A 124,413-nucleotide genomic window follows, 5' to 3' on the forward strand; every position below is an offset into this window, starting at 1 on the left:
GCAACGAATAAAAAGAAAAAACCCAAAGGGGTTTGTGGTTGTCGCCTGAGTCATTTCAGAAGCACAGAGAGCATCTGGAACATGCCCGTCTCGCCACAGAGCGAACCCAGGTGTCCTGGCTCCCAGCCCCCCTGCTCTAACCCCCAGATCCCACTCCCCTGCCTAGGGAGAACCCAGGAGTCCTGGTCCCCTGCCTCCCCTGCTCTATCCCCTAGACCCCACTCCCCACCCGGGGAGAGAACCCAGGATTCCTGGTTCCCAGCTCTAACCATTATCCCCATTCCCCCCCACCCCAAGCTAAGGATAGAACCCAGGACCCACCTCCCCCCATAACCCACCAGACTCTGCTCCCCTCCCAGCCCTGAAGAGGGATTTCCCCTCTGCTAGCTTCAGAGTCCCACCGCCTCCCTCGGCCCCTGCACGTTATCGACCACACAGACGTCTTCTCCTGGGAGCTGGATTCGCCCCCTCCAGGAGCTCTTCAACTTCGGAGCAGCCCCATCTCCCACTGAGCTCCGGGAGCCGCTTCTGGACCAGGTGCTCATTCGCCAATTAGCTGCCAACCACCTAGGTGGTTAATCACCTCCAGGTGAGTCCAGCTAGGTTCCCGCCGGTGCAGCATTGGTATGGACGCAGTGTCCTGGAGCACCTCCTGGTGGCCAGATCAAGGCTGGCAGCAGCCCCATAACTACTGGTGGTCCATGCAAGAGTTCCAGCCCAGTGCAGAAGGACGAACCCTCCTACCCGCCCTGGGCTCCGTCGACTTTTGCACTGCCTCAGGCGTCTCCTTGAGCCCAGCTGCCCAGTCCATGATCCTGGTCCCACTGTGGGTCTTCCCTGGAAGAGGAAACTCCTGGTTAGACACCTACCGCCTTGGTCTCCTCCTACTGCACCTTGAACTCCTCTGTAGCCATGGCCTGGCCTGGAAACACCACGCCACTCAACTCCCCGCAGCCCTCCTGCAGCTCTTTATAGAGCACACATGACCCGGCCCCAGACGGCGCTTATCCCTGAGCAGGCCTCCGGCCTTTAAACGGGGCAGGGCCATTACAGCCTCTTGGGGGAGCTGGTGGGGAAAAATGGTGGTGGGTGGAGAAAAATTAAAGATGAACATTGTTGTGTGCCGGGGAGGGGAGGGAAAATTGCCGGCAGTCAGGGGCTTGGGGGCCCGACGTCAGGACCAGAGATCAAAACGTGGGTCGCGTTGTGAGGCTGGAGCCAGGGTCGGACTCCAAGGCACAGTCAATCCCGGGAGTTCAGGAGCAGAGTCGGTCCCGGTAGTTCACAGAGGAGCCCCATTGTTGCCATGACATTAGTGGGATGCCCAGACCCTGCTGATAGCGCGGGAGGAGGAAGGAAACTGATCAGGGAGGGGAGTGTGGTCTAGTGGTAAAGCTGGGGTGGGGTGGGGGATGGGAGCCAGGATTCCTGGGTTCTCTCCCTGGCTCTGGGAGGGGAGTGGGGGCTGGTGGTTAGAGCAGGGGGGGCTGGGATCCTGGACTCCTGGGTTCTCTCCCTGGCTTTGGGAGGAGAGTGGGGTCCGGATTAACCCCTGGAGCTGAGCTCAGATTCGGGCCCTGGCCCCCTTGCAGGCTGGGGGGACTCCGGCTTTGCCGCCCTGGGTGCTGTTTGCTCCCCCGTTTGGCGCGGCTATGCCCACTCTGGCTACTTCCTGCCGGGCTCTGCGAACACCGGGTGATGCAGCTGCTGGCACGACGCCCACGCGGGTCCCGCCCTGCACGGCACAGCCACACCTGGGTCGGGGGGACAGGTGTCTCGGGGGGGGGGAGGTCTGGGTACAGCTGGATGGATAGAGGAGAGTGTGTGGAGATAGAGGGGGTGGGAGGATAGAGGGGAGTGGGGGGAAGGAGGGATGTGGGGGGGATGGGTGAGTGGCTAGTGGGGTGGGAAAAGGAGCGGTGGGGAGATGGGTGGGAGATAGAGGGGCGGAGGGATGGAGGGCTGTGGGGGGAAGGGGTGGGGAATAGAGGGGCAGGGGATAGAGGGGCAGAGGGATGGAGGGCTGTGGGGGGAAGGGGTGGGGGATGGGTGGGGGGATAGAGGGGCAGGGGATGGAGGGAGGTGGGGGGATAGAGGGGCAGAGGGATGTAGGGCTGTGGGGGGAAAGGGTGGGGGGGATAGAGGGGTGTGGGGGATGGGTGGGGGATAGAGGGGTGGGAGATAGAGGGGCAGGGGATGGAGGGCTGTGGGGGAAGGAGCGAGAAGGGGTGGGGGGAGGAGGGATGTGGGGAGGGGTGGGGGCTAGAGGGGCAGGGGATGGAGGGCTGTGGGGGAAGGAGCGGGAAGGGGTGGGGGGAGGAGGGATGTGGGGAGGGGTGGGGGCTAGAGGGGCAGGGGATGGAGGGCTGTGGGGGGAAGGAGCGGGAAGGGGTGGGGGGAGGAGGGATGTGGGGAGGGGTGGGGATAGAGGGGTGGGGGGAGGAGGGATGTGGGGAGGGTGAGAGATAGAGGGGCAGGGGATGGAGGGCTGTGGGGGGAAGGAGCGAGAAGGGGTGGGGGGAGGAGGGATGTGGGGAGGGGTGGGGGCTAGAGGGGCAGGGGATGGAGGGCTGTGGGGGGAAGGAGCGAGAAGGGGTGGGGGGAGGAGGGATGTGGGGAGGGGTGGGGATAGAGGGGTGGGGGGGTGGATTGTGGGGGAAGGAGCGGGAAGGGGTGGGGGATAGAGGGGTGGGGGGGATGTGGGGAGGGGGAGGAGATAGAGGGGCAGGGGATGGAGGGCTGTGGGGGGAAGGAGCGGAAGGGGTGGGGGGAGGAGGGATGTGGGGAGGGTGAGAGATAGAGGGGCAGGGGGAGGAGGGATGTGGGGAGGGGTGGGGATAGAGGGGTGGGGGGGGATGTGGGGAGGGGGAGGAGATAGAGGGGCAGGGGATGGAGGGCTGTGGGGGGAAGGAGCGGGAAGGGGTGGGGGATAGAGGGGTGGGGGGAGGGATGTGGGGAGGGGTGGGAGATAGAGGGGCAGGGGATGGAGGGCTGTGGGGGGAAGGAGCGAGAAGGGGTGGGGGGGAGGGATGTGGGGAGGGGTGGGAGATAGAGGGGCAGGGGATGGAGGGCTGTGGGGGAAGGAGCGGGAAGGGGTGGGGGGAGGAGGGATGTGGGGAGGGGTGGGGGCTAGAGGGGCAGGGGATGGAGGGCTGTGGGGGGAAGGAGCGGGAAGGGGTGGGGGAGGAGGGATGTGGGGAGGGGTGGGGGCTAGAGGGGCAGGGGATGGAGGGCTGTGGGGGGAAGGAGCGGGAAGGGGTGGGGGGAGGAGGGATGTGGGGAGGGGTGGGGGCTAGAGGGGCAGGGGATGGAGGGCTGTGGGGGGAAGGAGCGGGAAGGGGTGGGGGGAGGAGGGATGTGGGGAGGGGGTGGGGGCTAGAGGGGCAGGGATGGAGGGCTGTGGGGGGAAGGAGCGGGAAGGGGTGGGGGGAGGAGGGATGTGGGGAGGGGTGGGGGCTAGAGGGCAGGGGATGGAGGGCTGTGGGGGGAAGGAGCGGGAAGGGGTGGGGGATCGAGGGGCGGAGAAGGGAAGGGGGGAGATACGGACACAAGCAGGGGGGTGACTAGATCCCTTCTCTGTCCCGTCTAAGCCATTTGTAAAGCACAGAGCCGGCGGGGGGGGGGGGGTCCAGGTGCGCCCCTCCCTCCCTCTGGCTTCCTCTGTTATTTGTCCCCAGCGCCCCATAACCAGCGGGGCTTCTCCCCTGGGCCCCCCACACCTCCTAACCCGCCAGCGCCACCTTAACCGGGCTCCGGCGCCCTCCGATGCCACCTTAACCGGGCTCCGGCGCCGCTCCCCACCCAATGCTCCCCCCGGCTCCTCTTAAAGGGCCAGCCCCGCCCACCCCCCCGCGCCCCGCCCGGCCCCGCCCTGCCCTGTCGGCTGCCCGCGTTGACAGTCGCTTGACAGCCGGAGCCGACTGGGGGTTCTCCGGGGCCATGGACTCCTCTGGCGGCACCCCGGGGTGCATGGGGCAATGCACCAGCTTCCTCCGCTCCCACAAGGGCACCGTCCTGGCGCTGGAGATTGTGAGTTACCCGGGGGGGGGGGGCACGGCCCGGGGGGGGGGCGCGGAGCAGAGACGGGGGGTCCCGGGGCGCGCGGAGGAAGGAGGCGCCCATGGGTGTCAGCCACACGTGTCAGCTCTTACAGGCGCCCCGTAGAGGCAGGAACAGGGTCCGGACCCGGTCTGTCCACACGCACTCACCGGCCCCCACTCCCCGCCTGGCTCCCAGCCCCCCCTGCTCGCACTCACCGGCCCCCACTCCCCGCCTGGCTCCCAGCCCCCCCTGCTCGCACTCCCCGGCCCCCACTCCCCGCCTGGCTCCCAGCCCCCCCTGCCCGCACTCACCGGCCCCCACTCCCCGCCTGGCTCCCAGCCCCCCCTGCCCGCACTCACCGGCCCCCACTCCCCGCCTGGCTCCCAGCCCCCCCCTGCTCGCACTCACCGGCCCCCACTCCCCGCCTGGCTCCCAGCCCCCCCTGCTCGCACTCACCGGCCCCACTCCCCGCCCCGAGCCAGGAGAGAACCCAGGAGTCCGGGCTCCCAGCCCCCCCCCCCCCCCGCTCTAAACACCAGCCCCCACTCCCCTCCCAGAATCGGGGAGAGAACCCAGGAGTCCTGGCTCCCAGCCCCCCTGCTCTAACCACCAGCCCCCACTCCCCTCCCAGAGCTGGGGAGAGAACCCAGGAGTCCTGGCTCCCAGCCCCCCTGCTCTAACCACCAGCCCCCACTCCCCTCCCAGAGCTGGGGAGAGAACCCAGGAGTCCTGGCTCCCAGCCCCCCCGCTCTAACCACCAGCCCCCACTCCCCTCCCAGAGCTGGGGAGAGAACCCAGGAGTCCTGGCTCCCAGCCCCCCCCCCCAGCTCTACAACACCAGCCCCCACTCCCCTCCCAGAGCTGGGGAGAGAACCCAGCCCCCCCCCGCTCTAAACACCAGCCCCCACTCCCCGCCCCGAGCCAGGAGAGAACCCAGGAGTCCGGGCTCCCAGCCCCCCCCCCCCCGCTCTAAACACCAGCCCCCACTCCCCTCCCAGAATCGGGGAGAGAACCCAGGAGTCCTGGCTCCCAGCCCCCCTGCTCTAACCACCAGCCCCCACTCCCCTCCCAGAGCTGGGGAGAGAACCCAGGAGTCCTGGCTCCCAGCCCCCCTGCTCTAACCACCCAGCCCCCACTCCCCTCCCAGAGCTGGGGAGAGAACCCAGGAGTCCTGGCTCCCAGCCCCCCCGCTCTAACCACCAGCCCCCACTCCCCTCCCAGAGCTGGGGAGAGAACCCAGGAGTCCTGGCTCCCAGCCCCCCCCCCCAGCTCTAAACACCCAGCCCCCACTCCCCTCCCAGAGCTGGGGAGAGAACCCAGCCCCCCCCCGCTCTAAACACCAGCCCCCACTCCCCGCCCCGAGCCAGGAGAGAACCCAGGAGTCCTGGCTCCCAGTCCAGAGCGGCGTGTGATTTCTCGGGTGGGGAGGGCGGGTTACCACCCTGTTGGAGATGAATGAGCTGCAGCCCACGAAGGGTTAACACCTGCGGGCAGAGCTGGGCTGTGGCTCCCGCCAACTGAGTGGAGGGAACTGTGATTCAAACAGGGTTGACACCCAAAGGGAGGGGGGGCTGGGAGCCAGGACTCCTGGGTTCTCTCCCCGGCTCTGGGAGGGGAGTAGGGTCTAGTGGTTAGAGGGGGGGTGCGCTGGGTGCCAGGCCTCCTGCTGCCCATCCTAGTTCCTTCCCCTCCTCCGTTATTTCGACACTCCCAGAGGCTCCCTGCAGTCTGTGTCCTGTTCGGCCTCCGGGGCCATGTTCCTGGGTGTGGCTGTCCCGGACACGGCTGTGTGTGTTGGAGCTAGAGAGAGAACATCTGTATTTGTCTGTATGTGTGAGGGTTACTGCGTATGTCACCTGTGCAGGGTGTGCATGTGTATCTGTGCGACAGGGCGTGGACGCCATGTGGCTGGAAGGGCGCGGGGTGTGAGTGTGTATCTAGCCGTGTGTTGGTGTGTGCACATTATGGGTGGGGCCTATCTCAGGCGGCTGTGAGTGTGCGTGGGTGAGGTTTACAGCATGTGCCACCTGTATGTGTGTGTGTGTGTGTGTGTGTGTGTGTGTGTGTGTGTCTGGGTTACCATGTGTGCCGCCTGTGCAGGGTGTGTGTGGATCTGTGCGACAGGGTGTGGCTGCCATGTGCCTGGAAGGGCGGTGTGTCTGTGTGTGTGTGTGGGGGGGGTTACCGCATGTGCTGCCTGCGTGTGTGTCTGTGTGTGTAAGGGTTACCGCATGTGCCACCTGTGTGTGTGTGTGTGTGTGTGTATGTATGTATCTGTGCGCCAGGGCGTGGATGCCATGTGGCTGGAAGGGCGCGGTGTGTTTGTGTGTATCTAGCCGTGTGTTGGTGTGTGCAGATTAGGGGTGGGGCTGTGGGATGTGTGTGTGTTTGCATTGTGGAAGGGGAGGTGTGGGCAGTGCCCCATGTCTGCAGGGGGGGGGTGTTTTAGGGTCTCTGTGATCCTGGGCCTAGGACAGCTCCCTCTCCAGGCCCCAGGGGCTGGAGTCTATTTGCGGGGTGTGTGTGGGGGGAGACTATAATCCTGACTCCACCCCACCGTCTGCCCCTCAGATCTGGTTGTTCCCTGCCCCCCACCCCCTGCACCTCACCCAGAATCAATGATTAACCACCCTGCCGCCCTGCCCAGCTCTTGCAAAGGGAGAAATGAGCCAAAGAGAGAACCCAGGAGTCCTGGCTCCCAGCCTGCTCCCTCCCCCCCACGCTGCAATCCACTATACCCCACTCCCCTCCCAGAGCCGGGGAGAGAACCCAGGAGTCCTGGCTCCTAGCCCGCCCTGGTCTAATCCACCAGACCCCACTCCCCTCCCAGAGCCGGGGAGAGAACCCAGGAGTCCGGGCTCCCAGCCCTCCCTGCTCTAACCACTAGACCCCACTCCCCTCCCAGAGCCAGGGAGAGAACCCAGGCATCCTGGCTCCCAGCCCCCCTGCTCTAACCACTAGACCCCACTCCCCTCCCAGAGCCAGGGAGAGAACCCAGGAGTCCTGGCTGCCAGCCCCCCGTGCACTAATCACTAGGCCCCACTGTCCTGATTTTCCTTCTGAAAGGGGCAGGGCTCCTTTAAGGCTCAGGGGCATGTTCTCCCGGGGAGGAGAAAGGGCGTTTTTGGGGTGGGCGTGGGAGCAGCAGGTCCCGGCAGGACCGAGGTGCGGGTGGGTGGGGAACATACACCCAGTTCTGCGCCCTGTCCAGACCTGTCTGGTGCCTCGCTTTCCCCACCCCTCCGCTGCTAGGGCGGCTGCCACAGCGGGCTGGCCCGTTAAGTGCTCGTCGGGGGGACCCCATCCCTTTAGGACCCACCACCACCACGGCCCCTCCGCCTGTTGCAGGTTCCATCCCTGTAACATCCCACATCACCTCTGCCTGTTCAATGCACCGCCCTTGTAACAGTCCCCCCACTCTGCCTGTAGCAGGCACCACCCCGTAACAGCCCCCCGCTCCGCCTGTAGCGGGCACCGCCCCGTAAACAGCCCCCCGCTCCGCCTGTAGCGGGCACTGCCCCTTTAACAGTCCCCCCACTCTGCCTGTAGCAGGCACCACCCCGTAACAGCCCCCCAATCCGCCTGTAGCGGGCACTGCCCCTGTAACAACCCCCCACTCTGCCTGTTCAATGCACCGCCCCTGTAACAGCCCCCCCGCTCCGCCTGTAGCAGGCACTGCCCCGTAACAGCCCCCCACTCTGCCTGTAGCAGGCACCGCCCCTGTAACAGCCCCCCACTCTGCCTGTAGCAGGCACCGCCCCTGTAACAACCCCCCACTCTGCCTGTAGCAGGCACCGCCCCTGTAACAGCCCCCCTCTGCTCCGCCTGTAGGGGGCACCCCTTTCACAGCCCCCCCCACTCCACCTGTAGCAGGCACCGCCTCTTTAAGACCCCCCCCATGTGCCCCTGCCTGTGACAGACTCCACCCCCCCTCTGAATATTTGGCAGGGGGGGAGCTGGTTGAATTTAGTGGTTGTCATGGCGACCGGCCCCACCCCCCACCCTCCACACACTCGCCCCTTTGTGTGCCCAGCGTGGGCTGGTATTTTTAGCCTCCAGATGTGACTCGAGCTGGAACATTCCCCAGGCGCCCCGAATGCCCCGCCCAGCCCACGCGGGACCCAGGAGTCCGGGCTCCCACTCCCTCCCACCCCCCAACCACTAGGCCCACTCCCCTCCCAGAGCCAGGGAGAGAACCCAGGAGTCCTGGCTCCCAGCCCCCCTGCTCTAACCACTAGCCCCCACTCCCAGGAATGTACAGGAAAGCGGCGGGTGAGTCAGACCCTTGGCAGAGAAGCAGACGCCCGTCTTGCAGCTAATGGAATATTACAGCGTGACTCAGACTCTCCAACCACCCCCTTGCCCTTCCTGGGGGGCGCTGTGCTGCAGGGAGCCGGGGCGCTGGGCAGGGGGTGCTCTCCCCTGGCAGTCAGAGCCGGGCACTGGGGTGGGGGCTGGGCAGGGGGCGCTCTCCCCTGGCAGTCAGGGCCGGGCACTGGGGTGGGGGGCTGGGGGGCTGGGCAGGGGGCGCTCTCCCCTGGCAGTCAGGGCCGGGGCACTGGGGGGGGCTGGGCAGGGGGTGCTCTCCCCTGGCAGTCAGGGCTGGGCACTGGGGGGGGCTGGGCAGGGGGTGCTCTCCCCTGGCAGTCAGGGCCGGGCACTGGGGTGGGGGGCTGGGGGGCTGGGCAGGGGGCGCTCTCCCCTGGCAGTCAGGGCCGGGCACTGGGGGGGGCTGGGCAGGGGGCGCTCTCCCCTGGCAGTCAGGGCCGGGCACTGGGGGGGGCTGGGCAGGGGGCGCTCTCCCCTGGCAGGTCAGAGCCGGGCACTGGGGTGGGGGGCTGGGCAGGGGGCGCTCTCCCTGGCAGTCAGGGCCGGGCACTGGGGTGGGGGGCTGGGGGGCTGGGCAGGGGGCGCTCTCCCCTGGCAGTCAGGGCCGGGCACTGGGGGGGGCTGGGCAGGGGGTGCTCTCCCCTGGCAGTCAGGGCCGGGCACTGGGGGGGGCTGGGCAGGGGGCGCTCTCCCCTGGCAGTCAGGGCTGGGCACTGGGGGGGGCTGGGCAGGGGTGCTCTCCCCTGGCAGTCAGGGCCGGGCACTGGGGTGGGGGGCTGGGGGCTGGGCAGGGGGCGCTCTCCCCTGGCAGTCAGGGCCGGGCACTGGGGGGGGCTGGGCAGGGGGCGCTCTCCCCTGGCAGTCAGGGCCGGGCACTGGGGGGGGCTGGGCAGGGGGCGCTCTCCCCTGGCAGTCAGGGCTGGGCACTGGGGGGGCTGGGCAGGGGCGCTCTCCCCTGGCAGTCAGGGCTGGGCACTGGGGGGGGCTGGGCAGGGGGCGCTGGGCAGGGGGCGCTCTCCCCTGGTAGTCAGGGCTGGGCACTGGGCTGGAGGGCTGGGCAGGGGGCGCTCTCCCCTGGCAGTCAGGGCCGGGCACTGGGGGGGGCTGGGGGGCGCTGGGCAGGGGGCGCTCTCCCCTGGCAGTCAGGGCCGGGCACTGGGCTGGGGGGCTGGGCAGGGGGCGCTCTCCCCTGGCAGTCAGGGCCGGGCACTGGGGGGGGCTGGGCAGGGGGCGCTCTCCCCTGGCAGTCAGGGCCGGGCACTGGGGGGGCTGGGCAGGGGGCGCTCTCCCCTGGCAGTCAGGGCCGGGCACTGGGGGGGGCTGGGCAGGGGGCGCTCTCCCCTGGCAGTCAGGGCCGGGCACTGGGGGGGGCTGGGGGGCGCTGGGCAGGGGGCGCTCTCCCCTGGCAGTCAGGGCCGGGCACTGGGGGGGGGCTGGGCAGGGGGCGCTCCCCTGGCAGTCAGGGCTGGGCACTGGGGGGGGCTGGGCAGGGGGCGCTCTCCCCTGGCAGTCAGGGCCGGGCACTGGGGGGGGCTGGGCAGGGGGGCGCTCTCCCCTGGCAGTCAGGGCCGGGCACTGGGGGGCGCTGTACTTATTTAAACATCTAAACATGAGACTCACCTGCTCTGCTCCTTACGCGCTTTATCCCTTCCGCCTTATGTTCAGGATGGGAACCCCGGTGTCCGGGCCATATCCCAGTTTAGGGACACTCCCATTCTGTTTCCTTTCATCCCACTGCAGCAGCCACCGGAAACAAGATTTTCTTTCACTTCCTGTCCCAAAGGTGTACGTCTGGTCCCCAGCTGCCCTGCCCCAGAGGTGGCTGCATCTTAGCACTGGCTGAACAATTTTCCTAACTATTGTCCATTTCCACCCCACACAGGGCCTCTGTATTGTTATCCTGATCTGCTACGGTGCTTCTCGGACCCCTGGTTATACCGGTGTGGCCATCTTCGAGATGGTGTTTTCAATCGTCTTCTTCGTCATCTACACGCTAGGATTAAACAAGCAGTTGGCGTTTGTGCATTGGGGCTGGAGTGTAAGGAGTTTGATTCTATTCACACCATTGGGGGGGACCTATAACATACCACTGCCAGGTGTCTGGAATCTTCTGTACAATTCGCTGTTCTGAATAACCCTTAAAAAGGGGGGGGGAATCCCCTAACAAACTTGTTTTAAATTATTAACATGCAAGACAATAACAGCACAAAAACCTATGTTAAAATGCAAAGAAATTCCCATGCAAAAAACTCTGTTAAAACCCATGGAAATAGATGTGCAAAAAACGTTGTTAAAATGCACAGACATCGCTATGCAAAAGAACTTTGTGAATTAGCAAGAAAACAGTTAAAATGCAATCCAATTCTTAAAGGTTGATGTGTGACCACACAAAAATATTGCTGCACATACAAATGGTTGATTTAGAATAAATAAATGAAGAAATTGCCACAGGGGAAAAATATTAATCTAAACCCAAACATACCCAGAAATGCCAATGAAAAAAAAAAAAGGCCATTAAAGGGGTTAATATACTGAGAAAATTCCCCCACGAAACCCTGATTAACTTCTTAATATACAAGGATTTTCCATGGCAAATTTGTTAAAATGCAAAGAAATTCTGATTTAAAAAAGGAGCCAAGTTATTCATCTGCCAGGAAATTTCTGTGCAAACGAGTTAATTAATGTATCGTACGCATAGAAATTCCCATGGAAACAACTCCATCAAAATGCAAGGAAATTTCTATGCCAAAAAACTTCGTTAATGTCGGTCGAGTGCATCGTACCAAAGACAGGTCGGTGCATCTCTCTGCTTCTTACCTTCGTTTCTTTCTTCCTCAGGATTTCATCCGTGCTCTGATTGGTGCTCTGCTCTTCCTCATCACCTCCCTCATCGTCGTCATTGGCCACAGGGACGGCGCTGGCATCGCAGCTGGGGTAAAACAACTAGCTTCCCTGGCAGCCAGGACCGGATGCTGGAGGGCACCGTGAGGGCGGGGAGCGGGGCCGGGGGCTCGGCAGGGGGCGCTCTCCCCTGCAAGTCAGGGACGGGCGCTGGGAGGCACCGTGGGGGCGGGGAGCGGGGCCGGGGGCTCGGCAGGGGGCGCTCTCCCCTGCAAGTCAGGGACGGGCGCTGGGAGGCACCGTGGGGGCGGGGAGTGGGGCCGGGGGCTCGGCAGGGGGCGCTCTCCCCTGCAAGTCAGGGCTGGACACTGGGGGGCACCGTGGGGGCGGGGAGCGGGGCCGGGGGCTCGGCAGGGGGCGCTCTCCCCTGCAAGTCAGGGACGGGCGCTGGGAGGCACCGTGAGGGCGGGGAGCAGGGCCGGGGGCTCGGCAGGGGGCGCTCTCCCCTGCAAAGTCAGGGACGGGCGCTGGGAGGCACCGTGAGGGCGGGGAGCAGGGCCGGGGGCTCGGCAGGGGGCGCTCTCCCCTGCAAGTCAGGGACGGGCGCTGGGAGGCACCGTGAGGGCGGGGAGCGGGGCCGGGGGCTCGGCAGGGGGCGCTCTCCCCTGCAAGTCAGGGACGGGCGCTGGGAGGCACCGTGGGGGCGGGGAGCGGGGCCGGGGGCTCGGCAGGGGGCGCTCTCCCCTGCAAGTCAGGGACGGGCGCTGGGAGGCACCGTGGGGGCGGGGAGCGGGGCCGGGGGCTCGGCAGGGCGCGCTCTCCCCTGCAAGTCAGGACCGGATGCTGGAGGGCACCGTGGGGGCGGGGAGCGGGGCCGGGGGCTCGGCAGGGGGCGCTCTCCCCTGCAAGTCAGGGACGGGCGCTGGGAGGCACCGTGGGGGCGGGGAGCGGGGCCGGGGGCTCGGCAGGGGGCGCTCTCCCCTGCAAGTCAGGACCGGATGCTGGAGGGCACCGTGGGGGCGGGGAGCGGGGCCGGGGGCTCGGCAGGGGGCGCTCTCCCCTGCAAGTCAGGGACGGGCGCTGGGAGGCACCGTGGGGGCGGGGAGCGGGGCCGGGGGCTCGGCAGGGGGCGCTCTCCCCTGCAAGTCAGGGACGGGCGCTGGGAGGCACCGTGGGGGCGGGGAGCGGGGCCGGGGGCTCGGCAGGGGGCGCTCTCCCCTGCAAGTCAGGGACGGGCGCTGGGAGGCACCGTGGGGGCGGGGAGCGGGGCCGGGGGGCTCGGCAGGGGGCGCTCTCCCCTGCAAGTCAGGGCCGGACACTGGGGGGCGTCGTGGGCCTCAACGGGGGACACTGTCCAGCGGTCAATGCTGGCCGTGGCAATGGGGGCACTGTGCTGCATTCATTCCTTGCAATCAGCCGCCAGGCCTGACCCCAGAGGTGGCTGCATCATAATGTTGGGGTGGGGGAAGAAATGAGGCAAACTGCCCAAAATTGGGGAGGGGGATCTTCTGCTCCTCTTGATCCGGGGCCTTGAATCCCCACTGCGAATCCTCTGCTCGTTACCAGCAATCAACCGATACAGCAATTAACTCCCGCTTGGTCCCGTCCCCCGCAGGTCTTTGGGCTCCTGGCTGGCATCCTGTTTGCATATGATGCCTATATTACATTCCCCACCCTCCGGAAAACCCACACAGCTGCCCCCACTGGTAAGTGCCCCCACCCCCCTGGGGCTAGACAGAGGGGGCGACCCTGCCCCACCACGGGGCCAGGGGGGGTGGGCTAGATGGGAGAGGCGACCCTGCTCCACCATGGGGCCAGGGGGGGTGGGCTAGATGGGAGAGGGCGACCCTGCTCCACCACGGGGCCAGGGGAGGTAGACTAGATGGGAGAGGGCGACCCTGCCCCACCACGGGGCCAGGGGGGTGGGCTAGATGGGAGAGGGCGACCCTGCTCCACCACGGGGCCAGGGGGGTGGGCTAGATGGGAGAGGGCGACCCTGCTCCACCACGGGGCCAGGGGAGGTAGGCTAGATGGAGAGGGTGACCCTGCTCCACCACGGGGCCAGGGGAGGTAGGCTAGATGGGAGAGGGCGACCCTGCTCCACCACGGGGCCAGGGGGGTGGGCTAGACGGGAGGGGGCGACCCTGCCCCACCACGGGGCCGGGGGGGGGTGTGTTTAGACGGGAGGGGGAGACCCTGCCCCACCATGGGTCTGGTGGGGGGCGGGCTAGACGAGAGAAGATAGGGGGTGATCCCTGACTCTCTAACACCCCCTTGTGGTCTCTCTCTCTCTCTCCTTACAGAATCCCCGGAGGGTGTCTGAGGAGTCTCAGGACCCCGGCCCCCGCTTTGCTGCCTTCGCCCCCCCCCCCCACCTCGCTGGTTCTAAGGATTCTTGTACATACTGCTGGGGGGCGGCAAAGAAGAGATCCCCCCCCGCAACTAATCTCCCTCCAGCTCCCCATCCCCAGTTCCTGCCCTGACCTCAGGGCCCCACCCCTGTTTAGAAGCCTTGACAATGGGGATAGCATGGGGGGAGCCACCCGCCCACCCCAGCAATGCCACCCCCACCTTCCTAGGTTGGTTGGAGCGAGGATGAGGGCAGTGGGGTCTAGTGGTTAGAACAGGTGTGGGTGAGGGGGGGAGGGTTGGGAGCCAGGACTCCTGGGTTCTATCCCCAGCTCAGGGCGGGGAGCGGGGTCTAGTGGGCTCTGTCCCCTTATCAAGTGCCTTTACTCTTTCTGTGCCTCGGTTTCCCCTGGGCTAACAGGGTGTTACATTGCCAGCTGTTTAGGGCTGAATGACCCATGTGTTTACGTAGGGCCTACCAGAACTGGAGCCCATGGGATGTTTTCAAGGGAAATAAATTTTAATATAAGGGGGAGATTTTTTTTAAATGAACTAAACTTAATGCAAGGAAACCGGCCCCAGGGTGGGGGACTGGGTGGGGAATGGCACACGGGGGGATTGGTGTGGTGATGCTCAGGGCACTGACACCCCCCCCGCCAAACCCCTCATGTTCCCCCCACACACTCCCCGGTCCTGCATGTGGCTTGTGTTAATTTCTGCTTATTTTGGGGGGGAAAGGGTTAATAAAAATACTGATAAATGGTTTTGTTTGGTCCCAGTGATGTTGGGGGTGTGTGTTTCTGAACTGGGGGGGGGTCAGATGGCCCATCCACCCCAGATGAGAACTATGGACCCAGCGAGCCTGGATCTGCCCTCCCCAGGGTCTGTTAAAACACAATCTTCAAGTCAGCGGCACTGCGATGGGTCCCTGCATGGCCCCACAGTAGGCCGACATTTTTATGGCTGACTTAGAACAACACTTCCTCAGCTCTCGTCTCCTAGCGCCGCTCCTCTACTTGTGCTACATTGGGGACATCTTCATCATCTGGACCCACGGCAAGGAGGCCCTTGAAGAATTCCACCTGGATTTCAACAACTTCCACCCCACCAACAACCTCAGCGTGGACCTGTCCACACAAGAGATCCACTTCTTGCACACTACAGTGCAAATAAGCGAAGGTCACATCAACACCACTCTATACCGGAAACCTACTGACCGCTATACGTACCTACATGCCTCCAGCTTCCATCCAGGACACATCACACGATCCATTGTCTACAGCCAAGCCCAAAGATACAACCGAATTTGTTCCAATCCCTCAGACAGAGACAAACACCTACAGGATCTCTATCAAGGGTTCTTAAAACTACAATACCCACCTGGGGAAGTGAGAAAAGAGATTGACAGAGCCAGACGGGTACCCAGAAGTCACCTACTACAGGACAGGCCCAACAAGGACAATAACAGAACACCACTGGCCATCACGTACAGCCCCCAGCTAAAACCTCTCCAGCGCATCATCAACGATCTACAACCTATCCTGGAAAACGATCCCTCACTCTCACAGACCTTGGGAGACAGGCCAGTCCTCGCCTACAGACAGCCTCCCAACCTGAAGCAAATACTCACCAGCAACTACACATCACACCACAGAAACACCAACCCAGGAACCAAACCCCTACAACAAACCCCGTTGCCTTCTCTGTCCCCATATCTACTCTAGCGACACCGTCAGAGGACCCAACCACATCAGCCACACCATCAGGGACTCATTCACCTGCACATCTACCAATGTGATATATTCCATCATGTGCCAGCAATGCCCCTCTGCCATGTACATTGGCCAAACCGGACAGTCTCTACGTAAAAGAATAAATGGACACAGATCGGACATCAGGAATGGTAACATACAAAAGCCAGTAGAAGAACACTTCAATCTCCCTGGACATTCAATAACAGATTTAAAAGTAGCCATCCTGCAACAAAAAAACTTCAGAAACAGACTTCAAAGAGAAACTGAAGAACTAAAATTCATTTGCAAATGTAACACCATTAATTTGGGCTTGAATGGGGACTGGGAGTGGCTGGCTCATTACAGAAGCAACTTTCCCTCTCCTGGAATTGACACCTCCTCATCAATTGTTGGGAGTGGACCACATCCACCCTGATCGAATTGGCCCTGTCAACACTGGTTCTCCACTGGTGAGGTAACTCCCTTCTCTTCACGTGTCAGTATAATAACGCCTGCATCTGTAATTCTCACTTCTTGCATCTGAAGAAGTCGGGTTTTTTACCCACAAAAGCTTATGCCCAAATAAATCCGTTAGTCTTTAAGGTGCCACCCAGGGCCGGCTCCAGGCACCAGCTTGGCAAGCAGGTGCTTGGGGCGGCCGCTCCGGAGAGGGGCGGCACGTCCAGCTGTTCGGCAGCAATTCCGCGGACGGTCCCTCACTCCCGCTCGGAGCGAAGGACCTCCCACCGAAGTGCCGCTGCAGATCGCGATCGCGGCTTTTATTTTTTTTTTTTTGAGCTGCTTGGGGCAGCCAAAACCCTGGAGCCGGCCCTGGTGCCACCGGACTCCTTGTTGTTTTTGTGGATACAGACTAACACGGCTACCCCGATACTTCTTAAAACACAGGTCACATCCGGCCTTATAAATGATCATGTTACAATGACACTGACACTCTCTACTGCCAGGAAAAGGAATACCCCCCTCCATTGCTCACCCGGTGCTGAGATGCAGCCACCTCTGGGGAGGGGCACCTGGGGAACAGTGGCATATAACGCCACAAGGGACAGCTCAGACTCGGATCCAGGTTTTAAAGGACTCTTTTATTAAAAAGGTTGCTTTTTCTTCTTTAAATTAACCCTTTAATAGAAAAACAAATTGGAAGGTTAAATTCCAGACACAGCAGGGACCCCAATTCTGTACTGGGGCAGTACAGGGTGTACTCCCATACATAACTGTACCCCCATTCTCTGCAACCCCCCTCCCCCTTCCCCCCAGCGCAGCCCCAAAGAGGGTCTGGAGGGTGGGAACTGAACCCCCCAATTGTTCCACTATTAAACAATCAAAAAAAACCTGATCTAAATGGGGGAACACACCAAAAAAAAAAAAAAAAAAAAAAGCCAAAATCCTGCTGACCCCCTCCCAGGTCAAAGTTCAAAGGTCACAATAGACAAGTCACAGGTCAGTGATGATCCCCCATGTGAGAGGGATGAAAGGTCAAAGCACAAAAGTCAACAGGTCAAGGGCCCAAAGTCACAGTGCAAGGGTCCCATCCAAAAGGCAAAGGTCAGAGTGGGAAGGCATTTTCAGGGGTTAGAGGTCAAAGTTCCCAGCCAAAAGTCAAGGGGCACAGTGGAAAGGTCAAAGGCCACAAGGGAAAGCTCACCACCAGCAGGTCAAAGGTCGCCACCAAATCTAACCAGCCACAGTAGAAAGGTGCCAGAGTTCAAAGGTCACCGATGCAAAGATCCTGAGTAGGGTTCAAAGGTCACAATGGGCAGGTCAGTGTTCATAGGTCCCTGAGGAGAGGTCAAAAATCACAAGGGCGAGGTCCAACCATCCACAGCCCCGGGGCAAAGACAAGGGGCAAGGTCGCTGTTGAGAGGTCATTGCCCCAGGATCCTTGGCCAGAGGTTAAAGTTGAAAGGTCACAGCGCAAAGTCCCAGGTCGACAAGGTCAAAGGTCACAACGGAAAGGTCAAAGTCCAAAGGTCCCCAGTGAAACATGATGAGTTAAGGTCATAGTGGAAAGATCAACCGCCGAGCATTCACAGCAAAGGTCAGAGGTCACCACAGAGGCCAATGGCTAAGGATTCCAGACAAAAGGTCACAAAGGTCATAGATCTGGAAAGGTCACAGATCAAAGGTCAGAGATTCCAATGCAGAAGCCAATCGCTGAGAGTCCCAGGTGAAAGGTCAGGGGTGACACCAGAAAAGGTCGATGTTCAAAGGTCCTCCATGGAAGGTGACCACTAAAGGTCAGAACTCACAGCGGAGAGGTCAAAGTCTAAAGGTCACAAGCCACACTGGAGAGGTCAAAGCTCAAAAGGGTGACCAAAGGCTGCAAGCCGAGGTCAAAGGTTGCTGACGGGGGTCAGAGTTAAAAGGTCACGAGTGCAGGTCAGAGGCCGCCGTGGACAGGTCACACTGGAGAGGTCGTTGCCAGCAGGAGGGTCAAAGTTCAAAGGTCAACTCAGGCCACCACGCAGCTCCTGTCCCGAGCCCCCCGCAGCCCCTGGCGCCTTTTTCCCCCTCCCTGCCGGGGGGGTCCCGCCTCAGCGGCCGGAGGGGGGCTGGCCCCGCCCCGCAGGTGGGGAGGCAGGGGGATGGGCTCCCCGAGGAAGTAGCCTTCCTCCTCCGAGTCCGAGGAGGAAGAGGAGGAGGAGGAGTCGTGCCAGGGGCCGCCGCGGCCCCGGAGGTAGCGGCGCCGGTGGCTGGGGGGGAAGGCCCCCTCCGAGGCCGAATAGACCAAGCGCCGCCCCCCCCGGCCCTGCTCCTCCGGGGGGAGCCCCCCGCCAGGCTCCTCCTCCCCGCCAGGTGCAGGGCGTTGTCGGAGGAGGAGCAGGGCCGGGCGCGGGGCCGGCGCCGATGCAGTTGGGCGCTGCGGGACCCCCCCGGCTCGCCCGCCACCAGGGGCTCGCGGAAGCTCACTCGGGGGGCGGCACCCCGGGGGAAGCCTCCCTCCCCCGCTGCCGCCCCCCCGCCCTCCAGGGCGGGCCCCAGGCTAAGCCGGGGGGAGACCGAGAGCTTGGAGACGGAGCTGCTGGTCCAGTCGGCCCCCTTTGCCGGGGCCAGGCCTAGCTCGGGCATGGAGTGTCGGTGGGGGACGCCGCGGTGGAAATGGGACGTGGAACCTGGGGGGGAGAGAGACGGGGCGGGGGGTTAGAGACAGGAGCTGCCATGCCGCCCACCTCCCCCCCCACCGCTGGGATCCCCCCCCCATCTGTGCACCCCCCGCTGCCCCCCTCCGGGATTGCTCCCCAGTCTCACCTCCTTCCTCCTCCTCCGGGGGTCGTGGGCAGGTGGAGGTGCCCCGTGAGGTGCATCCGGCCGGCTCGCCCCCCTCCTCCGCCCCGGGGGTCCCGCTCCAGCTGCGCCGCCCGCCAGGGTCCGAGCCCCGGGCTGGGGCAGGGCGGCTGGCGAAGGAGATGGAGCGGGCGACAGGCGGGCGGCGGAGGGGGGCCCGGCGCCCGTCCTGGGGGCGGGGGCCGTGGAGGGCGGAGTCGCAGGAGTCCGAGGCGCTGGCCTCGTCCCCCCCCAGGCTGCAGCCGCGGGAGCAGAAGATCTGCCCCCCCTTGGGGAGGAAGGGTTTGCCCAGCAGTGGCAGCCGGCAGCGGGTGCAGCAGAAGCAGGTGTCGGTGGCGTGCCAGTGCTGGCCCTCGTAGGTCATCTGGCCCTGGTTGATGCCTGCGGGGGGCAGAGATGGGGGCACAATGTCACCCAGGACTCCAGGGTTCTATTCCAGCTCTGGGAGGGCGAGAGGGGGCTGGAACGGGGGGTGGGGCTGGGAGCCAGGACTCCTCGGTTCTATTCTGATGCCTGGGTGCTCCCTACAACCCCCCGCCCCCACTTTCCGGGCACCTGCTTTCCTGCTTCATGAGTCCCCGGACACCTGGGTCCCTCTGCTGCCTAGGTGCTCCCTCCTTTTCAATTGCCTGGAGCCGGGGACCCCCTGCTGCCCGGACGCCTGGGTCCTCCACTCTTTATTGTTCCCGGATACCAAGTCTCCCCACTCTCCACAGTCCCTGGATGCATGTCCCCCTGCTGGCCTAGACACTGGGGTGCCCTGCTCTCCAGGTCCCCAGACAGCAGGACCCCCTGCTACCCAGATGCCGGGATCCCCCCGCTCTTCGTGGTCCCCAGATGCCGAGTCCCTCTGCTGCCTAGACACCAGGTCCCCCCGCTCTCCACGGTTCCCGTACACCAGGTCCCCCCACAGCCCGGTGTAGCCCATGGGGTTACTTTCCTAGCTTCCTATATTATATAATCGGTTTGATCAATTATATGATTTTGGTGTTTCCATTTCAGCAGCCATTATCTCGTTCTACTCGGCTGTAACGCAAGGAACCTGCAGGCCTGTATCCTGTCTGATTAGCTAGAGTGAGTTAGCACACGTGTCTGTAATCTTTGGCCTAGATAGCTGCGGCCCACCGGTTACCCCTTGTGACTCTGAATGGGGAACCAAGTGTGTTTACCCAAACTCTGGGACGGACCGGTAACCGCAAGGGCATAGAAGTAACGGCTCAGGCCAAAGGAAACGCTTTCGAGAACGAGCTAATCGAGATGAATGCGCAGGACTATGTGAGAACGTGCCAGCCCATGGAGTAAGCGTCCCCTATCCAGCTCAGATTTGAGCATGGACGGCCGGGCACAGGTTCAAATATTCTGGATACTGCCAGGACGCCGTAAGGGAGCGAAGCGCCAGATGCTCTAGAGCGGACGACGTCTTTGGGGCGCTGTGATTCGGGAGCTTTGGTTACTCGCTCGTTTGGTTGAATGGACTGAACTCGCTTCACTAATTCTGTAGCCTGATTTTGGGACAGTATCTGCTGGTCAGATCACTGGCGAGCCTATGATAAATCAGGCCCCATATAATCAGGGGTTAACATCGGACGCCGGGGTCCGCCTGTTCTCCATGGTCCCCAGGTCCCCCCGCTGCCCGGACGCCGGGGTCCCCCGCTCTCCACAGTCTCCAGACCCCGGGTCCCCCCGCTGCCCGGACGCCGGGGTCCCCCCGCTCTCCACAGTCTCCAGACCCCGGGTCCCCCCGCTGCCCAGACGCTGGGGTCTCCCCGCTCTCCATGGCTCCCAGACACCAGCTCCCCCTGCTACCCGGACGCCGGCGTCTGCCTCTTCTCCACGGTCCCCGGACCCTGGGTCCCGCCACTTCCCGGATGCCAGGGTCCCCCCACTCTCCATGGCTCCCAGACACCAGCTCCCCCTGCTGCCTGGATGCCGGCCTGTTCTCCACGGTCCCCACATGCTGGGTCCCCCCACTGGCCGGATGCTGAGGTAACCCCGCTCTCCACGGTCCCCAGAACCCAGGTCCCCCCGCTGCCCGTACGCCGGGGTCCCCCCGCTCTCCACGGTCCCCAGACCCCGGGTCCCCCCGCTGCCCAGACGCCAGGGTCCCCCCCGCTCTCCACGGTCCCCAGACCCCGGGTCCCCCCGCTGCCCCGGACCCCGGGTCCCCCCCGCTCTCCACGGTCCCCAGACCCCGGGTCCCCCCGCTGCCCGGACGACGGGGTCCCCCCGCTCTCCAGACCCCGGGTCCCCCCACTCTCCACGTTCCCCAGACCCCGGGTCCCCTCACTGCCCAGACGCCAGGGTCTCCCCGCTCTCCACGGTCCCCAGACCCTGGGTCCCCCCGCTGCCCGGACGCCGGGGTCCCCCTACCGATGGGCTCCCCGCAGGCGTCACAGTACTCGGCGTAGAGGGCCTGGTAGCAGCGGCAGCAGTAGGGGCGGCTCTGACGCATGACGTAACGCTGCCCCGCCCAGCGCCTCCTCGCACTCGAAGCAGCAGAAATGGCGCATGTTGCCAGTGACGGCCCTCGGCCTCCGTGCACTCGTCGGCAAAGATGATCTGGAGGGAGATGGAGGCACGTCCCTCTGACCCCCTGTGGGGACCCCCTCAGATTCCCCCCCAGGCCACCCTCCCGGACCCCACAATCCCAACCACAGAGAACCCGTCTGGACCATCAGATCCCCCGCACCGACCCCCTGATTCCCCCACCACGCTCCTGCCCCCTCCAGAGCCCCACCGCCGGCCCCCCGCCCTCACCTCGTCACAGGCCTGGCAGCGGGGTTTGAGGTGCTCGGCGTGGTGCCGCCCGCAGTAGATCTTCCCCTCCTGGTAGAAGTAGATGAGATCCACCAGCAGCTCCTGGCAGGTCGTGCACTGGAAGCACTGGGGGTGCCAGCAGGCCCCGTGCCCCGCCCGGCTGGCAAACACCGCGATGTCCCCGCCACGGATCTGCTTCCCGCACTGCCCCGCAGAGAGAGAGAGAGAGACCGGTCACAGGGAGCCAGGCACCTGGCCTGTCCCCTCTGGGGGGGCGCCGGCTCCCACCAGCCCCAGGGCAGGGACTGGCTGGCTCAGGGGGGCAGGGAATGGGACAGGGGCCTGTCCCCTCTGGGGGGCGCCAGCTCCCACCAGCCCCAGGGCAGGGACTGGCTGGCTCAGGGGGCTGGGAATGGGGTCTGGGGCCTGTCCCCTCTGGGGGGCGCCGGCTCCCATCAGCCCCAGGGCAGGGACTGGCAGCTCAGGGGGGCAGGGAATGGGGCAGGGGACTATCCCCTCTGGGGGGCGCCGGCTCCATCGGCCCCAGGGCAGGGACTGGATGGCTCAGGGGGCTGGGAACGGGGTTTGGGGCCTGTCCCCTCTGGGGGGCACCGGGTCTCATCCGGCCCCAGGGCAGGGACTGGCTGGCTCAGGGGGGCGGGGAATGGGGCAGGGGCCTGTCCCCTCTAGGGGGCGCCGGCTCCCATCGGCCCCAGGGCAGGGACTGGCAGCTCAGGGGGCTGGGAACGGGGTCTGGGGCCTGTCCCCTCTGGGGGGGACCGGCTCCCACCCGGCCCCAGGGCAGGGACTGGCAGCTTGGGGGGGGGGAAATGGGGCAGGGGCCTGTCCCCTCTGGGGGGCGCCGGCTCCCATCTGCCCCAGGGCAGGGACTGGCTGGCTCAGGGGGGCAGGGAATGGGGCAGGGGCCTGTCCCCTCTGGGGGGCGCCGGCTCCCATCTGGCCCTGGGGCAGGGGGCTGGCTAGCGTGGGGGGGCAGGGAACAGGGTAGGAGACTGTCAGATGCTGCAATGCCCCCTCTGGCCTGTAGGTGTCACTGCTCAGCTACTCGCTGACTGGTGCCTCCAAGGGCAGGGGGAGGGGAGCCGAGCTCTGGGCGGGGCTTTGGGCGCAGGCCCCGCCCCTCCTCACCCGACAGATGAGACTGGGCAGCATGGCCGGGACTGAGTGATCAGCATGGGATCAGAGCTGCCGGGACGTTAGCCAGAGAGAGAACCCAGCCGTCCGGGCTCCCAGCCCCCCCCTGCTCTAACCACTAGCGCCCACTCCCCTCCCAGAGCCAGGGAGAGAACCCAGGCGTCCGGGCTCCCAGCCCCCCCCGGCTGCTCTAACCACTAGCCCCCACTCCCCTCCCAGAGCCAGAGAGAGAACCCAGGCGTCCGGGCTCCCAGCCCCCCCCGGCTGCTCTAACCACTAGCCCCCACTCCCCTCCCAGAGCCAGAGAGAGAACCCAGGAGTCCTGGCTCCCAGCCCCCCCTGCTCTAACCACTAGACCCCACTCCCCTCCCAGAACTCCCAATCAGCACCCACAACTCCCTGCCTGGCCGAGGGTGGCGTCCCGGCTCCCACAATGCTTTGCACAGCCCACGGGGGTGGGTTTTTGCTCACTGGGGTAGTGGAGTGGGAGGGGCGAGAGGGGGCACAGGCGGGGGGGCGTGCTGGGTACCTGCTCACAGATGGCACCAGTAATGGTGACCGGGAACAGCCGGACCGTCCCCCGCCCGAGATTCTCCCGCTTCCGCTGCTGGGAGAAAAGCTTCAGCTCCTTCTTCTCTTCCTCCTCCAGAGGGCTGCAGTACTGAGCCTGGGACACGGAGAGACCAACTGAGCCAGCTCCAAAATGCAGCCAGCTCGGGGGTGGGGCAGCCGGGGAACAGCCGCACATAACGGCGCATGGGGACGGCTCGGCCGGCGCTGAGATGCAGCCAGCTCTGGGGTGGGGCAGCTGGGGAACAGCCGCACATAACGCCGCATGGGGACGGCTCACCCGGCGCTGAGATGCAGCCAGCTCTGGGGTGGGGCAGCTGGGGAACAGCCGCAGAGACACCACAGACCAGTCTGGGGCAGGAAGAGAGACCAAGGGAGGCCGACTGGAATCCCTTGAACTGGGATTTGGCCCGGATGCCGGGGTTCGCTCCTGGTCTCTTGGGGGAAAATATGCCAGGGGAACTTTTAGATCAGGATCTCGTTTAGGGCCGCCTCCTACCGCACGGAGCCGGCCTGCCAGAGGAGGGTGCCCCCCCACCCAGCCCTCCAACCCGCTCCCTGCCCCCCAGAGCCTGGCCCCTCACCTCGCTGTCGTGGGGGGGCAGCTGGTGCAGGAGCTGGCGGATCCGGTACCGCTCTCCAGGACTGTTCACATAGGGCACCTTGTCCTCAGGGAGGCAGCTGAAAAACTGATACACCTGGCGTGGGGAGAAGGGCCGGGGGGGGGGGGGGGGCGTGAGAGGTGTCAGGCCCAGGGGGCGTGGCCTGGCCACCCCAAGGGGTGGAGTCACAGAGCAGGGTTGGGGCTGGGATGGCCACAGGGGGAGGAGCTGGAAGGGCGGCGCCGTGCCTTCGATTCCCCCCCCCCCCCGCGTAGGTTATCTCTGGCCCCTATGCGGGCGTGGCTTCGGCCCCCTTGGGGGCGGGTCTAGGATCCCAATGGGGGGCGGTGTCCACGTACCTATGTGGGCGTGGCTTCCACCTCCAGGAATAAAGGGGTGGGGCTATGGGACACCTCACTAAGGAGGCGGGGCTACGACCACAGGGGTGGGGCATGAGACAGGGCTTTGAGTACAGGGGCGGGGCTCTCCCAGGGGGCGGGGCTTTGGGACCCCCAGGGGGCGGGGCTCACCTGCTCCGGCTTGAGGCCGGGCGGCACCCAGGCGTACTCCTCGGAGGCGCAGCCCGAGTCGTCGTCGGAGATCGAGTGGCGCTGGAAGTCCGAGATGAGCCGGCACATCATGCGCTCCAGGTCGACGGGCACCGCCCGCACTGCGTGCTCCTCCCGAGGGCACTTGCAGTGCTGGCAGATCTTCCTGGGGGCAGGGAGACCCTATAATAACACACCGCCCCCCCAGAGAGACCCTACAATAATACACCAGCCCCACCCCCAGAGAGACCCTACAATAACACACCGCCCCCCCGAGAGAGACCCTACAATAATGCATCGCCCCCCCAGAGACCCTAGAATAACACACCGCCCCCCCAGAGAGACCCTACAATAACACACTGCCCCCCCAGAGAGACCCTACAATAATGCACCGCCCCCCCCAGAGAGACCCTACAATAATACACCAGCCCCACCCCCGGAGAGACCCTACAATAACGCACTGCCCCCCCAGAGAGACCCTACAATAACGCACCGCCCCCCCCCCAGAGAAACCCCACAACAATGCACTGCCCACCCCCAGGGAGACCCTACAATAACGCACTGCCCACCCCCAGGGAGACCCTACAATAACACACCAGCCCCCCCGGAGAGACCCCTACAATAACGCACCGCCCCCCCAGAGAGACCCTACAATAACGCACCGCCCCCCCCCAGAGAAACCCCACAACAATGCACTGCCCACCCCCAGGGAGACCCTACAATAACACACCAGCCCCCCCCCCGGAGAGACCCTACAATAATGCACCAGCCCCACCCCTGGAGAGACCACACAACAATGCACTGCCCATCCACAGAGAGACCCTACAATAACACATGCCCCCCCAGAGAGACCCGACAATAACACACGCCCCCCTTCGCCCTGGGAGAGACCCTACAATAAACACACTGAAGCAGAGGGTGACTCCTGGAGGACCAAGAGTGGGGCTGTAGGCTGGGAATGGGTGGGGGAGGGGGTCGGGGAGGAGTGTCTTGGGGAAGGGGTCACTGGGAGGGAGAGCGTCCCTGGGGTCTCTTCCCCCCATGCAGCAGGTGCAGAGTCTCCTTCAGCCCATTAACCCCAATGGCCTGGGCCTCACAGCGCTACTGGGCTGGAAACGGGGCCCAGCTTGTCTGAGTCCCCCCCCGGGCACCAGGCCAGACCCTTTGCTGCCTCATGGGGGGGGGAAGTGGGGAGTGCGGGGGGGTGCTGGGGGTGAGCGGGGTGGGATGGGCAGGATGCTGAGGGCGGCTGCGATGGGCAGCGGGGTGGGTGCTGGGAGGCAGAGGGGTGGGTGCCGGGGGGCAGCAGGCCAGCGCAGGGTCCCTACCTCCATCCGTGCACCAGGAAGCCGGGCACTGGTCCCCACACGTGTGGCACGGCTGCCCCCGGTCGGGGTCGGCATCTTCGGGCGGCTGCGGGGCGCAGACACAGAGCGTCACCACCCGCCACGGCCCCCCCACCCTGAAACTGTGGGGTCTGGTGGTTAGAGCAGGGGAGTGGGTCTGGGAGCCAGGACTCCTGGGTCCCATCGCCGGCTCTGGGCGGGGCGGGGGTGTCTCTCCAGCCCCATGGCCACGCGCCCCGTCTCTGAGCTGCCAAGGCAGAGGCCGGAGCCCCCCCAAACCCTGCCAGGGGGCAGGTCTGGGGCAGGGACAGGAGCCACCACCCCTGCACCCAGGACATTGTGGGAGTCCAGACCCCAACCAGGGCGCCCCAGGGCATTGTGGGTGCAAATCCCGCCAACCAGGGCGCCCCGGGGATTGTGGGATCCCAGACGCCAACCAGGGCCCCCCAGGGCATTGTGGGAGTAAAACCCACCACCAAACCCAGCACCCCAGGGGATTGTGGGAGCCGAGCCACCAACCTCAGCCATGCAGGGGGCTCGTGGGAGCCGCGGTGCCGGGGCCACCTGGGTCCCGCTGGGGCTTGTGGGAGCTCAGACGCCAACCGCGCCGGCCCAGGGCATTGTGGGAGGCGACAGCCGCCCCGCACGCCAGGACCTGCCCGGCTCGGCTCAGCGGAGCGTGACGCACGCCGAGAGCTGGGCGGTGGCCAAGGGAGGGGGGCAGAGAGCAGGTAGGGGCCGGGGGTGTAACTGGGCGTGTGTAATTGGGGGGTACGGGGGGGGACCCACCCCTTCCCCTTGGGGAAGGTCACGACAAGGGGAGACCAAATATGGGGGAGTCGTGCCGAGGAACCCACCCCCTATGCCAGAGGTGGGGTGGGTCAGGGCAGTGCCCGGCCTGGCAGAGGAGACGAGCCGGGGAAGGGGGTGAATGAGAGAAAGGACCGTGGCCCCCTTGACCCTAATCACACCTCAGCAACCCGCCCCCCCACTCCCCACAGCAACCCTGCTGGGAGAGGCCGGCACTGGAGTAGCCGGGAGCTCCCCCCACAACCTGCGCTCCTGCCCCGCTCCCCACAGCAATCCTGTGCCCCTTCTCCAGCCCCCCACCGTCCCTCCCCACTCCGGGTCCCCATACACAGCCCCCCAACCTCCCCTCCTGTCCCACGGCCTCTAAGTCAGGACCCCTTTCCCCGCACAGTGCCCCCAAGCACTGCCCCTCCCAACTCAAGGGCCCCAAGACACAGATCCTCATCGTCGTCCCCTCTGCCCCCCATTCAGGAAATCCTCTCCCCCCACAGCCCCATCTCCCCCCACGTCCTGTCCCCCTGCCCTCAGACACAGCCCCCTGGCACTCCCTACACAGCTCCCCGTTCTCCCCTCCCCCTCCTCGGCCTCCCCCAAACATGCACAGACCCCTCTTTTCTCCCCCACAGCCCCGGCGTAACTACACGGCCCCCTCCCCCTACACACACAGCCCCCTCCCCACACCCCTCGCCAGGGGATTGACCCCAAAGCCGCATTAAACCCGACCCCTTAATACCACCAGCGAGTTAATCCTGACCCAGATGAGAGACAATCCCCACCCCCAACATCGGGGAGGTGGCGCTGGTGGCTGAAGCAGCCTGGATTATTCCCCACCCCCCCGGCTGCAATTCCATCCATGGGGGGTACATTTAATAACCCCCCCATTACCTCCACTCAACTGTCCCCCTGGAGAGCTAGAAGCGCCTGGGGGGTCCGGCCGGGGCGAGGGAGGCGGGACGCCGGGGCAGACGGGCCCCTGGGTCCGGCGGGGGCGAGGGAGGCGGGACGCCGGGGCAGACGGGCCCCTGGGTCCGGCCGGGGGCGAGGGAGGCGGGACGCGCCGGGCAGACGGGCCCCTGGGTCCGGCCGGGGGCGAGGGAGGCGGGACGCCGGGGCAGACGGGCCCCTGGGTCCGGCCGGGGGCGAGGGAGGCGGGACGCCGGGGCAGACGGGCCCCTGGGTCCGGTCGGGGGCGAGGGAGGCGGGACGCCGGGGCAGACGGGCCCCTGGGTCCGGCCGGGGGCGAGGGAGGCGGGACGCCGGGGCAGACGGGCCCCTGGGTCCGGCCGGGGGCGAGGGAGGCGGGACGCCGGGGCAGACGGGCCCCTGGGTCCGGCCGGGGGCGAGGGAGGCGGGACGCCGGGCAGACGGGCCCCTGGGTCCGGCCGGGGGCGAGGGAGGCGGGACGCCGGGGCAGACGGGCCCCCTGGGTCCGGCCGGGGGCGAGGGAGGCGGGACGCCGGGGCAGACGGGCCCCTGGGTCCGGCCGGGGGCGAGGGAGGCGGGACGCCGGGGGCAGACGGGCCCCTGGGTCCGGCCGGGGGCGAGGGAGGCGGGACGCCGGGGCAGACGGGCCCCTGGGTCCGGCCGGGGGCGAGGGAGGCGGGACGCCGGGGCAGACGGGCCCCTGGGTCCGGCCGGGGGCGAGGGAGGCGGGACGCCGGGGCAGACGGGCCCCTGGGTCCGGCCGGGGGCGAGGGAGGCGGGACGCCGGGGCAGACGGGCCCCTGGGTCCGGCCGGGGGCGAGGGAGGCGGGACGCCGGGTAGACGGGCCCCTGGGTCCGGCCGGGGGCGAGGGAGGCGGGATGCCGGGGTAGACGGGCCCCTGGGTCCGGCCGGGGGCGATGGAGGCGGGAAGCCGGGGTAGACGGGCCCCTGGGTCCGGCCGGGGGCGATGGAGGCGGGAAGCCGGGGTAGATGGGGGTCTGACGAGGGGCAGCAGAGTGGGAAGTGGGGCAATCATAACCAGGAGTCGCCCTGCCCCATGTAGGGCAGGTGCCACAGCTGGTTTGCCCTAGAGGAGGGAAACTGAGTCAGCCAGCTGGGTCAGCTGGTAACATCCCCTGGGGGGAGGGGAGAAAACTCCCCACCTGTCAACAGCAAAACAATCAGCGCCCCAGTGCCGGCCTGTGCCCCCAGGCCCCCTGAACTCCTGCCCCACGGCGCCCCCCAGCGCCCGGCCCTGGACTGCCAGCCAGGGGACAGCGACCCCCCCAGCCCCCTGCCCTCCCCCACCCTCCTGCCCCACGGTGCCCCCCAGCGCCGGCCCTGACTGCCAGGGGACAGTGACCCCCCCAGCCCCCTGCCCTCCCCCACCCTCCTGCCCCACGGTGCCCCCCAGGGCCGGCCCTGACTGCCAGGGACAGCGACCCCCCCAGCCCCCTGCCCTCCCCCACCCTCCTGCCCCATGGCGCCCCCCAGCGCCCAGCCCTAACTGCCAGGGGACAGCGACCCCCCCAGCCCCCTGCCCTCCCCCACCCTCCTGCCCCACGGCGCCCCCCAGCGCCCGGCCCTGACAGCCAGAGGACAGCGACACCCCCCCGAGCCACCCGCAGCACGGCGCCCCCCCCCCGTTCTCCCCTCCCCACGCTGTGCGGGGGGGGGCAGCCCACCCCCGACGGTCCCTCGAGACCCCCCCCAACACTCACGGGGCGGGAGGAGCGTCGGCGCCGAGACCCCCGGGTGAACATCGTCTGGTGACGGCACCGGCACCGCGCCCCCCCCCCCCCCCCCCCCCCCAGCTCCTCCCCGCCCCCCCCCGTCACGCTCCTCCTTCGCCCCGCCCGCAGCTCCTCTCCGGGCCCCCCCGCCACGCTCCTCCCCCGCCCCCCCCCCGTCACGCTCCTCCCCCGCAGCTCCTCCCCCGGCCCCCCCCGTCACGCTCCTCCTTCGCCCCCCCCCCGCAGCTCCTCCCCCGCCCCCCCGTCACGCTCCTCCTTCGCCCCCCCGCAGCTCCTCCCCGCCCCCCCCGTCACGCTCCTCCCCCGCAGCTCCTCCCCCGGGCCCCCCCGTCACGCTCCTCCTTCGCCCCCCCCCCGCAGCTCCTCCCCCGCCCCCCCGTCACGCTCCTCCTTCGCCCCCCCCCGCCGCTCCTCCCCCGCCCCCCCCGCCACGCTCCTCCTTCGCCCCCCCCGCAGCTCCTCCCCCGCCCCCCCGTCACGCTCCTCCTTTGCCCCCCCCCGCCGCTCCCCTCCCGGGCCCCCCCCGCCACGCTCCTCCCCCGGCCCCCCCCCGTCACGCTCCTCCTTCGCCCCCCCCGCCACGCTCCTCCTTTGCCCCGCCCCCGCAGCTCCTCCCGCGGCCCCCCCCCGCCACGCTCCTCCCGCGGCCCCACCGCAGCTCCTCCTTCGGCCCCCCCCCGTCACGCTCCACCCACCCCCCAGCTCCTCCTCCGGCCCAGCCCCCTCCCGCTGCTCCTCCCCTTGGAGCTCCCCACAAGCTCCTCCCCCGTCCTCACGCTCCACCTCCGGCCCCTCCCACACCGCTCCTCCCCCTAACCCCCCCCCCCCAGCTTCCTCCCCCGGGCCCCCTCCCTCCCCCCATCGCTTCTCCCGCCCCCAGCGGCCCCCCGTCCCTGGTAACATTGGTCCTATAACAGGTGCCCTTGGCCACCTGCAGCCCCCCAGACCCTCCATAGTTCTCCCCTCGCCCCCATTCCGACCCACAGCCCCCCGCGAGCCCAGTGCCCCCCTACAAACACCAGCCCAGTGCCCCCCTACAAACACCAGGACTCCTGGGTTCTCTGCCTGGCTCTGGGAGGGGAGTGGGGGCTGGTGGTTAGAGCAGGGGGGAGCTGGGAGCCAGGACTCCTGGGTTCTCTGCCTGGCTCTGGGAGGGCAGTGGGGGCTGGTAGGTTAGAGCAGGGGGGGCTGGGAGCCAGGACTCCTGGGTTCTCTCCCCGGCTCTTGGAGGGCAGTGGGGGCTGATGGTTAGAGCGGGGGGGGCTGGGAGCCAGGACTCCTGGGTTCTCTCCCCGGCTCTGGGAGGGCAGTGGGGTCTGGTGGTTAGAGCAGGGGGGGGGCTATAAGCCAGGACTCCTGGGTTCTCTGCCTGGCTCTGGGAGGGGAGTGGGGGCTGATGGTTAGAGCAGGGGGGAGCTGGGAGCCAGGACTCCTGGGTTCTCTGCCTGGCTCTGGGAGGGCAGTGGGGGCTGGTAGGTTAGAGCAGGGGGGGCTGGGAGCCAGGACTCCTGGGTTCTCTGCCTGGCTCTGGGAGGGGAGTGGGGGCTGGTGGTTAGAGCTGGGGGGGCTGGGAGCCAGGACTCCTGGGTTCTCTCCCCAGCTCTGGGAGGGGAGTGGGGGCTGGTGGTTAGAGCAGGGGGGGCTGGGAGCCAGGACTCCTGGGTTCTCTGCCTGGCTCTGGGAGGGGAGTGGGGGCTGGTGGTTAGAGCTGGGGGGGCTGGGAGCCAGGACTCCTGGGTTCGCTCCCCGGCTCTGGGAGGGCAGTGGGGGCCAGTGGTTAGAGCGGGGGGCCGGAGCTAGGCGCCGGGTCTCCCTGTATTTCTGGCTGGAGGGGGATTAGTGCTGACTTGGCCTGTGTGCCTGAAATGAGTGTTCTGCATCTCAGCCCCATTCCTCCCAAGGGGGGCGACTTCGGGAGCCGGGGGCAGGGCTGGGGGGGCTGGGATATAGAACCCAGGCATCCGGGGCTCAGCCTCTGGGCCCGTCCCTCCCCCCGGCTGCACCACGGGCCCTTCCCTCCCCCCCAGCCCTGTAGCGCCTGGTCTTATCTGTGGGCCTGGGCGGCTCCGTTATGGGGTGGGGCTGGCGAGAGGGGGCCCAGGCCGCCTCTCGGGGGTGTCAGTCAGTGCTGGTTGTTCGTCCTCAGTGCAGGACAACAGGTAACGGGGTCATCGGGGGGGGCATGAGGGGGTCAGTGGGGGAGAGCATGGGGGTGGGGGACTCAGCTGGGGGGGCGGTTAGGGGGAAGGGGAGGCTGAGGAGGGCACGCTTTGGGGGGGAGGCAATGAACCCTGGACGGGTTGGGGGGTTTCTGCTGGGGGGGCCCAGCCAGCCTGGGGCCGTCAGCAGCCCGGAGACACCATACCTCAGCCCCATGGCTTCACCCCTCGAGCATGTTAGGGGGTCCTGCCTCTCGAGGGGGCACCGGCTCTGATCTGGCCCCATGGCAAGGAGGGGGCTGGCTCGGGGGGGGGCAGAGAATGGGGCCTGGACGGTGCTGCCCCCATAAAATCCCCTGGGCATTTGGGGCGTCATTCTTCTAGGGCCTCCCCTCTGCCCCCCGTCCATCCGTCACCCCCCCCACCGCAAACCCACCCATCCCCCGCAGCTGCGTTGGGTGGGCCCCCCCCCACGGCTCTTATCAGCCTCCAACAGACACAGCCCCACCCTGCCACCCTTCTCCGGGGTGTCCGACTGTCACATCACCTCACACTCAGTCCATAGAGACTGATGGGACGTGGGACGGAGACGGGTCCCGTCCACCCACCCTCCAATCCCGCTCGTTGGATGGTCCCCTCCCCACCTGTCCCCCTATTGTTACTCCTCTGGGACGGGGGTGGGGATCAGTCATTCGGGAGGAGTCTCCGGGGGGGGCACTCGGGAGGCTGGTCTGCTGGAAGGGGTCGATTTCTGCCCGCCTGGATCTATTGGCAGACAGGTGCTTACTGGTGTGGCTGTACTGAGCCAAGGTGTCTCCCCCGCTTCCCGTTTTCAGATTTGCCTCCCGGTCAAAAAAAATCCCACAGGGGCCAATTCGGCCAACAGGCCAATCACATGCTTCAGGGCTCCCCAGGGTCAGGAAGGAAGTTCTCCACCACCGCCGTACCCCTCCAGGCACAACTGGCCAGCTGTATCTGCATGTTCCCCTCTCCCCCGAAGAGCTGGGAGGGGGTGGCGTGCTGCGGGGTGGGGGGTCCCGGATGCCTGGGTTCTTCATGCCCTTTCTCTCTCCCGGGCAGCACCGCAATCCGGCACGATGGCTTCCTTCCTCCAGCGTTGCCCCTTCCTGACCCGGGACCCCAGCGTCTTCTTGCTCAAAGCTCGCCCGCTGCTGATAAGCAGCGCCCAGCGATGTCCTGTCATGGTAGCCCGGACCCTCATGGGCTCCTCCCCAGACCTGCAGAGGGGGACAGACAACCCCATCCCACTTGGTAAGCAGTGGGCGGAGCTGGGAGCCAGGACTCCTGGGTTCTCTCCCTGGCTCTGGGAGGGGAGTGGGGTCTAGTGGTTAGAGCAGGAGGAGGCGGGGCTGGGAGCCAGGACTCTTGGGTTCCATCCCTTTCACTTGGCCGTCTCTCCCCAGCAGTAGGATCTGTCCCCCAGGAGTCGGGGCCCCCAGAAGCAGCCTCCACCTCTTCCCAGACCCACTGCCCCTTCATGGAGTCGGAGGTGTGGGGTGGACGGAGCCGGATCGTTCAGCGCGCCGGGCCAGAGGTGCAGGAGGATGTGAAGGTCTACAGGGCAGGTGAGGACTGCTCTGACCTGGTCGGAGAACCCAGGAGTCCTGGCTCCCAGCCCCTCCCCCACTCTAACCACTAGACCCCACTCCCCTCTGAGCCCGGGAGAGAACCCAGGTGTTCTGGCTCCCAGCCCTCCCTGCTCTAACCCACTCACCCCCCATCTCTGTACCCCTCCAGACCCCCTCAGCTCTCTGCTCCTCGAGGTCCAGTCCAGCCTCCGGAAGAAATTCCTGGGCCGTGATGGGCTGGGGCCCGATGCCCGGCTCCTCCCCACCCACCTGCTCCAGGACAACATGCCAGGTGAGGCCTGATATCGGGTGACATAGAATCATAGAATATCAGGGGTGGAAGGGACCTCAGGAGGTATCTAGTCCAACCCCCTGCTCAAAGCAGGACCAACCCCAGCTAAATCATCCCAGCCAGGGCTTTGTCAAGCCGGGCCTTAAAAACCTCTAAGGAAGGAGATTTCACCACCTCCCTAGGGACCCATTCCAGTGCTTCACCACCCTGCTAGTGAACCAACCTAGACCTCCCCCACTGCAACGTGAGACCATCGCTCCTTGATCTGTCATCTGCCACCACTGAGAACAGCCGAGCTCCATCCTCTTTGGACTCCCCTTCAGGTAGTTGAAAGCAGCTATCAAATCCCCCCTCATTCTTCTCTTCTGCAGACTGAATAACCCCAGTTCCCTCAGCCTCTCCTCGTAAGTCATGTGCTCCAGCCCCCTGATCATTTTCATTGCCCTCTGCTGGACTTTCTCCAATTTGTCCACATCCTTCTGTAGTGTGGGGACCAAAACTGGACACAATACTCCAGGTGTGGCCTCACCAGTGCCGAATAGAGGGGAATAATCACTTCCCTCGATCTGCTGGCAATGCCCTTACTAATGCAGCCCAATGTGCCGTTAGCCTTCTTGGCAACAAGGTCACACTGCTGACTCATATCCAGCTTCTCGTCCACTGTGACCCCCAGGTCCTTTTCTGCAGAACGGCCGCTTAGCCACTCGGTCCCCAGCCTGTAGCGGTGCCTGGGATTCTTCCATCCTAAGTGCAGGACTCTGCTCTTGTCCTTGTTGAACCTCATCCGGTTTCTTTTGGCCCAATCCTCCAATTTGTCTAGGTCCCTCTGGACCCTGTCCCTGCCCTCCAGCGGATCTACCTCCCCCCAGCTTTGTGTCCGCTGCCAACTGGGCCCGTGGGTCTGAGGGGAGCCACCAGGCCGGATGGAGGAGAGGCCTGGGGGGGGACGCAGGTGGGAGGGATAACACTGGTTTGACTGTCGGATGCTCTCCTGGGGGGGTCCTTCCCAGCTAGCCACAACTGGGCCAAGGGCGTCCGGCTCACGGTATGACCAGCCCCCCTCCCCGCCACTAGGCCCCCCCAAATTCAACTCAGCCTCCACCCTGGACCCCCCGAGGCGAGATTCATAGACGCTCCCCAGGCCAGAAGTGACCCCCCCCCCAGCACAGGCCAGAGAACATCCCCCCTGCCAAATAATAATTCCCGGAGCGGATCCCTTCGGAAAAACCGGCCCAGCTTGACGTAACAAATCAAAACTGCAATCCCGGGAAAGGTTTTGGGATGCCCGGAGCATGGGGTTGCCTCCTGCCCATCCGGGCTACCAGCTGTTGCTGGATGTCGCCTCCAGGAACGGCTCTGAACCCAGCTATAGTTCTGACCTTCACAACATCCTGCGGCAGGAAGTTCCACAGGTCGACTGCATGAAGACCTACGGCCTTGTGTTTGCGTGAAACCGGCCGCCTCTTGATTTCCTGGGGGGACCCCTGGCCCTTGTGTTACCTCTCCGCACCAGTCCGGAGTTCAGAGCCCGCGCTCGCCTCCTGCCTCCGGCTCCTCCAGCTCCGGGATCCGTTTCCCGGCCGGTCTCTGCACTGTTCCCAATTCGAATAGAGCTCGCTGCAGCCGGGGCTATTCCCTGGCTGATTACCCAGCCCGGTCCTAGACGCCAAGGTCTCTTGAGGGAGTGGGAGCCACGAATTCAGGGCCCCCCCCTCTCGCCCCACGGCTCTGCACCCCCCCTGCTCTGCGGCCCCCCCCTTGCCCCACTGCTCTGGAGGGGGGGAATCGCTGTGTCTGGGGGGGAGGCGAGGGGGGAACTGCTGTCTGGGGGTCTGTCTCTGACCCTGCCTCCCCCCCCAGGATCCGGGGCCTTCTCCTACGATTCCTTCCTGGAGGGGCGGCTGGAGGCCAAGCGCCAGGATCACACCTACCGCATCTTCAAGACGGTGACGCGCCGGGCGGACGCCTTCCCCTTCGCCCGGGAGGCCGCGGGCCCCGAGGTCTCGGTCTGGTGCAGCAACGACTACCTGGGCATGAGCCGGCACCCACGGGTGCTGCAGGCTGCCATGTGAGAGGGTGCCCCTCACTCCCGACCCGCAGCCCCCTGCCCCCTCCCCAGACCCACCGGTGCCCCTCACTCCCGACCCGCAGCCCCCTGCTCCCCCCAGACCCACCGGTGCCCCTCACTCCCGACCCGCAGCCCCCTGCCCCCCCCCAGCCCCGCCGGTGCCCCTCACTCCCGACCCGCAGCCCCCTGCCCCCTCCCCAGCCCCGCCGGTGCCCCTCACTCCCGACCCGCAGCTCCCTGCCCCCTCCCCAGACCCACCGGTGCCCCTCACTCCCGACCCGCAGCCCCCTGCCCCCTCCCCAGACCCACCGGTGCCCCTCACTCCCGACCCGCAGCCCCCTGCCCCCCCCAGCCCCGCCGGTGCCCCTCACTCCCAACCCGCAGCCGCCTGTCCCCTCTCCAGACCCACCGGTGCCCCTCACTCCTGACCCACAGCCCCTGCCCTCCCCACCCTGCAACCCAGCCCCGCGGTGCCCCTCACTCCTGACCCACAGCCCCTGCCCTCCCCACCCTCCAACCCAGCCCCGCGGTGCCCCTCACTCCTGACCCGCAGCCCCTGCCCTCCCCACCCTCCAACCCAGCCCCGCGGTGCCCCTCACTCCCGACCCGCAGCCTCTGCCCTCCCCACCCTCCAACCCAGCCCCGCGGTGCCCCTCACTCCCGACCCGCAGCCCCTGCTAGCCCGGCCCTGTGCGCTGACCCCTCTCTCCCCTTTAGGGATGCCCTGCAGCACCATGGCTTGGGGGCCGGGGGCACCAGGAACATCTCGGGGACCAGCCAGTACCACGTGGACCTGGAGCGGGAGCTGGCCCAGCTCCATCGCAAAGACGCCGCCTTGTTGTTCTCCTCCTGCTACGTCGCCAACGACTCCACCCTCTTCACCCTCGCCAGGATGATGCCAGGTACCCGGACGCCTGGGTTCTTGCCCCGGCTCTGGGAGGGGAGTGGTGTCTAGTGGTTAGAGCAGGGGGGCTGGGAGCCAGGACTCCTGGGTTCTCTCCCTGGCTCTGGGAGGGGAGTGGGGGCTGGTGGTTAGAGCAGGGGGGCTGGGAACCAGGACTCCTGGGTTCTCTCCCTGGCTCTGGGACGGGAGTGGGGTCTAGTGGTTAGAGCAGGGGGGGCTGGGAGCCAGGACTCCTGGGTTCTCTCCCTGGCTCTGGGAGGGTAGTGGGGGGCTGGTGGTTAGAGCAGGGGGGGCTGGGAGCCAGGACTCCTGGGTTCTCTCCCCGGCTCCGAGAGGGGAGTGGGGGCTGGTGGTTAGAGCAGGGGGGGCTGGGAGCCAGGACTCCTGGGTTCTCTCCCCGGCTCCGGGAGGGGAGTGGGGTCTGGTGATTAGAGCAGCGGGTGCTGGGGCCCGGATTCCTGGGTTCTCTCCCTGGCTCTGGGAGGGGAGGGGGGCACGACGCCTGGGTTCTGGTCACAGCACTAACACCCCCCCCGCCCCCCAGGCTGTGAGATCTTCTCGGACGCGGGGAATCATGCCTCCATGATCCAGGGCATCCGCAACAGCGGGGTCCCCAAACACGTCTTCCGGCACAACGACCCCCAGCACCTGGCCCAGCTGCTGGGGCGCAGCCCCCCCGGCGTCCCCAAGATCGTGGCCTTTGAGACCGTGCACTCCATGGACGGTAGGGACCCCCCGCCCTTCCGCCCCCCCACGGTCCCACATCCCAGAGACCCCCCCCACAGCTGCTCCCTCTCCCCCCGCAGGTGGGATCTGCCCCCTGGAGGAACTGTGTGACGTGGCCCACGCGCACGGCGCCCTCACCTTCGTGGACGAGGTTCACGCCGTGGGGCTGTATGGCGCCCGTGGGGCCGGCATCGGGGAGCGTGACGGGGTGCTGGGCAAGGTCGACATCGTCTCCGGCACCCTGGGTGAGTCGGCGGGGGAGAGGTACCATGGGGCGGGGGCCTGGGCAGGGGGCGCTCTCCCTTGGCAGTCAGTGCCGGGCACTGGGGGGGTGCTGTGGGGCAGGGAGCGGGCCAGAGGCACCAGGGGGCGCTGTGCTGTGGGGCGGGGGTCTCCCTGGCAGGCGGGGGCCGGGCACCAGGAGGCGCTGTGCTTTGGGGTGGGGGGCTCTCCCTGGCAGGCGGGGGTCGGGCACCAGGGGGCGCTGTGCTGTGGGGCTGGGGGGGTCTCCCCGGCAGGCGGGGGCCGGGCACCAGGGGGCGCTGTGCTGTGGGGCTTGGGGGGTCTCCCCGGCAGGCGGGGCCGGGCGCTAGGGGGCGCTGTGCTGTGGGGCTGGGGGGGTCTCCCCGGCAGGCGGGGCCGGGCGCTAGGGGGCGCTGTGCTGTGTGGCGGGCGGCTCTCCCGGCAGGCCCAGCCCCGGCGCCAGGGGGCGCTGTGCTGTGGGGCAGGGGGTCTCCCGGCAGGCGGGGGCTGGGCATTAGGGGGCGCTGTGCTGTGGGGCTGGGGGTCTCCCAGCAGGCGGGGGCTGGGCGTTAGGGGGCGCTGTGCTGTGGGGCTGGGGGGTCTCCCCAGCAGGCCCTGTCTCACCCCGCTCTCCCCCCCAGGGAAGGCCTTCGGCTGCGTGGGGGGGTACATCGCCAGCACAGCGGCGCTGGTGGACACGGTTCGCTCCTACGCGGCCGGCTTCATCTTCACCACCTCGCTGCCCCCGCCGGTGCTGGCCGGCGCCCTGGCCTCCCTGCGGGTGCTGGCCGGGCCCGAGGGCCGGGGGCTGCGCCGGGCCCACCAGCGCAACGTCAAGCACATGCGGCAGCTGCTGATGGACGCCGGGCTGCCCGTCGTCAGCTGCCCCAGCCACATCATCCCCATCCGGGTACGGCCGGACGCCTGGGTCCTCGGGCCAGGGGCTTGAGCAGGGGCGTGCTGGGAGCCAGGACTCCTGGGTTCTCTCCCCGGCTCTGGGAGGGGAGTGGGGGCTGGTGGGTTAGAGCAGAGGGGCTGGGAGCCAGGACTCCTGGGTTCTCTCCCTGGCTCTGGGAGGGGAGTGGGGTCTGGTGGTTAAAGCAGCGGGGGCTGGGAGCCAGGACTCCTGGAGGGGAGTGGGGGCTGGTGGGTTGGAGGTGTATGTGTGTGGGGCGTGGAGGGGGGAGGGGGTATTTCCCGGACTCCTGTGTCCCACCCTTGTCTCTCCGGTTCCCTTTCCCCCCCCTGCAGGTGGGCGACGCGGCCCTGAACTCCCGGCTCTGCGACCTTCTCCTGTCTCAGCACAACATCTACGTCCAGGCCATCAACTACCCCACGGTGCCCCGGGGCGAGGAGCTGCTGCGCCTGGCGCCCTCCCCCCACCACACGCCCCCCATGATGGACTACTTTGTGGGTGAGGGCAGCGGGCTGTGGGGGGTAAACGGGAGGGGGGGAGGGGGCACTTGGGGGGTCAGTCGGTGAAGGATGAAGATCCCGGGGGGAGGGGAGATTAGGGGCAGCGGGGGGGGGCTGGGGACAGAGGTCAGGGGTCACACACCAGTCCCCCCCTACAGCTGGTGCAGTGAGGGTCTGGGAGGGTACCTGGGGGGGCACAGAGGTCTCACCCCATCTCCCCCCCCCAGAGCGGCTGGTGCAGGGCTGGCAGGACGTGGGGCTCCCCCTGCAGCCCCCCGCGTCCTCCGCCTGCCACTTCTGCCAGCGGCCCCTGCACTTCGCCCTGATGAGCGAGTGGGAGAGAGATTCCTTCGGCAGCCTGGGGGCCCAGTGTCTCACCAGCAGCGCCTGAGCCCGGGACGGACCCCCCCGGCGTGGGACGGATGGACAGACCCCCCCCGGCGCCACCTGAAAAGGGCTCTAAATAAAACCCGTTCAGCTTGTGTCTGTGTCCCTGACTGCGTGGAACCCAGGCGTCCGGGAACCCGTCCCCCCACTGCTCCCCTCCCAGAGCCAGGGAGAGAACCCAGGAGTCCTGGCTCCCAGCCCTCCGCTGTAACCCATTGAATCTTGGGCCAGGTCTTCCCCCACCATGTGGGCCCCTGGGCTCCCTGTCTGGGTGGCGGGGGGTCACGGTTGCACTTGGCCATGGGGTAGCCCCACGGTGCTCTGTGTGTGTGTGTGTGGTGGGGGGGTTGTGCCCATCTTGCCCCCTCTCTGCAGCCCACCTGCTCCAGAGTGGGGCTGGACCTCCCTACCTGCCACCCCCGCCTATTCCAGAGCCAGGCTGCCCCCCCACAGACAAGGTTTCAGGAACTCACTGTATCAGCCCCCCCCGAACCCCCATCTGCAGCGGGGGGCCTTGGCAGCGGGGCTGGGGGGATTGGAGGGGGTGTCCCAAGGTGCTGCGGCCTTTTGTTTCTGGGGGGGGGTGTTTGGGGTTTTTTTTACATGTTGCAGTTGCTGGAATTAACTTATTTTGTGTCCCTCCCCTCGTGTGCCAATGGGGGGGTGGCAGATTTGGGGGGCGCTTCCCTCGCCTCACGTCTTGCCCCCCACTTCCCCTCTAGTGTTGAGTCATAGAGGAAAGGGGGGGACTGTACTGTGTTGTGACTATCGGGGTCACCTCGCTTGACCCACCCCCACATCGGAGCATCCGTCTCCTCCCCAGCGTGTGGGGCTCTCGGGGGGGAGGGGGAGCTCCTGCCACCCCTGTGGGAAAAAAAATTATTAAACATTTTGTTAGTCAAAGAAGAAAAAAAGGCCAAGGGGGGGGGAGTCTGTGACCCTCCCCACAGGGGACTGTGACCCCCCCCCAGATGGGGTGGGGGGGCTCCCTGCTCGGGGGGGGCACCAGGCAGGGTTTAAATGACATCGGAGTATTTAGCCCATTGGGTCCTTTATGTGGGGGGAACGTGTGCGCCCCCCCTTCTGCCCTCCCAGCAGACATCGCACGGAGGGGGGGGCTGTTAACCCCCCTTTGTGGGGGCTACAGACTCACGACCCCCCATGTGGCCAAGGTGGGAATAGCAAACCCCCCCGCCCCGAGACACCGCCCCCCCCCCCCCCCGGCGCTGTCCTGGCTACAGACATTTTTGGAAGAAAAGTTTGGAGTGTTTCCTGCGGGGAGGGGGGTCACTGTGGTTCCTGCTGCCCCACTGCCTGGCATCCCCGCCCCCGGGCTGCCCCCCCCAAGGGAAACACTGACCCCCCCAGCCCAGCCATCAGCCCCCCCCCCCTCCCCCCGAGACCTCGTGGTCATGGAGGGAGCCTGGAAGGGGTCAGGTGTGAGGGACACCCCCGATCTCTGGGGGCGCCCCCCACTGCGCCCGGACACCAGTGGGGGGGTTACCCCCCGGGACTGGCGGACAGGATGGGGGGGCCACGGGGGGGCGCTGTTTGTCACCAGGGAAAGCCGGGGGGGGGGAAAATCAGGTGATTCGGTCACATGACCAGCTTCACAGCTGGGTCCTGATGGGTCTCCGAGCCCCCACCCCATCCCCTAGAGAGCTCCCCCCCCCTTAGCTCCTGTCCCCCCCTTGCTCTCTGTCTGACCCCCCCATCGGGGAGGGTCACCCCAATCCCGGGGGGCGGGGGAGGAGCAGCCGGGCGCCCCCTGCGCGCAGAGCCGGCCGGACGCCTGGGTTCCGCCCCCCGCCCCTACTCAGCTCGTCTGGCCACGGGGCCGGGCCGGGCCGGGCCAAGCGCTGAATGGAGCCATCGGCAGCTGCACCGCCTCCCCCTCAGGCACCGAGCACGGGGGGGTAAGAACCCAGGCGTCCGGGCTCCCCCGCACCCCAACCCGCCAGACGCCACTCCCAGAGAACCCAGGCGTCCGGCCCTAACCCCCGAGGTGCAGGTATGGGGGAATGGGGAGCAGGTAGTGGACGCGGAGGGAGACCGGGAATTGGATAGCAAGGGGTGGGTACTGAGTGGGGTGCTGGGGGGCCACGGGGGTGGGTGCGAGGTGTGGGGCTGGCAGAGGGGACACAAGAGGGGGCCACGCCCCTGTCGCCCTCCAGGTCTGGGTCTATGCTCTAGTCTTGGGGGGTATGGGGCCGGGTGGGTTAAAGGCCTGGGGGGGCTGAGCAGGGCACAGGCTGTGGTCCCAGAAGGCTGCCCCAAGGTGGGGAGATGCGGGGGGGCTGGGAGCCAGGACTCCTGGGTTCTCTCCCTGGCTCTGGGAGGGGAAGGGGGGGCTAGTGGGTTAGAGTGGGGGGGGAGCTGGACTCCTGGGTTCTCTCCCCAGCTCTGGGAGGGGAGGGGGGGCTAGTGGGTTAGACCAATGGCCCTGGGGTACTCAGAGGTCTTCCAGGGGGTCCATCAACTCATCTGGAGATTTGCCTGGTTCCCAAACTGGGGTTTGTGAAATGTTCTTTGGGGGGCGGGGGGGGGCTCTCTAACAGCGGCCAGACAGAGCTGTCCCTAGGGCCCCAGGGGCGAGCAGCCAGAGCCCCTGGCCTTCCGAGAGCGAAGCCGGCCAAAGCCGGGTCTCTAGCCCACTGAGGAGATTTAAACTTCAAGACTCCTTATAAGAAACGGAAAAGGAGGCGGATAATTTTTTGCTGGTTTTAACATTCAATCGGCAGCGAGTGGCCGTCGTAACGTGATGACGAAGAACAAGGTTCAGCTTCGGTGGAACGTGCGTCGTTTGCCTGCACTGCTCAAGGCCCGAGTCCTTGGGGGGGTCGATCTGGCGGGTAGTGTGGACATGCCCTGAGCTGGTGTTTAAACCCCTTCCTGCTGTTCCACATCTGAGACTCCCTGGTGAAAGGGGCCTCGGCTCATGACAAGGGATTGAGCAACGGATGCCCGTGTCATCGTGTAATAAACTTGCCATAAAACCCGGTGTTAGCTTTCCCAGAGCTCGGCCTTTCTCGGTTATACTCTGGTCAAGGAGAAAATCCCTGGCGAGGTTCATTTGTAGGAGGGGGTTCGTGAGACGGGACGTTTTAGTGAAAGGGGCTCCCGGGTGGGTAACGTTTGGGAACCACTGGCCTGGTTTGACAACAGACTCTGTGAATAGCCCTAGCGGAGCCAGTCCCCGCTAACGTCACCCGGACACGGCCTTGGTCACGCGGCTCCGTGTCTACACACGTGTACACCTGTTACTGGGGGGGGGGGGCGGCATTCAGCACCAAAACATTACAAATTCTGCGCCCAACATCCGGCCAGTTTTATTTGTCGAGCAAACACAGGCAGAGGCCCCAGCCTGGCCAGGGGGAGCACTGCGCCCCCCCCCCCAACCTGCACCAAGGTGGGAGATCACCCTCTGCCCCCAGACTCGGTGGTGGGGCTGCCCCCACCCAGCCCCAGAAACACTGTCGGGCACTGCCCCTTGGCGCCAGGCAGGATCCAAGTGTGGAGGGGCCCAGTGGGGAGCTGGGGGGGAGGGTGTCTAGGTGTGGGGGCAGCTGGATGCACAGAGGCTTGGGGGGGGGGGTTCCAGGTGAAGGGGGGTTGGGGTTTGGGGGGGCAGGAAGTCGAGGTTTCTGCAGCTGGGGGGGCGGGGCCTTTTATAGGCCCCGCCCCCTGACGCCACCTGGCGGCCGCTCTCGCAGACGGGCGCATGCGCGGCTGGTCCGGCCACCCCATTGGCCGGCCCGTGGCGCGGCCGGGTATAAAACCGGGCGCGGCCCCCGCGCGGGGAGCGGCGGCTGCTGCTGCATCCGGAGCAGGGAACCGGAGGGAGCGGCGGGGCGGGGCGGTGCCGGGCGAAGGGACCCCGGCGTCCGGTCTGGCTGGGACCCGGCTCCGGGCATCTGCTGGCGGCCGGACCGGACCCGACCGGACGGGACACACGTGTCTCTCCGCGGGGGTGAGTCCGAGGAGCGGAACTCGCCGAGCACCTGCGGGGCAATAAAGCGAGACCGGGGCTGGGCTCCCCGGCTGCGGGCGCTTCCCACGGGGCTGAGCCCGGCAGGGACACACCCGGGCAGCGCTAGTGTCCGTGTCCCCTGGGAGAAGCGGGACGGGGCCCAATGTAAAGTGAGCCGCGGCCATGCAGAGGCGGTCAACCGGGGGGGGGGTCTTATCTCAAAACAATAAACTATCGCCCGGCACTAGACAAATGATGGGGGGGTTACCCCTACATGGAATCAATGGGCAGCAGGTTTAGAGAGAAATCCCCTGTTCGGGTCACTCCCTCGGGGGGGCCCTGTTGATAGATACGGGGGGATGGACCTGAGAGATCAGTGGATCAGGAATGGCCATGTTCTTTATCCACCCCCTAGAGTGAGAGTGCGCTTCAATCTTGGGGGGGGTGACGATGCGGTTCTGGCAGAACCCAACTGAGAGCACCAACTCAGGACAAATTGCTCCAACAGGGCAGTTACAGCCCAAGGCTGGGGTTTTTTCCACCTCTAAGGCACCAAACCAGCCAGACTAGGAGGCATTAGCCTTATACATACTTTGCTGAGTCTATCTGCCTTCTCTCAATGGGTCCATTGTATAGCTGACGGTCCTTAATGGGCCATCAAGCAGGCTAGGCAGAGCTAAAAATTGATACACATATAGACAGCATAATCCTAACCAGTAAACCATAACCTTGTCTTAGACCACCCCCACCCCCCCCCTTATACAAGATTTGGTGCCACTACAGGACCTTGGTTGCAACAATGATTTATATGGTCCCAGATTATTACAGTTCTTGGTAATAGCAACAATACCATTGGAGTTTGGGCATTTCAGTTTTCTCTTTCCCCCTTGTCCTGCAGGATCAAACCCTGATTTCACTGGCTGACTATCTAAAACTGTTCTGCTTTGAGATGCACAGACTGCACACTTAAAGAACCAGAAAGGAGACATTCCTGTTCCAACACCATTGTCTTGCCAACAAGTTGGCCACTTGGTTAGGAACTGAAACTTCTTTGATTAAATTACTCTCACACCCTTCAGTTGCAGGGAACTGCTTGCACCGAGTACCATGAGGATTCCTTTCTCTAGGAGCTTTTCTAAGCAGCAATTCACCCCTCACAGAAATTTCGCCCTTACCCTCTTCACCTAGGGCTTGCTCTAAAGGAACATTTTCCTGCCCAATAAGATTTTGCTGCTCTTGATTTAACGCCAGATTCACTTCTGACATGCCTAGCCCCATTCCATTCAAGGTGGATTCTGGCTAAACATTCACACTCTGATTCGGAACACACTTGGGGTACATTTGCTTACGCCCAGACAACTGCTCAGAGTTTTAACCCATTTACAGCCCAAGGCTGGGGTTTTTCCACCTCTAAGGCAAGTCTCACAAGCAATCTCCTTAGGCACTCCAGTTTTCCAATATTACCACCATGAAGACAAAATGGAGATGAGGCATTAGCCTTATATAGTCTTTTCCAGGTGTACATACTTTGCTGAGTTACAAGGCATATCTGAATTCTCTCCATGGGTCAATTGTGTAGCTAATGGGCCATCAAGCAGGCTACATAATCATAACCTTGACTATAGAACCAATGTGTGTGCTCCCTGACAAACATATAATTGGCTCTATGCTGGGTAAAGGGGGGGGGGGGTGTTTGCTTGGGTACTCTTACTCTCCCAGTTGTCAACCAACTGGCCTTATAGTTTGGAAAAAGAAGAACAGGAGGACTTGTGGCACCTTAGAGACTAACAAATTTATTAGAGCATAAGCTTTCGTGGACTATTATAGTTTGGGCTCATCCCCTGCCCTCAGTATTCGCTCATCGGCCCCTGAATACAGACAACAGGATTCCTCTCTCCCCCCCCCCCCCAATTAGGTCCATCTTGGGGTTCCAGGGACACCACAGCCCCCTTGGGAGGTCAGAGCCCTGTCTGCCTCCCAGCCATATCACCAGCCAGCCCCTGAAACTCTCTCCCTTCAGTGACCCCCTCCCACAGCCTTTGTTCAGTTCCCAGGCAAAGGTGTCACCTGGCCTCTAACCCCTTCCTGGATTCTCATGTTACATGCTCTGGTGTCTTCCCTCAAGTCCAATCCCCCAATGCAAACCATCCCATCCTAGCCGCACTCCCCTGACTTCCCAGCCAACCTCCCCACTTAGCATTCAAGGACCACATTAAGAAAGGTGGCTCCCTATTCCCCCCCCCCCCAAACAATGACACCAAGCCAGAGTCTTTCAGCATCTTTATTTATAAAAATAGATGGAGTTTTCTCTTTCATACAAAACCCAAAGAGTTACAAATAGAATTGAAGGGTTTACGGGGTGAGGAAGGGGGAACAGGACCACAATGCCCTGCACCAACAGCAGGCACCTTGGTGGGTTTAAACCATAAGGCGGTGGTGAACCCAGGAGTCCTGGCTCTAACCACCAGAGCTAGGAAGGGAGCCCAGGCTCCCAGTTTCCTATGCATGGCACTGGGAGGGGGATTCTTCCTCCTCCGCGCCCCCCATACAGGAGCCAGGGAGTGAACCTCCCGAAGGAGCTGCTCCAGCCCGTGCCTCCCGCTCACGAGCGCCCCTTGCCGGCCCAGCGGAAGAAGTCGCAGCGGGCACGGGGGTCGTTGGGGCGCCCTGGGGGCCGGGCACAGACATAGAAACGCCGCCCGCGGTTGGGGCCGGGTTTGCGGACGGTTCGGAGGGCGCAGGGCTCCCCGTGGGCTGGGCAGCAGGGCGGAGGAGCCGGGCCAGGCAGCACCGCGCGCCAGCGGGCCGTGCTGCTGGGCTCGGTGCCTGCTGCCTGCCCCATTGTCAGCTCCCTGGGCACCATGCCATTGCAGGGCTCCTGTTGTCCGACCTGCCCCAGTATATCCTGGGCCGGTTCCTGTTTCCCGTGCCCTGAGGCATTCTGGTCCGACTCTTGTCCGCCCTGCCCCGGTGCATTCTGGGCCGTGCCTGTCCCCAGCTGGCTCTGTGCGGCTCTGAAATAGCGCAGCAGGTCCGTTTGCCCCCTGGGCGGGCGTCTCCCCCTCCGTGCAGAGCACCCCGGCCCCGCCCCTCGACACGTCCCCCGGCCTCCTGCGGCCTCCGCTCCCCGCTCCACCCGGACCAGGAACCGGCTGAGCTTCTGCTGGGTGCCGGCGAATTCGGGCATGTGGCGGGTGCAGAGCGGGGGGCAGCGGGGCGCTGGCAGAAAGGTGGCCGCCAGCTCAGCCAACACGGGGCAGTGGTCAGAGCCGGGCACCTCGGGCAGGACGCGGGCATCCCGCAGCTCGGCCAGCGCCAGGGCCCGGTCAGCCAGGACGTAGTCTATCCGTGTGCCGTGGTTGGTGAGCCGGGCGCCGGTGTCGATGCGCCAGCAGGTGAAGGCGTAGGGCTGGCTGGGGTGCAGGAGGCGGAAGGTGTCGACGAAGAGCCCCTGCCCGTCTGGCGCCCACAGGAACCCGTCCAGCCAGCGCCGGCCTGGGTGCTCCCGGAACACCTCCTGCGGAAGGGAGAGTCAGCATCTGGGAGAACCCAGGAGTCCTGGCTCCCTGCTCCCCCTCCTAACCACTACACCCCACTCCCCTCCCTGAGCTGGGGACAGAACTCAGGCGTCCTGGCTCCCCACCAACCCCCCAGATTAGAGAGGGGACCCCCCCCGGGCACTAACCGGGTCCCCTGGCTCACAGTGGTCAATGGGCCGATGCGATGTGTTGATGTCCCCCAAGATCACGACGTGGCTGGAAGACAAAAAATGGGGCGGGGGGGGGGTCAGGAGTCTGGAGGGATGAGCCCAGACAGTGGGGGGGGGGGAGGGAGGAGGTCTCTAGTCCCAGGAGGGGCCCTGAAGGGGGGTGATGGAGAGACAAGACCTGGGTGGGGCTATTGGGTGGGGGGGGTCACAGGGAGATGGTGGGGCGGCCTGGACCCTCTGGCTTCAAGAGGTGTTTGGGTTGATGGGGTCAGGGGAGATTGAGGGGATGCGAACCCCGTCTCTCAGCAGCGCCTTGGCCCATGTTGGGGGAGAGGAGCAGGGTACGTACCCACCGTCTCTCAGCAGCGCCTCGGCCCGGCCCTGCAGCAGCCGGTAGAAAGATGCCTGGTAGGCAGCGCGCTCGGGGCGCTGGGGATCGGCCCGGGGGCAGTACACATTGATCACCGTCAGGGTGGTCTCCTGCTCTGCCGACGTCCTGCGGGGGGAGAAGGCAGAAAACGCAGTGTGTGTCAGGCTGGCATCTGCCCCCCCCCCCCGGCACTTGCCAACAACCATCCTCCCACACCTGGCTCCCTGCCCCCCAACCCAGCACTCTGTGGGCACCTGGCCCACGGCTCCTCGCCCCACGATCCTTGGGGACAAGGCCCCCTCCCCCCCGCGCCCCTCACCGTATGCGGTGGTGGGTGATCACCGCACGCCCCTCACTGTCCAGCGCCTTCAGTTCCTGGTGCGTGAAGGCCCCTAGGTCTCCGTAACAGCCCACGGCGCCACCCTCCCCGGGCCGGGCCAGGAGCCCGGAGAGCCCCTCCTCCGCCGCCAGCGGGGTGGCACTGTCCTTGCAGAAGGTCGCCACACCTGGTTGGGGGGAGAGAGAGAACCCAGGAGTCCGGTGCCAGCCCCAGCTCTGGGAGGAGAGTGGGGGGCTGGTGGTTGGAGCAGTGGGGAGCCCGGACGCCTGGGTCCCAGAGCCGCCCCGGTTACCTGAGTAGCCGCTCCGGGTGCGGCAGAAGCTGAAGTAGGAGTTGTAGCCATCCACCATGGCCAGCGGCTCCTCCAGCAGGTCCCCTGGGGACACGGGGTCACCGCGGGGTCAGGCTGGGCTCTGCCCCCCTCCCCCATCGCTCTGGGGGCAGGTGGGGCCCCCTTGTGCGTGGGGCCCTTTGATCCCTGACCCCCCCCCTGCTCTAACCAACCCCCGCCCCGCAGCTCATTGACCTCTGACCCCATCACTACTTCCCCAGCCATGCCCTGTGACCCCTGCCCTTTGACCCTTTCCCCACTGCACCTCCCGCCCCAAGCCCTGTCCTTGGACCCCTGATCCTGCTCCCTTCCCCTGGCTCCGCCCCTGTGACCCCTGACCCCCTCTCTGTGACCCTTGCCCTGCTCCTGTCCCTTAGCTCCGCCCCTGTAACCCCTGACCCCGGCCTCCCTGTGACCCCTGACCCCGCTCACGCGTGACGCGGGTCTCCTGCAGGCAGATCACGTCCCCGCCCAGCGCCCCGAGCCCCGCGGGGCCCGGCCCGGCCCGGAGCCCGGCCACGTTCCAGCTCAGCAGCCGCATCCCCGCCGGCCGCGTCACTTCCGCCCCGCAACCCCCTGAACTCACTGCACTTCCGCCCCTCGCACCGGAAGTGATGGTCGGGGGACCGGAAGGAGACCAGACACTCTCAGCGCTCCCGCTTCCGAGCCTTGGCCCCGCCCCATCGCATGGACACACCCCCTCGGGTGCCTGCTGCCAGAGCCCCGCCCCCATTTGGCTACGCCCCCTGTTTAGCCACGCCCCTTGCTGGTAACTGAGACTTTATTGGGCTCTCAGGCAGGCTCCTCCCCCAATTGCCCCAGGAGGCTCCGCCCCTTTCTTCACCATGCCCCTCCCCCTTCTCTACTGGCTCCTCCCCCTTCTCTACTGGCTCCTCCCCCGGCAGCCGTCAGCGCCTCTTCTTCTTGTCCTTGGGGGGGCGGCTCAGGCTGAGGCGGGACAGAGACTTCACCAGCGACAGGATCCGGCTGGGCTTCCTGCCTGCGGCCGGGGGCAGAGAACGGGGCCGGGGTCAGGCTGGGGGCGGACGGCCTGCCAGGGCCCGACGCCGCGCCGCAGGTCCCTCCCGGAGCCCGAACCCCCCCAGTCCCCCCGGCCCGGTGACAGCGAGCGAGTGACAGACGGAGGGAGCTGGAGTGAATGGGGGCGGGGCCTCGAGAAGGGGCGGGGCAGGGGGCGGGGCAAGGGTGTTTGGTTTTGTGCAATTAGGACGTTGGCCACCCTAGGCCCCAGAGGGAGCGCACTGGGGTCGGGCCGCAGGGGCTGGCCGGGAGGATGCAGTGGGGCAGGGCTGGGCTAGGGGGCTGTCACGTGGGGGGGCTCCCTCCCCCAGGCCGTGTCGGGCTCCTACCTACCCCGGCTCTGCGATGATTTGCTCCGCGTGGCTCCCCGTCCTTGATCTGCCCGCCTGGAAACGAAACGAGATGCTGGGATCCCCCCATGCCTCCCCCCACCCTCCCGCCACCTCCCAGGCCCTCCATCCCCCCACCTCCCCGGCCCTCCATCCCCCCCCCATGCCTCCCCCCACCTCCCAGGCCCTCCATCCCCCCATCTCCCCCCCGACCTCCCTACCCCCAAACCTCCCCCGACCCTCATGGCTCCATACGCCCGACACCTCCCATTGCTCCCAACCCCCCGGATCCCAATTTCCTGGGTCCTCCCCCCCGCATCACCTGCTGGATTCTTTCTTCTTGCTCGAGGGGCTGCTCCCCGGGCTCCCCTGCAGGCTGCCCGGGCTCCTCTCCTGGGGGGCTGGTGACCCCCCTGGCGACCCAGCCTGGCTCCTGCGCTCCCCGCCCTGCTGCGACCCCCTCCCCACGCTGGGCGGCTCACGGGGCAGTGAGGGGCTGAGGCTGGGGGGAGTGCGGCTGCGCGAGCTCTCTGGGTCATCCCGGGACGGGCTGGGGGTCCGGTAACTGCAGACACTCAAGGCATCCGGGCCCCCTTCCTCGAGGGCCAGCGATTCCAGGCTCTGGGGAGGACAACGGGATGGGTTATAGCTAGAGAACCCAGGAGTCCTGGCTTCCAGTGCCCCCCCCTGCTCTAACCACTAGCCCCCACTCCCCTCCCAGAGCCGGGGAGAGAACCCAGGCATCCGGGCTCCCAGCCCCCCCTGCTCTAACCACTAGCCCCCACTCCCCTCCCAGAGCCGGGGAGAGAACCCAGGCATCCGGGCTCCCAGCCCCCCCTGCTCTAACCACTAGCCCCCACTCCCCTCCCAGAGCCGGGGAGAGAACCCAGGCATCCGGGCTCCCAGCCCCCCCTGCTCTAACCACTAGCCCCCACTCCCCTCCCAGAGCCGGGGAGAGAACCCAGGCATCCGGGATCCCAGCCCCCCCTGCTCTAACCACTAGCCCCCACTCCCCTCCCAGAGCCGGGGAGAGAACCCAGGCATCCGGGCTCCCAGCCCCCCCTGCTCTAACCACCAGCCCCCACTCCCCTCCCAGAGCCGGGGAGAGAACCCAGGAGTCCGGGCTCCCAGCCCCCCCTGCTCTAACCACCAGCCCCCACTCCCCTCCCAGAGCCGGGGAGAGAACCCAGGCGTCCGGGCTCCCAGCCCCCCCTGCTCTAACCACCAGCCCCCACTCCCCTCCCAGAGCCGGGGAGAGAACCCAGGCATCCGGGCTCCCAGCCCCCCCTGCTCTAACCACCAGCCCCCACTCCCCTCCCAGAGCCGGGGAGAGAACCCAGGCATCCAGGCTCCCAGCCCCCCCTGCTCTAACCACCAGCCCCCACTCCTCTCCCAGAGCCGGGGAGAGAACCCAGGCATCCGGGCTCCCAGCCCCCCCTGCTCTAACCACCAGCCCCCTGCGTGGAGGGGAGCAGCTGGTGATGCCTCACCCCGGTGGTGTCCTGGCTGATGCCTCGGAACAGGGGCTCCCCGAAAGCCCCGGGGTCTCCGGGCAGGGCCTGTCCCCCGGGGCTCCCCTCTGCGGGCGGCCGGAGGAGGTGGATGAGCTGCACCCACATGGCGAAGAGCTCGGCCTGGGCGTCGCCCTGGGGGCAGAGCTGCAGGTAGAACGAGCGGCCGCTGGCCAGCTTCAGCCGCAGCTGCAGCATCTCGCCGTCGTGCACCGAGATCTTCACAAACCGCAGCGGGAGCAGCCTGCAGGGACAGCAGAGCCCGCGGGTCGGGAGCCTAGGCCTGGGCTAGCAGGGCTGGGGGGGCAGGGGCTGCGGGTCGGGAGTGAGGGGCACCGGCAGGGCTGGGGGGGCAGGGCTGGGCTAGCAGGGGCTGCAGGTCAGGAGTGAGGGGCACCGGCAGGGCTCGGAGGGGGGAAGCCCAGGGCTGCGGGTCGGGAGTGAGGGGCACCGGTAGGGCTGGGGGGGCAGGGGCTGCGGGTCGGGAGTGAGGAGCACCAGCAGGGCAGGGCAGGGCTAGCGGGGGTTGCGGGTCAGGAGTGAGGGGCACCGGCAGGGCTGGGGGGGGATAGCCCAGGGCTGCGGGTTGGGAGTGAGGGGCGGGGGGGCAGGGCAGGGCTAGCGGGGGCTGCGGGTCGGGAGTGAGGGGCACCATTCATGGCGGGGGGGGGCGTATCTCACCTGGTGAGCTCTAGTGCCTTGGCAGGGGGGCCCCTGCGGCCCCGGCTGTCCTCAGAGGGGACCACGGGCCGGGCCAGCAGCAGCACGTTGGGCACCAGGAGGGTGGGGCTGGTGCAGGCCACACCCACTGTGACCACTCGGACACGATTGTGCACGTCCACCACCTCCCCGCGCTTGCTGATCTGCAGGTGGGGTAGAGAGGGGCAGGTTAGTGCCTCCCCCCCACAGCCACTTGGCCCCAGCTGTTCGCTGCCCCAGAGCCCTGCCCTTCCCCTATAGCCCCGCCCCCAGCCCCCCACCCCTGGTACCTGTATGAAGTCGCTCTCGAATATGGGGGCGTACTGGAAGATCTCGTACTCGCCGGCCCGGAGCTGGCGCTGCAGTGGCCCCATGGCCGTGTTCATTAGCCCCCGCGCCTGGTCGCAATCCGCCGTGTAATACGGCAGCATGAACTCCTGGTGCATCTTCCCACCAGCCTAGAGCGGGGGGAGGGAGCCCGGACGCCTGGGTTCTCTCCCCGGCTCTGGGAGGGGAGTGGGGTCTAGTGGTTAGAGCAGTCAGGGCTGGGAGCCAGGACGCCTGGGTTCTGTTCGCAGCCTAGTGTGTGTCGGGCCCTTTGCGTGTAAGCTGAGACCCCCACCCCAGGCCTGCTGGTCCTGCACCCCAGGTGCCTCCCCCCCCCCCCGCCATTGTGGTAGTGGGACTGGTGGGCGTATTGCAACCAACCATTTTTGGGGGGTGGGAGGGTTGTAGCAGTGGGAAATTTCCCAGCAATCTTCAGACCCCTCCCTTATGTCCCCCCCCCCCCGCTCTGTACCCCTCCCCCAGCTCCGGGCTTTCCCATAGTCCCGCCCCCAGCTCCATTCTGCTCTCCAGCCCCGCCTCCCGAGCTCCAAGCTCCACCCCCTAGTTCCATGCCCCGCCCCCTATTGGGGGCAGTTCTCCAGCAGGGGAGGGACCAGCCCCTCTGCTCCTTTGGGGTGGGGGTGGGGGTGTCTCTGTAGTAGCCATTTTAGAGGAAGGGGAGGGGCTCGCTTCACCCCCCCATATGGGGCTGCAGCTCACCTCTGCTGCCCCTATAGGGGGCGGTCTCCAGCTCCCACTGGCCCCACCCCCTTTCCCCCTCCCTGTGCCTGGCCAGGGGAAATTATGACGTCACGCTCCTCTCTATGACACAATACCGGGGGCAGCCCATCTAGCACGTGCCACACCCAAGATGGCCCCTCACCAGCGCCCAGTGTGGCAGGGCCACACCCAAGATGGCGCACGGGACGCGCGCTCCATTGTTTCCGCCACAATCAACATGGCGTCCGCCTTCCCGCGCACCGAGTAGTCATCCGCCACACCCACTATGGCGCCCGCGCGACGGCCTTGCCCGGCCTCTCCCAAGATGGCGCTGATGTCCCGCGCTCATTCTGCCCCCCATGCAACAGCGGCTGGGTGACTGAGGTTCCAGCCTGGTTCCCTGCACTGGGGGTGGGGTGTAGGGGAATGAATGTCTCCCCCCCTCCCCCTCCAGGGTGTCTCACTGCACCCAGCTGTCCCCACCCTGGGGCCAAGTGGGGCGATGCCCAAGGGGGTGCAAGGCAGGAGGGGCACTAAGTGAGCTGGGGTGGGGGGTAGGTCAGAGAAACTACTTTCTCTCTGCTCCCCACTTCCACAGCAGCATTTTGTGAGTGGCTCCCAGTCCCACAGGCAGAGCGCCAGGGGCTCCGGGCGTGGAGGAGACGCTGGCGGAGGGGTTTAGCTGCATTAGGAACTGGGGAAACTTTGGGGAAGTAGAGAGGAAGGATGTGCTCCACCCGCGGGGAACTGGATTAGTGGCACTTAAAAGAGGGTAGAACAGTTTTTAAACTAAGGGGGGGGGTAGACAGGTGCGGAGGAGCACGTGGTTCAGACAAAGACATCCCTGAGGGGAGGATCAATTTGTGGAGATTGTGTCATAAAAATACAGGTAAGATGAGAAACAGTCAAACAAAAGAGTCCCATTCGGTTGCATCATGGAATGGCATTGAGCTAAAAAGTGACAAGTTTTTAAAGTGCTTATGTACAAATGCTAAACGTCTAAGGAAGAAGATGGGTGAACGCAGGTGCCTCGTACTCAATGAGGATATTGATCTAACGGGCATCAGCGATACTTGGTGGAAGGAGGATAATCACTAGAACACAGTAAGACCAGGCTACAATATATAGCGGAAGGACAGAGCAGGTCATGGTGATAGGCGAGTGACACTGTATGTGTAACAGCATAGAATCAAATGAAGTAAAAATCTTAAATGAATTGAACTGTACCATGGAATCTCCATATTGACTATTACGACTAGAGCAGGAGGGAGATATAACTGACCACGATGGTGACTGAAATGCTCAGGGATATTAGAGAGGCTATTAAAATAAAAAACTCAATAATAACAGGGGATTTCAACTACGCCCCTAGTGACTGGGTACATGCCACCTCAGGACGGGATGCAGACAGTTTCTTGACAACTTAAATGACAGCTCCTTGGAGCAGCTGCTCCTGGAAGGCACCAGAGGAGGCAGTTCTTGATTTAGGCAATAAGTGGAGCACAGGATCTCGTCCAAGAGGTGAATAGAGCTGGACCGCTTGGTAATAGTGACCGTAATATAATTAGATTTAACATTCCTGTGGCAGGATAAACACCACAGCAGCCCACCGCTGTAGCATTTAATTTCAGAAAGGGGAACTACACAACAATGAGGAGTTTAGTGACACAGAAATTAAAAGGTACTGCGCCAACCGTGGAATCCCTGCAAGCTGCATAGAAACTTTGTAAAGACACCATAAGGGAGACTCAACTTAAATATATCCCCCAAATTAAAAAACACAGGAAGAGAACCAAACAAGAGCCACCGTGATTAAACAGCGAAGTAAAAGACACAGTGAGAGGCCAAAAGGCCTCATTTAAAAAGTGGAAGTTAAATCTCTTTTCCTCACTAGGAGAGAGCCTCAACTCTGGCAAATGAAGTGTAAATATACAATGAGGAAGGCCAAAAAATAATTTGAGGAACAATTAGCCAAAGACTCAAAACGTAATAGCAAAATTGTTTTAAGTACATTAGAAGCTGCTAAACAACCAGTGGGGCCACTGGACGATTGAAGTGCTAAAGGAGCACCCAAGGACGATAAGGCCATTGTGGAGAAACTAAGTGAATTCTTTGCATCAGTCTTCACAGCTGAGGATTCCCAGACTTGAGCCATTCTTTTTAGGTGACAAATGTGAGGAACTGTCCTAGATTGAGGTGTCAGAGGAGGTTTTGGAACAAATTGATAAACTAAACAGTACTAAGTCACCAGGCCCAGATGGTATCACTCAAGAGTTCTGAAGGAACTCAAAAACGAAACTGCAGGACTACCAACTGTTTGTAATCTATCATTTAGATCAGCTTCTGTTCCAGATGACCGGAAGATAGCTAATGTGACACCAATTTTTAAAAAGGGCTCCAGAGGTGATCCCGGCAATTACAGGCCGGTGAGCCTGACTTCAGTACCGGGCAAACTGGTTGAAACTGGAGTAAACAACAAAATCGTCAGATACAGAGATGAACATAACTTGGGGAAAAGTCAACATGATTTTAGTAAAGGAAAATCATACCTAGCCAATCTACTAGAATTCTTTGAGGGGGCCAACAAGCCTGTGGAGAAGGAGGATCCAGTAGATATAGTGTACTTAGGTTTTCAGAAAGCCTTCGACAAGGTCCCTCACCAAAGGTTCTTAAGTCAAGTAAGTGGTCATAGGATAAGAGGGAAGATCCTCTCATGGATCGGTAACTGGTTAAAAGATAGGAAACAAAGGGTAGGAATAAATGGTCAGTTTTCAGAATGGAGAGAGGTAAATAGTGGCGTCCCGCAGGGGTCTGTACTGGGACCAGTCCTTTTCATATATTCATAAATGATCTGGAAAAAGGGATGACCAAGGAGGTGCCAAAATTTGCAGATGCTACAAAACCATTCAAGATAGTTAAGTCCCAGGCAGACTGCAAAGAGCTACACAAGGATCTCTCAAAACTGGGTGACTGGGCAGCAAAATGGCAGATGAAATTCAATGTTGATAAATGCAAAGTGATGCACATTGGAAAACAGAATCCCAACTCTACATATACAATGATGGGGTCTAAATTAGCTGTTACCACTCAAGAAAGATCTTGGAGTCATTGTGGAGAGTTCGCTGAAAACATCCACTCAATGTGCAGCGGCAGTCAAAAAAGCCAACAGAATGTTGGGCCTCATTAAGATAAGGATAGATAAGACAGAAAATATCATATTGCCGCTATATAAATCCATGGTTTGCCCACATCTTGAATGCTGCATGCAGATGTGGTCGCCCAGTCTCAAAAAAGATATTGGAATAGGAAAAGGTTCAGAAAAGGGCAAAAAAAGAAGAGATGAATAAGACTGGGACTTTTCAGCTTGGAAAAGAGACAGCTAAGGGGAGATATAATTGAGGTCTACAAAATCACGACGGGTGTGGAGAAAGTCAATAAGGAAGTGTTATTTACTCCTCATAACACAAGAACTAGGGGTCACCCAATGAAATTAATGGGCAGCAGGTTTAAAACAAACAAAAGGAAGTATTTTTTCACCCAACGCACAGTCAACTTGTGGAACTCCTTGCCAGAGGATGTTGTGAAGGCCAAGACTATAACAGAACTAGATAAGTTCATGGAGGATAGGTCCATCAATGGCTATTAGCCAGGCTGGAGAGGGATGATGTCCCTAGCCTCTGTTTGCCAGAAGCTGGGAACAAGCGACAGGGGACCGATCACTTGATAATTGCCCTGTTCTGTTCATTCCCTCTGGGGCACCTGGCACTGGCCACTGTCGGAAGACAGGACACTGGGCTAGATGGACCTTTGGTCTGACACAGTCTGGCCGTTCTAATGTCTTAGGCCTTGTCCAAACCTCGCAGCACTAAAAGTTAGCGGGAGCTTCGGTCCATGTGATTTGCAGCCAGCCCAGTGACAGCTACACCTGGTGCTTTGACAGTGCCACTTTCCCAATGCTGAAAAAGGTGATGAGCCCAGGCAGCTGGGAGGAAGAATTTAACCACAAAAATGTGACTAGAATTGGGAACCATTTAAGGACAATGTACTAGATGCCCTAAAAGCCATAATCTCCCCCTTGACAAAGATTGAGTGGGGATGTGAAAGGAGTTATTTATACACACACACAGAAGAAAGGGGAAGTTGACAGCAATGAATATAAACCAGAAGTTATGAATTGTAGAAAACTGATGAGGGAAGCTAAGAGACACAAGGAGCCAACGGAATTAAGGACAAAAAGGAGTATTGCATACATATATATCAGGAACAAAAATAATCCTGACACTGGTATAAGTTCATTACTAGATGGAAACAGTAGAATTATCAATTTTAATGCAGAAAGGCAGCTGTGTTAAATAAATATTTCTTTTCTGTGTTTGGGAGGACAACAGATGATACAGTCATATGGTGACTAGAACACTTTCCATTCCACTAATATCTCTAGAGGATGTTCAGCAGAAGCTACTAAAGTTAGACATTTTAAAAATCAGCAAATCCAAGTAACTTGCATCCAAGAGTTTTACAAGAGCTGGCCGAAGAGCTCGCTGGTCCATTAACGCTGATTTCCAGTAAGTCTTGGCATGCTGGCAAAGTTCCAGAAGACTGGAAGAACTATGCCGATATTTAAAGAGGGTGCATGATGTGGCATCAGCCCTGGACAAGATAATGGAGAGGTTGGAACAGGACTCGGTTAATAAGGAATTAAAGGAGGGTAATGTTAATCAAGATGGGCTTATCAAAATTCAATCCTGTCAAACTTGGTATGTTGATGAGATTACAAGTTGAGTTGACAGAGGTAATAGTGCTGACGTAATAGGCTTCGGGGAGGCATTTGAGTTGGTACCGCATGACATCTTCATTAAAAACCTCAAAATGATGTCGTATGAACCCAGCCCACATGAAATAGATAAAAAACTGGCTAACAGATAGGTCTAAGCAGGGAATCGTCATCAAGTGGGTCTTCTTCAGCGGGGTCCCACAGGGATTGGTGCTTGGCCCAACACCATGTATCATCATCAATGACTTGGCAGAAAACAATCCGCACTGATAGAATTTGCAGACAACACAAGCGTTGCAGGAGTGGGAAATCGTGCAGAGGGCAGGTCACTGCTTCAGAGCCGGCTGGCAAACTGGGTGCAAAGTGCTTTAATACGGCGAAATGGAAACAGGTCCATCGAGGACGCCGGGCATGCGTACAGGCTGGGGGGGGCTCTCCCCTGGAAAGCAGCGACTCCTAGACAGATTTGGGGGTCGTGGTGGAGCTTGCAGTGCAAAGCCGGAAGCGGAAGTGAGACAAACAGCCTAGGAAGGAGGCGTCACCGGCTGGCACGTGCGACCCAGGGGCGTGGGGCAGTCTCGCCCATCACCACACAGTGTGTTTCTAACAGCTGCTCTAGGCCGTTCTCTGGGCCGGGTCACACAGGCCCCTCCGGTTTTGGGGCCCATGAACTCTCCACCCCCCAGCGGCGGCGCCGGACGAAGACACGACAGCCGAGTTTCTTACCAAGAGTGCGCTTTTATTTTTTAATTTTTTTTTGTCTTTTTCTTCTTTGGAAGGGGGAGGGATTTATTTTCTTAAACCTCAGGGTGTCTCCCCCCCCCCTTGTTTTCCCCTCCCCCTCCGCGGGGGCCCAACGGGGTGGGGGCGGGGGCAGAAGGGGGCTGGGGCAAGGGGAAGGATCGAGAAACCAAAGCAGATTGTATCGTCGTCTCGTCTGTCCGGCTCACGTCAACACATTCCAAGCACAACTTAAGAAATGCAAACGAAACCAAAAAAAATATATATATATTTATATATATCATTTGTCTTCTCTCCGGACGCGTGGGGGGTGTGTGTGTGTGTGTGTGTGTGTGGTGGGAGGGGGGGGCGCCACCTCGGAAAGGGAAGGGGTGGAGATCCGCTAAGCCCCGCCCCCATGGCTTGGCCCCTCCCTGTCCCCCGAGTCTGCCTCAGTACAAAAAGAGCCGCGGAGGCGGGCGCCCGGCTCACGCCAGGCCGAAGCCTTCCGAGCACTCCTGGATGGCCAGTAGCAGCATGTGACGTAGCTTCTCGTAGCTCTCGTAGGCGGGAAGGTCCAGCTGATTGAAACTGGGGTGAGGGGGAGAAATCAGTGAGATGGGGGGCAGGAGGCCAACGAACCTCCCCCCCACAGGGGCTGAGACAGATCCCCACCCTACCCCACCCCCCAATTCCCAGGAGATCAGAGTCTACAGCTTTCCCCCCCGCCGGCTTCTGTACGCCCCCCTTCCCATGGGGGGCCCCCACCCGGCCCCCACTGGAGGGAGAGTGCCCCAGGCCCTGCCCCGTGTCCCCGCACCCGGCCCCCACTGGAGGGGAAGGGCCCCACGCCCTGCCCCGTGTCCCCGCACCCGGCCCCCACTGGAGGGAGAGGGCCCCACGCCCTGCCCCGTGTCCCCCCCACCCGGCCCCCACTGGAGGGGAAGGGCCCCAGGCCCTGCCCCGTGTCCCCCCCACCCGGCCCCCACTGGAGGGGAAGGGCCCCAGGCCCTGCCCCGTGTCCCCCCCACCCAGCCCCCATTGGAGGGGAAGGGCCCCACGCCCTGCCCCGTGTCCCCGCACCCGGCCCCCACTGGAAGGGAAGGGCCCCACGCCCTGCCCCGGCCCCTCACCACGTGTGAGCGGAAGGCAATCTGTCGGTGGAGCGGTCGTCCCGGTGGATCTGGAATTTTTGGATGCCGTTCATGCCCTCCAGGGCGGCGAAGCCCTGCAGGGGGACCTTGGAGGTGCCTGTCACGAACTGCAGGAACTTGGCTCGGTCCGCCTGGTCGAAGGAACGCAGGGCTCGCCAGAACCACTGGATCTGCCGGGGCAGAGGGAGCGGGTCAGCCGCACTGAACGTTACATGGGGCTGGCTTGCCTGGTACGGAGCTGCAGCCAGCTCTGGGGCGGGGCAGCTGGGGAACAGCCGCACATAACAGCGCCTGGCGCAGAACTGCGGCCAGCTCTGGGGCGGCCCCTCACCTGGATGGAGTTGGACTGGTACTTGTGGTACTCGGTGTTGGATTTGAGGTCGTCGATGTCGATGGTGGGCAGCCCCGAGATGAGAAGCTCCAGCTCCTGCTCCGTGAAGATGGAGATGAGGCGCTTGGGGATGATCTCGTAGAAACCCTCCAGGAAGGCAGCCAGCTGCTTGCGGATGGCTCCTGGGGGGCGGGGAGCAGAATCCGTGAGCCCCCCCCTGCTCTAACCCCCAGCCTCCCCTCCGTTCCTGGAGCTGGGAGAGAACCCAGGAGTCCTGGCTCCCAGCCCCCCCCTGCTCTAACCACCAGCCCCCACTCCCCTCCCAGAGCCAGGGAGAGAACCCAGGAGTTGGGCTCCCAGCCCCTGCGCTCTAACCACCAGCCCCCACTCCCCTCCCAGAGCCGGGAGAGAACCCAGGAGTCCTGGCTCCCAGCCCCCCCCTGCTCTAACCACCAGCCCCCACACCCCTCCCAGAGCCGGGGAGAGAACCCAGGAGTCCTGGCTCCCAGCCCCCCCCCTGCTCTAACCACCAGCCCCCACACCCCTCCCAGAGCCGGGGAGAGAACCCAGGAATCCGGGCTCCCAGCCCCCCCCTGCTCTAACCACTAGACCCCACACCCCTCCCAAAGCCGGGGAGAGAACCCCGGAATCCTAGTTCCTGCTTCGCTCTTTAATTTACAGCTCGGTCTCACTGGGCTGCTCGGCGATGTTCGTTTTGTGTAGGTCCTACAGAAACCCGGGCCCCCTGCCAGAACCACCCCGCAGCCGCCTACCCGTCATCCTCATCTGGCAGACCAGGTGCACGTATTCCTTCTTGTTCTCCTCCGTCACCAGGATATTGGCGCCGTTGGGCTTGAGGTCCCGCACCTCACACACCCCGAACTCCTGCACCTGTGGAGTGAGGGGGGGCAGCGGGTGAGGGGGGGCTCCATTCCCGGCCAGTGCCACCCCATCCAGCCTCCCCCAAGACAGCCCATCCCACAGCCCCCCAGCGCAGCCCCCCAGTACCTCGGTGCTGAAGGTCAGGTCGTAACCTAGTGTGGACACGTCGTTTTCCAGCAGGTAAACCAGGCCCTGGTAGAAGTGGTAATCCTCGCTCTCCATATCCGTGTACCTGGGGAGGGACGGGGTCAGTGGGGTCACGGAGCCCCCCAGCCCCAGTGACCCCCAGCGGGCGCCCCCCAACCCCAGTGACCCGCCTCGGAGACAAGCGTCCGCCCGATCCCAGGCCCCACCCTCCCCAGAGCCCCGCGCACCTGACGGACTTGCCCAGGATGTGCTTGTAGAAGGAGCGGGTGAAGTAACACTCCAGCAGGCGGTTGTCGTACACGGCCTTGGCCACGATGCGCCCCACGAATTTGAAGTAGCTCAGGTGGTTGGGGTTGCAGTGGGACGAGGGATTGATGGTGTAGGTGACGCGGTCGCCGGGCGAGGTGCGGAACAGGGCGTACATGGGGTTGAACATCTCCCGCGAGATGATCATGTACCACTCCCGGAGCAGCCCGCCCGCATCCTGCCCCTCCTCGCCCTCGAACACGATGTACCTGGGGGGGGAAGGGGTTAGGGGCAGGACCCACGCAGCCCCGTCCCCACCGGGCGCCCCCTGCCCCCTCCCGCCCGCGTCCTGCCCCTCCTCGCCCTCGAACACGATGTACCTGGGGGGGGAGGGGTTAGGGGAAGGACCCACACAGCCCCGTCCCCACCGGGCGCCCCCTGCCCCCTCCCCCGCACGTCCTGCCCCTCCTTGCCCTTGAACATGATGTACCTGGGAGAGGGTTAGTGGGCGGGACCCACACAGCCCCGTCCCCTGCCCCACAACCCTCTCTCCCCTGCCCCAGCTGTGGGGTACCCGGCTGCTGCCCCCCCACCCTGAGAAGCAGGGCTCACAGTCGATTCTTCATCTCCTCAGGCGACTTGCGGTGCAGCTCGCGGTACGAGTCCTCGAAGACGTGGTCACGGCGCACGTGGACGGCCATGTCCTCCTTGCGCAGCCCCTCGTCCAGACGCTCCAGCTCCTGGCGGAAGTACCTGGGGGGTGGGGTGAGGGCGGTGTCAGGGCCTGGGAAACCCACCGCCACTGGACACGACCCCGGTGCAGGGTGTCAGGGCCTGGGGAACCCACCGCCGCTGGACACGACCCTGGTGCAGGGTGTCAGGGCCTGGGGAACCCACCGCCACTGGACACGACCCCGGTGCAGGGTGTCAGGGCCTGGGGAACCCACCGCCGCTGGACACGACCCCGGTGCAGGGTGTCAGGGCCTGGGGAACCCACCGCCGCTGGACACGGCCCCGGTGCAGGGTGTCAGGGCCTGGGGAACGCCCTGCCGCTGGACACGACCCCGGTGCAGGGTGTCAGGGCCTGGGGAACCCACCGCCACTGGACACGGCCCCGGTGCAGGGTGTCAGGGCCTGGGGAACCCACCGCCACTGGACACGGCCCCGGTGCAGGGTGTCAGGGCCTGGGGAACCCACCGCCGCTGGACACGGCCCCGGCGCCTAAGCCTGCCCCGCTCCCTCACCCCCACATTCCCAAACCTGCCCCCTGCCCTCCCTACTTGCGCTTGACGTCGAAGTCCAGCACGCGGATGTAGTCGACCAGGACAGCGAAGGGCCCGTCAGCCAGGTGGGTGGTGGACTGGCGCAGTATCTGGTTTAGCACCGTGCGGTGGGTCTCTGGGAAGGGGGACATGTGTGGGGGGTGTCATTCACTGCTCTCCCCAGCACCACAAGACGTGGCCCCAAAACCACGCCCCCCCCGACGGTATGTGCGGCTGTTCCCAGGCTGACCCACCCCAGAGGTGGCTGCATCTCAGCGCTGAGCGAGCCCATCCCATGTAGGGCCGTTCCCCATCGGTCTCGCCCTTCACCCTTGGAGCCCCGCGACCCCCCAACCCTGGACCATGCCCCTTGGAGCCCCTCCTTTCCCCCAATCCCCACCACACTGCAGCCCCCCCCTTCTCTCCCACCCCAGGCCCCAAGCCCCTCACCTGCGAAGCGCAGGAACTTCTGGGTGTCGGGGGGCAGGCTGGAGGAGATGTGCATGGAGGAGGGCTCGCGGGAGAAGAAGGGATCCAGCGAGGAGGGGGTGGCGGGGGTGAGGGGGGCGGGCGACAGGGGCGGGGGCTCGTCCTTGATGTGGGCCAGCTGGCTCTCGCGGGTGTCCCGCACCGGGGGCTTGCTCTCCCGCTCCGTTGCATGCACCAGGAAGAAAGCTTCCACCGCCGGCTGCAGCACTGCGGGGAGGGAGAGAGGGTGAGATCCGGGGGGGATCTAAGGACCCCCCACCCCACGCCAGCTGCACCACTGCAGGAAGGAAGGAAGGGTGAGATCCAGGGCCCCCCAACCCATGGCTAGCTGATTGGCTGCAGCACCACAGGGAAGGAGACAGATTTTGGGCCCCCCACCCCACGGCCGGCTGCAGCACTGCAGGGAGGGACGGAGGGAGGGTGGGTGGTTGAGATCTGGGGCCCCCCACCCCATGGCTGGCTGCAGCACTGCAGGGAGGAAGGGCAAGATCTGCGGCCCCTCACCCCATGGCTGGCTGCAGCACTGCAGGGAGGGAGGCTGAGATATGGGGGGGAGGGGGGGGGAGATCTGGGGCCCCCACCCCACGACCAGCTGCAGCAGGGGGGCTGAGAGCCGGGCCCCTTACCTAGCACAGCGTGCTGGTCGTGGGACTCCTCCAGCTCCTTCAAGCACTCGCCCAGCATGGCCCAGAGTTCGTCCAGGTTCAGCTGCTCGCTCAGGAGGGGCAGATCCGGGGGCCGCTCGTCCTTCTCCCCGGGCTGGGGTCCTTCCGAACCTGCAAAGGGGGGGCAGGGTTACCCCGGGGGTCCCTGCAGCTAAGGACGCCTCCCCATCCCTGGCTGAGCTGCGTATACACAGCCGTTCCCCAGCCATCCCGCCCCAAAGGTGGCTGCATCTCAGCACCAGGTGAGCCATCCTCGTGCAGCGTTATGTGCGGCTGTTCCCCCCCTGCCCCACCCCAGAGGCGGCTGCATCTCAGCGCCGGGCGAGCCGGCCCCAGGCGTGGCTGTGACAACAGGACACTCACCAACCAACTGGGCATCCTGTGTGACGGGCGAGGGCTGATCGACGTCCATAGGCGACTCATCCCTCCGAACAGCCCCTTCCGACTGGCTCGGCTCGGACTGCGCGGGACAAAGGGGGGGTCAGGGCGGGGCTGGGGGGCTCTTTGGGGCCGGATGTATGGTGGGCACGGAGGGACTCACTCCAGGATTGGCTGGTGGGGGGGGAACAATTTGACTGATGGACAGCGTTCCCCCCACCCCCCCACATGCAGCTCACACACACAAGCTGATCTTGCAAGGGATGGGTAGATGCCCCCCCACCCCCGCCCTGGGGGCAGCTCCAGCATGGCATGCATGGATCAGTGATGGCACAGCCCCACGGCAGCCGGATGAGGGTGGGGGCATGCGGGGGGGGGGGGGGGGTAAGGGGGACTCTCTCCAGAGAGGTGAAATTGGAGGGGGACAGTGGATTCCCACCTCCCGCAGGGCCTGTGAAGTGGGGGACCCTGGGGCTGGGAGCCATTAGATGTATACCGATTCCCACTCCCCTCCCACAGGAGAGAACCCAGGAGTCCTGGCTCCCACCCCCTGCTCTAACCACCAGCCCCCACTCCCCTCCCAGAGCTGGGGAGAGAACCCAGGAGTCCGGGCTCCCAGCCCCCCCTGCTCTAACCACCAGCCCCCACTCCCCTCCCAGAGCTGGGGAGAGAACCCAGGAGTCCTGGCTCCCAGGCCCCCCAGCAGAATTCCCAGGGGAGAAGGGACGCCCCAGGACTGTGCCCCGAGGGGCAGAGGGGAGGGATCGGCTGCTGGTGCCCGGAGATGAGGTGACGCGACTCGCGTCTTCAGGACTCAGCTCCTGGCAAGCGAACGTCCTCCTCGTTCTCGCTAGGAGGGGGCTGGGGGGGGAACCCTGGGGGCAGCCAGCGGCCGGGTTTCGAACAGCAGGGGGGCCCTCACAGCCCTGGGTACCCCCAAGGAAACCTCACCCCCTCCCAGGGCCCGGAGCGAACCCAGGCGTCCTGGCTCCCAGCCCTGCCCCAGAACTGAGGAAAGAACCCAGACGTCCTAGCTGCCAGCCCCCACCCCGAGGTGGGGGAGAACCCAGGCGCCCTGGCTGCCAGCCGGACGCGGGGGGAGGGGGAAGGGGGGCGGGGCCCCGCGGACGGAGTGGCCCCCAAGCGCCACAGGCCCCATGCTAACCGTTGCTGCTGGCTGCCGGCGCCGCGCCCCGCTGCCCCTCACGTACCATTTGTATAATGGCGTCAGCCTCAGCCTCCAGCTGCCGGACAGCGGCCTGGATGCTGCTAGCTGAGCCCAGACCGGAGCTGCCTGCGGGGGGGAGACGGGTCAGCGCGCGGCCGGGCCCCCCCGGCCGGAACCCCCCCCCTCCCGCTCAGCCCTGGTACCCCCCCCCCCCCGGCCGGAACCCCCCCCCCCTTCGCTCAGCCCTGGTACCCCCCCGGCCGGAACCCCCCCCCTTCGCTCAGCCCTGGTACCCCCCCCCCCGCCCGGAACCCCCCCCGCCGGAACCCCCCCCCCGCTCAGCCCTGGTACCCCCCCACCCCGGCCAGAACCCCCCCATCCGCTCAGCCCTGGTACCCCCTCCCGCTCAGCCCTGGTCCCCCCCCCCGGCCAGAAACCCCCCCCCCCCCCCGCTCAGCCCTGGTCCCCCCCCCGGCCAGAGCCCCCCCCCCTCCGCTCAGCCCTGGTCCCCCCCTCAGCCCTGGTCCTCCCCCCCTCCGCTCAGCCCTGGTCCCCCCCTCAGCCCTGGTCCTCCCCCCCCTCCGCTCAGCCCTGGTCCCCCTCCCCCCAGGACCCCCCCCCGCTCAGCCCTGGTCCTCCCCCCCCAGCCCGCCCAGAACACCCGCCCCCCTTCGCTCAGCTCTGGTCCTTCCCCCCCGCCCCCCTTCGCTCAGCCCTGGTCCCCCTCCTGCCCAGAACCCCCCCCGGGCCCAGCCCCCCTCTATCCCCTCCGCCCCCGGGCCCAGCCCTACCGAGCCGGCCCGTCTGCTTGGCCTTCTTGTTGGCGCGGCGCGTGTCGTCCCGCAGCTGGATGATGACCTGCAGCACGCGCAGGAAGAACTTCTGGGTGGAGGTCTTGGAGGTCAGCATGGACATGGAGGGCAGCTGCAGCTCCCGCCCGCCCAGGGGCCGCTTCTGGGAGGCCACGATCACCACGTTCTCCGCCGTGTCGAACCTGCCGGGAGGGGGGTTAGCGGGGGCGGCCGGGGGGGGGGGGGACACACACGGCACGGGGGGGCCCGGGGCGCATCACTCACCGGCTCTGCATCTTGCCCTTCAGCTTGGTGGTCTGGGGCTGCTCGTCGGGGAGCCCGTCGGGGGAGAGCAGCTCGCACTGCGCCCGCCGCTGCTGCTCCAGGTTGTACTCGCGCAGCTCCGCCAGCAGCGTGCCTGGGGGGGAGCGGGGGGTCAGCGCCTGCAGCCCCCCAGCACCCCAGGCCCCACCCTCTCCCCACGCCCCGCCCCGTTACCGATCTGCTTGCAGAGGGTGTAGCCCAGCTGGCGGGCCCCACTGAGCAGGAGCCGCAGCACCGTGTCCCGGGTGGGCGAGTCGCCCCGCGACAGCTGGAGCAGGACGTTGGCTGCATCCTCCAGCCCCTCCTCCGAGCAGGAGTGAGACGTCAGCACCTGGGGGGAGGCACAGGGGTGAGCGGGGGGGAGGGCACCGGGCGCCCCCGCCCCCACCCGGGCACTGCCCCGCACTCACCTCTACCGACAGCTGCAGCTGGCTTTCCGTCAGGCCCGACGCCACCATCTTGCCGTCTGTCCCGCCGCCGCCCGCCTCGCCCGCCTTGGCAGGAGATTTGCTGCCCTTGGCGGGAGCTGCGGGAAAACACCGGGGGGTTAGCGAGGCCCGGCCCAGGATCCATGAGGACCTGGGCGGGACCCCAGCTGGGACCCTGTGCCCCTCGCCCCAGAACCCCCCCGGGGCAGGGCAGAATCAGGATCCCACCACCCCTCAATCCCAGAAGTCTCTGGAGTCGGGGAGAGACCAGCCCCCCCTCCCACAAACCCCTCAATCCGACCCCCCCGGGGCAGGGCAGAATCAGGATCCCAGCAGCCCCCGGGGCCCAGAGACAGTAGGGGTCCCCCCTCACCTGGCACGGTGGGGGCGGGGGCAGGGGCGGGGGTGGGGGCGGCGGCCCCGGCGGAGGGCGCGGTTGGGGCGGGGGCGGTGCCCGGCCCCTCGGGCGCCTTGTTCTCCGGCAGGGCGATGGAGATGAGCGACAGCAGACGCAGCAGCTTCTCGGTCAGCAGCGAGCTGCGCCGGATGACGGGGTGCGAGAGCATGTTCATGAGCTGACCCAGCGGCGAGGCCTCCAGGCTGTAGGGGGAGCTCTCGCCCTCGGCGCCCGCGCTCACCGGCACAGACTTGACCGAGTTCTTGCCCTTGCGGCTCACGTTCATGTTGTCCAGTTTGACCAGCAAGTCCCAGAAGTCGGTGGAGATGCCACTGGCCTGGCCAGGGCTGCCCGACTGCCTGGCGCCCCGCTCCCCCTCGCAGGGCGTCTCTTTGGGCCGCTGCTGCGTGAAGTGGCTGGGGAACACCTGGGGAGAGGGGAGAGTCACAGCCTGGGGACGGCTGGTGTGGCGCGGAGATGCAGCTGCCTCTGGGGTGGGGGGCAGCTTGGAAACAGCCGCACATAACGCCACGTGGGACTGATTGCCGGGAGAGAGCGATCAGCCCAGCCCCTCTTTCCCCCCCAATGCCCAGCTCTGACTGGGGAGAACACCCCCTGCCCAGCCCCTCACCCTCCCAATGCCCAGCCCCCACCAGCGCCCAGCCCTGCCAGGGGAGAGCGCCTGCTGGCCAGCCCCCCACAGAACGGCGCCCGCCAACACCTACCCAATTGCCACAGAAGAGCTCCCCCTGCCCCCCCAGTGCCCAGCCCCGCCCCCTCACCTTGGCCAGCTGGATGAGGGTGTCCAGCACGTGGCGACACACCACGGGGGCGGCCTGCGGGTGGATGTGGACGGCGGCGCCGGCGGCGGTGCCGGCGGCGTGCTTCTCCGTGTGCTTGCGCACCGCCGGCCCGCTGGATCTGGAAGATGTTGGTGCGGCAGCCCAGGGCGGCGTCCATGGAGACGGAGAGCCAGGAGAGCTGGCCCGAGCTGCGGGCCTCCATCTTGTGCAGCAGCTCCAGGGGGCGGCCCTCGGGGGCCCCGGCCTTGGCGGCCCGCTTGCCCCGCTCGTCCGGCGGCCCCTTGGGCGTCTCCAGGCAGGGCTCGCTCTCGCTGCTGCGCTGCAGGATGGACAGCAGGCTGCGGATCACCCAGCCCCGCGTCTGGCCGTGGTAGCAGAGGTTGCGCAGCACCCGGTGCAGCCGGCTCGTGTTCAGCTTGGGCTCGTCCACGAACAGCAGCACCAGCAGGCAGGACAGCGCCTCGTGGTCCAGCAGCAGCCGGCCCCGCAGCCGCAGGAGGCTGTCCACCGTGCTGCCCGACGGCCTGGGGGGAGAGCCGGCTCAGACAGCGCGGGGGGGGGGCTGGGCGGCTACCGCCCCCCACGCGGGACACCAGCCCCCACCCCCCTCCCGGAGCTCGGCATGGAACCCAGGCGTCCGGGCTGCTACCGCCCCCCCCACTGGAACCACCAGCCCCCACTCCCCTCCCGGAGCCCGGTATGGAACCCAGGTGTCCGGGCTGCTACCCGCCCCCCCCCACTGGAACCACCAGCCCCCACCCCCCTCCCGGAGCCCGGCATGGAACCCAGGTGTCCGGGCGGCTACCGCCCCCCACTCCCCTCCCGGAGCCCGGCATGGAACCCAGGTGTCCGGGCTGCTACCGCCCCCCCCCCCCACTGGAACCACCAGCCCCCACTACCCTCCCAGAGCCCGGTATGGAACCCAGGCGTCCGGGCTGCTACCCGCCCCCCCACACTGGAACACCAGCCCCCACCCCCCTCCCGGAGCCCGGCATGGAACCCAGGCGTCCGGCGGGCTGCTACCACCCCCCCCCACTGGAACCACCAGCCCCCACTCCCCTCCCGGAGCCCGGCATGGAACCCAGGCGTCCGGGCGGCTACCGCCCCCCTCACCGGAACCACCAGCCCCCACTCCCTCCCGGAGCCCGGTATGGAACCCAGGCGTCCGGGCGGCTACCGCCCCCCTCCCCCTCCCAGAGCCCCGGCATGGAACCCAGGTGTCGGGGGGGCTACCACCCCCCCCCACTGGAACCACCAGCCCCCACTCCCCTCCCGGAGCCCGGCATGGAACCCAGGCGTCCGGGCGGCTACCGCCCCCCCTCACCGGAACCACCAGCCCCCACTCCCCTCCCGGAGCCCGGTATGGAACCCAGGGCGTCCGGGCGGCTACCGCCCCCCTCCCCTCCCAGAGCCCGGCATGGAACCCAGGCGTCCGGGCGGCTACCGCCCCCCTCACCGGAACCACCAGCCCCCACTCCCCTCCCCGGAGCCCAGCAGGGAACCCAGGCGTCCGGGCGGCTACCGCCCCCCTCACCGGAACCACCAGCCCCCACTCCCCTCCCAGAGCCCGGCATGGAACCCAGGTGTCGGGGGGGCTACCGCGCCCCCTCACTGGAACCACCAGCCCCCACTCCCCTCCCGGAGCCCGGCAGGGAACCCAGGCGTCCGGGCGGCTACCGCCCCCCTCACCGGAACCACCAGCCCCCACTCCCCTCCCGGAGCCCGGCATGGAACCCAGGCGCCCGGGCGGCTACCGCCCCCCCTCACCGGAACCACCAGCCCCCACTCCCCTCCCGGAGCCCGGCAGGGAACCCAGGCGTCCGGGCGGCTACCGCCCCCCCTCACCGGAACCACCAGCCCCCACTCCCCTCCCGGAGCCCGGTATGGAACCCAGGCGTCCGGGCTGCTACCGCCCCCCACTCCCCTCCCAGAGCCCGGCATGGAACCCAGGCGTCCGGCGTCTCCTCAGGAGAGGAGACTTGAGCCTTCCAGCTAAGAGGTCCCCCCCGGGCAGGTACCTGCTGTGACTGCTGCTACCGCCCATGTGGAAGGTGCCCCCCCTCTGCACGGCCAGGCGCGTGTACTGGACCCCGCGGTTCCCGCTCAGCCGGCTGGTGAAGGCTGTGGGGAGAGGAGCAGAGACAGGAGTTGGGGGCTGCAGACCAAGGTGTTGGATTGGGGGACGGCGGGGGCCCTACCCGGGCTGCGCAGGATGGCCGACAGGGACGAGGTGCTGGAGTGGGGGTAGGGGGGTGCAGGGGGGGCCGTACCCGGGCTGCGCAGGATGGACGACAGGCTGGAGTGGGGGTAGAGGGGTGCGGGGGGGTGCCGTACCCGGGCTGCGCAGGATGGGCGAGAGGGCCGAGGGGCTGGAGTGGGGATAGAGGGGGTGCCGGGGGGGGGCGCCGTACCCGGGCTGCGCAGGATGGCCACAGGGCGAGGGGCTGGAGGGGGGATAGAGGGGTGCGGGGGGGGGCCGTACCCGGGCTGCGCAGGATGGCCGACATGGGCCGAGGGGCTGGAGGGGGGATAGAGGGGTGCGGGGGGGGGGCCGTACCCGGCTGCGCAGGATGGCCGACAGGGCCGAGGGGCTGGAGGGGGGATAGAGGGGTGCCGGGGGGGGGGCCGTACCCGGGCTGCGCAGGATGGCCGACAGGGCCGAGGGGCTGGAGGGGGGATAGAGGGGTGCCGGGGGGGGGGGCCGTACCCGGGCTGCGCAGGATGGCCGACAGGGCCGAGGGGCTGGAGGGGGGATAGAGGGGTGCGGGGGGGGGGCCGTACCCGGGCTGCGCAGGATGGCCGACAGGGCCGAGGGGCTGGAGGGGGGATAGAGGGGTGCCGGGGGGGGGGGCCGTACCCGGGCTGCGCAGGATGGCCGACAGGGCCGAGGGGCTGGAGGGGGGATAGAGGGGTGCGGGGGGGGGGCCGTACCCGGGCTGCGCAGGATGGCCGACAGGGCCGAGGGGCTGGAGGGGGGATAGAGGGGTGCGGGGGGGGGGCCGTACCCGGGCTGCGCAGGATGGCCGACAGGGCCGAGGGGCTGGAGGGGGGATAGAGGGGTGCGGGAGGGGGCCGTACCGGGGCTGCGCAGGATGGCCGACAGGGGCCGAGGGGCTGGAGGGGGGATAGAGGGGTGCGGGGGGGGCCGTACCCCGGGCTGCGCGGATGGCCGACAGGGCCGAGGGGCTGGAGGGGGGATAGAGGGGTGCGGGAGGGGGCCCGTACCGGGGCTGCGCAGGATGGCCGACAGGGCCGAGGGGCTGGAGGGGGGATAGAGGGGTGCGGGAGGGGGCCCGTACCGGGGCTGCGCAGGATGGCCGACAGGGCCGAGGGGCTGGAGGGGGGATAGAGGGGTGCGGGGGGGGGCCGTACCCGGGCTGCGCAGGATGGCCGACAGGGCCGAGGGGCTGGAGGGGGGATAGAGGGGTGCGGGAGGGGGCCCGTACCGGGGCTGCGCAGGATGGCCGACAGGGCCGAGGTGCTGGAGTGCCCGAAGAGCCGCTCGTGCATGAGCTGGCGCTGCCGGGCCTCCTGCTCGCGGCGCAGGGCCTGGGCCTCGGCGGCGATGTCGGGGGGCATGACGGCCAGCACGCTGTCCTCCATGTCCTCCAGCACCGAGCGCCGCAGGTCCGAGGGCAGCGTCTGGATAAAGGTCACCGGGTCCATGGGCGTGTCCGAGCTGATGCCCTGCGCCAGCTCCCGCCGCTGCTGCTCCACCCGCTGCTGCGCCAGCACCTGGGGGGGACAGGTCACTGCCGGGGGGGCCCTGTCCACAGGGCCATGGCCCCGCCCACAGACCACGCCCAGAGCCGTAGCCCCACCCACAGACCCCACTCACAAGGCTGTAGCCCCACCCACAGGGCCGTAGCCCCACCCACAGAGCTAGCACCTCCCCCATAGGTCCGTAGCCCTGCCCACATCCAGAGAGCCCACCCCTGGGGCCGTAGCCCCGTCCAGAGAGCCCACCCACAGACAAAGCCCCCAGAATCGTAGCCCCGCCCATGCCTACAGACCCCACCCACAGAGACATAGCCCCACCCATATCCAGAGACCCCGCCCACCGACCATACCCCAGAATCGTAGCCTCACGCATGCCCAGAGACCCCCCACAGGGAAATGGCCCCCAGCCCCACCCACCCTGACACCTAGCTCCACCTTCTCACCCCTCAGCTCTGCCCCAGCCCCACCCCCCAGACACCAAGCCTGAGACAGAGCCCCTCCCCTCAAACAGCTCTCTCTCCTCCCCCCAGGAGCAGCACTTACCTCCTCCTGGATGGCAGGGGGCAGGGCAGCCAGGAACTCAGGGCTGACCTCTGTCACCCCGGGGTTGCTCACCACGGGCGGGGTGGGGGTGGTAGCCGTGGGGGGAGGCCGGGCTGGCGGCCGGATGCCCAGTTGGTTCTGCAGCACCTCACGCCGGATGTCGTCTGGCAGGGCCGCCAGGAAGGAAGGGTCCACGCCCTCGGGGAGGTTTATCCCTGAAAGGAGATGGGGGTGTCAGCAAAAGATGCAGCCACCTCTGGGGCGGGGCAGCTAGGGAAGAGCCGCACATAACGCTGCACAGGGAAGGCGCGCCACACGTGGAAATGCAGCCACCTCTGGGGCAGCGCAGCTGGGGAACAGCCGCACATAACGCTGCACAGGGAAGGCTCGCCACACGTGGAAATGCAGCCACCTCTGGGGCAGCGCAGCTGGGGAACAGCCGCACATAACGCTGCACAGGGAAGGCTCGCCACACGTGGAAATGCAGCCACCTCTGGGGCAGGCTGTGCACCGTGGGGCTGCGGCAGGAGAACGGACACAGCTGGGACTTGACGAGGATACCAGGATTCATCGTTTGAATGCCCAGAAGGATGAAGAGCCTGGCCCCGGCTACCAGGGGAGAGCGCTCCCTGCTGAGGCCCCCGCCCACCCTCGGCAGCACAGCGCCCCCTACAGCCAAGCTAGAGCATCACAGCGACCCAACCCCTCTGCCAAGAGGCCGGTCGGTCGCCCCCGGTACCTGCTAGCGGGTCCTCCTCTTCGCTGCTGGTGGAGGGCAGCGGCTCCTCCAGGATGCCCCGGGAGTCGGCTCCGGAGATGGCCACGGCCGAGTCCCTGGTAGAGGAGCTCTCGGAGGACGAAGCAGGGGGTGAGCTGGGGGGATGGGAAGCAGGGGGTGAGCGGGGGCCAGATCCCAGCCCCCTCCTTAGCGAGTCCCGCCTCAAGCCAGACCCCCACTCCCCTGCCGCACACCCTGCCCCATACCTGTCCTCCCCTTGCTGGCTGGCATCGGCCAGGCTGTCGCCGCCGGCCTGGCCCTCGGGGCGCTGTTGGGCTGGCACAGCCCCGGGGGCACCGTGGGCAGGAGGCTGCTCCGCCCCGCCGGGCACGGCGCCCTCCCCGACGCCCTCCTCCAGGCTGCAGGAGGCCAGGCTGCTGGTGTCCATGGGCGAGCCCTCCAGCTGGCTGCTAACGGCCGTCAGGGCATCTGAGTCCTCTGCCCTCTCTGGGGACAGCGAGGCTGGGGAGAAAGGGGGCGGGGTCAGAGGATCCCAAAGGGGAAACTGAGGCAGATAGGGGAAGGATGCCTTCCCAAGGTCAGCCACTGACCCAGCCAGGCCAGAACCAGGAGTCCTGGCTCCCAGCCCCCGCTCCCTGCTGTAACCCCTAGATCGCCCTCCCCTCCCAGAGCCTAGGAGAGAACCCAGGCGTCCTGGCTCCCAGCCCCCGCTCCCTGCTGTAACCGCTAGATCCCCCTCCCCTCCCAGAGCTTAGGAGAGAACCCAGGCGTCCTGGCTCCCAGCCCCCGCTCCCTGCTGTAACCCCTAGAGCCCCCTCCCCTCCCAGAGCCTAGGAGAGAACCCAGGCGTCCTGGCTCCCAGCCCCCACTCCCTGCTGTAACCTCGAGATCCCCCTCCCCTCCCAGAGCTTAGGAGAGAACCCAGGCGTCCTGGCTCCCAGCCCCCGCTCCCTGCTGTAACCCCTAGAGCCCCCTCCCCTCCCAGAGCCTAGGAGAGAACCCAGGCGTCCTGGCTCCCAGCCCCCGCTCCCTGCTGTAACCCCTAGATCCCCCTCCCCTCCCAGAGCCTAGGAGAGAACCCAGGCGTCCTGGCTCCCAGCCCCCGCTCCCTGCTGTAACCCCTAGATCCCCCTCCCTCCCAGAGCCTAGGAGAGAACCCAGGCGTCCTGGCTCCCAGCCCCCGCTCCCTGCTGTAACCCCTAGATCCCCCTCCCCTCCCAGAGCCTAGGAGAGAACCCAGGCGTCCTGGCTCCCAGCCCCCGTTCCCTGCTGTAACCCCTAGATCCCCCTCCCCTCCCAGAGCCTAGGAGAGAACCCAGGCGTCCTGGCTCCCAGCCCCCGCTCCCTGCTGTAACCCCTAGATCCCCCTCCCCTCCCAGAGCCTAGGAGAGAACCCAGGCGTCCTGGCTCCCAGCCCCCGCTCCCTGCTGTAACCCCTAGATCCCCCTCCCCTCCCAGAGCCTAGGAGAGAACCCAGGCGTCCTGGCTCCCAGCTCCGCAATCTCCCCCACTTACTGATGGTGGGGGCAGGTGACAGCTCCATCTGGGTGGCCTCCGCGTCGGCATTGGGCCTCCCCGGCCCCGAGTCCTCTTGCTCGGCCGGCACCAGCAGCTGGCGCGAGGCCTCGGTGCTGGGCTGCCCGGCGAGCTCCGGAGGCAGCTCCCCACCCACCGCTGCCGGCTGTGGGGTCTCCAGGGTGACCAGCGTCTGCTTGGGGCCGGCGGAGGGGCCCTCAGCAGCGGGCGGGGCGGCGGGGAAACCGTCAGTCCGACCGGCCGCATCTGGGGCAGGGAGGGAGGGTGAGACGGGGCTTAGATGGGACACCCCACACCTAGGCCATGCCGGCCCCTCCTGCCTGGGCCCAGGCTCCCCCCGCCGCAGCTAGGAGAGAACCCAGGAGTCCTGGCTACTGGCCCACCAGGCTCCTCCTGCCGGTGAGGGCCCGGCGCTGGGGAAAGTAGTAAGTTGTATTGTTATCTCTGATTGGGGCACGAATCCCGACCCCACAACAATACAACGTACTACCTCATCCTGGCGGGGGCGGGGCCTTCACTGCGGGGGCCGGATCCACCCCCGGGGGCCTCCCACCGCCCCCCATCCGACACCCACATGCTGGGGGGGGCTGGATCCGCCCCCCCATCTCACACACTCGCTGGGGGGGCCTGGATGCACCCCCAGGAGCCCTCTCGCCGCCCCACATCTCACACACGCGGCTCGGCACGCTGCACAGACCTACAGAGACCCACGATTGTGGGAAAAGGCAGGACCCCCTGTGCTCCCACCAGCAGCCCCCACTCCCCTCCAAGAGCCATGAGAGAACCCAGGCATCCTGGCCCCCATGCTCTATCCACTACACCCCATTCCCCACCTGCTCCCAGCGCCAGGGAGAGAATCCAGGGATCCTGGCGCCCAGCCCCCCTGCTCTATCCGCTTGCTCCCCACTCCCCTCCCAGAGCCGGGAGAGAACCCAGGCGTCCTGGCTCCCAGCCCCCCCCGAGCTGGGGCAGACGGCGGTTGCTGGCTCCTGCTCGCAGTGCTGAGGGTGACCCCGCGGGAAAGACAGTAGACTGTATAGTTATCTCCGAGACCGGGTGTGACCCTAAAACTATACAATCTACTACCTCATCCCCCAGGGCCTCGGGGCGCTGCTGGGCCCGGCCTGGGACGGAGGGGCAAGTGGGGGTGATGGGCGGGGCAGTTACCTGAGAGACTCTGCTCGGTGGCGGTGTTAGGTGTGGGCACCGCCCCCTGGAAAGCAAAAGAGGGACAGGATGGAGTTAGGAGAGGGGCATGTGGCCTGGACCCCCTAGGGGGCGCTGGCTGGCTATTGGGGGTAGGAAGGAAATGGGGCATGGTGCCTGTCCCCTCTAGGGGACGCTGGCTATGATCCAGCCCAGGGCAGGGACTGGCTGGCTCAGGGGGCAGGGAATGGGGCCCGGGGCCTGTCCCCTCCAGGGGGCACTGGCTATGATCCAGCCCAGGGCGGGGTCAGGGAATGGGGCCCGGGGCCTGTCCCCTCCAGGGGGCACTGGCTATGATCCAGCCCAGGGCGGGGTCAGGGAATGGGGCCCGGGGCCTGTCCCCTCTAGGGGACATCGGCTCCCACCCAGCCATCACCGGGGCTGTAATGTGTCTGTGGGGTCTGAGCCCTGTGCCCCACCAGCCACGGGGGAAGGGCAGGGTTGGGGAGGGGTGTGGCCAGTTCTCCACTGGCCCTTTAAGCCTTCAAGGGCCAGGTGAGCTCAGCAGCAGCTCCCCACCTGGGCGCTCTGCTCCTTCCCGTCCTTCTCCTCCTTGGCTTTGTCCGTGGCTTTGGCCTCCTCCTCGGCCAGCTGCTTCCGGCGCTTCTCCCGGCGCTCCTCCAGCTCCTCGTCCCGCAGCGCCTCCAGGTGGTTAACGATGGGAACCTTCACCACTGCGGGGGGGAAGAGCCAGGGTTAGGGGGCTGGGCCGGCGAGGGGGCCGGGGGGGAGGGGCGCTGCGAGGCTCACCTGAGACGCAGTCATGCATGCTCTCCGCGTCCAGCACCTTGCACTCCTCGGTCCAGCGCGTCAGGGCGGTGGGGATGCTGGAGAGGGTCCCTGCGGAGGGAAGAGGTGGGATAAGGAGGCTGGCTCGGAGCCGGCGCCCCCAAGGGCCAGGACCCCGGCCCCCCCGGCACTCGCCTGCCTGGCTGGTGGCCGTGCTCTGGTCGTGGAAGAAGTCGTCCAGCAGCTCGTCGTCGGAGCGGGCGATGATGTGGACGTCGTCGTTCCCCACCAGGAGGCGGGCGCGGCCCCGGCTCTGCAGCGGGAGGCTGCTGCTCAGCTGGAGGATGTCGGCTGCGGCCGAGGGACCCAGCAATCTGAGGGGAGGGGGTGCGGTTAGGGTACTTCCCTGGCGCCGAAATGCGGCCACCTCTGGGGCGGAGCAGGTGGGGAACAGCCGCACATAACACCGCACCGAGAGGGGCCGGGGCCGGGGCCGCAGCCGGGCGGGAGCGAGCGTGTCTCACCTCTGCAGGATGAGGGGGGGGTTGGGCTGCCGCGTGCCGGGTAGTGCACGTGGATCGTGTGGCCGGTATTGGCCGTCAGCTGGCGCAGCGTCCGCTGGCTCCGCCCGATGCCCTGGGCCAGGCGGGTGGTGGAGGAGCCGCTGCCGAGGGTCAGGGAGCTGTGGTCTGCGTGCCGCACCATGAGCGGGTGAGTGGCCGGGATGTTTCCTGGGGAGGGGGGGATATCCGCTGGGCGGGGGGGGGGAGAAGGAAGAGAGAGACAGGTTAGCAGCTCCCTGGGCTAGCCCTATCCAGGCTGGGCTAGCCCAGGGCCACAGAGACCCCGGGAGAGCAGCCCATGCTCCCCACTGGGAGTGCCAAGGCACCATGGGGCTCAGGGATTGCCTGAGAACCTGGGGGCCTGGCCCCACCCAGCCCTGACCTCTGGGACGGAAAGCCTGGGGACCCCAGCGCTGAGCTGACCCCCCGCCCCCAGCCCTGCACTCCGGGCGCCCAGCGAGCCGCCCGCCCCCTTACTGGCGCTGGAGAACATGTTGTCGAACTCGATGATGAGGTCGTCCTCGCGGTCGAAGCGTTCGAAGCGCACCAGGGGCGAGGCGTTCATGTCGGGGTAATCCTCGTCCAGCTCCATCTCCGAGCCATCGTCGTCCTCCTCCTCCTCCTCCCCCTCCTCGCCTTCCTCGTCGTCCTGCCGGCACACAACCTGCTTACAGCCTGCCTCCAGAGCCGGGAGAGGACCCAGGAGTCCTGGAGCCCAGCCCCCCACTCGCCTCCCCCCCAGAGCCGGGAGAGGACCCAGGAGTCCTGGAGCCCAGCCCCCCACTCGCCTCCCCCCCAGAGCCGGGAGAGGACCCAGGAGTCCTGGAGCCCAGCCACCCACCATAACCACTAGACCCCACTCCCCTCCCAGAGCCAGGAGCAATGCCAGCTGATGGCCCCAGCCTCACCTGATCGTCTTCATCTTCCTCCTCTTCCTCCTCCTCCTCGTCCTGACTGTCATCCTCATCCTCATTACTGCCGCTGCTGTCTTCCTCCTGCGTGTGCTCCTCCTCGTCTTCGGGGTCCAGGATGTTCATTGAGTCTGGGGACAGCACAGGGGGGCCACAGGTCAGCCCTGCCCTTCACCAGCCCCCACTCCCCTCTCAGAGCTGGGATAGGAGTCCTGGCTCCCAGCCCCTCTGCTCTAACCCACCAGCCCCCACTCCCCTCCCTGAGCTGGGGAAGAGAACCCAGGAGTCCTGGCTCCCAGCCCCCCCTGCTCTAACCACCAGCCCCCACTCCCCTCCCAGAGCCGGGAGAGAACCCAGGAGTCCTGGCTCCCAGCCCCCCCTGCTCTAACCACCAGCCCCCACTCCCCTCCCAGAGCCGGGAGAGAACCCAGGAGTCCTGGCTCCCAGCCCCCCCTGCTCTAACCACCAGCCCCCACTCCCCTACTCCCCTCCCAGAGCCGGGAGAGAACCCAGGAGATCTGGGTCCCAGCCCCCCCTGCTCTAACCACCAGACCCCACTCCCCTCCCAGAGCCGGGAGAGAACCCAGGCGTCCGGGGCTCCTCTCCGCGCACACAGCCAATGTGTTTCCCGCCACAGGGCTCAGCTTCAGGCCTCCCCGCAGCGCCCCATCTTGGCCACCGGGGCAGTGTCGCCGGTTAACCCTTACCTTCCCGGTTGGCCTGGAGCGTGGAGCCCTGGCTGAGGTTGGAGGGGGCCTCGTCCATCAGCACGTCTTCCGGGGCGTCGTCCTCCCCGCTGCGGCTCACTGTGGGGCAGGGATGGGGTGAGGGGGGCCCCAGGGGCGGCCACACGCGCAGCGCCAGCCAGGCCCTCGGCTCCAGGGCCACAGGGAAGGGGGTGAGAACCCCCCCTCCAGGCTCCTGCCCGAGATCCCCCTCGACATGGGCCTTCTGACCCCCCACCGTACCAGAGCAGGGGCCCTGCCCCCGCTCTAACCACTAGACCCCACGCCCCCCCCCAGAGTTAGGGAGGGAACCCAGGAGTCCTGGCTCCCAGAGCAGTATGTAACCCGCCAGGCCCTGCTTCGATCCCAGCTGCCCTCCTCCGGGCTGTGCCCAGCAGTCCCCCCCCCCAAGACCCGGCACACGCCCCTTGGTGCCTGCCCCACACCCCCCTCACCGATGATGGTGCTGTTCCCAGGGCCGCCATCGCGCTCCAGCAGCTCGTCTATCAGGTCCTCCAGCTCGTTCTCCACCTGCGGGGGCAGAGGAGTGGGTGGGGGCCAGGCCGGCTGTGATGCCCCCCCCGCCGCCCCGGCTCCCCGGCTGGCCCCTCACCTGCATCTCTTGGGTGCTGAGCACCTCAGGCTGCCCGGCGATCACCACCGCGTCGCCCTCCGCCTCCCCGTCCATGATGTCGCCATCCGCCACCTCCGCCTGGCCCGCGTCGTGGTCTTCCTCGTGGGCACCGGCCTCACCCGGCTCCCCTGGGGGGAACAGTGCGATCAGGAGACGGCCTGGAGCTTCCAAGGCGCAGGGATACTGGGAGCATGGGGAGGGGCGCAGGCTAGGGGGAGTTGGCAGCAGGGGGCAGCAGGCGATCCCAGTGGAGTAGAGGGGAAATCGGAGAGGGAGCCCGGCAGCAGGGAGGCAGGTGGGAGCCAGCCGGGGACGCACAGGCTGTGGGCGAGGGGAGGGAGCCCAGCAGCGGGGGGAGGCAGGAGGCAGCCGGTCGGGGCGCACAGGCTGTGGGCGAGGGGAGGGCACCCGGCAGCGGGGGGAGGCAGGAGGCAGCCGGTCGGGGCGCACAGGCTGTGGGCGAGGGGAGGGCGCCCGGCAGCAGGGGAGGCGGGCGGGAGCAGGCCGGGGGCACACAGGCTGTGGGCGAGGGGAGGGCACCCGGCAGCGGGAGAGGCGGGCGGGAGCTGGCCGGGGGCGCACAGGCTGTGGGCGAGGGGAGGGAGCCCGGCAGCAGGGGAGGCGGGCGGGAGCAGGCCGGGGACGCACAGGCTGTGGGCGAGGGGAGGGCGCCCGGCAGCGGGGGAGGCGGGCGGGAGCAGGCCGGGGGCACACAGGCTGTGGGCGAGGGGAGGGTGCACGGCAGCGGGGGAGGCGGGCGGGAGCAGCCGGGGGCGCACAGGCTGTGGGCGAGGGGAGGGAGCCCGGCAGCGGGGGGCGGCAGGAGGCAGCCGGCCGGGGCGCACAGGCTGTGGGCGAGGGGAGGGAGCCTGGCAGCAGGGGAGGCGGGCGGGAGCAGGCCGGGGGCGCACAGGCTGTGGGCAGGGGGAGGGCGCCCGGCAGCGGGGGAGGCGGGCGGGAGCAGGCCGGGGGCGCACAGGCTGTGGGCGAGGGGAGGGAGCCCGGCAGCGGGGGAGGCGGGCGGGAGCAGGCCGGGGACGCACAGGCTGTGGGCGAGGGGGAGGGCGCCCGGCAGCGGGGGAGGCGGGCGGGAGCAGGCCGGGGGCACACAGGCTGTGGGCGAGGGGAGGGTGCACGGCAGCGGGGGAGGCGGGCGGGAGCAGCCGGGGGCCGCACAGGCTGTGGGCGAGGGGAGGGAGCCCGGCAGCGGGGGGGCGGCAGGAGGCAGCCGGCCGGGGCGCACAGGCTGTGGGCGAGGGGAGGGAGCCTGGCAGCAGGGGAGGCGGGCGGGAGCAGGCCGGGGGCGCACAGGCTGTGGGCGGGGGGGAGGGCGCCCGGCAGCGGGGGAGGCGGGCGGGAGCAGGCCGGGGGCACACAGGCTGTGGGCGAGGGGAAGGAGCCCGGCAGCGGGGGGGCGGCAGGAGGCAGCCGGCCGGGGCGCACAGGCTGTGGGCGGGGGGAGGGCGCCCGGCAGCGGGGGAGGCGGGCGGGAGCTGGCCGGGGGCACACAGGGTGTGGGCGAGGGGAGGGCGCCGGCAGCGGGGGGCGGCAGGAGGCAGCCGGCCGGGGCGCACAGGCTGTGGGCGAGGGGAGGGCGCCCGGCAGCAGGGGGTGGCAGGCGGGAGCACGCTGGGGGCGCACAGGCTGTGGGCGAGGGGAGGGAGCCCGGCAGCGGGGGAGGCGGGCGGGAGCAGGCCGGGGGCGCACAGGCTGTGGGCGGGGGGAGGGTGCACGGCAGCGGGGGGCGGCAGGAGGCAGCCGGCCGGGGCGCACAGGCTGTGGGCGAGGGGAGGGCGCCCGGCAGCAGGGGAGGTGGGCGGGAGCAGGCCGGGGGCGCACAGGCTGTGGGCGAGGGGAGGGCGCCCGGCAGCAGGGGGTGGCAGGCGGGAGCAGGCCGGGGCGCACAGGCTGTGGGCGAGGGGAGGGAGCCCGGCAGCGGGGGAGGCGGGCGGGAGCAGGCCGGGGGCACACAGGCTGTGGGCGGGGGGAGGGCGCCCGGCAGTGGGGGGCGGGTAGGAGGCAGCCGGCCGGGGCACACAGGCTGTGGGCGAGGGATCCCGGCCCCACGTACCCACGTCCTGCTGGTTGCTGTTGGCGTCGCGGGCAGCGCCCTGCACCTCGCCCTCCGCTTTGTTCTTGCTGGCCGTGCTCTTGCTGCCGAAGAGGCTGCTGGGCTGGTTGACGATGCGCGACAACGTCTCCAGGGGCTTCAGCGCCGCATTCACTGTGTTCGCCATGTTGGGGCTGCGGGGCAGAGTCTCCATCAGCCCCCACTCCCCTCCCAGAGCCGGGGAGAGAACCCAGGCGTCCTGGCTCCCAGCCCCCCCTGCTCTAACCACTAGACCCCACTCCCCTCCCAGAGCTGCGCGGGAACCCAGGCGTCCCTGGCTCCCAGCCCCCCCTGCTCTAACCACTAGACCCCACTCCCCTCCCAGAGCCGGGGAGGGAACCCAGGAGTCCTGGCTCCCAGCCCCCCTGCTCTAACCACTAGACCCCACTCCCCTCCCAGAGCCGGGGAGGGAACCCAGGAGTCCTGGCTCCCAGCCCCCCTGCTCTAACCACTAGACCCCACTCCCCTCCCAGAGCCGGGGAGAGAACCCAGGAGTCCGGGCGCACCTGGAGAGGTCGAGGCTGTGGGGTACCCGCGCCAGGTCGCTGACCAGCCCCTTCTTGAGGAAGAGGCGGATGATGTTGTTCATGCCGTTGTGCTGCGTCTTGGCGGCCGCGCTGCTGTAGAAGCTGGAGGTGGAGGGGCAGGACTCCATGATGGTGCTGATGATGCACATCACGGCCTGCAGCCTGGGGAGGGAGAGGAGGGATCAGCGCCGTGCCACCCCTACTCTGGGACACCCCCCTACGCACCCAAACAGGCACCGGTGTCTGCCCTGGGAGATCACCCCCAGCGAGGTGCTGGTGTTAGTGGTGGGATACCCCAATACGTTCTTCCCAGCAGTCAAGGGGGGCTGTTCTCCTGCCCCTCAGTGCGGTGCTGCTGGCAAAGCACCAGTCGCCCAGAGCTCCCAAAATGGGACTTGACACCCCTTTGAGCTGCATGGAGGCAGATCCCCTCCCCACCCCAAGCGACTGGCTCAGGCTCTCGGCACACTCCGGCAGCGTCGTCAGGGCTAGAAACCTGCAGAGGGGATTTGGGAGCCACTGTATCATCCCAGGAGCCTTTACCAGGTCCTGACCCCCCTCTCTCCCCGAGCCGGGCAGAGACCCCAGGGCTGCCAGCCCCCACTCACCTGGCATGTTTCTCTGTGCTCTCCGCCATGGCCAGCGCCCGGCCCAACGCCGCCTTCACCTCGTTCACCAGTGCCACCTGGGCGTCCGTGCCGCTGCCCGCTGCAGCCAGGCTGGCGAGGAAGAGACGGGCCAGCGCGGGGGTGTCCTTGTCCTCTGCATTCTGGGTGTGGGGCAGCAGGTGGTCCAGGACAAAGGCCAACACACTGCAGTCCTGCCGGGACATGGGGAGGGGTGAGCGGATCCCCACGCCACGCCCCAGAACCCTGGCACGAGCCCCCCGGCTCCAACCCACCAGATCCCACTTCCCTCCCAGAGCCAGGGAGAGAACCCAGGTGTCCAGACTGCCCCTCACCTCCTTGATGAGCTCGGACTGGCCCACGGTATAGCTGTAGTTGGCGATGAGGGCGGCGATGCCCACATAGGAGCGCACCAGCTCGGCCAGCAGTCGCAGGATGGTGGAGGTGGGCATGAGCGGCTTGCTGCCCTTGGCCTTCTGCTTGCCCTCCTCCGTCGCCTTGTCTCCCTCCTTGTCCTTCCGGCCCTCCCGCGACTCCTCCGGGGTAGAGGCTGCGGGCGGGGGGGGAGATGGGTTAGGTGGGGGGTGCACAGAAAGGGGTCCCCTGGGAAGCTGGTGCCACCAGAGATCCCCAAGGGTGCCCCACCCCAGCTATGGGGGACAGCAGAGGGGGGTCCCTGGGGGTGCACCGTGCCGGCTATCGGGGGCAGCAGAGGTGCCCCACCCTGGCTGGGGGAGGGATCCTGGGGACCCCCGTCAGTATTGGGGTACAGGGGATCCCCTAGCCCAGTAAGTCACCGTTACCTTCTCCTTGAGGGGTCCCAGATGGCGGCGTCTCAGCGGCTGCTCCGTCTGCGCCAAACACCTGGGCCTGGGAAAGGAGAGGAGTGGTCAGCACCAGGTCACCGCGGTGCGGCCCCCCCCCCCAGCGCGGTGCGGCTGGACTCACAGTGATGGCGAAGCCGCTCTGCGAGTCGAAGTCGCTGCCCTGGCGGGTGAGGGAGCGGTACTGCTGGTACACGTCGTCGCCCATGTCCGACAGCAGCTGGCTCACCTCCTGGCTGGCCGTGACCGGCTTGGCCTCGCTCTTCTCAGCTGCGGAGAGGGGGGGCGGGTGAGACAAGGCTTGGCCGGCCCACAGGGAGCCTGGCAACGCGGGGGGGAGGAGGGGGGCGGGTACCTTCGTCGGGGGCGTGGTAGGCGGCCAGCGCGTTCAGCATGTCGTAGATCACCTCCTTGATGGGGTCGGGGATGACGGGCAGGGCTGACGGTTTCACCGGCGTCGTCTTCACCAGCTGCACCGCGTTGGGGCCCTTGATCCGCAGGTTCTCGAACTCGTCGTCCGATGCTCCCAAGGGGAGAGAAAGGGAAGCAAAATAGAACCCAGGAGTCCGGGCTCCCAGTCCCCCCTGCTATCACCCACCAGCCCCCACCCCCTCCCAGAGCCGGGAGAGAACCCAGGAGTTCTGGCTCCCAGGCCTGTCCAGTCCAGGCAGGGGGGAGCCAGGGGGTCTCTGCGCCCCACTTACCGGTGCCCGAGCCGCGGGGGGCGGGCAGGGCGATGCGGATGCAGCCGTTGGCCACCTCGGTGAAGATCTCTGGGTTGCGGCAAGCGGCCGGGCCCAGCACGCGCAGGATGTAGTTGATCTCACGGGAGCCCAGGCTGCCCGACACCACCCCGGAGGTGGTGCTGCCCGCGCCGCTGGTGGCCGCCGAGCGCACAACCTGCAGGGGGGGGAGGGCCACAATGCAGCAGCTGGGGTGGGGGGCAGGGTCCAGTGGCACCCACCTTCTCCCTGGTGTTCCAAGGGCCCACGGGGTCACAGCAGGCGAGGCCAGGGGCACCCACCATCCTCCTGGCATCCGAGCCTGGGCAGTGACAGGAGCCAGCAGCACCCACCCTCTCTCCAGGGGCCCATGAGGTGACGGGGTGGGGCCGGCAGCACCCACCGTGTCCCCAGTGGCCCGCGCAGTGGCCCGGGCCGGCAGCACCCACCTTCTCCATGGTGTGGCGCAGGGTGCAGGGCTCCTCGATGACGTGCCGGAAGAGCAGGGTGACGAGGGGCGTGAAGCCGTTGAAGCCGGAGCTCTGGGTCAGGCTGAGGATCACGCGGGTGCTGCGGAGCTCGGCGAACATCAGGGCGTACTTGTGGTGGCGCGTCAGACGCAGGCAGAGGCGCAGGGTGGCGTGCAGCGTGTCGGGGTCCACCGGCACCCCCAGCATGCTCACGCAGGCCCGGATCAGCACCGTCACCATCTCCTCCGTCAGCCCCTCGATCAGGATCTCGGCCGCCTTCGGCTCCTCGGGGGCCGCCTCCTTCTCGGGGGGGCAGGGGCTCCGTGGGCACTGGGGCCTCTGGGGGGCAGAGCACATTGGGGATGGCAGCTGCCCCTCACTCCCGACCCACAGCCCCGGGCTCCCCCAGTGCCCCTCACTCCCGACGGGCAGCCCCACTAGCGCAGCCCTGGGCTCCGCCCAGCTCTGCCGGTGCCCGTCACTCCTGACCCGCCAGCCCCGCCGCGGGCTCCCCCCACACGACCCGCCAGCCCCGCCGCGGGCTCCCCCCACACGACCCGCAGCCCCGCCGCGGGCTCCCCCCACACGACCCGCAGCCCCGCCGCGGGCTCCCCCCACACGACCCGCAGCCCCGCCGCGGGCTCCCCCCACACGACCCGCAGCCCCGCCGCGGGCTCCCCCCACACGACCCGCAGCCCCGCCGCCAGCCCACGGCACGTACCATTTGCCTTCTCCTCCTTGGCTTTACCCTCCGTTTCTTTGGCCTCCTCCAGGGTCTTCTCCAGCTCCTGCCCGTTGCTCTCCTTGGCTCCCTTCCCGAGCCGGGGCACCCGCAGCAGCGTCAGCATCACCGGGCGCCGGTTGCCCGTCTCCTCGTTCACCTGGCAGGGGAAGGGGGGGGGTCAGCGTGTGCTCAGGGCTGCCCCCCCCCCCCGCCCCGGGGAGCTCGGCTCTGTACCTGCACCATGGTGGTGAACTGCACGGTGTAGCGCCGGCGGCCGGCGGTGAAGCGCACGCTGGTCTCGCCCGCCTTCCAGGCGGTGTCGATGGTGCTGTTGTTGCTGGCGCTGTAGCTGCACCAGCGGCCGGAGCGGTCGTCAAACCAGCGCCAGTTGTTCCCGTTGGCCTGGAGATACTGGGGGGCAGAGAACCCAGCGGATCGTGGGGAGCCCGGGCCCTGCCTCTCCTGCTGCTGGGATCCGCCCCCGCCGCCCCTCCAGGCCAGCGCTCCCCCGCCGCCCAGAACCCCCAGCCGTCCCCTGGCCTGCTCCCCCCCACCCACAGCCTGCGCTCCCCCACCGCCCGCTGCCCCCCGGCGTGCTCTCCCCACCACCACCCCGCCCCAGATCCCCCCACCCACAGCCTGCACTCCCCCACCGCCCGCTGCCCCCCGGCGTGCTCTCCCCCGCACCACCCCCAGATCCCCCTACCCAGATCCCCCACCCACAGCCTGCGCTCCACTGCCGCCAGCCATCTCCTGGCCTGCTCTCCCCACCACCACCACCCCCAGATCCCTCACCCAGACCCTGCACTCCCGCACCGCCCGCTGCCCCCCGGCGTGCGCTCCCCACCACCACCCCCAGATCCCCCTACCCAGATCCCCCACCCACAGCCTGCATTCCCCCGCCACCAGCCATCTCCTGGCCTGCTCTCCCCACCACCACCACCCCCAGATCCCTCCCACCCCAGCCTGCGCTCCCCCGCCGCCAGCCATCTCCTGGCCTGCTCTCCCCACCACCACCACCACCCAGATCCCCCCAGCCTGCACTCCCTCGCCACCTGGATCCCCCCAACTGCCCCCTGGCCTGCTCTCCCCACCCCCCTTCAGATCCCCCCACCCGGACATAGCCGACAAGGCCTCGCAAAGCCGGTACCTTGTTCATCTGGGCTCTCCTCTTGGACGAGATGGCCGTCTTCTCGTAAAAGTCAATGAGCAGCAGCACCGGGGTGATCCACCTGGGGCAGGGAGGGAAGGGCATTGTTCTGTGGGACCGACTGAAGGGGTCGGGCCGCCAGCTCCCATCCGGCCCCAGGGCGGGGACTGGCTGGCTCAGGGGGGCGGGGAATGGGGTCTGGGGCCTGTCCCCTCTGGGGGGCGCCGGCTCCCATCGGCCCCAGGGCAGGGACTGGCTGGCTCAGGGGGGCAGGGAGTGGGGCAGGGACTGGCTGGCTCAGGGGGGCAGGGAATGGGGCAGGGGCCTGTCCCCTCTGGGGGGCGCCGGCTCCCATCGGCCCCAGGGCAGGGACTGGATGGCTCAGGGTTGGGGAATGGGGCAGGGCCTGTCCCCTCTGGGGGGCGCCGGCTCCCATCGGCCCCAGGGCAGGGACTGGCTGGCTCAGGAGGGCAGGGAGTGGGGCAGGGACTGGCTGGCTCAGGGGCGCGGGGAACGGGGTCTGGGGCCTGTCCCCTCTAGGGGGCGCTGGCTCCCATTGGCCCCAGGGCAGGGACTGGCTGGTTCGGGGGGGTGGGGAACGGGGTCTGGGGCCTGTCCCCTCAGGGGCGCCGGCTCCCATCGGCCCCAGGGCAGGGACTGGCTGGCTCAGGGGGGCGGGGAATGGGGCAGGGACTGGCTGGCTCAGGGGGGCGGGGAATGGGGCACGGCCTGTCCCCTCTGGGGGGCGCATTCGCAGGGTCTGAGCAGCAGCCCAGGTCAGTCCCCCAGGGACCCCGTCTCCCGTTCGCCTCAGAAGTGGGGAGGCTGAGGGTGCCCCCTGGGCCCTTACTTGGGGGTCTGCACCTCCTTCTGCTCCTTGGCGGCCTGGAGGCAGGGCTGCACCACCTCCAGCAGCTTGATCAGTACGTTAAGGACACCGCTCGACTCCACCACGCGGGCACACGGCAGCTTCAGCTCCTGCAGGGGGCACAAGAGATGTGGGGGGGGGCCACCAGGTAACCCCCGCCCCCCGGGACAGCATCACCCCCTGCTGGAGGGGACGAGCCCTGCTTGGAATGGTCTGTGTTCCATTTAGGAAGCCCAGGCGTGCCTCAGTTTCCCCGATATTTTGCACTGCAGGGAGTGTGTGTGGTGGTGTGGGCGTTCGTTCCCCAGCTGCCAAGGACTGGCCGAGCTGACCCCGAGATGCCGACAAGCCAGCCCCCAAACACCAGGCCCCAGAGGGAGGGCGATTCCCTCGCCCTGGGGCACCGGCAGGTGGCAGACGGGGAGTCTCCCTGGGAGCTGGCTCTGGGCAGTGCTGCGCCGTGGGTAATTCACCAGCCACGCCGGCAGCGCAGCCGGGTCCGCGCGGAGGGAGCCTGGCTCGGGGGGGCCTGCTGGGCAGAGCGGGGGGGCGGGAGCTGGAGGACCGGAGCCCAGGAGCTTAGTCTGAGGTGGCTGGAGGCCACAGGGGCAGCTCTGGATGAGTTGAGACACACCCCCACCTTGGGAGTCAGGCACGTAGGAAAGGGGGGGCTGGGAGCCAGGACTCCTGGGTTCTCCCCCCAGCTCTGGGAGGGGAGTGGGGGCTGGTGGTTACAGCAGGGGGGGCTGGGAGCCAGGACTCCTGGGTTCTCCCCCTGCCCGGCGGCCTCACCTCGAAGAGCAGGGTGAGCAGCAGGATGCGGGTGGCCAGGTTGGCAGCCTGGGGCAGCGTGGCCATCTGGCTGATCCACTCCGAGACTGTCTTGGTGTCGCTGGTGGTGAGGGGCAGGGCCGCCTTGATGAGCACGTCGGCCGCTTCCCACACCTGGGCAGGGACGGGGAACAGGGGCAAACGTCAGACCCCGAGGCCCAGGCCCCACACCGCCCCCTCCAGTCTGGCCGGGGGGGCAGGAGGGGGAAGGGGCGGGACTCCTCACCTGCTTGACCACTTGCTTGAGGATGGTGTCGCGGTAGGGGGCGCCGTTGCGCTTGATGGCCGTCATGATGAGGTCGCAGACGCGGTACACGGTGTCCGGCAGCTCGTCCAGCAGCTGGGAGCAGCCGGGCAACATGGCGTCCGTGAAGCCGTGCAGCTCGGCCGGGTCCAGCGGCTGCGCGTCCTCAAACTTCTCCAGGCACTTGGCCTCCTCCTCCTCCTGCTTCTCCCGCGCCTTGCGCTCCTCTTCCTCCTTCCGGCAGGCTGCCTCCTGTGCCGGGGGTGGGGGGCACGGGGTGAGATCTGCCCGCCTGCCGGATCCCCCTCGCCCGCCCACTGCAGCCCGATTCCCCGCCCCCCCCGCCAGATCCCCACCTGCCACTGCCGGACCCCCCCACCCACCTGCCGGATCCCCCCCGCCCACCCACTGCAGCCCGATTCCCCGCCCCCCCGCCAGATCCCCACCTGCCACTGCCGTACCCCCCCACCCACCTGCCGGATCCCCCCCGCCCCCCGCCAGATCCCCACCTGCCGGATCCCCCCCACCCACCCACTGCAGCCCGATTCCCCGCCCCCCCGCCAGATCCCCACCTGCCACTGCCGGACCCCGCCACCCACCTGCCGGATCCCCCCCGCCCACCCACTGCAGCCCGATTCCCCGCCCCCCCGCCAGATCCCCACCTGCCACTGCCGGACCCCCCCCCACCACCACCACCTGCCGGAGCCAGATCCCCACCACTGGCTCTCCCCCAGCACTGCCAGCTCCCCTCACTCCTGACCCGCAGCCCGGGGTGGGCCCCTCACCTCCGGGGACTCGGCCCGCTGCTCCATGGGGATATCCTGGCCCAGCGACATGGCGATGGCTCGCATCATCTGGTCCTCCTCCGACATGCTCAGGTCCTGCAACAAGCCACGGGGCAGTTGAGGGGCGGGCGCCGGGCAGCCCCAGAGGGAGCTGCGGGGCAGAGGGGCCAGGCAGGGGGACCCAGGGCTGGCCCACGGGGTGCTTACCCGTACGACCCCACCCATGAGTGGTGGTGGGTGGGTCAGGAGGTACTCAGTGGCCTGCTCCATGGTGCTGGTGTTCAGCAGGGCCTCCATGGCGTGCTCCCGTGTGAAACCCATGTCCATCAGCTGGGAGAGAGAGGCAAGCCTCAGCGGGGACAAGGAGAGAACCCAGGCGTCCTGGCTCCCAGCCCCTCACTCCCCTCCCCGAGCCAGGAGAGAACCCAGGCGTCCTGGCTCCCAGCTCTCCCCACTCCCCTCCTAGAGCCAGGAGAGAACCCAGGCATCCTGGCTCCCAACCGTCCCCACTCCCCTCCCCGAGCCAGGAGAGAACCCAGGCGTCCTGGCTCCCAGCCCCTCACTGAGCCAGGGGAGAACCCAGGCATCCTGGCTTCTAGCCCCTCACTCCCCACTCCCTCCCCGAGCCAGGAGAGAACCCAGGCGTCCTGGCTTCTAGCCCCTCACTCCCCACTCCCTCCCCGAGCCAGGAGAGAACCCAGGCGTCCTGGTTCTCAGCCCCCTCACACTCCAACCCACCACAGAACCCAGGCATCCTGGCTCCCAACGCCCACCACTCCCCACTTCCCTCCCCAGGATAGAACCAGGCTCCCAGGCCGGCATCACCACCTACCTGCTGCAGCTGCTGCTGGTTGACCTGGGGCTCACGCCGGGCTCCGCCCTCCTCCTGCCCTGCCTCCTCCTCACCCCGTGCCCCCTCCTTCTCCTTGCCCAGGCGCTCGCGGATGAGGGGCTCCCCTCTCAGGATGTGGCACAGGATGGCCAGCATGGACTCTGCCATGCGCCCCCCGTACACTTTCAGGGGCTTGCGGTTCCACAGGTTCTTGATGCAGGTGAATGCGGCCTGGGGAGGCAGGAGGAGTTAGTGGCAGCTCTGCTGGTGCCAGCGGTGGGATCCCCCCCTACACACACACACACACACCAGCCAGCACTGCTGGTGGCAACAGTGGGATCCCCTATATATCCCTCACCCAAGAGCCACAGCATCTGACCTGACATGCTCTCTCCTGCCTGTTTCTTAGGTGGGGCTGACAGGGCTCCATGGCAGTGGATCCCCCATGCCCCACAGCGCACATGCCCACCCCCAGTAGCTGGGGCATACGGCCTGGCGCCATCTCATGCAGCTGCAGAGACTGAGCAATGGCTGGGGGGGGGGGGGAAGAGAGACGAGACGACACACAACACCCCACTGTCTCCGTGCTCTGCGAGCCACCGGCCCAGGCTGTGGCAGTTGCACCCAGGGCCAGTCACACCGCTGCAGCCCAGACGGCGCCAACCGGCCTCGGCACCCACCTTCTGGGTCACCACCAGGAAGCGCAGGGCGCTGAACTGCGGGTAGTTCTGCCCTCCCGGCAGCTTGGCGGGAAGAGCGTGGGGAGACTCCAGCACCGTGCTGGGGTTCACCATCTTCTCCACCAGCATGAGCCAGGCGTCCAGGAACTCCCCCGTCCCGTCCGGCAGGTCCGGGTGCTCCAGCCCCTCGGCCACGGGGACCTTGCCCCCCATGGAGAGGGCCCAGTTGAAGGTCCTGTGGGTAAGGGCAGGTTAATGGTCTGCTGGCCTCTGCTTCTGTTCCAGGCTGGGATCCCCCCACACTCAGGGGAGCAAAACCCAGGAGTCCTGGCTCCCTGCCCCCCTGCTCTAATCACCCATCATTCCAGGGCCTCTGCTCCAACCACTAGCCCCACTCCCCTCCCAGAGCTGGAGAGAAAACCCAGTCATCCTGGCTCCCAGTCCCCCTGCTCCAACCCCTAGCCCCACTCCCTCCGGCACCAGGGACAGGAGCCCGGGGGCTGGCTGCCCGGGGCACTCACTCGAAGAGGGCATTGTGGCCGCCGGAGCAGAGGAATTTCTGCAGCATGAGGTGGTAGGGATACTTGCGCTCGTCGAACAGCATGGGCGACGTGAACCCCACGGAGCAGATGAAGAATGTCAGCCTGCGGGGGGTGGGGAGAGAGGTCAGCCCCGTGCTGGGGAGCCCAACTTCCACCTGGCCAACCCCCAACTTCCACCTGGCAGACCAGAACCGTCACCCCTCCCAGCCCCCCCACCCACGCGCTCCCCAAGGGATCAGACCCCAGCCCCAACACACACCCGTGACAGTCTATACCATTATGTTCAGCACTTTATGAACTTGTGAGGTGTTAATCAAAAAGTCATAATCTGCTGAACATCATTGTCCCGGTGAAACTGGTGCAGTAACGCTACATGTTGTAAGATTCTTACTGAAACAGGCTGTAATTCTGCGTAATGCCCAGCCATCAGACATAGCCTCACACCTCACGCCCACAAGAGCCGGCTTGTCGCCTGTACCCCAGCTGGGGGTGACCAGTGGCCTCCACTTCCCCTCACCAGTGAATCTCTGAAGGACACTGAACTAAGGGGGAGGGGTGCCAGGCTGGATGGAGCCCCAACCTCCCAGCACGCGGGGAGACAAAACCTTCTGCTTTTCACACTCACCGGAAGCGGGGCGTGGGGGTGTAGGGCGGGGGCTGCCAGGAGAGCCCCTTGGTCAGCAGCTTGGTGAGGGCCGAGGCAGTGGAGCGGGCGGCCGGCGTGGGGGCGGTGGTGGTGCTGGCAGCATGGTGGCTCCGTCTCTGGCGCACCGGGGAGCCCACGCACAGTTTCACCAGCAGCCCAAACAGCTCGGCCAGAGCGCGGCCCAGACGGGACGAGGCTATGGGGGGCATGGGGTGGAGGTGAGCGGGCAGCCAACACCGGGCATTACAAGCCGAGCACCCCCCCGGCACGTAGGATTTGCTGTCCCTCCCCCCCAGAGCTGGGGAGAGAACCCAGATGTCCCAAGCTCCCAGCCACTGCCACCCCACTCCCAGAGCCAGGGAGAGAACCCAGGAGTCCTGGCTCCCAGCCCCCCCTGCTCTAACCACCAGCCCCCACTCCCCTCCCAGAGCCGGGGAGAGAACCCAGGCGTCCCAGTGCCCTCCGCATCGCTCACCCGAAAGGAGGGGTTTGATCTGCTTGATCCTGGCCGCCATGGCTGGGGTGATCTTGGCCTTGCCCTTGGCGTCGGCAGTGCTGGGCTCGTCCGTCTCCATGGGGGCCAGCGCGTCTCCATCCAGGCCGATCCCCTCCAGCAGCCCCTGGGCCGATGGCTCCACACTCCCGCCCGCAACCGCCTCCGCTTCACCTTCTGGGGGGGGGGGGGGGGGGGAGAATTAGTGCTGGGGGGGCTCAAACCCTGGACTAACCAGGAGCCCCCCAGACACTGACCCAGTCCCCACAAGACCTCGCCCCAGCCGTTCATGCCAGGATCCCTGCTCCCCCGGCCCCACTGCCCTCCCAGAGCCAGGCCCAGGAACCTGCATGTGGAGGAGCTGAGGTGAACCCCCCGCCGGCGCCCTGTCCCCGAGTCTGTACCTGCTTTCTTGGCTCCCTGGGGGGCGTTGGGTGCGGCCTTCTCCTCCTTGGGCACCAGCTTCTGCATGTCGGCCTGGCCGAACTCACAGCCTGTCGGCAAGCTGTGAACAGGGACAAGGGGGCGTCAGGCCCGTGGGCCCACCTGGCCCGGTACCCCGCCCCCCCTCGCAGCTGTATCCGACCCCTGAGCCCCCCCGGCCCGGTACCCCCTCCCTGCCCCCAGATCTGACCCGTGGGCCCACCCGGCCCGGTGGTACCCCCCTGCAGCCGGATCCGACCCGTGGGCCCATCCAGCCCGGTACCCCACCCCACCCCGCAGCCGGATTCAACCCGTGGGCCCACCCGGCCCGGTATCTCCTCCCTGCCCCCAGATCCGACCCGTGGGCCCACGCGGCCCGGTACCCCCCGCAGCCGGATCTGACCCGTGGGCCCACCCGGCCCGGTACCCCCCGCAGCCGGATCTGACCCGTGGGCCCACGCGGCCCGGTACCCCCCGCAGCCGGATCTGACCCGTGGGCCCACGCGGCCCGGTACCCCCCGCAGCCGGATCTGACCCGTGGGCCCACGCGGCCCGGTACCCCCCGCAGCCGGATCTGACCCGTGGGCCCACGCGGCCCGGTACCCCCCGCAGCCGGATCTGACCCGTGGGCCCACCCGGCCCGGTACCCCCCGCAGCCGGATCTGACCCGTGGGCCCACCCGGCCCGGTACCCCCCGCAGCCGGATCTGACCCGTGGGCCCACCCGGCCCGGTACCCCCCCGCAGCCGGATCTGACCCGTGGGCCCACCCGGCCTGGCACCTCCCCCCACAGCTGGATTAGACCCCTAGCCCCAGCCAGGACCCCGTTAACCCCCACCCCTTTGTGTCTAGCCCGACAGCCGCAGTTGCCCTTTGCTCTTGGCTCCCTGGGGTGGCCATGCATCTGGGAGCAGGGGATGAGCCCGCTCAGCAGACACGGGTCTCCGAGCTCGTGCGGCCCGGCCGGCGCGGCGTCCGAGCCCGCTCGGCAGACACGGGTCTCCGAGCTCGTGCGGCCCGGCCGGCGCGGCGTCCGAGCCCGCTCGGCAGACACGGCTCTCCGAGCTCGTGCGGCCCGGCCGGCGCGGCGTCCGAGCCCGCTCGGCAGACACGGCTCTCCGAGCTCGTGCGGCCCGGCCGGCGCGGCGTCCGAGCCCGCTCGGCAGACACGGCTCTCCGAGCTCGTGCGGCCCGGCCGGCGCGGCGTCCGAGCCCGCTCGGCAGACACGGCTCTCCGAGCTCGTGCGGCCCGGCCGGCGCGGCGTCCGAGCCCGCTCGGCAGACACGGGTCTCCGAGCTCGTGCGGCCCGGCCGGCGCAGCGTACCTGTTGGGCGTGCAGAGGGACAGCAGCACGGTGCTCTCCCACACCAGGGAGCAGTAGAGCTGGCTTAGCTTGCTGAGAACGCTGAGGCCCAGGTGGGAGCCCCACTGGTTCACCGAGATGGCCCGGATCTCGCTCTGCAAGAGACAGAGCTCTCGTTACAGACTCAGCCCGCCGCCCGGCCCAGGTGGGCCCCGCCGCCCCCAGCCGCCCGCCCGCCGGCTCACCTGGCCCACCCGGCAGGTGTGGACGAACATCATGATGTAGGCGTGGGCGGCCGTCAGCGCGTGGAGCAGCGGCGTGGCCTGGGCCGACAGGGTGGCGTCAGCTACGTTGCCCGCGCAGGCCAGCTCCCGTAGCAGCACGGAGCCGCCCGGCGCCTCGATGGGCCGGTGCAGGGGCTCCAGGGAAGAGAGGATCGAGTCGAGCTGCAGCAGCCCCTCCTGCAGCACCTTGGGCTCATGGGAGAGCGTCTGGAACAGAGGCGGCAGGGTGAGTCCGGCCTGACACACGGTCACCTCAGGGGACCCCCACCCCGGGAGCTGGGCCTCTTCCTGCCCCTTTTCCCCCAGCGCCCCCAGACCCAGCTCCGGCTAGCCGGGGTGGGAGACGCAAGGTGCCACGCGTTGCTGCCAGCTGCCCTTTGCCCACCCTGAGGGCAAATGAAGATTCTGCTGAACCAGATGTATCATGGCACCCCTCGAAGCACGGAGGGCTGTGGTCCCACATCCATTCCTGTCCAAGCCCCGCAGGGTGCCGGCATCCACGGGGAATTCCCCTCAAGAGCTCAGCTTCACTTCCCAGTGGCAGGGAGTTCCGCAGGACCACGTCCCTGCTGGAAAGGATCTGGGGTGCCAAGTACTCACTGAGCCCCAGGAGAGCGATTTCAGAAATGGGGGGCAGACCCATTCCCACCTGCTGTCTCCCCCCCCCCCCCCCGCCCCAGCCCCAACAGCCCAGCACCTGCCAGCCCCAGGCAGCTCCCCCCTTACCAGGATAGATTTGCAGACGCCCGCCACAGCCTGGCAGGCGGCCGAGGTGGGGAAGTCAATGGGCAGGTTGGGCAGGCCCAGGATGGTGACCAGAGGCAGCAGCCCCTTCTGGCTCACGAACTCCTGACAGTGGTCGTCCGTGGTGTTGTTGCTGAGGATGGATTCCACGAATTTCATCTGGGGCGGGGGGAAGAGGGGGTCAGCCTGGGGCACAGTCACCGGCCCCCCGATCTCCCCGGCCCGTCAGCCTGGGACGCAGTCAACCCCCCCTCCCCGCTCTTCCCACCCCACTCCGTCGGGCTCAGCCAAGAGGCAAATTAGAAGGGGAGGGGACCGAAGGGCACTGGAGATTTTGGGGCCCCCCAAGGTGGGGAAAGGTCTCTTGCACAGATGGACGGGGGCAGGAGAGGGGGGGTTAGCCCTGTGATTTTGCACCCCCGTCCCAGCTGCTCCCTGGAGCGTGGCATAGGTGCTGGCCCCCTACAGGTTTGGGAGCCTGCCCCCGGACACTAACAGGCCAGCGGGGGGATCTCGCCCAGCCGGCGAGGGGCCCCACGCCCCCCCAACCCTGCCCAACTCACCACGTTGAGGATATAGTCCATGAGGGGGATGGGGATTCGCTCCTCCGTCCCAACGACCCTGGAAGAGGAAGGAAAGTGCCCCAGTTAGCGCCTCGCCCAGCCTGGCGCTGAGGGACAGCGGTGGGATCCGGAGCCCCCAGTACGGAGATCTCGCGCCCACACGGCGTCTGGCTCCAACACGCCCCCCATGAGCGGCCAGGGCACTGCCGTGCCCGGAAACGTGGCAGGACCCGATCTGCCCCCACCCCTCCCTGGGCAGGACTGCAGCTTCCAAGCAACTCTAGGGGGCTGGGATGGTCATAGCCTCCTCCCTGGGGAAACCACCTCCCCCCATCGTGCCTCAGTTTCCCCCTCCTCCCGTGTCCTCCCCCACCCCATCATCCTCAAGGTGGGGATAGCTTGGCTGTGCTCTGATTGCAGAGCCATTGAGGACTAATTCACCACATGAGGGTTGGGGGGGGAGAGGGGCTGGGAGCCAGGACTCCTGGGTTCTCTCCCCGGCTCTGGGAGGGGAGTCGGGTCTAGGGGATTAGACCATGGGTGGGGCTAGGAGCCAGGACTCCTGGGTTCGCTGCCAGTCGAGCTGCGACGACCGGTTAACTCTTTCCCAGCACGAGCTCGGGAAAGACACGGGGCGGGCCCAGGGGCGGAAGGGCTCCCCTGTGTCTAAGGGGATGAGGGTGAAGCCTGGCGCCCCCTAGCTGCGGGGGGGGGGGGGGGGGGACTCACTGCTGGCTGGGCTCTGCCTCGCTCTGCTGAGTGGCATTGAAACTCTGCATGGCCTGCACCTCCTCCTCCTCCTCGTCTTCGCTGGAGGCCTCCTCGGCCGCGTGGGTGGAGCGGGGCGGCGGGGCCGTGGCCGTGCCGTCGGCCTTCTGGATGGATGGCTTCTGGCAGATGTACTTGGGGTCCCGGCCCAGGTTGCAGATCTCCTCCAGCAGCTGCGGCGGCGGGGAGACGACAGCGCAGTGAGCCGGGGCCGCCAGGCTAAGTCCCGGGGCCGCCGGGGAGCCGCCCAGCCGCTCGGTGCCCGACGCTGGAGGGGGTTAGGGCAGCGGGGAGGGACGGGGGGGGACAGACGCCATGAGAGCCCCTGTCCCCATGATGGGACGGACAGACAGGGAGGGGGAGGAGACCCAGAGACTGATCGGGTCTCCAGACTATTGCCAGGTGGGGAGGGGGGGTGGCAGCAGGGGAGGGGGGAGAAAGGCCAGGAGGGGGTGAAAGGAGTGGAGGGGGCTTACAATGATGATTTCAAACCAGGTGACACTAGCCAAATGGCTCCTCACGGTGGCCAGAGCCGGGGCGGGGCCGGTGGGGTCAGAGCCACACGGTAAGCCAGCACTGCAGGATGGCAGTGCCACACCGCACTCCTCCCCCCCCGACCCCTCCGATGCCGCAGGCCGGTCGAGTCCAGGGCCCATGAGACGCGGCCCAGGCCCCGGCCCCCCCCTACCTTGATGATGGCGGTGGTGGCGTCCGTCTTGAGCGTGGGCTGGTGCCTCATGAGCTCGTCCACGGCGCTGCCCAGGTTAGAGGCCGTGTCCCCTGCAGGGCAGAGCAGACTCAGCGCGCGACCAGAGAGCCCCAGAGCTGCCAGCCTCCCACGCGGGCTGGGGCGCCCCCTTGTGGCAGCGCAGCCTGCCAAGTCTGGCCACAGCTTGGGGGGGGGGGGGGGGGGGTGAGCCAGGACTCCTGGGTTCTCTCCCTGGCTCTGGGAGGGAGTCAGGACTCCTGGGTTCTCTAGATCTTGGGCAAGTCCCTTCCCCCAGAAAAGCATCCGATGCCCATTGCCAGTAGAGTGCCAGGCTTAGGAGCCTAGGGATAGCTGGTGAGCGCCCCCCCGTGGCCAATGTGCCCCCCGGTACTCACCCAGCGGGTCGGAGCTGCGCCGGCGCCGCATGGCGGGCAGGTAATCCGGGGAGAGCAGCACCTTGAAGAGCCGCTCGAAGGGCTGGCACTGCACGAAGGACTGGAGGCCGCGGGCGTTCAGACACAGGGCACTGAACACGTTGGGGAGGGAGCCCAGGACTTCCCGCGTGGCCGGGACCTGCCCGAGGGCGGAGAGAGCCGAGTCAGCCACGGTGGCGGGAAGTCAACTGCCCCCCACCCCACCCCACGCCCTCCCAAGAGCCAAGTCAGCCACGGGGGCGGGAAGTCAGCTGCCCCCCCACCCCACCCCACGCCCTCCCAAGAGCAGAGTCAGCCACGGGGGCGGGAAGTCAGCTGCGCCCCCACCCCACCCCATGCCCTCCCAAGAGCAGAGTCAGCCACGGGAGCGGGAAGTCAACTGCCCCCCACCCCATGCCCTCCCAAGAGCCGAGTCAGCTACGGTGGCGGGAAGTCAACTGCCTCCCACCCCACCCCATGCCCTCCCAAGAGCCGAGTCAGCCACAGGGGCGGGAAGTCAACTGCCCCCCACCCCACCCCACGCCCTCCCAAGAGCAGAGTCAGCCACGGGGGCGGGAAGTCAACTGCCCCCCACCCCACCCCACGCCCTCCCAAGAGCCAAGTCAGCCACGGGGGCGGGAAGTCAACTGCCCCCCACCCCACCCCACGCCCTCCCAAGAGCCAAGTCAGCCACGGGGGCGGGAAGTCAGCTGCCCCCCCCCCCCACAAGCCAAGTCAGCCACGGGGACGGGAAGTCAGCTCCCTCCCCCCCCCCCCCCAAGCCACCAGGAGCCAGAAGAGAGGGGGACCGGACTGGGAATCAGACAGCGACCCCACAGCAGGGACTTGTTCAGCACATGCCAGGCAGGTTGGTCAATCCCCGGCTAAGGGGGGGTCATCTGAGGCCTGCTCAGCCGGGAACCCAGCCCCAAGTGAAAGAGCTTCGATCCTAGCAGGGACCCACAGCCCGCCCACCGGGGAAGGGGACGCGAGCCGGTGGATCCAGCCAGCCAGGCGAGGGTGTGGGGCCGGTGGGGCGGCCAGGCTCACGTCTTTGATGAGGAGGGCGTGCAGCATGACGTCCGTCAGCCCGTTGTCCTGCAGCGAGGAGAGCAGTGAGGGCTCCTGGAACACGAAGACCGTCACCACTTCGGTGGCTGCGGGGCGGAGGAGAGAGCACGGTGGGTGAGGGACGGCCGTCCCACTCCTCTCGGTAAGACGCCCCCTGGCTGGGGCCCTCCCAGCCAGGAAGGGGCTGGGCCAAGGATCAGCTCCCACGCTCGTTCGGGAGAGAGCCCACTGAAATGACTAGCCCACTCTCATGCTTCAGGGCTTCAGCCAGGGGGGTCAGGAAGGAATTTCCCTCCCCTCCCCTCATGCCCAATGGGGCTATTTATTCCCCCCCCACACCTTCCTCTGAAGGATCAGGGAGGGTGGAGACAGACCATCTGACATCCTGGGCTCTTTTAGGGGCCTGGCTCAGCTGTGGGGTGCGGCAGACAGGTGGGCAGGGAAGTTGGACACACTAATGAGCCGCACCCAGCTCTTGCCCTGCGCCAGGTGCTATACATAAGGGCACCCCGGTTTCCGTTCGACTCCACACACTACCCTAACTCGTGCAAGCAGCAGGCCGCCCTCCCTGTCCCACTACAGCCGGACAAGGGCTCGCCCCGCACGAGGACAGCCAGTCTGGAGGAGGGATCGCGAGGCTGCGCTGGGGATATTGGCTAACCCCACTCTAGCTCTCGGCAGCCACAGATCTCACTTCAGCGGGGTTGTTCCACTGTTTCAACAGATGGGGAACCTGACCCCTGGGGGCTTGCCCAAGTCAACCAGCGGGCCGGCTAGCTGTCGCTGCCCGGTTCAGGCCCCCAAAGAGAGCGACGAGAACAACCCCAGGTCTGGGAAACCTGCCCTACAGTCGTGTCGATTTCCTTGAACCAGAGCCGCTGGCTGGAAGGGGAAGCTGGACACACTAATGAGAAATCTCGCGCCAATTGAACCCTTCCTCGACCGGACTGCAGAGCCGGCCCATAAATCCGCCATGCCCACACACTGGCAGAGACGGGGAGCAAGTCACCCCAAGCCTGCTTCGGTGGCGTCGCTCGCTCTCAGGCAGCTTCTCCAACGCATGAATCCTCCTCACGGCTCTGACCCCTCCCCAATTTATCCTCGGCCGCCTTGAATCGTGGGTACCAGAACCGGGCCGCAGCAGGAGTTCAGGGCTCCTCTGAGCACGCCCCGCCCCGCCCCCAGATCACGCCAGCCCGCGCTGGATTTGCGGACGCAGGGTGGGCCGTAGTACTGAAAGGCAGCTCTCCAGGGGACGGAGCAGTCGAGGGAATGAGAATCAGGACCAGAATCAACACCCCCCTTCCCCCGAAGGGCAGCTGGAGGGGACTCGGGAAGGCATCACTCCGGAGCGGGGGTTCCCCTGGCCCTGTCCCGTTACTTACCGAGCAGGAAGAGAGACGGGCCGTAGTACTCCGCGTTGCTGATGACGTGCTTCAGAGAGGTAGGCAAGGAGCCATCCATCACTGTGAGGGGAGAGGGGCCGTGAGACACAGCAAGGGGAAGGGGGGGACTCCCCTTCGTATGGGGAGAAAGGAGGGGGGCTGGGAAGCAGGATTCCTGGGTTCTCTCCCCAGCTCTGAGAGGGGGGTGAGGTCTAGTGGTTAGAGCAGGGCGGGCTGGGAGCCAGGACTCCTGGGTTCTCTTGGCAGGGGAGGGGGCAGAGGAGGAGATAGGCAGCTCAGATCCTGCTCCCACCCCTCGCCCACCACAGGCGCCCCCTCACCGTGGCGGATGCCGTCCGAGAAGGCGGGGTCCTGGATGGCCTTCTTGAGGAAGTTGAGCATGGATTTGAGGAGGGCGGCTCGCTGTGGGATACACTGCACACCTGCGGATGAGGGGAAGAGGTCAGCACCCGGGTCACTGCTTGCCGCCCCCCGCCCGCCCCACCCGAGCCAGCCCAACCCACCGCTGCGGGGGGCGACGACGGCACTGGTCGCGCCGCCGGTGCTGCAGCTGGGGGCAACGGCGCTCGGCGTCCTCACTTCTGCCACCACCACTGCCGCTGCTTCTGGCCGGGGCTCCGCTGAGGTCGAGGGACCCGGGCTGCTCTCCATGGCCACGTCCGACACTGCAGGGGGACACGGAACATTACATGCCAGGAACCACACACACCGGGATTCCTCGGCACCGTGCCGGCGCCCGATTCCTTCCAGCCCCAGAGAGCCGGCACCTCTCTGGGGCTAAGCCCTCTGGGAGTGGGGACTACGAGTTAGAGCAGGGGGGCTGGGAGCCAGGACACCTGGGTTCTCTCTCCCGCTCTGGGAGGGCAGTGGGGGCTATGGGTTAGAGCAGAGGGGCTGAAAGCAAAGACCTCTGGGAAGCTCTTTCACTCCCAAACCCCTCCATCTCCCGGGGCAGGAGACCTGCAGCTCGGCCGACCCCAGGCCAACATCCATCTCCACGGGGTTTCAGCCGCAGCGCCCAGCCCAGCCCCAGACAGCTCCCACTGCTAGGCAATGCAGGGGGAACGCACGGCTCAGCCACCCCCCAGTGCTCCGGGACGTTCCCAGTTACCTTCCATGTCAGTCTCCATCTCCTCCCCTTCCTGGAGGGGGGCGGTGGGCGGTCTCTGGATTTTTGGCTTTATGACGAAGGGGCACTCCTGGCGGCACAGGTCCACCTCGTGCTGGGGAGAGAGCAGGGCGTTAGCGGGGGCCGGGCAGGGGGGGCGGGGTGCCGCGGCCGGCGGGGGGCCGGTTACCTCTAGCCGGTAGATGAAGATGGAGAGGCCGCTGTGGGACTGGAAGGCCGCCATGTCCAGGTTGGTGATGAGATCCACCACGCGGACCGCCCGGGTCACGAAGGTGATCTGGTCCTGTTCGTCCCCCAGGAACTTGATCACCTGGCGGGGGGGAGCAGCGAGATCCCTGGTTACGGGCGAGCCGAGGAGCGGGGCCACGCGCCCCCCCCGGGGGCTTTGAAACCCGCCCTAGTTCTGCCTGCTCAGCATGAGGGGGACGCCCGCGGGGCCAGCCGAGACCACCTCAGTCCCATCCAGCCTTGGGATCTGTGACCCGGGAAACCCGGGATCTGCCCGGGGGCGTTCAGTGCCGGCTCCGGGACAATCTCCAGAGAGGGCAGGAGTCCTTTGCTCCCCAGGCCCTTCCATTGAGCCAGCCAGCTCTCTGCCCTCGGGCCACATGGGAGCTGGGGCCCCTGTCCTGTCCGCCCCGCCCCCCCGGAGCCAGCGCCCTCCAGAGGACAAAGGCCCGCTCCCCACGTCACCTTCAGTAAGGCCTCCATCATGCCGCAGGAAACCAGCGCTTCCCCGCCCGCGTCGTAGCTGGCCAGGTGGTAGAGGAAAGAGAAGAGGGCCGTGGCAAACTGGTGAGGGTACGGCTCCATGGTCGGGTCTGCAAGGGACATCCTAGTCAGCTGTTCGCCTGGGTCTCCCCCGGACCTGCCCCCAGCCCCGTCCCCAGCCTGGCCCCACACCCAGGCGCTCCCCCGGCCCCTCACCCAGCCGCCCCCGCTCACCGATCATGGCCTGGATGCAGTTCCGCACGAGGACCGGCAGGAAGCCGTGGTAGGAGGCGGTTCCCGTGCAGTCGATGATGCTGCTGAGTTTCGGGGTCCGCTCCAAGTGGACGATGGAGGTGAGGGTTCTCAAGGAGGCCGCCTTGATGTCCTGCGTGAGGTGACGAGGGGCATGAGACGCCAAGCCGGGCCCTGGCTTCCCAGCGCCCGGGGGGGAAACGGAGGCACAGCTGCCAAGGCCATCCTGCATCAGCAGCTGGTTGGGTTCCCCTCCCACGTGAGTGGGACTGACAAGCACAGGTGCCCCGAGAACCCCGGTACCCCGACTCCATGGGGTTACCAGCCATCCCAGCCCCCCACCTGGGACACTCACCATGAGCTGCTTGTCCGTTATCTGCAGCACGTCCACCAGCTCCTCTATCAGCCCGTTGTACAGGATGCTGCTGGCCGACTCCTGCAGGGCATTGGAGTACACTGCGGGCACAGAGGGGCAGCGCGTTAGGCTGCGTGGCACAGCTGGCATCGAGCAGGGCCACTGGGCAGCAGCGCCAGGCCACACCCTGCAGGCGGTCAGAGGCCCCCTTACCTAGTATGGAGATGGCATGCAGCCGGGCCTGGACAGCCTGCAGACGCTTTCTGTGGTTGGAGAAGCCGTGCGCCAGGCGGATGTGTGTGAAGAGCAGCATCTGGAGTGGGGCGGGGGACAGAGAGTATGGGGGGGGTATTACGGTACAGCCCACAACCGCGCCCCACCCTTCCCAGCACTGCACACTTCCCCACCACCACCGCCCACAAGGCAAGAGGCTGCCCCCAAGTAGCTTGTAATCATTAGAAGGGGGGCAGGAGGGGAAACTGAGGCAGAGAGGCACGGGCTCTCTCCCAGAGTCAAGTCAAGCTGAGGATAGAACCCAGGAGTCCTGGCTCCCAGCCCCCACCCATTAGACCCCACTCCTCTCCCAGAGCAGGGAACAGAGCCCAGCAGTCCTGCCTCCCAGGACCCCTCCTCTGACCACTCGCCCTGGGGACAGAACCCGGGAGCCCCGGCTCCCAGTCCCCCGGCGATGCCCCGGCACTGACCTGCTTGTCCTTGGGGATGCTATACATCTTGGTGAGGGATTCCATGATCTCGGAGGGGCTTTCCGAAATCTGCAGGAGGAGACCAGACGAGGGCTCGGCACCGGGCAGCTTCAAACCCGCGTCCCGTCCCGTCCCCCCCCGCCAGGCCCAAAGCCTTACCTTGTCCAGCTGTTCTATGTGGATGTAATGCAGCGTGTTGCTGGTCGTCTGCAAAGGAAGGGGGCGGGGGCATTAAAGGGACAGCGGGTGGGAATTGGGAGGGGGAGCTGTCCACAGCTTCGGTCAGTCTCCCCACACAAAAGCTAGGAGATGGAACCCAGGAGTCCTGACTTCCAACCTTCACCACACCCACCCCTCCTGGCACCAGGGATAGAGCCCAGGAGTCCTGGCTCCCAGCCCCCTGCTCTAACCACTAGCCCCCACTCCTCCCCCAGAGCTGAGGAGAGAACCCAGGAGTCCTGGCTCCCAGTCCCACCTCGCTCTAGGGGGCATGGCGGGCCACGAGCTGCTGAGGGTGGTAGGCGTCCTGACGCCGCAGGCACGGCTAAGGAAATCTGCCCTTCCCGGATGAGTGCTGATAGCTCAGGGCACTAAGGACAGAGCTTGCGAGCCAGAGGCAAGCAGGGCTGGGCCCCCCGGAATTGGCCTCATTCCAGGGCCTTTCAAGCTACGATTCCCTCCCCCCTGCCCCACGCTGGGGTCTCCCCCTAGGGGATCAGCCCTCCCCGGCCGGACACTCACCCTTTTATCCACTTTGACCTCGGTGCCCAGATCTGCATAGAACTCAAAGTGCAGCGTGGTGGCACTGGGTGGGTATTTCTACATAGAGAGCACAGCACGGGGGGGTCAGAGCACTGCAGGGGCCAGCCTGCCCCTTCCCAGACTGGGGAAAGCCCCACCTACCCCGCTCTTCTCACCGCTCAGAGCTCCCCCTCAAGAGGGAAACTGAGACACGCAGGCCAAGCTGGGACTAGAAGCCAGGAGTCCGGAGCGCCAGCCTCATGTGCTAGCCGCCCTGGCAGGGCGCCATGTGCTGCTGTTTCAGGGAGGGGAGACGGAGCAGCTACCATTACAAGGAACCCCCTCCCAGAGCCGGGGAGAGAACCCAGGAGTCCGGGCCCCCAGCCCTCCTTCCAACTCACTAGACCCCCCCTCCCCTCCCTGTGCCAGGAATAGAACCCAGGAGTCCTGGCTCCCAGCCCCCTGCTCTAACCCACCAGCCCCCATTCCCCTCCCAGAGCCAGGGAGAGAACCCAGGAGTCCTGGCTCCCAGCCCCCCCTGCTCTAACCACCAGACCCCCCTCCCCTCCCAGAGCCGGGAGAGAACCCAGGCGTCCAGGAGAGAACAAGCGATGCTGGGCAGCACTGGGGGTCCCCCAGGAACTCCGCCCATGAGGGCTCAGGGTGCGGACAGCACCAGGGGTCCGGCATCTGTCACCGCCCTGGGCCAGGAAGACGCAGCTCAGGGCGTGCCAGGGCCGGCTAGCGGAAGAGAAGGAAGCCAGGGACGGGAACTCACCACCATGTGCAAGTCTCTACAACACCCGGCCAGTCCAAAGCCGTTTTCCTTGCCGCCCCAGCTCTGCGGGAGAGGAGAGGAGAGGAGAGGGGGGTTAGCCACATCCAGAGCCCCTCCAGCCCTGCCCCTCCCCACCTCCCGCGGCGTGTGGGGCGCTCACCTCGGCCAGGTGCTGCAGCCGGGACAGCAGGGGCGCCCGCTTGTCCGAGCCCAGGCGCGTGATGTAGTTGGAGCGTTTGCTGAAGACGTAGAGCAGGTTCAGCACGGCCAGCACCACCTGCATGTCCGAGGAGGCCAGCAGCGTGGTCAGGTGCTGTGGGACAGCGGGAGGGGTTAGACACTGCACGGGTCGGGGGCTTCTCGGGGCTCAGAGCTGGGGGATCCCAGCCTGAGCCAGGGAGAGAACCCTGGAGTCCTGGCTCCCAGCACCCCAACTGTCAGCTCCCACTCCCCTCCCAGAGCCGGGAGAGAACCCAGGAGTCCTGGCTCCCAGCACCTGAACCGTCAGCTCCCACTCCCCTCCCAGAGCCGGGGAGAGAACCCTGGAGTCCTGGCTCCCAGCACCCCAACCGTCAGCTCCCACTCCCCTCCCAGAGCCGGGGAGAGAACCCTGGAGTCCTGGCTCCCAGCACCCCAACCGTCAGCTCCCACTCCCCTCCCAGAGCCGGGGAGAGAACCCAGGAGTCCTGGATCGCAGCACCTGAACCGTCAGCTCCCACTCCCCTCCCAGAGCCGGGGAGAGAATCCAGGAGTCCTGGCTCCCAGCACCCGAACCGTCAGCTCCCACTCCCCTCCCAGAGCCAGGAGAGAACCCAGGAGTCCTGGCTCCCAGCACCCGAACCATCAGCTCCCACTCCCCTCCCAGAGCCAGGAGAGAACCCAGGAGTCCTGGCTCCCAGCACCCGAACCGTCAGCTCCCACTCCCCTCCCAGAGCCGGGGAGAGAACCCAGGTGTCCTGGCTCTCAGCCCCCCACTCCCCTCCCATGAAAGCCAGGGGCCCTGCCTCCCCACCTCGATGGAGCTGTAGAGATGCCGGGAGAAGCTGTACTCTATGAGTAGGGCGGTGAAGTTGAGCACGGCCAGCAGCAGGGCCTTGAGCTGCTCCCGCTCCGGCCGGTCGCACACCAGCATCCACAGCATGTTCTCCACCGTCTGCCCGGCGTCGGCCAGGATGCCGTCAAAGCGGTCCAAGAGATCCACCCAGTGGTACAGCTCGCACTGAAAGGGGGGAGACGGGGTGAGGGGAGCAGCCAGCGAACCCAGGAGTCCTGACTCCGCCCTGCCTCTACACGTCTCTTCCCCCCCACAGCCCCAGGCCAGTCCAAGATGGAGGCTCTTACCCTTGTGACCTTATGAGTGTAACTTAATATCTCATTGAAAGGTGACAGGGCCAGGAAGAGTTAATTACCTCCCAGACTGACCGGACCCAGGGCCGAACTGTAGCGACTGGCTAGGAAGATCTGTGACCGAACAGAGCTGTGAAATGCAGCCGCATTGTTAGAGAGCGAAGGGGAGCGGTTTGCTCAGGGCTTGTGATGGGAGCAAACAAGTCTTGTCTATTGCTAGAGCTTTGATTCAAAGATCAAAAAAGGAATATTAACATGTAGGAAGACACTTGAGGGAAATAGTATTATTGTCTCTATGTCTCTTTGAAGGTTGGGGTAACCTGGATCTGAACTGTGTAATGGATAAATGACCCTGGGCTAATTGCCAGGATGTTTGGGAGAAGGAGAGTTAGGCCGATTGTTTTCTCAGGCCGAAAGGCTGCAGGAAATGTATAAAAACCCTGGGACACGATCCTGCTGCATCTCAGATCTGCTTTGGGTCCCAAGAGGGGGAACTTGGAGCCACAAGGATTGAGATCCCCAGTCACTGATTGGCGTCACCCTGAATATGGACATTGGACTATAACCTCCGGACTATTTCTAAAAGGACTTTTGGCAACTACAAACTCATCTCTGCTATGCATCTGAACCTCAAGAATTGAACTCAGGTCTGTCTGTATATTGATCTTTGAACCAACACACACACTCCTTTTTTAATACATTTTAGCTTAGTTAATAAGGATTGGCTCTACGCGTGTATTGTGGGTAAGATCTAAGTTATCATTGGACCTGGGTGTGCGGCTGATCCTTTGGGATTGGAAGAACCTTTTCTTTTCTATGAGATCAGATGTTCAGGAATCATCATCGTATCTGACGTGTGTGTCTGGCCGGAGGCCGGAGGCCAGGCACTTTAAGGGAACTGCGTTGTTCGGACGTCTGAGGAACCAGGGAGGTCCTATGGAAGCTCTTTTGTGCTGGTTGGTAAATCTAAGTGTTGGCAGATCCACCAGCTTTTGGGGTTTGTCTGCCCCGTTTTGTTTGCAGTTCACCCTAATTGAGTGACCTCAGCTGGCTCCCACGGGCAGCACCGTCACAACCGTACACTAACCACCAAGTGGTCCCTCACGAGCCACGGGCTCGGCTGGCGGCCACCACTGCGCCGGCCTGGATCACAGCTGGCGCCCCTTAGAGGGGAAGGCCCCATGCCCCATTCCCCACCCACTGAGCCAGCCAATCCCCCGAGGGGACGTGGTACCTTCTCCTCAGTTCTCACAGATCCCTAGCAGGGGACCCCCGCAAACAGTGAGCCCGGCGACGGCTGGGGCTGGCCCAGGAGCCGAGGTCCCAGCCAGCGGCAGCCCCAGCGGAGCGGCGAGCGCCCCAGACACCCACCTTCCCGATGTTCCATGTCTTGATCTGTTGCAGTTCCAGCAGCAGCTGCTCATCGCTGCAGACTCTGAGCTTGTCGATCAAGGCCCTGCAGTCGGCAGGCTGGGGAGAGAAGTGGGGAGAGGCAGGTCAGGGGGACCAGGCTGCTGCGGGCCTGGGGCCATGATCCGGCCGGACCCCCTCACCCCAGGATTCTCCCAGGGCCGATTTCAAACATGCCTGGAGAACCCCGCGGTTCTGAACCCCAGCCCTCTGGCATCGAGGGAGAGCACTCCCTCTTCACATGCGGGGACCTCAACACCCACTACAAGGAGCAACAGTTTTCACACCAGGTGGGTCTAGTAGTTAGTACGGAAGGGCTGGGAGCCAGGACTCCTGGGTTCTCTCCCCGGCTCTGGGAGGGGAGTAGGGGCTAGTGGTTAGAGCAGGGGGGGCTGGGAGCCAGGACTCCTGGGTTCTCTCCCCGGCTCTGGGAGGGGAGTAGGGGCTAGTGGTTAGAGCAGGGGGGGCTGGGAGCCAGGACTCCTGGGTTCTCTCCCCGGCTCTGGGAGGGGAGTAGGGGCTAGTGGTTAGAGCAGGGGGGCTGGGAGCCAGGACTCCTGGGTTCTCTCCCCGGCTCTGGATTCAGTTTGATCCCAGTAAACATGGCAGCCCAAGCATGGCCTGGCAATTCCTAGGCCAGAGGATTTACATCCCATTGCGAAGGTAAGATCCCGCCCGCAGCGGTATTATCTCCCAGTCAGCATGATGGCCCAGCTGTCCAGTAGCCCAGCACTCCGCTCATTAGCCAGCCCTGAGCCCTGTGTTCCCCAGGAGCCTTCCAGCCCCCAGCGATACTCACAGCCTCGGTGGGGGTTTTCTTCAGTTTCGTTCGGTCCACTTTCATTTTTTATTCTTTTCCACTTTCTGATCCTGGAAGGGAAGAGCAGAGAACAGGCGATGAACACGGGAGGGCCAGGAAGGGAGCCTCACAGCCAGCAGAGGGGTTTGTCCTAGTTGCACTGCCGTAGGATCCAGGCCCCCTTGTCCTGGCTCAAGACCCCACCATGCCAGACCTGGACAGACAGCGCTCCCAGGCGGGCCCTTCCCCCAGCAGGGACAATCTAAGGAGACCGGCCACAGGTCTCGCCCAAGGTCACGGATTAGTGGCAGAGCTAGGGACAGAACCCAGGAGTCCTGGCTCCCAGTCCCCCCCCCTCCCCTCACACACACCACTAGACCCGACTCCCCTCCTGAGCTGGGGACGGAATCCAAGAGTCCTGACTCCCAGATCCACCCCCTCCAACCCTCACTAACTACTACACCCCACCCTCGGTCAATCGAGATTGGGGACCCCATGTGCCCACGACTCAAGACCAGGGTCCCCCTAATCACACCAGACTCCAGCTGACCTGCCCCCTTCCCACTGCACCAGGTGCCACTCAGTTCCCCCTTCCCTCAAACAAAATCAGCCCCCTCTGTTGTGCCAGCCCAGCTCCAGCCCACGGCCCATCCCACTGGAGCGGGGAAGGGTGACCCCCAAGAGTTACCCAGGGCAGGGCAGGGCGACATATGGGCGGAGCCAAGGCTGACTCCGCCCCCAGCCAGCCCGCACATCTGTCCAATAGCCTGGAGTTCCAGGAATGCCCCCACGATCCATTCTCTGCTTTCCCCCGCTTTCCCCCCTGCTCCCCACCCGGGGCAGGGGGCTGGGTCTCCGCTCCAGCCCCCGGGGGTTTGAGCGCCTCAGAAAGGAATCTGCTTCTGACCCTTGATTCAGGCTCCAGCCCCGACGTTGACTTGGCTGGCCCGGAAGAGACGCGAGCCCAACTGTCCCCCGCCAGCCGGCGACTCTCGAGAGCTGGGTCTGACCCGTAGGCACCCAAATGGCTTTGCTGCTCTGGGCTGCAGCTGGCCAGCTGTCCAAGGAGCACAGGCTTCGGGACAGGCACTGGCTATGCAGGGACCCCAATCTCAGCGGAGCCCCCTTGATTGCCTCACAAGCGCCCAGCAAGCAAGCGGCATGGCTGGATTGGAACCCACCCCAGGCAGATCAACGGCAAAACCACAACAAAAACTTCCACCCCAAGCCCGATCTCCCCCTGCACCAAATGCCTTCGGGTTCAGAGCAAGGCAGACAGCTTCCCGGCCCCCAGATCAGCCCAGAGGGGAGGGATCGGGGGCCGGAACAGCCCCAGTGCCTAGTTTCAGGAGTGGCTTCGCAGTCGTCCCCAGCCCCCGGCAGCCCCCGGCCCGCAATGCTTTATTCGACACTGGAGAGACCACGGCTGGACTGCGGTGCCCAGTTCAATCAGAGAGGGGCTGGCGAAAAGCCACGATTAATGGATTCGCAAACCGGCCTTCGAGCGATGACTCCAGGTCCGCCAGCTCTTCAGCTTCCCAATGAGAAGGTGTTAAGGGGGGACCTGAGCCCAGACAAGGGGAACCAACGTATGAGCACAGGCTCTTTGATCCCACAGAGAAAGGTCTAACAGACAAGCCGAGCCCCATTGTGCTGGGAACACACAGACCTAGAGAGCCGGGAGGGAGACTCCGGGCCCCATGCCAAAGCCTGAGCCAGAAGGAGGCACTTCTCCTCCAGGCACATGACCTCCGCTGACCCCTGCCCTTGCACTCTGCTTTTTAGGGTCGGGCTGCCCCGCAAACAAAGCCGGAGCCTGCAGCCAGGCCAGAACTACAGCTCCCAGAAGGCAGTGGGCTGGCCTCGGCCGATGATGTCACGGCTCCGGAACAATGAATGTGCAGAAAACTCCCGCAGGGGAGCAGTGGGTGGGAGCGGTTTGAAGAGATGACGTTTGGGGGGCGGGGAGGGGGGGCATGCTTAGGGCTGCTGGGGCAGACTCGGGCCCTGAAATCCAGCGTGCACGCTCAAATCCACAGCACGTGCACACCGGGAACCTGAGCTGTGAGAACGACCGCACGGCCCGTTCTCTGGCAAAGGAGCCAACTGGCGCTAACCCCCCAGCACACACTACGGCCTTGGAGCAGCCCTGCCCGCTTCCTCTCAGGCTCTCTCCACGGCACGAAGGGCCCCCGGGGATCTTACCTGGCCCCCGTAGCGCACGGGCCAGGAACTGCCCCTCGCCAGGGCCCAGAGCCTGATCCTGATTTACAGATGGAGAATCAATCGCTCCCTTGGTTGCTCACTCTTGGGTCAGGCTGGGAAAGGGGGGGGGAGCAAAGCGAGAGGAACGGGGAGCCAGGACTCCTGGGTTCTAGTCCCACCTTGGCTCCCTAAGGCGAGCCAGGCGAAGCATTGGGTCCCTGGGCAGAGGCTCCTCATGCCAATTGTGAGCTCGGCCAAGGCTACACTACGCAATGACTTCGGCCCCCGAGCTGGACCAGCCCGTGCACCGGTGTACACAGCGCTAGGTCAGCGGGCGACGAACCCACCTGCCCGCGTTACGACCGCCTCACCTCTCGCTTCACACGCCCGTCGCCAGCTCTTTTGGGGCCGCGCTGGGCGACGAACGGGGCCGCTGACCGAAAAGCCCACGCCGGGTGCTTTAAGACACTAGACGAAGCTGGTGGCCAGGAGACAGGCACGAAGCAGCAGGTGCGGCAGATTTCTCCTAGATTGCTAGAGCCGCTTGGCGGAAGTGCCAGAGACCCCTGACTCCCTGGCCAGAAGAAAACGATCGAAGCAAAGGAACCCAGCTTGCCAGGGAAGAGAACAGCAGAGAAAGGCTGAACAGCTGCAGGACACAGGCCAAGCACCAGTTGCTAACAGTTGAAGGGAATGAACCACTGGCACAACCTCCGGAGGGAAGCGACCGACTCTCCCATCGCTTGGCGTGGCGAGATCAAGACCACTTGCCTTGCTCCAAGACAGGCAAGTTTAGGGCTCTGGGGGAAACTGACGTGCATTGTGACATTTAGATGTACCCAGGATCCTTCCAACCTTCTGCCCACCATCCCAGAGCAGAACCACGGCCGGGCTGGCCTTAGCCCAAGGCTCGGTCTCAGTCAGTGGCCGGCACCAGCCGCCTCAGGAGATGTTGTAAGAAGCCCCGAAGTTATGGTTTAAGTTTCCCTTCCAGATAACCAGAGTTTGGCTCAAGCCAAAGGAGGAGAATTTAGATCCCTTCCAAGAGCTTCTTTAATTTGTACAATACTCTGGATGTTCTTGTGACCGGTACACGTGTCCACGCCTGCTAAGCTCTTGGCCTCTTGCGGCCAGGAGTTCCACCGGCTAACTGGGCGCTGCGCACTTAAAGGAAGTTTCCTTTGATCAGTTTGGAGTGAGAGGCCATTGGGAACCCAGGAGTCCTGGCTCCCAGCCCCATGGCCCTCACTCGCTACAGCCCCAGGAGTCCTGGTTTTGCAGCACTTCCTACGTGACTGAATAAACTGGACGACATTCAAAAAATGAGAGAGAGAGAGAGAGAGAGAGAGAGAGAGATTGGAGGAGCACAGCAAGTGCCGCTTTCTGTAAAGCAAGTCAGCAAAGAGACTGGCTCTAGTTTAAGCAGGAATTAATTCAGGGAAGTCCCATGGTTGGTGAAAAGAGGAGGCCAGACATCTTCACAGGCCGCCAAGACAAGTGTTTGAAAGGCAGGTCTTGGGAGGAGCAGCAGCCAAGGTCCACAGATGGCCACGCATCACAGCAGGGCTGGGCCAGGAGGGAGGTTTATTAGCCCACCCGCCCGTTGTACACAAAGGAGGCCACCTTCCTGGAGGGCGGGGAAACGTACTGGTCGGAGACATTCTTTACCGAGGCCAGTTTCAGAGCTCTGACCTTCTGGAGCCCAGCCAGCATTCCTCCCCGCCCAAAGGAAGTCATTAATTATAGCCTGACAGAGCATAGGACCGGGAACCAGGTCCTCACAGATCACACAGTCCCATGCCTCAGTTTACCCTTTCTAAAATGGCGCTCATGTATGTGGCTAACAGCCTGCAATGCACAGGAGGTCAGACTAGACAGAACTAAGGGTCCCTTTTAGGTCCAAAACACTTTCACACCCCGTTGGGGGGGTGGTTAGATTAAGTTCCTCTGGCCAGGACCAGCTCAGCTCCCTACACAGCTGAGGACTCTAGACGCCACGGTCAGGCCAAACTGAACGATCACAGAGGAGCCTTCCGGCCACATAAGCCAGGAATCCAGAACTGGAACAATGGGATCTTCCCCCCTTTTATAGAAGGGACGCTCAAGGCATAGGACAGGCCAACTGAACCCAGGAGTCCTGGCTCGCGGTACCAGACGCCAGCCAGATGCACTGCCGACTCCTGCACCGCCGGTCAGGTCCTTAGGGGAGACCGTCCTGGCTCGCGGTACCAGACGCCAGCCAGAGGAACGGCCGACTCCTGCACCGCCGGTCAGGTCCTTAGGGGAGACCGTCCTGGCTCCCGGTACCAGACGCCAGCCAGAGGAACGGCCGACTCCTGCACCGCCGGTCAGGTCCTTAGGGGAGACCGTCCTGGCTCGCGGTACCAGACGCCAGCCAGAGGAACGGCCGACTCCTGCACCGCCGGTCAGGTCCTTAGGGGAGACCGTCCTGGCTCCCGGTACCAGACGCCAGCCAGAGGAACGGCCGACTCCTGCACCGCCGGTCAGGTCCTTAGGGGAGACCGTCCTGGCTCCCGGTACCAGACGCCAGCCAGAGGAACGGCCGACTCCTGCACCGCCGGTCAGGTCCTTAGGGGAGACCGTCCTGGCTCGCAGAGCCTGCCCCACGGCAGATTGAGTTCTAGCGGCCAATGAGCTCTCCTGCCACGCAAGGGGCACCAGCCACCCCGGGCTGGACAGCACGATCCTACCCTACAGAGCACAGGACCCGGGACAGGGGAGGGAAGCAGCCAGATGGGAGAAACATAAGGAGACAGTGAGCCAGTCCTGGCCTGATTAGGTTCTAGCCCAGGCAGCCCACGTGACATCATTTTGCTCCCCCAAAGGGCAGGTGGGTGCCATGCGCTGGGACCTTTGGGCCAGGAGAAGAGCCGTGGTTTGATTCCCAGGCCGGGGGTGGAGGGACAGTTGGATGAATGTCATCAGTAAGAAAAGCTGACTTTGGGGGGGTGTATCTCAGGCCCCATCTGCTCAAACAGTCCCAAATGTGGGCTGCTCACCCTATCCCGAGTCCATAGGGGGGGCGCCAAACTTCAAGGCAATCTGAGTAACTGTGCGGATTTGTCACTCGTTTTAACACCCGCCCCTTTGATCCGGGCGCAGGCCGGTGGCTGGGACCAGCTTTTCACGTGTCTAGACTGTGAACTCCTCAGGGCAGAGACCTTCCGACTAGGTGTCTGTCCAGAACCCCACGAAGCCGGGCTTTGTCAGGCCCCACAGCCGAGCCACGGGGGCTAAGAGCTTCGCCCCTGGGCTGGAGCTGCCGCCATCTCAGTCAGCCTGGCCGGGCAACGTTGCTCTGCAGCGTTTCAATTAACGGGGCCACAGCAACAGGCTCCCATTGAAAGCTCCTGCCCCTCTTCCGATGGCGACGGACTCGGGCTCCGAGCCTGGGCTTCGGATCACTGCTAAGTTCGGCCACTTTTCCCAGCATCGCGTCCTACGTTCCGGCTAGGCCCTTGGGAGGGGCGCTTTCGCAAGCGTTCGCTCGAGTCAACGCAGCCTTCAGCACAGAAACACCGCGCCTCCCCCTCGGGCCGGCCCGGAAAAGCTGACAACGCACTACCTGCTGGATGACCCAGTTTGCCACAGAGAAACCAGCCTTCGATGGGAAGCAAAGCCCGGTCGTGGGCCGGGACCCGGCCGTACACACCCCGCTTGGCGAGGCCTGGGATCCTACCCCGCCAGTCTCAGGAGGCCCCCACCGCACCAGGCTGGCTGCCTTAACTCGGCAAAACAACCGCTCCCAGAGCCTGCTGCTCCTCTCTGCTCCAGCCGCAGGCCCTGAGGCTGTGGGGCAGATTGCATTAGCTCCTCTCCTCACGCTACACTTCCGCACGGCTCCCAGCTGAGCCGGGGCCGCTGCTCAGATGCCAGGCTTCCTCCAGCTGGGCACGGCCCACAGACACCCACCCTTTCCTACTCCTCAAAGAGCCGTGCTCCAGCCGGAAACCGAAAGCCAAACTCGCTCAGCATCCCCAGCTGAAGAGCCGCTGCACAGAGCGCGGGCGACACTCACCGGACCACCCCACGGCAAGAGACCCACACATCCGCTTCCCACAGGCAAACCTGTTCAGCTCAGAGTGACCAGGAAGTCCCCCACCCCCTAGAAGGGCCCAGGGCGTCCTCCTCCATAGACTTCCTCCCGGGGATTTGCACAGACACCTTGCAACCCGCAGCTGCTCAGTCACCGGCACGACTCCACGGGGAGTTTTCGTTTCGGTTCTGGAACGAGAGAGCCCTCAGCCCCCACCCAAGAACGAGCTGCCCGCTCACGCCGCAACGCCAGAAACATAGGCCAAAACCTGGAGCGCACCAGGGCTTCTAGCCCCCTCGTCTGCATCCTGCCTGGGGGACTCCCAGCTCCAGCAGCAGCATCTTCCCAGATCAGCCAGCGGCACTGCAGCTAAGCTGGCGCTAGACAAAGCCCATGTGCCGCCGAGTGGGGAGCTGCTGGGGCACCGAACCTCGGAGCCTCCCCCAGCAAAGAAACAGCACACGGAGGACGGAATGAAGGGGCCGGGCGGGGTTTCATCCCTGGCTTTTAGATACTTGCACCGCACAGGGGATGGGCATGTATCTCAGTCTGTAGGTCACTGATCCCCACCACCTCATGTGAGGAAGGGCAGTGCCCGTAGCAGCCCTGCCTCAGTTTCCCAACCTAAGAGTCTCAATTCCCAGGCTAGCACCCTAACTGCCAGACAGTCCTGCTAAGGCCCGAGGGGCGCATGGCATTCACCCCGTCTGACCCCCGGATGGCCCTGAATTCATTCCTAGTGGAACTAGAGCAGAGCTCTTTGAAACACATCCTGGCTGGACTTTGCCAGCGCTGGCGAATCCAGCGCGACTTTCAGCAAGCTGTGCCAGCGGTTAATTCGCCTCCCTGTTAAAAACGTGCATCTTCTTTCTCCTCTGAATTTGTTAGGCTGGATCGGAGAGGGCTCTTCACACTGGCATCGAGTGGCCCCTTTGCCTTCTCTGTGAGGTTAACCAGAAAGAGTGAAAACAGTGAGAAGTCCCTGTGGCACCTTAGTGCCTAACAAATATATTGGGGCAGAAGCACAAATCAGACATCAAGAATTAGAACATTCAAACACCAGTCGGAGAGCACTTCAATCTCCCTGGACACTCTTCAAACACAGACTCCAGTGAGAAACTGCAGAACTGGAATTCATTTGCAAACTGGACACCATCAAATTAGGCCTGAATAAAGACTGGGAGTGGATGGGTCATTGCAAAAAGTAATTTCCCCCTGGTGATACTCATGCCTTCTGGTCAACTGTTTGAAACGGGCCACCTTGATTGCACTGGCCTTGTTAGCACTACAAAAGTGATTTCCACCCCTTCTTGTCAACTGTTGAGAGCAGCCCACTTCCACCTTCATTGAATCGGCTCCTTAGCAGTGACCCCCCACCCACTTGGTAAGGCAACGCCCATCTTCATGTGTTGTGGATTTATATCTGCCTACTGGATGTTCCACTCCATGCATCTGATGAAGTGGGTTTTAGCCCACGAAAGCTTCTGCCCAGATAAATGTGTTCATCCCGAAGGTGCCACAATGACTCCTCGCTGTTTCTGCCGATACAGACCAACATGGCCACGCCTCTGAAACCTGTCAGAAAGTGACCCACACAGGGAGCTCAAAGGGATGTTTTCCAATCCTCCCTCTCCAGCTGATCGACATCCGCCTTGAATCCGCCTCAGTCGTTCCCGTGTGAGGCTGGCGAAATCAGGCGTCTCTCAAGTCCTCATCTCCACATAAGGTTTCCTAGCCTAGCGAGAACATCAGCTCCTTGGGGTGGGGACCCTCTCTTCTAGGGACACTGCCCAGCAAGCAGCACTTACTCATTCTGCTCACACCCAACCCCGCTAAGCGCCTGCTGGGCGACACGCAGCGCTCAAGGCAGAACCCCGCACTGGTGCGAAGTCTGGGGAAGATTTTGGTGGCGGTGGTTTTGGCATTGCGGTAGCCACGTCGAACAAAGACAACGAGACGCAGGATGGGAGAGGAATGGGGGCACCGAGAGGGAAAAGAGTCGCCCGATGAGGCAGCGGGAATAGACCCCGGGAACAGTCCGTTGCTTCAGCCTGCAAGAGCCCCCACTCACACCCACAGCACGTGGGTCGGATTGTGCAGTGACACTTGCCCCCGTGGCTCGTGTTAGGTGACAAGGTCCTGGCTGCTGTGAGCACTCGGTTGCCGGAGGTTTTGACATCTCAGATGAAATACAGCCCTGCACGGCTCCGCTGTTATCAGAGACTAAAAGGTGGTTTCTCCCCCAATATCTGAGGCAGAAGGAAGTGCAGCCACCTCTGGTGCAGAGAGCAGCAGCTAAACAGAACACAGCAAGCTGCGGACAGCGAGGGAGGGGGAATTCTGGGCCACCGGGGAAGCCCCGTGAAGAGCAATACGGGATCTTTAGCATCTTACTTAAGACTTTGGGTTGTTTCTGTTCTATGTTTGTGCAGCACCTAAAACAAGAGGCTTCTGGGACTGCCGCCATACAAGTAACCCGCGCAGAGCAGACGGGACCTTGGCTGAAGATGCCAACGATGTGAGGAGCAAGGCGCTCCGAGAGATCAATGCAATTTGAGTCCAGAGTGATTGGGGAAGACAGAGTGCTTAAATCCAACAGGGGAGGTGGCAAACTTTTCCGGGTCAGCACCCCTGTTTGAGCTACAAATCCTGCTCGGCCATCTCCACTCTTCGAACGTTGCTGGGGTCGTCAAACACACTTTCTGGCTTGCGGTTTTCAAACAGGCTGGTTTGCTTCAGGCCTTGAGAGCAAAGCACAGTCGGCACACAAGTCACCCGACGGTAAGGACAAGGGACCCCTTTGAGCCAAGATCAAACCGGAGACATTCTGGCCCAACATGGCCCACGCGTGCCAAAAGCACAGCCAGAAAGAGAGACCCACGGATCTCTCATGGAACACCTCCTCTCCAGGTCTTGAAGAACATTGTTAGCCTCCAGCTACAGTCCCCGTCCCACTCCTGAGCTAGCGAGGAGATCTTGGACAGTCAGTGGAGGTGCCGGGCTCGTGGGCCGCACAGTCTGAAGCCACCCAACCGGTTCCTGCCCTTCCAAAGGGAGCCGGCCCCTCGGAAGTATTAAGGCTAGAAAGGAACCGTAGATCTAGTCGGATCTCTTGTACGGCGAGACACAAGACTCCTGAGCTGAGCTCAATAAGGTGCAGTTGAACAAACATCCCTCTTACAGATACGCCCAGTCTCGACGGAAGACCTGCGTGTGACGGAGACTCACATACCAGATCCCTGCCCCTCTGTCCCAATGGCCAGCAGCCGACTTCTGATTTTCATCCATCGTGGACCAACTCGGAGCCAGTGATCTCAACCTGCCTCGTGGCTAGATCAGAGAGCTGTCCAAAGTCACATCTCTTCTCCCCAGGCTGCGGGAAAGTCACTTCTTAACCTTCGCTTCCATAAAACTACTTCAGTTGCTCACCACACGAGCCTTGAATGGCCCCCATGGTTCTTCTCTGAACCCTCTCCTAGTTTTCCCAGCGTCGTTCTAGATCCACAGGGGCACCAGACCTAGACGCAACCTCCCAGTGACGCAGCCCCATCTCTGCAAGAGAGGAGGAGCTGTTTTTCTAACGCACCCGGCGTAGCTGCATCCTCACGTTAGCCGCTGGGACTGCCTGGCACATGTAAAATATTCCACCCGCTTGTCTCAGCCTTGCCACTAACAGCTCCAACGACGGCCATCGATCAGTCATACGTTAGCCCTCAGCATGCGCTAGTCAGTTTCTTGCATCCTGCCCGACAGCAACCGCAGCGCACAGCGCCCCGCACAAGCGCCTTCCCGTTGCCAGGTGCTGTATGGACGCCGCTCACGGCCTCACAGCCTAACAAAGGCCGGGGAGAGGAAACATGCCCCGAGACGTGAAGCCAGCAAGGCAGTGATAGAACCCAGGAGTCCTGCCTCCCACCTCAGCGCCCCTTGTCCCTCACTACGCAGCCGCCGTTCTAGAGTGAAATGAAAGCACTCGGCGTAGAGGGAACTGGGTGTGTATATAACATCCCCCCTCTCCCCCCCCAGTCAACACCCCATGGCTTGGAGCATCCGTGGGAAACCAACAGACGAAGACAGCTACTGCGCTAACCTGATCTATAGTCCAGAGAGGTTCCTTGATGGGACACCACCTCCCTTCTCCGCGAATGTCTAATAGTTTCCCCTGCCTACAATTAACACCTACAATCAATGGGAGAACAGGCTCTTTGGTTTGCTGAACGAGGGGCCAGATTGGAGGGGGTGATGGGGGGGGGGGGGGCAGACAACCTGCAAAGGCACAGGGACAGGTGCGTGATCAGCCAAGTGTTTTAAGTGGCAGGATTTCAGTTGGACAGTGGCCCCTGAAGTTTGTAACTTGCCATTCCAAGGCCAGAAGGGATCATCCAAGCCTGACCTCCTGGCTAACACAGGCCAGAAACTTTCACCAGTTCCCCCCAGGGGTGGAGCCCAACAACTTGTGTTCAGCAAAAGCGCACCCCGAAAGGCAGCCAGTCTGGATGGGAGCCTCCATCTCCGTCCCGGGAAGCGTGTCCCAAGAGTTCATCCTCCTCTTTTGGAAACTGGTGCCTCATTTGCAGTTTGCGTTTGGCTGGCTTCCGCTTCCAAGCGGTGGTGGTTCCACCTTTCCCCACTGAAGCCTGGGATGAAGGTACTTAGACACTGCTCAGGGAGTCCGACTGGTCGTTAAGCAGAGTCGATCAGGATCACGTCAGGCTCCTTTCAATATCTGCTCACCCAAGACCTACCCGGGAAGAACCAGCTACCGCTGCCAAGTACAACGCAGTGGTTAGAGTGCCAGGACTCCTGGGTTCTGTGCCCTGCTCTATTCCGGTCACTGACAAGGTGGGACCACCAAGCCTCAGTTTCCCCACTGACTGAACAGGCAGACGTTTGAGACACAGGAAGCGCGGAGATACTCTGACCCGTGGTCTTTCTACCCCAGAGCAGTTTATTCAGCACAGGTTCGAGACGTGGTGACGGCAGTACACAGAAGGCCGCAGGCATCAGCAGTGAGGCCAGCTCTTCCGAAGCACACCCTTAAGAAACTGCAGAGGTTGGAAGGCACATTTACACATTTTTGCCCAGGGGTCTTGTCCTCCACACCAGAAGCAGAGCGCTTGGTTAGAGAGGAGAAATCTGCCAATCCCTTGAACGAGGGGCGGGGGGAGAATACACCCATCCACTCACTCCAACCCGCCGGCTCATCTGGAAAATCGCTCCAGCGAACTGACCAACAAGTAGAGCAAGTTTAGTAACTCGGCCATCACGACACGCATCAGTTAAGAGTCTCTGAAGAATCCAGGGCAGAATTGGTTCCACCAGTGATGTCCTATTTATCTGGCCATGCAACCACCACTTAGCTATTGCTGAGGAAATGTGTCAGACACCAGGCCACAAAGCCAGTCTCGTACGTCTCTCCGCGCACACACACACACACCCCCAACGGCTACCTGCAGGCTCTGATCCTGGCTCCAATCAGTTTCATGGTTCTCTAAGATGCAGGCATTTAAGAGACTGAAAAAAATGGCATCTTGGACGCGATTACCCGGAGTCTCCCATCAGCTGACAGTGGACAATGCCTGGCGGGCTCCAGTCCTGGCACAGCTCCGCTGAGTGAGCCTGCCTCCGGGACCGGCTCGCCGTTACTCACAGGCGTGCCAAAGCAGGGGGAGTTGAAGTGGAAAAGGTTTAATTCACAAGGCTAAATATGGGATCCCATAGTGACGCTGCATTTTAATAGGTTCGCCAAGCTGTCTGAATCAGCCTTTCTTCAAAGAAAAACGATAGCTCCCCCCCCAGGGCTAACCCCGAGCCTCACAGACAAGCCAAGAGATTGCAGAACGCTGCTAAATAGGTATTACACCCATTCCAGAGCACAGGGCAAAGCAGAGCGGTGCTCATACACTCGCCTTGGCTCAGGGACTGAAATGGGTCAGGCTGGTCTGAACGCTTACAGAAAGGACCACCACTTGAACCTAAACCATCCAACCTTGCAGCACACCCCCTCCACGTGCTGTTCTCTGGGGCCTGACTAGCAAAAGGCACCAGAAAGTTAGGTGACTTGACAGAGGTCACAGTCAGTGGCAGAACTGGAAACGGAACCCAGGAATTCTGGCTCCCAGCCCCTTCTCCCCCCCCTATGCTCTAATCACTAGACCCCACTGCCCTCACCAGAGCCAGGGAAAGAATCAAGGAATCCTCAAAAAGAACAGGAGTACCTGTGGCACCTTAGAGACACATAGCTGCTATTCTGAAACCTGTCAAGGAATCCTGAATCCCAGTCTCCCCTGCCCTAACCACTAGACACCATTCTGCTCCCAGAGTTGGAGAAAGAACTCAGGAGACCTGACACCCAGTACTTCACACCAGAGCACTCAAGCCGGAGGGGGGAGTCATCCCACAGGTGTTGGGGTATCAGACCACCCAGTCTCTCTCACAGGAGAGCTATCAAGGCCTGCGCTAACCATTAATTAGACACACTCCCTTCCCTACACAGTGATCAAACATCCATTCTTCAGGCAATGTAGCAGTCCCGAGAGGAATCCGTTAGCCCCTCCCCGCAATTACAGGCCCTGAGTGGGCCGACAGTCCCAGGGACGTTTCTAGGGCTGAAACCCAGGGACTGAGCTGCCCGGACATACAGCTCCGCTGCATCACATCGGGGGCGACCACACCTGGATCTAACTGGACTTTATCAGGCAACTTTCCATGCTGCTGCAGGCTGGAAGTTTGGGAAAAACCTAGGAACCCCGGAGTCCTGGCCCCCAGCCCTGCCACCTGCACTAACCCACTCCATCTCACCTGCGCCCAGAGCCAGAACGCATAAGACGCTGAAAACCCCCGAAGGTCTTGCTCTAACACCCACCACCTTCAGCACATAGTCCATGCGAGGATCTCCAAGCACATCACCAGGGGACTGGTCAGCACCAGTCTTATTTTCCAGAGAGGGGGGATGCCCTGGCCAGCACCCAGAGCTGAAGCCAGGGCTTTCAGAGCCAGAACCCCTCACCTATAGCCACCAGGCCCCCTCCCTGCAACAGAGACAGCACTGTCTGGAGGCCAGAGCTCCAGGCCTAGTTCTGCCTTGTCGTGAGCTCAGACGTGCCTCAGTTTCCCCTCCCACCAACTCCTTGGGACAGGGCGTTCTCCCCACGCATCTGTGCGGGCCCCAGCACACAGGCAGCCTCCCTGATCTCGAGCAGGGCACCTGTCAGAATCCAGGTCAATCCAGAGAGAACATGCCTGCCGGCTGCGGTGTTGGCCAGTTCACCATGTGCCCTCTGCCGCTCGTGGGTCCTTACTCTCCCTCATCAGAGGAGCCTCAGCGGCGTGACCACCGTCTCCTCTCGCCACAGACAGGCAACCACACCTAGAGCTCGCCACGAGAGCAAAGCACCCTGCTAGGTCACCGACAAGCTGATGGAAGCAAGCGCGGACGCTCACCTGGAATCACAACCAGTCCATGCTCGGTCCGGTCTGCTATCCGAATCACTAATCCGGCACCCACGCTTCGCCCCAGCCGGCCAAGGGAAACACCTTCCGGTTTTCGCGGTTGCTCTAATCCACTTCGACCAGACTAACTGAGGGCCTAGGAGAAACCGGAGACACGGGTGAGACCTGGCACTGGGGGAGATCTACAGAGACCTCAGAACGGGCACGGGGCAGAGGCAGACCATGGAGACCTGGATATTTCATTATACGGGGTTAAGAACAGATGCGCCCCTAGCAAGCAAATTGGGCAATATATTGGGGGACAAATAGGAGCAACTAAAGGGCAGACAGGAAGGCAAGAGGGGTACCTATAATTCCATCCCATTCACCCTAGGGGATCCCTGCCTGGCTTATTTACCCTTCCCAACATACAACACCCAGGAGTTACCCGATAACATTCATAAGCAACAGCTTTAATATGAAACAAGGAGAAGTACCTCTTCTCTCTCACACACACACACACACACACACACACACACACACACACACACACACACACAGAGTTAACCTGTGGAACCCACTGCCACCTCATTGAGGTGTTGTGAAGGCCAAAGGTAGATAACGGGGGCCCAAAAAGAACTAGACAGTCATCGATGGAGCTATCCTCCATGAAGTTATGAGCCAAGACGGTCAGGGATGCTTGGGGTGTCCCGACTCTGACGGCCAGAAAGTGGGAGGGGAAGATTGGGGGGGGGGGGGGGGCTGTTCTGAACGCTCTGGGCCTGGCACCACAGGAGATGGGATACTGGGCTGGATGGACCATTGCTTTGCACCAGTCTGGCCCGGCTCATGTTCTCACCTGCTACAAAGGGTGATCCACGGTGAGCTAGTCTTACCCACCACCCTAGACAGATTTGCTTCCCACACCACTTCAGCCCCTCTGAGAAAAGCCCTGAAGCAAGAGAGCTAGGCAAGCCCTAGTCACCCAACAAGCATCCTGCCCTAACGTAGGTGCGACGGTTATTTACAGGGGTCCCTAACTCTGCACACCACGCGGCTGGGCACCCCCAAACTGTGCTGAAAGCCGGCAGGAGGGAGAGGCTGCGGCAGCCGGAACTTTTGGCAGCTCTAGGAGGAGCCTGGGCAGCCGGCGGTGCTAGAACAATCCCCGCCCCCGTGCTAGGCTTGTCAATTGCTCCAGCGATTTCAGCAGCCCTACTGCTCTAGAAGTTCCCCGCCCACTAGCCCTGCTGGGGCCCGGGCAAAGCTGGGCACCGCTCAGGGCAAAAAGGGGGGGAGGGGAGAAAAACCTCCCCCCGAGCTGCCCCTTTAATTTAGACCCAGAATTGGGGGGTTCTGCAGCTTTGCCCCAGATGCAAGGGGCGGTAAGAACTGCCAGCTCCAGGTGCCCCCACTCTCCTGGCGAGATTCCTATGGCTTGGCCTGGGAGGGGGGAGCCCCATAGTATCGCTCCCAGCTGGGCGGGTGGGGAGGGTTTTCCCCAATTACAAAGTTTCCTGGTGGGCTTCCCACCCAGACCTGGGGGTGGGGCACCATTCTCCCCTTCTCTAAGAACTCAGGGAGACCTCCCTGACCCACTCTCTTTCACATCTCCCTACCCCGGCAGCACCCACCAAAAGAACCCTCCCCTTTGGGTGAGAGTCATATAGTGTCTCCTCCCCACCTCCCACTAGCTTCAGGGGTCCCCCTTTGAACTCTTCACTCCCACAATCATCCCCTGTCTTCGGAGGACATCCCCGCCCAGGTTTCGGGGGGCATGGACATCCTGTTATGGAGTTATGGGGAACTGGGGCAAGGAGGGAGATGGGGAGGATGGGTTCCAGGGAGAAGTCCCTGTGGGAGGTACCAGGTTCAGTCCTGGGGGATCCCAAGGGGAGGCGGGATCTCTGCCCAGGAAGGGGGAACGACAGGCTCCCTCCTAAGGGGGAAGGTTTTGTGGGCGAGGGGAGGCCAGGCACTGAATGGGGGGAGATGGACCCTCATGGGGGGAACCCATCCTGCACGGATGGGGAGGAGGAAGGAAGGTCCCTGACCAGTGGGGGTGGGAAAAGGGCAGCAGTCTATGGACGGATGGTGCAGATCAGGCTCGGGGGGGGGGGGGGGTCTCCATGGGGAGATCTGGGATGGGGGGGGAGGTAAGAGAGGGGCAGGCTTGCTGGGGGAGGCAGGGCTCTATGGGAAGGGGAAAGCAGGTCTCAGTCACGGCATGGAGGAGGGGTCCCCGCGGTGGGTCTGTCCCTGTCCAGGGGGAGCAGGTCCCCATGAGGGAGGCAGGTCAGTCTGGGGGAACAGGTCTCCGTGGGAAGCAGAGTCCCCTCTCTCCTGTGGCGGCGGCGGCCTCGCTCCCCATCTCCCAGCAGGCGTCAGGTCTCCCTTCTCTCCCTGGGGTGGCCACATCCCTGTGCTGGGGGTGTGTGTCTTCCTTCTCTCTGTGTGTGGGGGGGTGACAGATCTCCCTTCTCTCCCTGTGGCCTATCTAGGTGGGAGGCCCATGTAATGGGGGGGGGGGGGGGAGGGCAGGTCCCTGTGCAGGGGGGGCAGGCGCGGAAGGGAAATATGATGGGGGGCAGGCCCAGTGGGGTAGGAGGAATATGACGGGGGGAGGCCGGTGGGGGGGCAAGGTGCTGGGGGCAGTGATGAGGGGGCACAGGCTGCTGGGGGGGGGCAGGTGGCTCCAGGGGGAGGGGGAACAGGGGGGGGGCAGGTCGCTGGGCGGGGGGTTGGTGGCGGGGGGGGCAGGTCGCTCCGGGGGCGGGGGACCGGCGGGGGGGGTGTCGGTGGGGGGGGCAGGTCCCTGGGCGGGGGGGGGGGGGACCGGCGGGGGGGGGTGTCGGTGGGGGGGGCAGGTCCCTGGGCGGGGGGGGGGGGTTGGTCGCTCCGGGGGGGACCGGCGGGGGGGGCAGGTCCCTGGGCGGGGGGGGGGTCGGTGGCGGGGGGGGGGCAGGTCGCTCCGGGGGGGGGGCAGGTCCCTGGGCGGGGGGGGTCGGTGGCGGGGGGGGGCAGGTCGCTCCGGGGGGGGGGCAGGTCCCTGGGCGGGGGGGGGTCGGTGGCGGGGGGGGGCAGGTCGCTCCGGGGGGGGGGCAGGTCCCTGGGCGGGGGGGGGTCGGTGGCGGGGGGGGGCAGGTCGCTCCGGGGGGGGGGCAGGTCCCTGGGCGGGGGGGGTCGGTGGCGGGGGGGGGCAGGTCGGGGGACCGCCCCCCCCCCACGAGGACCAGGGCCCAGCGCGGCGGGTCCCGCCCCCCCCGCGGTACCTGCT

At 65.4% G+C, this 124,413-nt stretch overlaps 7 protein-coding genes and 1 long non-coding RNA gene across 13 annotated transcripts; 3 read left to right on the plus strand and 5 right to left on the minus strand.

Moving 5' to 3' along the window:
* Positions 1 to 884: 884 nt before the first annotated feature.
* Positions 885 to 3,175, minus strand: LOC135976400 (uncharacterized; the record flags this gene model as incomplete). Its single annotated transcript, XM_065571811.1, is given in 5 exon segments — positions 885 to 967; positions 2,025 to 2,078; positions 2,161 to 2,630; positions 2,671 to 3,035; positions 3,038 to 3,175. Coding segments are annotated over 5 exon segments (1,110 nt in total), but the record flags the coding sequence as incomplete, so codon positions are not given.
* A 687-nt stretch (positions 3,176 to 3,862) lies between these two features.
* Positions 3,863 to 14,322, plus strand: LOC101952884 (proteolipid protein 2). Its single transcript, XM_065571237.1, has 5 exons — positions 3,863 to 4,029; positions 10,253 to 10,408; positions 11,209 to 11,304; positions 12,827 to 12,917; positions 13,515 to 14,322. The coding sequence occupies exons 1-5, from the start codon at positions 3,940 to 3,942 to the stop codon at positions 13,532 to 13,534; spliced, it is 453 nt and encodes a 150-aa protein (XP_065427309.1). The 5' UTR covers positions 3,863 to 3,939; the 3' UTR covers positions 13,535 to 14,322.
* Positions 14,323 to 16,378: 2,056 nt separating this feature from the next.
* LOC135976273 (prickle planar cell polarity protein 3-like) lies at positions 16,379 to 29,072 on the minus strand. Its single transcript, XM_065571202.1, is given in 12 exon segments — positions 16,379 to 18,424; positions 18,561 to 18,977; positions 20,967 to 21,063; positions 21,065 to 21,109; positions 21,111 to 21,155; positions 21,354 to 21,557; positions 23,038 to 23,175; positions 23,663 to 23,776; positions 24,211 to 24,394; positions 25,557 to 25,578; positions 25,581 to 25,641; positions 29,031 to 29,072. Coding segments are annotated over 12 exon segments (2,049 nt in total). The 3' UTR covers positions 16,379 to 17,744.
* Positions 29,073 to 31,064: 1,992 nt separating this feature from the next.
* On the plus strand, positions 31,065 to 38,942 carry LOC101953465 (5-aminolevulinate synthase, erythroid-specific, mitochondrial). 3 transcript variants are annotated; one of them, XM_065571211.1, is made up of 11 exons: positions 31,065 to 31,222; positions 32,303 to 32,494; positions 32,647 to 32,808; positions 32,981 to 33,103; positions 34,964 to 35,171; positions 35,889 to 36,073; positions 36,620 to 36,799; positions 36,882 to 37,046; positions 37,686 to 37,954; positions 38,296 to 38,458; positions 38,688 to 38,942. In XM_065571211.1, exons 1-11 carry the CDS (start codon positions 31,135 to 31,137, stop codon positions 38,849 to 38,851), a joined length of 1,899 nt encoding a protein of 632 aa, XP_065427283.1. In that variant the 5' UTR covers positions 31,065 to 31,134; the 3' UTR covers positions 38,852 to 38,942. The 3 variants fall into 3 exon arrangements, with proteins under 3 accessions (XP_065427283.1, XP_065427282.1, XP_065427281.1); XM_065571210.1 differs by lacking the exon at positions 31,065 to 31,222 and adding an exon at positions 31,701 to 32,001 and having other exon boundaries at positions 32,650 to 32,808; XM_065571209.1 differs by lacking the exon at positions 31,065 to 31,222 and adding an exon at positions 31,706 to 32,001.
* A 3,554-nt stretch (positions 38,943 to 42,496) lies between these two features.
* On the plus strand, positions 42,497 to 45,341 carry LOC135976279 (uncharacterized). The gene is made up of 2 exons (XR_010593438.1): positions 42,497 to 42,817; positions 43,716 to 45,341. It is a non-coding gene; the product is annotated as an uncharacterized LOC135976279 (long non-coding RNA).
* APEX2 (apurinic/apyrimidinic endodeoxyribonuclease 2) lies at positions 45,085 to 48,203 on the minus strand. 3 transcript variants are annotated; one of them, XM_065571214.1, is made up of 6 exons: positions 48,154 to 48,203; positions 47,529 to 47,612; positions 47,216 to 47,402; positions 46,876 to 47,022; positions 46,503 to 46,572; positions 45,085 to 46,334 (listed from the first exon to the last, which is right to left on the minus strand). In XM_065571214.1, the coding sequence occupies exons 2-6, from the start codon at positions 47,584 to 47,586 to the stop codon at positions 45,420 to 45,422; spliced, it is 1,377 nt and encodes a 458-aa protein (XP_065427286.1). In that variant the 5' UTR covers positions 47,587 to 47,612; positions 48,154 to 48,203; the 3' UTR covers positions 45,085 to 45,419. The 3 variants fall into 3 exon arrangements, with proteins under 3 accessions (XP_065427286.1, XP_005282431.1, XP_042701719.1); XM_005282374.3 differs by lacking the exon at positions 48,154 to 48,203 and adding an exon at positions 48,000 to 48,147; XM_042845785.2 differs by lacking the exons at positions 47,529 to 47,612; positions 48,154 to 48,203 and adding an exon at positions 48,000 to 48,147.
* Positions 48,204 to 48,342: 139 nt separating this feature from the next.
* On the minus strand, positions 48,343 to 51,924 carry LOC101954040 (Golgi-associated RAB2 interactor protein 6-like). Of its 2 annotated transcripts, XM_024112208.3 has the most exons (6): positions 51,438 to 51,924; positions 51,130 to 51,311; positions 50,428 to 50,692; positions 49,260 to 49,558; positions 48,942 to 48,994; positions 48,343 to 48,567 (listed from the first exon to the last, which is right to left on the minus strand). In XM_024112208.3, exons 1-6 carry the CDS (start codon positions 51,591 to 51,593, stop codon positions 48,476 to 48,478), a joined length of 1,047 nt encoding a protein of 348 aa, XP_023967976.1. In that variant the 5' UTR covers positions 51,594 to 51,924; the 3' UTR covers positions 48,343 to 48,475. The 2 variants fall into 2 exon arrangements, with proteins under 2 accessions (XP_023967976.1, XP_065427300.1); XM_065571228.1 differs by having other exon boundaries at positions 51,130 to 51,924.
* A 5,762-nt stretch (positions 51,925 to 57,686) lies between these two features.
* HUWE1 (HECT, UBA and WWE domain containing E3 ubiquitin protein ligase 1) lies at positions 57,687 to 121,592 on the minus strand. Its single transcript, XM_065571243.1, is given in 86 exon segments — positions 57,687 to 58,279; positions 58,822 to 59,012; positions 59,174 to 59,355; positions 59,947 to 60,064; positions 60,182 to 60,287; positions 60,430 to 60,717; positions 61,061 to 61,201; positions 61,729 to 61,846; positions 62,161 to 62,406; positions 62,826 to 62,975; positions 63,228 to 63,324; positions 64,408 to 64,434; positions 64,436 to 64,536; positions 65,202 to 65,404; positions 65,487 to 65,619; positions 65,700 to 65,856; positions 65,936 to 66,051; positions 66,327 to 66,777; positions 67,133 to 67,252; positions 67,254 to 67,677; positions 69,172 to 69,274; positions 70,600 to 70,888; positions 71,417 to 71,631; positions 72,156 to 72,289; positions 72,401 to 72,656; positions 73,671 to 73,937; positions 74,859 to 74,904; positions 75,417 to 75,571; positions 75,648 to 75,737; positions 75,822 to 76,000; positions 76,151 to 76,187; positions 76,190 to 76,378; positions 76,667 to 76,838; positions 77,098 to 77,231; positions 77,808 to 77,906; positions 78,281 to 78,356; positions 78,439 to 78,587; positions 80,531 to 80,703; positions 81,076 to 81,258; positions 81,705 to 81,916; positions 82,058 to 82,272; positions 82,526 to 82,592; positions 82,671 to 82,816; positions 82,902 to 83,069; positions 83,251 to 83,446; positions 83,718 to 84,075; positions 84,456 to 84,619; positions 84,697 to 84,873; positions 85,613 to 85,694; positions 86,463 to 86,590; positions 87,273 to 87,425; positions 87,538 to 87,807; positions 88,341 to 88,436; positions 88,548 to 88,670; positions 89,173 to 89,403; positions 89,853 to 90,087; positions 90,374 to 90,496; positions 91,020 to 91,236; positions 91,516 to 91,710; positions 91,938 to 92,038; positions 93,281 to 93,414; positions 93,505 to 93,750; positions 94,270 to 94,446; positions 94,851 to 94,908; positions 95,580 to 95,791; positions 96,307 to 96,398; positions 96,723 to 96,900; positions 97,791 to 97,897; positions 99,197 to 99,277; positions 99,538 to 99,639; positions 99,721 to 99,882; positions 100,329 to 100,440; positions 100,516 to 100,656; positions 101,040 to 101,167; positions 101,292 to 101,442; positions 101,665 to 101,765; positions 101,878 to 101,977; positions 102,369 to 102,437; positions 102,528 to 102,575; positions 103,110 to 103,187; positions 103,888 to 103,950; positions 104,048 to 104,200; positions 104,900 to 105,106; positions 106,606 to 106,704; positions 107,444 to 107,514; positions 121,149 to 121,592. Coding segments are annotated over 85 exon segments (13,119 nt in total). The 5' UTR covers positions 107,489 to 107,514; positions 121,149 to 121,592; the 3' UTR covers positions 57,687 to 58,176.
* Positions 121,593 to 124,413: the final 2,821 nt, after the last annotated feature.

This window comes from Chrysemys picta, chromosome 17, assembly GCF_011386835.1.
Source record: "Chrysemys picta bellii isolate R12L10 chromosome 17, ASM1138683v2, whole genome shotgun sequence".
NCBI classification, from domain to species: Eukaryota; Metazoa; Chordata; order Testudines; family Emydidae; genus Chrysemys; species Chrysemys picta.

Bases quoted from the DNA above. Each gene is read 5' to 3' on its own strand.
- LOC101953465 (XM_065571209.1), top strand. From the start codon at position 31,794: ATGGGACGTGGGACGGAGACGGGTCCCGTCCACCCACCCTCCAATCCC. The intron at 32,002-32,302 runs GTGCTTACTGGT...TCTCCCGGGCAG, and splicing joins CTGGATCTATTGGCAGACAG to CACCGCAATCCGGCACGATG. The intron at 32,809-32,980 runs GTGAGGACTGCT...GTACCCCTCCAG, and splicing joins TGTGAAGGTCTACAGGGCAG to ACCCCCTCAGCTCTCTGCTC.
- LOC101954040 (XM_065571228.1), bottom strand. From the start codon at position 51,593: ATGCACCAGGAGTTCATGCTGCCGTATTACACGGCGGATTGCGACCAG. The intron at 50,693-51,129 runs GTGAGATACGCC...CTGTCCCTGCAG, and splicing joins AAGGCACTAGAGCTCACCAG to GCTGCTCCCGCTGCGGTTTG. The intron at 48,995-49,259 runs GTGATGCGGGGG...TTTCGTTTCCAG, and splicing joins AAGAAGAAAGAATCCAGCAG to GCGGGCAGATCAAGGACGGG.
- LOC101952884 (XM_065571237.1), top strand. From the start codon at position 3,940: ATGGACTCCTCTGGCGGCACCCCGGGGTGCATGGGGCAATGCACCAGC. The intron at 4,030-10,252 runs GTGAGTTACCCG...CACCCCACACAG, and splicing joins CCGTCCTGGCGCTGGAGATT to GGCCTCTGTATTGTTATCCT. The intron at 10,409-11,208 runs GTAAGGAGTTTG...TTTCTTCCTCAG, and splicing joins TTGTGCATTGGGGCTGGAGT to GATTTCATCCGTGCTCTGAT.
- APEX2 (XM_005282374.3), bottom strand. From the start codon at position 48,108: ATGCGGCTGCTGAGCTGGAACGTGGCCGGGCTCCGGGCCGGGCCGGGC. The intron at 47,613-47,999 runs GTGAGCGGGGTC...CCGTGTCCCCAG, and splicing joins GCAGGAGACCCGCGTCACGC to GGGACCTGCTGGAGGAGCCG. The intron at 46,573-46,875 runs GTACGTACCCTG...TTTGTCTTCCAG, and splicing joins GCGCTGCTGAGAGACGGTGG to CCACGTCGTGATCTTGGGGG.